At 47.2% G+C, this 144,179-nt stretch overlaps 3 protein-coding genes and 1 long non-coding RNA gene across 11 annotated transcripts in view; 2 read left to right on the top strand and 2 right to left on the bottom strand.

Moving 5' to 3' along the window:
• Wdfy4 (WDFY family member 4) overlaps nucleotides 1-14,963 on the top strand; it is a 229,565-nt gene extending 214,602 nt beyond the window's left edge. For 5 of the 8 annotated variants that reach the window (XM_087588903.1, XM_087588906.1, XM_087588904.1 and 2 more), the window contains 9 exon segments: nucleotides 98-310; nucleotides 764-914; nucleotides 2,284-2,468; nucleotides 3,287-3,445; nucleotides 6,467-6,646; nucleotides 7,566-7,748; nucleotides 9,849-9,933; nucleotides 13,441-13,552; nucleotides 14,564-14,963. In XM_087588903.1, coding sequence (XP_087445029.1) covers nucleotides 98-310; nucleotides 764-914; nucleotides 2,284-2,468; nucleotides 3,287-3,445; nucleotides 6,467-6,646; nucleotides 7,566-7,748; nucleotides 9,849-9,933; nucleotides 13,441-13,552; nucleotides 14,564-14,630 — 1,335 coding nt within the window. In that variant the 3' untranslated portion in view covers nucleotides 14,631-14,963. 8 annotated transcript variants of the gene reach the window in all.
• A 21,483-nt stretch (nucleotides 14,964-36,446) lies between these two features.
• Nucleotides 36,447-116,418, bottom strand: Vstm4 (V-set and transmembrane domain containing 4). The gene is made up of 8 exons (NM_001029920.1): nucleotides 116,341-116,418; nucleotides 109,563-109,961; nucleotides 92,522-92,590; nucleotides 85,196-85,303; nucleotides 74,030-74,063; nucleotides 60,473-60,579; nucleotides 59,391-59,452; nucleotides 36,447-37,728 (listed from the first exon to the last, which is right to left on the bottom strand). The coding sequence occupies exons 1-8, from the start codon at nucleotides 116,393-116,395 to the stop codon at nucleotides 37,603-37,605; spliced, it is 960 nt and encodes a 319-aa protein (NP_001025091.1). The 5' UTR covers nucleotides 116,396-116,418; the 3' UTR covers nucleotides 36,447-37,602.
• Nucleotides 116,047-118,076, top strand: LOC148000373 (uncharacterized). The gene is made up of 2 exons (XR_015640223.1): nucleotides 116,047-117,054; nucleotides 117,359-118,076. It is a non-coding gene; the product is annotated as an uncharacterized LOC148000373 (long non-coding RNA).
• Nucleotides 118,077-132,068: 13,992 nt separating this feature from the next.
• On the bottom strand, nucleotides 132,069-134,879 carry Fam170b (family with sequence similarity 170, member B). Its single transcript, NM_001399444.1, is given in 2 exon segments — nucleotides 132,069-133,550; nucleotides 134,676-134,879. Coding segments are annotated over 2 exon segments (1,131 nt in total). The 5' UTR covers nucleotides 134,788-134,879; the 3' UTR covers nucleotides 132,069-132,531.
• Between the last annotated feature and the right edge of the window lie 9,300 nt (nucleotides 134,880-144,179).

Raw genomic sequence — 144,179 nt, 5'->3', positions numbered from 1 at the left:
TGCTTGTTTGCTTGCTTGTTTGTTTGTTTGTTTGTTTGTTTGTTTGTTTGTTTAAAGCATTACTTAGGATTTTACACTCTTTGGGCTTCGACTGCAGGCTCTGGAGAGTGACTTTGTCAGCAGCAACCTCCACCACTGGATAGACCTAATCTTCGGGTATAAGCAGCAGGGACCAGCTGCGGTAGAGGCAGTGAACACTTTCCACCCCTACTTCTATGGGGACAGAATAGACCTCAGCAGCATCACCGACCCCCTAATCAAGAGCACCATCCTGGGCTTCGTTAGCAACTTCGGACAGGTGCCCAAGCAGGTTGGTATGGCGGCCGCAGCATTCATCTTGCTTTATCAAGAGCGGGCAGCACATGCTTGGGAAAGAGAACAAGGATGTTCTATCCTGTTAGGGGTGAAGGAAGAGTCAGCCCCGGCCTTCAGAACTAGGACGAGGTGACACCATTGACATGGGATAATGCTGTGTTCTTCTGTAACATGTATGATGCTATGATATTACTATTATTCCTACTGAGTTGAAATATCAAGTAGCTGAAAAGAGAAGAGCTTGTTCTATGACTTGGAGAAAATGGCAGCTCCTCCCTGAGCCCCAGGCCCCTTATCTATAACATGGGAAGAGCCTGATGATACTTGTTCTGTTGGAGGAAGGCCAGCCCAGATAGTGCCCGTAGTGGGGATACAGATGTGACACACGGGGTGATGGCTCCCCACTAAGGCATCTACCTCCTAATGACCTGTTTGTCTCTATCTCCAGATCTTCACTAAACCCCACCCATCCAGAAACACCACAGGGAAATCTCCAGTGCCCGGAAAGGAAACTTCCACCCCCACAGGCCTTCCAGGCCACTCACAGTCCTTCCTCCACAGCCTGCCAGCGCTGAGACCCTCTCAGGTCACAGTCAAAGGTGAGTATCCGGGCTTCCATTGTCTCAGGGCTCTCTCTTTAGGAACTGGATTCCTCTAGGACCGTGGTTCTCAACCTTCCCAATGCTGTGACCCATCAATACAACTTCATGTTGTGGTGACACCCACCCATACAATTCCATCATCGCTCCTTCATAACTGTAATTTTGCTACTGTCACGAATTGTAATGCAAATATCTGAAATACAGGATATCTGATATATGACTCCTGTGAACCAGTCATTCAATCCTTGGAAGGGGTCATGACCCACAGGTTGAGAACCACTGCTCTAGGAGTTCAAGGACCCAGGCGTGGGAAGAAGTGAGTTTTGCAATGGCTTTGTCTCCAAAGTCAGTGGGCACTGGAGGGTGATCTCTTATATGGAGGTGTCTAGGACTTGTAGGTTAGTCCCTGACTTCTAAGACCCATAGCGCTCGCGCTCATGCTCGCTCTCTCTCTCTCTCTCTCTCTCTCTCTCTCTCTCTCTCTCTCTCTCTCCCCCTCTCACATGCACACACACACACTTGCACACACACACGCACAGACACTTGCACACACACACACACACACACACACACACACACCCCTCTCTTGCATACATTAACAAAAGCACAGTCCACATACACCCCTCCAAAGCCAAGTGACAGGCTCTGCACCCCTGCTGCTCTCAAGCATTCAGATGAATGCATGCATAGCGTTGACAGCTAAGGACATGTGCCCTGGAGCGGGTGCCTGTGAGTCTCAGCCCTACAGCCTCCTAGCTTGTGTGAGTTTTAGAGTTCTGGAAGAGGACGGTTTTCTCATAACAACTTGCACAGGGCTAGAGAGGGGTATCTGCACTGAACGCAGTTTTCTCCCACATTGTGTATCCCTGTGCTGCCCAGGAGGCATATATTATCTTTGCTTCTCCATAAAGACTGCGTGAGGAAGGGGTAGACTTCCCTGGGATATCAGCTGCTCATCAGCAAGCTGACTCGGGGCTGGATTCCAACTGGGGCCAGCGATGGCTTCCAGAGTTTAGCTAGTGAAGCTACGGTGGGATCAGGACCACATGTCTGGGGTGCCTCCAAAGTATGCAGGAAGGACAGAGTCACCCAAGCTCTGTGGTCGTGCATCATCTGTCCCAGGATACTGTGTGGGCTTCTGGTATCACTGAAGAAAGTCACTGAAACTTGTGAGTGTCGGTTAGAGATGGAGCTGGAGAAGGGCACTTGGGTTACTCCTAAGTGGGATTCATCAGGACCTCAGTCAGCGGCTCCCAGGCAGGCAGTATGCTGACAGAGCTCTGTATTCTGTGGTGTCTTCTCTCTGGGTCCAGTGAAGGTGGGTGCTTTCCTCGTTGCATATCCTAGCATGCTCACTGGGGAGCAGATATGTATCTTTTCTCTCTAGGGTCGGAATCCCCTAAAGGGGCCATCGGCCACATCGTCCCTACTGAGAAGTCGATCCTAGCAGTGGAGAAGAACAAACTGCTGATGCCTCCTCTCTGGAACAGGGTCTTCAGCTGGGGCTTTGATGACTTTACTTGCTGCCTGGGGAGCTATGGCTCTGACAAGGTGACAGCACACGGTGTGGGGTGACAGGGGCAGGGTGGGTTGGGGGGGGTCTTGACTCTCTCCCAGGTGTACTTCAGGCTGCCAGAGCACACTATTACCTCAGCGACCAAATCTGACTGGTTGTGGGACTACCCAAAGCCCATCCAGATGTTCACTTACTCTGGGTAGGAGTTTCTGGACTCCCTTAGCCCAAGCACCACTCAGATGAGAAGGGCTTTGACTGAACATTTAACAGCTTCCAAGAAGAGCAATTTCTCTCTTTCTCCCTCTCCCTTTCTCTCTCCTTCTGCCTCTTCCTCTGCCTCACCCTCACCCTGCCTCTCCCTGCCCCCTCTCTCCCCCTCCTTCTCTCTGCGTAATGGTCCCACTGTACTTTCAGGCTTCCAGTTGTCTCTGCCTTTCCCACAGACCCCTCACTACCCAAACTCCCTTCTACCCCACCCTATTCCTCTATGCCATTCAATGAAGCCTCAACATCTCATGCTTCTAGCCCTTCTTCTTATAACCTTGCCCCACCAGCTGCTAGAGGCAGTCATTGCAACTAGCCCCACCCCAAGTTCCCCATTCCTGTTCCACCATTGCCTCAGGCTGAGCTGCATCCCCACCCCACACATTACATTCTGTGGGTCTTTACAGCCTCTGCATAGCTATGCAGCAAGTGTCTGCCTGCTCGTAAGAGCTCTTTCATGGGAGCAAATCTGGGATGGCCGAAATTCAGTCACCTAAGCCTATGGATGTGTTCACCTATGTGTTCCCTATTTCTCTGACGTGACTGCTCAGTATCTGCTGTGTCAGCATTCAGTACTCACCTCTCACAGATCTTGATGACGTTTGAGAACCTGGCTGCCTGGGGTCCCTGTCTGTGTGCTGTATGCCCATCCCCTACAATGATCATCACGTCCGGGGCCAGTGCAGTGGTGTGCGTGTGGGAGCTCAGCCTGGTCAAAGGTCGCCCAAAAGGCCTGAAACTCCGACAGGTATGCGCCTCTCACAGGTGTGGTATCTGTGGCAACCGTGGTACCGAAGCAGGGGCGGAGGGCAGTAGACAGCTCTGTCACTTGGGAACGATCAGTCCCTGAGGAGATCTGATGAGCAGGCAGGCACCTCCACGGATGCCTGACCATAGTACACGACATAGTCGCTTCCATGTAGCCTTGTGCCAGAAAAGTCAGTCTCCTTGGCCAAGTGGTGCTGTGGGGCCTTTGCCCATGCTGACTGATGTAAGACACTTTCACAAGCCTCACCTCATGTTACCTTCTAATGGCCCTGAGGAGAACTATTATCACTGCTATAGTCCTGGGTAAACATAGTTCCTGGGCACACAGTGTTAGACAGAGAAGCTGTTGGGTTTCAAAACAAACAAACAAACAAATAAACAAAAACAAAAAACAAAAAAACAAAAAAAGAAAAAAGAAAAGAAAGAAAGGAGGAAGCCAAGTGGTTCTTTCAAGTTCACAGATCCAGGAGACGGAACTCTTTCAGACAGGAAGTGAAATGGACAGCTCGTCAGAGGGGGTTGGGGGAAATCTGTCCTTGACCTATATTCCTTGAGGTCATTATGAAATAGGTTCAAAACAGTTCAGAATGCGTTTAAGACGTGAAACATTAAAGGCAGTTTTAAATTCACTTTAAAATTTTCTTTTCTCTATAAAAATGGTTCATCTCTGCACACTACAGACCCCCATATGCATATTTATACCTTTCCGGGTCTTAGACAAATATTTTTGTTCCATTTTCAGCTTGCTTATCAAATTGTTTTCATTTTTCTACAGCCTCTATAATTTGCATTTCAATTGTTCCAGATGATTCCATTTCCATAAAATTACATTTCAATTGTTATGTCAGTGTACCACGGTTTAATAAACCATTTCTTCTAAAACTAGACAATTAGGTTATTTGCGACTTTTAACCATTTTCAACATTGCCACGGAAGAACTGTCATGTATATATGTGCTGTTTGCTTCTGACTAATTGTTTCCTTATGATGGATTTTTGAGGAGGGTTACTGAGCAATGATACAAAGTTTCCCAAAATGATTCCACAGCTCTCCAATGCTGTCAACAATTAATTGAGACTACCCACCTTGCCACAACAGTCCATCATGGAAAATTATTTTGAGAGGCTTGATTTTCCTGTGTGGTATTTATATTTTGCTAGATAAAATATGATATAACACAGTTGTTTTAATTACATGCACTCTGCAAAGAAAAAAAAAGAAGAAAAGAAACTGGAAAAAGAAAGGGGGGAAGAAAGTAAAGGAAGAAGAAAGAGCCCACTGGGTGCACATTTAGAACTGCTGGGCTCTGCCTTGGATTTCCTTCCCTTTCAAGATGGTAGGGCACTGGATGTCTCCTGACACGGCAGTTTCTGGGCCAATGAATGACAGCAAACCATGCCTATGTAGGCAATGCCACACCCTGCCATGCACACTGGTCCTCTCTGCACAAAGCCGGCTGACTTGACCCCATAATGCAGCCTGTGTTGCCATTCAGACTCAGAGCCATTCTCTCTGAAGCCCCAGACTACTCACCTCAGGGAACTGTGTCAGGGTCCCTTTGCCTGTGCCCTTTGGTGGTGTTATGTCCTTCATGCTCAGAACTTCATCATCGGGCTCAGGTCATTCTGAAGGTCAGAGGATTCTTGTCAATCTCTTTTTCCCTCTTTTTTCATGGTTTTGAGACAACTCAAATCTTCAACGGGTCACGTCCAGAGATTTGTCACCATCTTGTTGGTGTCTCATTAGGATCCATTGAGGACAAGTGGGAACTTGTGGCAGATTTTTTTTTAAATAGCTGTGACCAGGCAAAATGACAGTTTTGAAAGATGATGTTCAGTTTCATTGACCCAAATGAGTGAGCAGTTTGTCTCTGCCAGGGCTGGAGCTCTGTCTGCTGTGGAGCCAGCCCAGTCCCATTCAGGGCGCCACCTCTGCATTCCTCCGGCCCACTCTACGGAGTGGCAGGCATGTCCAAACAGAGGATATGCTTGCCATATTCTCTCTGGGATGCGTGGGGTGGAACTTTTACTACAGCCAGGAGCACTAGGCCCAGGAGAATCTTGGCTCCTTAAGATACCTGGAAAGAGCTGTCTTCAAAGCCAGCCGTGAATCAAGACTGTAGGCTAAGATCAAATGGTCCAAGGCTGAAGGTCAAGAGCAAGTCCCCAAGACACCACAGGACATAAACTTATGTCATATCCACGGGTCTGGAAAAAGCCACATTTTATGCTAGCAAGAAAACTCAGTTGGTAAAAGTGTTTGCTGCCAAACCCTCAGCCTGACTCTGATTCATATCTTTAGTCAGACCCAGTGCCTCATGCGGATAATTCTAATGCTGTAATCCCAGTTTGGGCTGGAGGTTCATGAGTTCAAGACTAGCCTAAGCTATGTTGTTAGCAGCCCTTTCTCAATGCAAAACAACAACGGTTTGAATACTTTTTATAATGACCCAGCTTACCGTCTTCCTTTCCAATCTGGTTTAAGGACTACTTTGTCTCCAAGTCTCCCGGTGTAATACACTCCCAACTTGAGTATGCCTGAAACTTCTTAGACAGAGGTGTGTGAGAAATGAAGATTCCAGAGTGCCATTGCTGGAGCGTCTCTTTTAGCAGACCAGGGGCATGTCCACTAAGACCCCGGATCTGCTGAGCTTGTTAGCCTGGGTGTTCTTAGCCATTTGAGACTTTTGCAAACTAACAGTCTAAGGGGCTGCTTCAGATTCAAGAAGATTGGAAGGAGAAGACAGGCTTAAGGACACTCGGGTCCCTTGCTGGACAAGCAGACTGGCTACTGCTTCTTCCCAGATCCTAGGAGTCAACTTGACCAAGAGGCCAGCACATATGTGCCCCCACCCCCACCCACACATAATCACCTGTCTGCAAAGTTACTGGCTCGCTCTGAATCTCTGTTTCCTCATCTAGAACCCAGAAGCAGAGACAACCTCTTAGTAGCCTTTCTGTAAGTCTCTCTTGTAACCCGTGGCTGTGCCTCCTGTTCCTAGGCCTTGTATGGACACACCCAGGCTGTCACATGTCTGACAGCCTCTGTCACCTTCAGCCTCCTGGTGAGTGGATCCCAGGATTGCACTTGTATGCTGTGGGACCTAGACCACCTCTCTCGTGTGGCCTGCCTGCCTGTCCACCGGGAAGGCATCTCAGCCGTTGCCATCAGTGATGTCTCGGTGAGACCTGGTTTATTTCTCCATTTCTGGGTTCACTTCTCATGACTCTGAGCTGGCATAACAGCGTTTTGGATAGTGCTGCCAAAGAAAACCCAGGGACAGACATACGATGATGTGGATATGGTCCTTTGTGTGCCAACCATCCTCTGCCAATAGAAAGTAGCACACTAGGAGGTGTTTGCTGTGTTATTTGCACAGCAAGGCTAGTCAAGAAGATCTGCCCGTGTCAGACCAAGGCTCAAGGTTCAAGATATAAATGAACCTTTTAGGAGACAGTAGAGTAGCCTCTTCCTGAAGGTTCTTCTCGAAGGACATTGCCGGTTTCTATGAGCTGCCTATGTCATTGGCACCTCTGTATGCTGTCCTCCACTAAAGGAAGTCCAAATTTCTTCATGGAGGCAGTGTTGGACAGCCAGTTATAGGCCCCTTGTTTAGAGAGACAGGGGCAGTCTTCAGACTGTATCCTTTCTGGAAGCCAAGAAGTTGTTAGAGATCAGGATCTTGGAGGAGTCCAAAGCCCGTGCCAGTGTCCTAATGCACAGACTTATTTTGGCTAACCATGTCAGACGTTCCGGACTAGGCTCATCTGGCTCTGCTGTCTGGGGCCTGAGTCAAGGCAAAACAGCACAGAGAAGGGGCATGCTGGGGCAAAGTTGTTTATGCCACAGCATTCGAGAAACAGATCTCAGAAAGGGCAGAGACAAGATATACCCTTTAAAAGGCATGCCCCCAGTTTCCTGTTTCTTCCACCATATCTCAATACCATCCAACTATGTCACCTAAGTGTGTTAATGAGATCAGAAGCCCGTAAGAAGGTGTGAGGTCAGGCGCTTTCGTGTACAGACGAGATGACTGAGCATGCACCGTGTAAGCTGCTGGTGAATCTTGCATGAGGTAAAGCCAGATCTCTTTGCTGTAGGGAACCATTGTCTCCTGTGCCGGAGCCCACTTGTCCCTGTGGGACGTCAATGGACAGCCCCTGGCTAGTATTACCACAGCCTGGGGCCCAGAAGGAGCCATAACCTGCTGCTGCATAGTGGAGAGGCCAGCGTGGGATGCAAGCCACGTTATCATCACGGGCAGTAAGGACGGCATGGTTCGGGTAAGTGTAGTTTGGGGCAGAATGAGTACCCAGCATGATGACTGTGTTTCTCTCCTTTATTCACTCCTTCCATGGGTCAAACACTGCATTGGAATTTGAAAATATTCCATACCAGATACCTGCAGCAAATCAAGGGAAGGGTGGTACGTTTTTATAGCATAGAGAAAATGAGAGAAAGGTATTGCACGCACATGTGCATGTGCGCGCGCGCGCGCACACACACACACACACACACACACACAGTGTGTAAGGTATGCTTGATGCATGGTTAAGCTCTGTAGATTACAGCACAAAACAGGAAGATATATAAAACTCATGAAGTCAACCTACCGAACACTTTATCCACTCATCTGTCTACCCACCCACTGGCTGTTTATCTTTCTACCCATTGACCCACTCATCCATTACTCATCCAAGCTTTTGTCCATCTTTCTATCCATCTAGTAATTCATTCATTGACCTACCAGGACTTCCATTCAGCTGTCTAACCATCCACCTCTCCATCAACCCACATACTTAATATCATGCCAAGGGTGTCATGGAGGGCCACTACAGGCCCTTTTTATTGGGACATCCAGGTTTTGGAAGAAAAACAAATATAAAATGCTATGCTCTGTGCATGGTATGTGCCATGGGTGAGAACAAGAGTAGCATGAGCTTTCAGAAGGACCTCTGGGAAGCCGGAAAGAGAAGGAAGCATGGAAGTCAGGGGGTGAGGTGGGAAGACCAGGATGTGGGATGGGTTTTCCAAGACCCGGGCAGGAAGGATGAAAGAATGGTGGAAGAGAGTGGATAATCAGGTGACTCACTTGACACCCTGACCAGTGAGAAGATGCTTCCTCTGGAGGAGAAGGGGAGTGATACAGTCAGGCTCAAGTGAGGAACAGATTTCCCTCTGGCAGACATACCTCAGGAGAGGCGGTATTTTAGCCGAGATCTGAGAATGAGGAACAGTTGGTATATGTGGAGCTCAGTGGGCTAGCACGGAGGGTGAGAGATAAGCCTGAGGAGAGATGCCCCAGGAACATCTCCTACCGTGTTCTTTCTCTGTGAGGGGCGCATGACCCCTGGCCCTAGCTGGCCAAGTCATGGAAAGGCCACATAGATATAGGATTGGCGAGTACGATCTGAACCCAGGTGAGAGAGAGCAGCTGGGACGACTGAGCCACCAGGAGTACATGGCTTCCCCGAGTCTGCCTCAGGCATGTGTAAGAGCAACTATGTTCTTAGCCTTTATTTGTTCCCTGTAGTGATTGAGCTCCTGGAACCTCACAGTCCTGGAACCGAGTGAGGTGCTGGGGAGCTCAAAGAGACACTTGAGTTGTTGTTGGTTTTCCTTCCAAAGCAAAGTCCAGGCCTGCAGGCGAGAAGCCATATGCAGTCGCCCTGCGGGTGGGCCCAGAGATGGCCGCATAAGAGCAGGAAGGAACACAGCCAGTGGGGTTTGGGGTTAGATTAAGGGGAGGAACTGTGGAAAGGCTCAATGGCTTAAATACTTGCTGCCAAGCAGGAAGACCTGAATTCAGATCTCTAGCACCCATATAAGAGCTGGGTCTAAAAAAGATAAAACTTATTAGTGTGTGAAGTCCAGACATTAGGAGGTGGTAGCACGTGCTCGCTAACTGGCCAGTCTAGCCGAAACGGCAAGTGCTCTGGTGAGAGTTCCTCTTTCAAAACGTCGGCTGGAGAGTGAAAATTAGACACCTGAAATTGACCTCTGACCCCCACATGCTTACTCATGGGTACATGTGCCTCCACACATGTGTGCACGCGCACACGCATGCATGTGTGTGCGCACGCGTGCACGCACGCACACACACACACACACACACGAAGAATTGATTCAGGGTTGCAGAAAGGGACAGGAGAACTCTATTTAAAAGTGAAGTCATGTAAACTTACAGGTTGAGGCACCATCAGGGGAGCTGAAAGAAACCCTAATACCCCATTTCCCGATGATACCATCAGAAATGAATGCTCAGGGCCTATCCCTATCCACCAGGGCCCCCCAGGTGCAAGGGAATAGAGATGGGCGACCCTGACTCTGAAGGAAGTATAATTCTACCAGGTCATGACGTACATGTTCTCTTTTCTGGACAGATTTGGAAGACAGAGGACATGAAGATGTCCGTTCCCAGGCAGGCAGTGATGGAGGAGCCCTCCACTGAGCCCCTAAGCCCCAGAGGTACCTGCTTGGAGATCTTGACTCATGTTGTCCTCCTGTACCCCTCTTCCTTTGCTTTGGCACCAGGGCTGCAGCTCCACGTAGAACATCAGAGCTTAGGGAAGTATTGCCAGCCCAAGGACTATACGTATTACGTTTGATTTCTGTGACACTATGCCTGCCTGACAGAAACAACTCCAGGGCAGAAAGGTTTACTTGGGCTCGTGGTTTCAAGCGTTACCACTAGGGGAGAGGGGAAGCATGGTGGCATTTGTGACATTGGAAACATGACGTGGCAGGTGTTCCCATGCAGTAGAGGAGGGAGACCAGGACCGGCGCTGGGCATGACACTGACATGTTTCTTCCAAACAGTTCCCATGCCTTAGTGCCTTCAAAACAGTGCCATGGGCTGGAGTCAGAGCATTCTGAATGTCAGCCTGGGAGAGACGTTTCAGATCCAGACCGTGACAGGGGGCATCACGTCAGAGAATAGTTTGTGTCCTGTAAGGATTGGGTGTCCTGGGAAGCAGCATGAGAAGCTCCGTTGAGTCCTGTACTGGACTCTGCAGTCCTTATAGCACCAGTGGACTAGGATATGGTGGGTGTCAGGGGCCCCAGGGCTTAGAGGGTACATATGCCCACAAGTTCTCCTTCGATGCTCTCAGATAGTCCTGGAAGCCACAACCCAGGACCCGAATACAGCTGGTTAATTATCTGGACAGCCAGCCTGTAAGCAGAAGGAAGGCACCATTCTCCCAGTGAGGAGGAGGCAGATCTGTCCTGCCTCAGATGCCCCATTAGCTCTCATTATGCCTCGTTTCCATTCAGCCAAGGGCTTAGTATAAAAGTACTTTCCTACCCTGGGACTCTGCCCAACCCACTGTAAAAGCCCAGTGTTCCTGGGCTGGATGTGTCACACACATTCCCAGGTGATATGCACAAAAAGAAGAAACCCTTCTTATGTGTCCTCCCCTCTCTGATTGCAACTGGAATAGGAGATTGTTGCAAGGCGTCCAAGGTAGAGAGAAGGAAACAGAGTAACTTGGCCAAAGTTATCCAAAGCTTGTTACTATGTTCACTTCTGCCACTAAAGCAGCCCCAGCCTCAAATATGGTCTCACAGTTGCCCTTACCTGCTGCTCCGCTACAAAGGCAGGCAAAAAAGCCCTCATCATCAAAATGACACCACCACACCTCCAGCTACTCAGTCGTCCCTGCCACCATCCCTGTCTTCACTGCAAACATCCTTCCTGCTCACCCTCAACTTCAGAAGATTACAGCCCAGCACTAAGCTGTCTCTCTTGTTGACCCACAAAGGAAGGGAGCACGTTACCACACTTGGAGAGTCCCCCAATCTGCCAAGTACTTCTTCTATCTCCCTGAAGCAGTAACCACCCATAGGAGAGGACTTTTTCCAATCTGGGTGATAGGGGAATCCTTTGGGCATGGTGGCCATTTTCAATCAGTTTACCTCTGTTGCATGCAGATGTCTCCTGTGAGTTCTCCCAAGACAGACATGCACTGGGGCTCTCCTGTGTCCTACATTCTACTGATACCCAAAATTCCTTCCTTTAGTACTTCGAGGAATTTGTCATAATCTGGCTTGAGTCAGACCATAGACATCCCAAAACCAAGAACAGCATTCAGCTCAGTGTCCTAGTCCCCCCAGGGTGCTTGGAGACCATGCAGAGTCAGTCCACCTCAGTGCGAGAGGGAAGCACATAGCTATGTGCGCTAGAGCTCTACATTTCTTTGGAGAGCAGCAGCCACGTGTGCCCCCAATCCTGTTTCTGCTCCATGGGAGGAGCCAGCTCAGAAATCCTTTACCCCTGGCTATTTATGAAGCGAGAATACATACATGTATGACACAGAATGCCAGCTCAGTCTTTCGTTCAACTGCCCCCTTCATATCCAAAAGTATGAGCTTATCCCCTGACTCAGATCCTCAGCCCTGACAATGGATTGCAATGAAGACAGTGGACCTCCAGCTTCCGTTAGGCACAAACAGTAGTAGTGAGGTGATCTGGGAAACAGGAAGGGGACCAGGCTGTAGACCTAATTCTATCCCACAGCTGGTGTGGTCCTGTTTCTTTCCTGCTAGCTAAGAACATTTCCCGTGTCCCGCCTTGTAGAGGGCAACGAGAAATAATAGACAGATAAGAATCCACTCCACAGAACTCATACGCCAGACTCCAAAAACATTCTTCTCTTTGAACATAGCGATATTGACATTAGGGAAGTTACAAGGCTTCCTGGCTGACAGGAAGTCCCAGGACCCTCATCTTTCCCCTGCTGTCTGTCCTGACCTGAGGTTGCTGCTGCCCCGCAGAATGGGGCTTTCAGGATTGGGGTAACCGATAGGATTAAATGACAGCGTGGTACGCGCATAGTTAAAAAAATATTGAATAGAGTCTCTGTTAAAGTCAACAAATCTGAGAGCAGATTTGTGAATGTAACCCACTGGAGGGCTCTAAGGAGGAAGCAGGCTGCCCTCGTCCTAATGTTCAAAACCGTTTTGTTGGGAAGGGATCAGAATTAGGCATGACACGTGAACATTTGCATGTGTGTCCTGCTGGTGTGTATGTTATTGCACACCCTCAAATGTCTTCAGGGGCGAGAAAGGAGATCTGTAAACGTATTGAGGATATGCATTGTGGGCAGCTGTAATCTGATTTCTGCTTGGAACTCATTTATTCATCATCAGTGGTAAGAACTAGCCACTGGAGCACGATGTGCTCCAGAAAACAGCCCCTAGACTCGGATGTAGGAAAGGAGTCGTGTGAGGACTAGTGCTAGGATTTCCAAGTGAGGGTCTCCGTCCCTGAGCAGTGTTCTTGTCGCATATCCTCATGTGTTTCCTGTTGCCCTGGGTATTCTGCACCCACTTCAACACTACTGAGGGAATACAGCAACTGTCAGGCCTCGAGAAGATGAAGTGCTCTCACCGGGCCATGCCCACTTGCTGTCTCTCCCTCTCAACCATGGAAGGAATGACTGTCTGTCTCTAAATGTAGTCATTAGAATGAGTGAGGTAACAATCATCGAGTTATATTTTTTCTGAGAAAATTCTCCCAGCATTTAATTATTGGTTGGGCGTGAGAGGATTTAGCTAAGTTGATAATGCAGACTTTATGTAATTTATTTTTACTAGGCAATTACAGGCTGCATTACACCCTGGCAGCAAGGTATTGTGGGGCATCTTATTAAGCATAAAGCCAGTAAACACTGATGAACAATTTTGCTGAACTAGGCATGCAATTTAGAAAGCAATAATACACAAATCCAATTTGGTACACAATGGATACCGCGGCACGTCAGCACATGTAACTATCACGGCCTGCAAATTAAATTGGGACGGCCCTTTTTTGCAACAGCACAGGCCAAGATTAAATATATTTTCCCCCTCAATTTAACAAGTTGCTGACCACAAATATAAATGTCTGTATCTGTGTGGTCCTGTGTACGGGCGCACGGGCTTTGTGCATGAAGCCACTGGTGCTCTAACTTTACTCTCTCACACTTTCCACAGGTCACAAGTGGGCCAAGAATCTTGCCCTGAGCCGAGAGCTGGATGTCAGCGTCGCTTTGAGTGGCAAGCCCAGCAAGGCAAGCCCTGCCGTGACAGCTCTGGCCCTCACTAGGTAAGGAGAGCCCACAAGCCTAAGCACTTTCTCCAGAACTCCAGCAGAGGGCGCCACAACCAACCTAGCTGAGTCCCAACATTTCCAGCCAGGTTCTCATGATCAGATCCAGGGAGATCTTATCACTACAGGGACCCAGGCATGGCCACCTCGTTGCTAATCCCCATGGGCTCTTGATCTCTAGCTCATGAATACACATAGGTTCATGAAGAAATGCAAATGATAGGGAAGTCTAATTCGTAGTTTTGTTTTAAAGAGGTCCTTTGGTCCTGAATCCCACTGGTGATGATAGCTTGCTGAGGATGACCGTGGTACAAGGGGGGGTGGAAATGCTTTATGAAGTCACTTGGACAATGCAGAGTAGTCTCAAAGATGACACTGGGTTATTATTTTAGTTGTCACGGTGATCCCATTCACCCTCCTAAGGGGTTGTAGTCACAAGAGCAGCTGACTCTATACTCTTATTTCCTCTCTTCTTGGCCTACGGTAGCCTTCTGGAGTCCCTGGTGTAACAAGTGCACAGTTCCAGGCTGGTCTGCCCAGGGTGGTATGGGGATGGGGCAGCAGGAGGAGAGTGGACCTTTGCTCTTCATGGAACTCATGCTGATTGCTCTGCTGGAGCTGGAGCTGGAGCTGGGGCTGGGGCTGGGGCTGGGGCTGGGGCTGGGGCTGGGGCTGGGGCTGGGGCTGGGGCTGGGGCTGGGGCTGGGGCTGGGGCTGGGGCTTCTAGATCAACAGCCGGAGAGAAAGGGGGACCTCAGCCAGCACCTCAGCTTTCTCCCAGTGCTTTGGGACCTGCAGCAGTCACCACTCAAAGCCCCTCCACACGCTCAGGCCCACACAGAGTTCATGTCTCCCACTCCCTCCCGTAGCTTCAGAGGAGACCGGAATGAGCTGTTCCACTGTGTCTTGGATACAGTCTCTTACACTGTGATTCCTGGGTGCTGGCTTCAATGTGTGGATCTGGTGCGAAGGCCTCCAGCACGCTTACCTTTTCCTTTTCTCCCCAAGGAACCAGGCCAAGCTCTTGGTGGGTGACGAGAAGGGAAGAATCTTCTGCTGGTCTGCTGATGGGTAGGAGAAAAACAAGTGCCAGAGGTACCCTGGGGTCAGCAGCAGCAAACTACAGGCACCAAGGTGATGCACAGGCTGGCTGTCTACGCAGAGCAAGCTTTGGGGGGAGGCTCACCTCCCCACAGTTCTCAAGGACTGATGATTTGCACCGGGTACCCCAAACACGTCTGCAGTCTACAAGACTTCTGTAAAAAGGATCCTGATAGACATTGATGCTGGGGACTGTCCTGCTGGTGACAAGCTGAACAGGAAGTTTCCAAAACAAGAGGGTGGGTTTTGGGTCATGGAAACCACCCCGTTGTCTTTATTTTATTAAAACACCATTTTCCAAATGGCAGGATGCTTGAGTGTCCCCTTGCCCGGTTTCATCTGGATTCTAACAAATCAGCAAGGCTACAGGAGTGAGAGGTGTTGCTAAACACACTGCTGCTCACCCACAGGCCATGCCTGTGACTGCCACCTGACACAGACACAGGAGCGTCAGGTAGGGCAACACACCAGGCCTGGGCATCCCTACCCCAACTTCACAAGAACAACAGTAGTGGTTCCCAGCCAGGCCCTGCCTTGGTCAGCTCCTTCCACTTTCCGTTTTGTCCCTCACATTGAAAAAAATAGGGATTATGTAAACGCCTCAGCTCCAGTTCCTTTCCAGAAATTTCCTTCTATATGGCCCAAGTGAGAATCTGACACCTCATGTTTCTCCAAGTCTGAAGAGGCACTGGTTGCTGCCTTTACTCCAGGCTTAGGGGTGGTAGGCAGATGAACTTGGTGTCTGATGGCTCTGAGTCACCCCACCTTTATGGAGCAGTAAATAGACCTAAAGATTAATATTAGGGAAGGAGAGGAAGTAGGCGGTCACATAAAGACAGCAGAAGAGCACGGTCAGGCATCCTGACTTCTCTCTAAACTCCTAGGTTTTAGCAAAGAGGAAGCTTGGGGAGAAGCCTATTCTTAGGTCCAGGACACCCTCCCTGGATGGGAAGGGTTCTGGTCTGACCCTGGGACCAAGGATCACGCCACCTCCCACACCATGCACAGGCACCATTAGCAGACAGTCCATTTGTGATCTCGTGTCCGGCTGGGACTTCACAGGAGAGCTATAAATAAAACGGCAGAGAGCACCACTCCTTAGGAAGGCCGAGAGGCACGCCATAAATATCAGGGCTGAAAGGTCTGCCGGTCAGAAGTCTGCCTTCAGTTCACTCATTCCGTAAGTTTTAGCTCTTATTCGCCCTCTATCAAATGGTTCTGGGATTTGCCAGCCTACCCTCGACCGGCTCCTACCGTGTCTGAACTACAGGAGGAGACATTTGAGTCTTCATGCTAGAATCTTAGGGCTAAGAGGCTAGTGCAAACAGACAAGACTGGCGGTCAATGATACATCACACTACAGAGTCGGCACAGGTGACATTCAGGCTTCCTGTGAGCTCAGGCTCTGTAAAAGCACCCCGCACTGGGTGCTTTAAGTGACAGAAATTTATTTCATAATTCTGGGGGCTTAGAAGTCAAAGTGCAGACAGGTTTGCTCCCTTCTGGGCCTCTCTGACCTGTAGATGGCACTTTCTCCCACGCCCTGCATCCTCGTGTGGCCTCCTCTCTGCCTATCTATGCCCTACTATCTTCTTAGAACAAGTGACACCAGTTCGAACAGATACTGATCCATCAGTATCATCCCTTGCAAAGGCCCCAGGCATGTCAGGTGGCAGGAAGGAAGAGCCGATGGACCAAAGCGGAAGCTATTGCTCTTATCCAGGGGCTGGAGGCTAACGGAGGGCGTGTGAGTGAGAGCAATGAACAGAGATGGCCATCTTCCCCAGGGCACAGCTCCCCAAGAGTCAGCTAGGCAATGATTGTATGGCAGACAGTCCAGAGCTGATGGTCCCAGGAGGGACAGGCCAGGGTCCAAGCAGGTCCAAGCAACGTGGAAATGTCAGAGCAAACCGGTGGGGAGATATGCAGGACTAGAACGTGGTCAGCGGAAATGGATGCTATGGTACTTTGGAGCTGATGGAAGTCCTGTGAGGAGAGGTAAATAGGGTTCTGTGGAGGAGAATGGGACAGGGCAGGAGAACTGGCCACCATTGTGTGTCTGGGAAGATTTGGTGGCACCTGGCAATGGGGACTTGGGTGCGTGTTACTTGCAGGAGGAAAACTGCTTTGTACTGATCCAGAGGAGGACACAGATGTCCCTGGACCCTGGGAGATGAGAATGGGTTGCAGGGTCCTGAGGCATCAGCGGTAGAGTGTGCTAGGGTGAGGTAGGGGCTACCACAGACAGCAGAGCAGAGCTGCGGTGAGATTGAGAGGCCCCAATCCAGCAGAGGCTAAGGCCAGGCACTTGTAGCAGCTTTAGCAGGAGGTCCTTGCTGGCCTAAGTGACCTCAGTCATTTAGTCACATGGTATTAGGCACCCTGTTCTGATGAGAGAAGATGGAGGAGGGGACTGGGGAATGGATGTGAGGGAGCTGATTTGGTACCACAGCCACAACTGAAGGACAGTCTGTCGGAGCAGGAGTATCAGCTGCTGGGGACAAGGAGAGAGGACCACACAGATTCCGGCTGCCATGCCGGGCCCTGAGCAGGGACCACGAAAAGCCTGTAGGTACCTGAGACAGAGATAGAAATACTCCATTAAGTGAGTAGACGACGGGTCTGGGACCGTTCGCTCCTCGTGCCTCTACTTCCTGCCAACCTCAGCTTGTTTCTGCATCTGTAAAACAGGACCCCGGTGTCTGTCTTTGGACTTGTTACGAGATTGAAATAGTGTTCAGTGTACAGTAAAATGATAGACTATAGAGTAAGGTGCGTTATGTGATATATTACTTATCATAAATATAATCAAATGCTTGAGGGTGGAGCAGCTCAGGCTGACATCCATCGCATGCTGCGGGCTTTCACTGTATAACGTGTCTGTCCATTCACGCACCAGTGTGTCTCGCTGAGCCCATCCCTTGTGCTGGAGCTCTGTGACAAAGCTGGAAAGAGGGACGGGCAGGGGCCAACAGGGGTGAGGATGGCAGGTAGATTGGATTCCCACACTGCATCTCAGGCCACTGCAGCCCTGCACACTGGATTTTGCTTCAGAAGCACACTGGGATGGAAGCCAGCTTTCAGAGGTCCTGGCATTGTGCACTGGAGGCCTCCTCCTCAAACAACAAGGAAATGTGACAGAATGCAATGAAGAGGCAGTCACCTCTGCCACACAGCTGGCCAATCAGCTTGTGGTTCCGAAGCCTCTGAGGTCAGGGACCCCACACTTCACCAACTGTAATCTGCTCAGCACAGCAGTCATGTGGCCCCCACCGCAATGATTGCAAGGGTCCCAGTCATCCCACTTTGAGCGTCTGTTCCACAGAGAAGTGCCAATCCTGGTTACCTTCCGTGGACATGCTCTGGCCAGCAATTTGTTTCAGAATGCATACCCTGGTCCTCACTCAGCCTGCTACATCCTGTGAGGGACAAGGAAAGTCAAACTCTGCGGATGGACTCATTATAACTATAGGACTGAGGAGACCAGGGCTCACTGTGAAAGCACAGGGATGGCATGGTGGTGGCCACAGGAGTCCTGGAAGCTGGCTTCCCCCAAAGGCTCAGGACAGACCCTTCTCCGAATCTGGACAGGCCTGGCTTTACCTGAGACAAACACCCACCTACTAAGTAGTCCTCATTTTAACCAGGTTTGTATTTGCAAAATGAGGAGGTTGCTGCCTGGACAGGGGATGACTATCAGGACCCTATAGATGACAAATGAGTTGTCTACATAGAAAACACTGGCATTTAACAGTGGAATCTCAGAGAGGGCCCATGAATCTTGAGCAACCAAAAGTCTTCTAGGTTCTTTCTGGCAATCTTTCAGGGACCATGGCCTCCTGCTCTACACTGGCCCCTACCTTTCATCCCTTCATGCTCCAGAAGAGAAGCTCAGTCCATGGAACTGCCTGCCCCAAGCCAGCAGCAGAAGCCAGTGTGGAGAAGTGAGTCACAGGGACCGTGGAGAGCTCAGAGATTGGATCTGCCCATATCAAAGTGCAGCGAGGCAGTGCACACTTGGGGAGGAATAGACTCTTCAGATGGAAATCTAGACGAAATTTGTTTAGCATAAAAATCAGATCTCTCTGAGCCCGAATCAGCTTTCTGTCAGTGAGTTCTTGGGCACATATCCCATGTCAGATGGAGGTAAGGGTGTGTTCATGCATGGGGGTGTGTCCGCTGCTTGCATGTGCATGTGTTAGTTTCAGTTTTTCTCCTATGACACGCTGCCTGAAGCACCTTTGTTAGCCTCCCCGATAAACATCAGGATACTTCTAATTGCTTCCTGCCCACAAGTTCCTAGAGGTTCAGAGAACACTTGTGTTTGCCTGGAGCTCCCCCAAACTGCTGTATCCTTTTAACACCCCTGTCTAAGACTCTACCTTTTGCCACAGTAGCTTCCATGAACCCATGATGGCGGGAAAGGGTAAGAGACACCCTACGGGTGCCATAAATGAAGTTTGCACAGGCAATGGGCACAGGAGTCCTCACTGATGTAGTGATGATGTCACTGTCCTCCGAAGCACTTGGCAAGCCATTCAGTCATCTTCCATGCACAGGGTCCATTGAGTACATAGTCTATACCAAGCTGATAAACTGATGGAAAAGGGTTGAATCCAGGCACAGACACCTGACACATAGCTCCTTAAAATCTGTGACCATTGTGGGTCACACAAAACCTCTACCGGTCGCTTCACACATGCAGAAGAACACACCGAGGAAAGGCTTTGCTCAAGTTTAGACAACATGACTTGACAGTGGCAAGCCCAGCATGCCCCCTGGCAGTACACAGGAGCACTGAACCATGGGCAGAGGAAATCTGGAGCCTCGGTCTTGCATCAAGAATGGCTGGCTTGCTTTTACCTGTCATCCTACTGATTGTCTCATCCAGCCTGAGTGTGAGGGTGAGGTACCCAGTCTTACTGCAACTGGGTATACCATGTTTGCTTGGTATGCTGTGTTGTACCTTGGAGGCCTTCCTTTTTCTGAAGAGGAAAAGAGGAAATGATGGGGAGGAGCATGGTGAGGAGAGGGCTTGGAAAAGAGGAGGAAAGGGAAACTGCAGTCAGATGTAATATATGAGAGACAATAATAATAATGATGATGATAATAATAACAACAACAACAGTAGAAAAAGAATGGCTGTTTCTCCCACCTCCTGCTGGGGTTAGAGGAAATGGTTAAGACACTTTTGGCTGATGGGGAAAAACTAAGCCAGTGTCAGAGAAGACTGGCTTGAGCAGCTCCGATGGATGGCAGAGAGCTCGTCCTGTAGGGAGCTGGCACTGTGACGGTGAGGTGTGTCCTCGCTGCCCACAGCTCACTGTCTTTTCTCCACTCAGACAGTGACTTCTCCTTCTCCCTCCTGGCAATCCCTTCTCTTCCACCTAGGAGCCCTGCCAGGCGTCACACTCCCTGCCTCATTTGTCTTTTCTTCTTCTTGTCATTTTACAGCACAGGGAGCTAAGTAACTAACGCTGTGTAGGTTGCTCTGAATGTTAAATTAGGTGGCTCTCTGCAACTCCTCACAGAGCATGGTCTAGGAGGCAGGAACAGCCGTGGGAGCAGAGGCAGTTCGCACACAGGGTCCGATATGAGCAGGGTGCCTTGTCCTCCCCTTCCCTCCCTCTGCCCTCAGCTGTGTGGGTCCCTGTGGAGATGGGACATGGCTCTGCACTGCTGCGCAACTCTCAGGCTTGTCTGTGTCACCCGCTCACTCGCTTTCTCAGTGTTTGTCTTCAGTGTCACTCTCTTTAAGCACCAGCTATCTGTGAAGCCACAGAAGTCTGTGGCTTTCTAACTCCACAAAGAAAAGCCTTGTGTCCCTGGGGCCCCTGGCGACCCTCTGAAAGAATCTGCCCTTAACAAGGTCCTGGGATAGGGAATGAATTTTGTCTAGGAAGCAGATGCCTGAGAAGAATCCCTGAACACATTCTCCCTGGCCAGGGTAGCAGGGCCAGAAACAGTGTTTTCAAATCACTTGTCTTGCGAGAGACACCTATCCGGATTGTCATGAATCGATAAACAATACAGTAAAAACACACAAAGTATTTGAACTTACACATCAGCCAAGAAAAACCCTGCTTGGCAAATAGGCGAACAGAAAGTTTCTCAATGTCCTTGCCATTCTAAAAGTGCAAATGACAGCTGGGCACATTGGCACAGGCTTCCATTTCAGCACCAGGGAGGTGGAGGCAAGAGGGTCAGGCTACCCTTAGCTACTCGGTGAGTTCAAAGCCAGCCTGGGATACTAGAGACTCAAAGGAGTTTTAAAACTAAGTGATTGGTAAAGTAAGGGAAAGGGAAGGAAGAAAGGAAGGAGAAAATCAGGAGAGAAAGAAGAGGGAACAAGAGAGGAAGGGGAAAGGAGGAAGAAAGGAAGGGGAAAGTAAGGAGGGAAGAAAGGGAAGGGGGGAGGAAGAGGGAGGGAGAGGTAAGGGAGGGGAAGGGAGGGATGTGAAAGGTGGAGATAGGGAGATGAGGGAGGTTAGGGAGGAAGGAGGGAGGGAGGGAGGAAGGTAAGGGAGGGGGAGGGAAGAAAGAAGGATGGAGGGAAAAGCAAGCACATGGAAACAAATGACAGCATTTGTAAAAACAGCTATAACTCAGAAAACTGAGCACCCCGAGGACTGGCAAGGGTATGAGGGAACCTGGACCCCGCGCAACCCATGAGACATAAAATGGCGCAAACACTTGCTTGATAGAAAGTGCTGTCTTCACAGTGTGAAAGCAGCCATAGAAAAACTGCAAGAGCGGCCCTGTACAGGATATGGCTGTGCCTCCAAAAGCTACAGCGAGCTGAAAACAGATGCCTCACACACTGCTGTGCCGCCCTGAGCATTCTGCTGCTTTTCCTGGTGTGGAGGCTTTGGACTGGAGCTGAGGCCCGAGGCTGCTACCCAGTATTACAAGAGAGGACTGCAGGTCTGCCATCAGCCTAGGGCCAGAGTGAACTCTGATGCCTGAAGTTGGGTTTCCGTGGACCACGTTTCATGGTCACACTGTCGTAGAATTGAAGACTCACCTGGAGAACATCAACTGGAAATCTTGTAGATACGATGGAGGAGGATGCCTCTGTCCTTTATTTATTATGGATGGAGCATGGCGCTTCTAGTCATTTCCACTCGATAAAATAATATCAGCTGTCTTTAAACATTCTAAAATGTGAAAAATAATAATAATAACTACTTAACCAGGGGCCATGCTAATTAGGGCTGAGCTTGGGCCAATCCCCAAGAGAAAGGAGAAAGACCTTGAGAGAGTCTTAAAAACTGAGACAGCAAAGTGAGCTCAAAGTTTTGTGTGTGTGTGTGTGTGTGTGTGTGTGTGAGAGAGAGAGAGAGAGAGAGAGAGAGAGAGAGAGAGAGAGAGAGAGAGAGAGAGCGATCTCCTTAAACCATTTTCAATGTCCAAGCCACAGGGGAGGAGACTGCAACTCAGGGGAAAAGATATTTCCACTCAATAGCTGGAGAAGCCTGAGGACTAGGGGTCTTGTGGTATTGATGGACCAGGATCCTCCTCTCCAGCTGTGCATCCAGCGCTTTGAGGTTCAAGGTGTCGAACAGAGGTCTGGGGTTATAGCAGGGCTCCCAGTTGGCAGCTTCGGGGCCAGGTGGAGCCTGCATCTATCTTCTCTGTGATCACTACTTTGAGGTGAGTGCTTTAGGAAGCTTAGGTAGCATGTCCAGTTGTCAATAGCACCTTGTATCTTCCCATTTTGATGGCCGCCTGTGTTCACACTGTTGAACCAACTCTCAGACCCAAGCATCTCTTAAATTCATCCCACATTTATTCAGGGCTGCCGGTGAAGCATCTATTTAAGTGTCACTGTATGAGGATTGAGAAGACAGAAATACCCTGTTCTTGGGGGCTCACAGATAGACTCAAGGAGGATGGGGAATGGGCGGCTAGTGGCTATGGGGAAGCATGGTGCCTGGTTAGTGTCCCAGGAGATGGACATCAGGGGACACCAGAAGAGAACTGGTGGGATACGCCCTTCAAAGTTCTGGATACCAAAGGGTAAAATGATCCAGGTCCTGTGATGCCGTTGAGTCTCCATTCCTTATAGTAAAAGCTCATACGAAATGCCACATTCAAGAGGAGAGTACTGGATTCAGCAGGTCTCTCTGACCATACAGCACATTATATCAAGAGCGAGCTGTGAGGCCTAGCCAGGAAATCACTGTACTCCACCCACAGAAGCTTTCAGGGGTCCACTTGATCCAGGATGCTTCCTTTGGCTCTGAGATACAGCCCAGCCTGTTCCTCCCATGCCCAACCTGACCCGGTCACCAGTGTGACCTTTTACCTCTGTCTTTTACATGTGCCGTCCACATAGCACAATAGAGGCGACACTTTATATGTGTGCTCTCCTCTTCCTGAGCCGTCCCTACTCACCTAGGGTACAGCTTCTTTGCTACATTCCGTGTGCCAAGCCCAGCCCAGTGCAATGGACGGCAGATGACTAGCTGCCATGAAGAGGGTCACAGCTCAGGCAAACTAGATTACCACAGGTCCGAGTGAGGCTGCGTCCTGAAACAAGCCTGGGAGCTGCCACGTGTGTGTCAGGAGAGCATCCCTGGCCCAGCTATGCATCTTGGGACAGATACGTGCTACTGCAAGAAACAGAAGGGTCCTCTGTGATCCTGGTGGGATATGGGATTGACAGAGACCGGGACAGAGAGGAAAATGAAGGTGGGGGCCAAGCCAGGTGATCTTAGCCACACATGTGGTCCAGGCAACTCTCAATGCTACTGAGTGAGGTAGCAGAGTGCTGCATGGTCCCACCCCAGCGGACACCAGCTTACTTAGCTTTTCCTTGTGTCCCGGGGTCCTTACACACCATGGATCCCCTGAGGCAGGGCACAGTGCATCTGGTATCACCAGCCTGGGAGGACCACTCCTAGCCTCCTCCCTGAGGTATCTAGAGTCAGCCCTCCCTCCAAGGACTCTGCCAGCTTCTCTCTCAGGCAACAGCTGACTTTCCTGAGGGAGACCTCCCTGTGGAGCGAGGCCAAGCCGAGCTAAGAGCTGTGCTAGAGGACTGCTGTGACAAATAACACAGCTGGTCAGCTGTGCCATTTCCTGTACAACACATAATTAGGTTAGATAAGAAACTAGCTGTGTCTAAGTGCTATAAATGCCCGTATTAAGCTATTTCGAGAGTGCCGAGCACTTTGACATTTGAGAGTTCAGAGTAATTGAGGTATTGAAATAAAATAGCTTCTGTTATTAAAAAGGTCATTATCGTCTTCAGCTAGATATATGAGGACTATTTTCCACTCTAGTGAGCCGTTCTCTCTGGCACAATTAGTGTCGCTTGAGTAGAGCCTGCCAGGGAGACTCCCACCCAGCAGCCCCTACCAGAGGCACAAGGTAGAAGTTCAGACAGGAGAGAAAGGAGAAGCCCCTGACACACCCCAGAGCCTTTGCCAGAGGCTCTCCCTGCATAGGTGCATGCTATGTGACTCTGACTCATCCTCTCAGGCATCCCAAGGATGCCACCATAGTCACAACAGTGTAGATGAAACGTGAGAGTCAGCATTGGCCACCCACGTGACTTGTAGGAGCAGGGAGAGACCGGAGCAGACCACTGTACACGGAGCAATGAGCAGGCTGTGGGAGTCGTGTCTTTGGGTTATGCCAGTTGTGTGAAGATTATGATCGCCCATAAAGAACATCCCCTGCTCCAATTCCACGGGAGGAAAAGGACAAGAAACAGGCAGGGGAACTGGACACAGTAAGATAGTGGCTGAACCTGCTAGAAAACGCCAGGGCTGGCTCCTACACTCTCTGCTTTGAAGCTCAAATGGTTCTTTCTGTCTTCTCCTTCATCTCAAGCCTTCACCAGTCTAAGTTCTTGTGTTTTCAGTGTTCACTCCACTAGAAGTACAGAAGCCATAGTGACAGCTGCTGGGGGCATGGGATGGAGGATTTAAAGCAATGGTCCCCGAGAGGGAGATTGGATGGGCAAGAGTGGTGGCTCTAAAGACCATGAGAAGCTGTCATGTCAGAGTCCGGGGGACGTCTGGTCACCAGCCCGAGGCAGAGGATCCCTGCCGTGCTCACCAGTGTCACTGTAATCCCGAGGACCCAAGCAAATCTAGATCTCAAGCCGTGTCCTACAAATGCGGTTGCTGGAGCGTTTTCCCAGAAATACCAGCTGACATCGCCTTTTAAAATTCTCCTCTCGACTCTCCATGCCTCCAATTACTGAGTTAGATTAATAGATGTTTTGAGCTACAATTTAAAATACCAGTGTACTATCTAAGACAGTAAAAAGAAAACGATCCTTGGTTATTACCAATTTGCCATACCACAACTTTTCAACGTCTCTCAGAGACACTTGGCCTCCGAAGGCTTGCTATTCGATGGTAGGGAACCGGCTGCTCCTGGGTGGGGATGATGGCGTCCCAGTCCTTTATGCATAGGTATAACAGAACACCTGAAACTGGGGAAATTATCAAGCTCAGGGAGGGAGCCATTTTGTATGATTCTGGAGGCTTGGAAGCCCAAAGTTAAGGAATTGATATCTGAGGGGACTTTTATGCCTCATTGCCCCACCGTGGGAGGCAGAAAGGCAAGAAAACACACTCACCAGGCAGCTGAATACATAGTATCTAATTCTTACTTGAGGCATCATTTCACTCACAGGTAGATCCCTCTTGACCTAATCACCTTTCATCAGGCCCCATCTGTCAACATTGTTTCACTGGAGACACATCCAAACTGCAGCCAATGGTCGTGATGCGTCCTCCAAGTTATATTTATTTAGACAATCGCGCTGTCAGAGACACTGTGCTAAGGGAGACTGTGAAGTTGGTAACACAGGTAGCATGGACACTTTCGAAGCAAAGCCTGGAACAGGTAATAGACCATGTTCAAGGCAGTGCTGTTCAGGATAAAAATGCCTATGGACAAACAAGTAGACACCCACAATGGATTAGGCTTGTAAAGAATGTTCTGACCTATGCTATAACACTGCCAGCCCTGAATAAACTAGACACAAAAGACAACGACCCACTATATAATAAACGACGTAATCCCACGTAAACGAATCATTCAAGCAGTCACGTTTATAAAGACAGAGAGAACAACAGTGGCTTTTGTGCGATCTGTGGGGCCGGAAAGTAGGAGGTTACTGTTTTGCTTTGAGAAAATAAGACCTTTCTAGCTATGGTGGTGGTGATGTCTCCACTGCGGTATGAATACCCATGATGCCGTGGAATTGTACCCGTGAACATCATTAAAATAGAAAAAAATGTATCATATAAATTCCCTGTAGTGAACAAAAGTCTTAGGATGAGGAAAATAAAGAAGCGTGCCCTCTCGTGGGGTTGGTACTGCAGGGTACCCAGAGTAGCAGGCTGGAGAGCAGAGGAGTGTAGGGTCCCATTGGATATTTGTCTTATGATGACCCGCCCATGCTGCCAGCTGAGATCTGTGTTTCAGGAAGCCGGTCTGAGAGCTACATGAGTAAGGGTTACTGAGATGATCACACAGCCTGGCTCAATGTCACACAAGGAGGCAGGGAGGACTTAGCAGGGGCCTGAAGGCAACTTGAGATCACAAAGAACAAAGAGAGCTAAACCAGGTTGGCATGAACAGGGAACCCATCTGAAGAGACAAGAAGGGATGGGTAGTCTGGTACTTCCTTGGAAAGAGTACTTGAAAAAAATGTGCTATAGGGCTTAGGATAGAACTCCATGACAAAGTGTGTACTTGGCATGTCCTTGGGTTTGATCCACACCTCCACAAGCCCCTGGGAATTAGAAGCAACTGGTGAACATAAGCTATTCCCCCCTTTTTCCAGAGTGTCTATTTCACCCAAGGAAATAGACTACTGTATTTATAGATTTTAAACATTTTCCTCAGCACTAACTGAGGCCAGCACCCAGGGCCTCACACTTGGGACAAACGTTCTATCACTGACAACAGCACCCTACCCTATGTCAACTCATGAAACAAACCCAAGAGACACACATTGGCTTGTAAGTCAATTACGAGACTAGCTATCTTCTTAAGAAGGGTGGACGTGTTTCCCCAGGCCTCAGAGCCTAATTGACAGATATTTCCAGAAGCTGCTGGAAAGTTCTGAGTCTGTGGGGTTGTCCCTGACTGTCACCATTTTCCATAGGTCCCACAGGACAGAATCTGCCACCTTCTTCTTGCCCCACGGAGGAGAAGTTTCTGCAGCCTGTCAGAGTACATACACTCAGGATTTCAATCCCAGACACAGGCCTGAGGTTGGCAGAGGGGCCTGCAAGCCCACACAGCCTGTTGCCACCCCCAGACAAACGTGTTATTCCAGGCTGCTCTCTCATGGAAACTGGCAGTGAGTCTGCCAACAGGCTAAATATAGCAGTGTCTTTCTGCTGAGTTTGGAGGCCCTGGGCAATGTGGTTTGGGCGGAAGGCTTAGAAGATGGCTTTAGAGAGAAGCAGAATGTACAGAAAAAAAGACGGCCCCCTCCTCCGCCGCTGCCACTCTTTCCTCAAGTTTTCACTCCAAAGCGCATTCATATTCCTTTTTCAAGGGCTATTGAGTTTCTGAGAAGCCATGCCTTGTGCGGGGCCATGGGGTGAAAAAGCAGATAGAGACTGTCCTTAGGGGGCTTGAACTTCCAGCAGAGAAGAAAGCTGTGCTTCATAACTCTGTTTCCGAGGGAGAGCATTCTGAAGAGGACAGCATGCTACAAAAGAGAAGGAAGGATCTGGGGTCATTTTTCTGGGTCAGGAAAGGTCAGTAGGGTCTGACTTTGGGAGAGCAATCTCTGGGCCTGGCATAGCACTTTGTGTGTTCTCGAGATGCAGAATTGGAGCAGGGAGTTTGATATCCAGTCTCCGACAAGGACAAGCTGTTAGGAGAGACAGCCCTGCTAGTACCACCACTCCCTGTCCCAGGCTTGTGGGCAGCTTGTCCTTAGGTTGCAACTCTCTTACAAGTTTCCCACATGCCTGCCCCTCCCTGAAGTATCCGTACACATCCCTGTTCCTGTGAAGTCTGTATCATCCTGGAGGTGGGCTTGCTTCTCCACAGGGAATCAGAGAGCTCAGATGCCCTCCCAATACAGAGACAGACCCAGGTGAGGGCCAGATTTCACCACATGAAAAGTAATGCTCACACAACTGAGGGAGGATTGTTAGGATAGCAGCAAACAAAAGTGTGTAGCATGGAAAGATGAAACCGTACATGAGGCCCCACTGGGCCTAATAACAAGTCTGGTGACCACGGCAGAAAGAACTGTTTGCACACAGTTGGTCAGTCCCTAGGATGTGACCGCTGCAAATGAAGGGCAGGGAGGGAAGGAAAGAGAGAAGACAGAATAAAATAAAAATCAAAAAGACATTTTGTACTAGGGTTAGATGAAGAAGAGAATTGTGGGAATGTAAAGGAGTAAGCTTAGAGGACATGGGAAGGAGGCCATCTGAACATCCAGGAATTGCTGCAAACTCCAAAGAAGGGCCACCAGAGGATGCTCGACCAGAGGATGCTCACAACACCAGGTAACATAGCTGCTGCCCAGGGTCCACAGAGGTGGGAGGAAACATGGGCAAGAAGTTTCCTGGACTGAGCCCCACAAACAGGACAAGGACATAGTGCATATGTCCACACCCATGTCCACTAGGTCAGGTGTGCCCAGCTTACACAGGAATAAGCCCCCTCACATCTGTCCACGTAGGGACATCTGTCCACCCAGCCACATTGTGGCAATGGACAGAAGGAGCTTGCGTATTAGGAATGACCCCCATCTTTATGGAGCTATTTGGAATAGCAAGCGAATAGTAATATTCTGAATTATGTCCTAATCTTCCAAAATAAAACTAACCACCTACCAAGCTCTCATTACTGGGAAAGATCATGAAAAGAAATCCAGAATGTAGAGACTTGGAAGGATCTACTTATGGGGGTGATGCACCCCCTTTAACCCAGGCCATGGTCCTGTGGTGTGCTCTGTCATCCTTTTCACACGATTTCCTTCACCCTTTGAAAGGCCTCTTTCTCCATCAAAGAACAAGGCAGCATCATGGACCACGCAGAGGAAATCCATGAAGTATTCAGCAGCAGTCTTTCCTTGCTCACCATTGGGGATCTCAGGTAAAACCCCACAGTCCAGATCATTTCTAGGCTGCCTCTAGTCTTGGATATCACTTCATACTCCAGTTCCCTAGAGGGGCCATCAGGGGCTGGCACTTCAGCTCTCTGGAATCCATTTTTCCCCAGCGGGCATGTGAGGCCCTGCCCCCCTGCTTCTGGGCTGCTTCTTGCCCCTTCATGGAGTCTCCCTCAGACAGACAACCTTCCAAAGTGTGTCCTGAACCATTCATTTCTTTTGATTCTTCGGGAACTTTGATACTAGCCCATAATAGGGTAAAGTGTTGGTGTTGGGTAACTTCAGCCTAATGGATAGCTCTTGAGAAAGTACGAGGGGTCTGACCCCTGCTTCTCACACTCACAGAGCAATGTCAAGGTTATCTCCTTCTCACAGCTGCCGTGAAATCCCCAGGACCACAGAAGGCGCACTTCAAACTCTCTGATCAGGAGCTGGTCAACAAGATAACTTCTTGACCACCAGCTGTACTTCCTTAAGGCTAACTCAAGTTGGACGAACATGGGAGGAACTTGGAGAGGACTCGTGGAGTTGGACCTTGACCACTGAGAGCTCCTTGGAATGAACTTATAGTACATGTTGATTCCAATCCACTGCAGAACTGACCCCAACTCAAGTCAATGGGAGGTTGCCCAGTGGCTACCATCCACTGCATACTCTCTGTGTCCTCTTGTTAAGATGGGAGGTTGCTCTGTGTCCTAAGGACCAGGAAGCAGGATTTTAGATAGGATGGGAGGTGACTTGGACATGCTGCACTTTAGGGCCATTGCTAGAGGGAAGGCATGGTGGTCTATGAGAGCGCTGACTCTAGCTGATGGGGAACAGGAACCACAGAAATGGAGGGGATTGAATAACAGTGGCAAACCAAGAAATATAGGAGACATCGTGACTCTAGCGCTGTCATCTGGGTGTTCCAAATCTGGATGCATCTTAATCCGCTGGTCAGGGTAGAATTGCATAAGCTCTGAGAGACAAGATGAATGAGGCCTTCACCTCAGAGCTTTACAGTGCAAGTCCACGGTGAGTTCTGCATCTCCAGGGATGCTGGCTTCGCCCTGCTCAGTGGTGAGCTCTTAACCAGGCTTGCAGGGAAAGTACTCACTGGACTCCAAATAAGCCAAAGAGATGCTAATGGTGAAAGGCCAGTGGGCAGTTCCAGAGCTCAGGAGGGTGGCCCAGCTGGACCAGAGTCCTCAGGGTCCCCAGGTTGCAGCTGGAACACGGGCAGAAGCAAGCGTGTGAATGAAGAGACAGGAAAAGCAAATGGTAAAGGGTGATTAGTAATCCCTCAGTGAAGGGCTGAGTAGAAGAATGAACACCGAGAAAGAAGACAAGTGGTGTCCCAATCAAAGAGAGATGTATCACAAGGTAATTGAAGAGTTGTCTTCAAAAGGGAACATTCCCTCCATGCATGTGTGTGCAGTCTATCACCTGCCTTAGACCACACCCTCAGCAGCGATTCTGGACTTTGGTGATCAGAGCTGAGTTTGGAGGTGTACAACAGCAGTTAGCTCTGTGAGGGTCTGGAGGGAGGCTGGGCCTACAAACAGCAGAGCTGGGTAGAGGAGGGAGGGAGCCCGAGGGGGACACTGACAGCATGGGAGGAAGACTGTCTTGGGAAAAGATCCTTATCGATACAGAGACCAGAGATAAGTTGACGATGGAAAATAGCAACGGAGATGCTCTCTGAGAATACAGCCAGGAGAACCGGAAGTGGAATCGGATGAAAATGAGGGAAGAATGACCACATGGCAGTCTGAGGGGAAGCCCAGGGCTCTGGGGTGACTGGGGCAACAGGGGGAACTTGGGATTAGCCCAGGCTGAGGGAGGAACAGAACCAAGGAGATTTTACAAATATCTAAGGATGGATCTCCATCCTTAGCTGAACCAAGTTCAGGAAAAAAATAGTGTATCGTCCGGCCAGGGCATAAGCAGTGGGTGGACTTCCTGGAACCAGAGTGTGGGTGTCATGGTTAATGCGTGTGAGACCTACAGTGTGCACATGTAGGAAAATGTCCTGGTGAGACACATTGTTGTGTGGATGAACCAGAGTAAACGGATAATAAAGTGAATGTGCGGGGAAGGCCACGAGGCTGCGAGTCAAAAACCCAGGTCCAATCGGCAGGGGACTGCAGGCCATCTTTACAAGTCCCGCATCTTACGGACGGCAGATCCCATTAGAAAACCGAAGAGAAAGAACTTGAAACTCTTAGACACAGCCCAGACATCTGCCTAAGAAGACTAGGCTGTTGGCGGATCCTCTAAGACCATCCCAAGATCTAGGAGTCTGTTTTCATCCAACAGCTCGAAGAATCCTACCCCAGCTGCCTGCAGCGGCTGCAAGCTGCAACAAGGAAACCCCTCCATTTCCTTCAACAGCTGCACGGTCCAGGGGCTAATGAGCTTTTCTCCTGTTTGCTGACGGAAGACACTTGTAATAAAGTTTAATGTGGAGGAACAAGGTGCATAAAACCGGAGCTGTAAACACCTCTAACTCCATTTAAAACTATGAGGTGCTGCACATTAACATTTAACAACCAGACAGACATGGAACTGGCATGGCACCCATCAAGTCGTGTTGATTGGAAAGCAGGTACCAAGTCATCTTGACCAATGAGAAGAGAAGGGGCAGAGCTCAGCCACTCCTTCTCTCATGCCCCGCCTTGTGGGTTCATTAAGAGTCGGATCCAAATTATGGTGCGAAAATGATGCGGATTGCTTAGGGAAAGAAACGCTAGGTAAGCCAGACACAGCTCACTGTCCAAGCCTCGTGCATCTGGGGACATTCCCCAGATTTTTAAATTTTCCCACATTTTAAAAATGAGAATTGTTCAGCATGCACCAAGATACGATATCTATGGGCTCCACTTTGTCTCCGTAGCATTCCCCCACTGAGCCCCTCTGTAGGGTTGATGGGTCCCGAGTCTGCTCTGCCACAGGACTTGGTTGTTCAGGGAGACAAGATGTGGGAAGTTTGACTGCTGCCGCTGGGCAGGGGTCAGGCTGTTAGAAGCTGTGGGACACCACTCTGTCGGTGGGGAAGCGCAGTCTTGGGCACAGGACCCAGCTGGAGCTGGCTCTGGGTTCCCGGCCTGCAAGGAGGTTCTCGGGCTCTTGGGCATCCACGTGCCGCTGGAATGCCTCAGAAGAGCTGAGAAGGAAGTGGGGACCCGTGGGACTGGATCTTGCCTGGGGCCGAGGGGAAAAGGGGGGGTGCAGCTCTGGCTTGTCCGGCTCAGAGAGAGCCTTTGGCTTGATGGTGGCTGCCCCTGGGAGTGCAAGGGGGCATTCTACTGGAGATTAGACGGTGGCCCTGTAGAGGAAGTCCTTCTCATGGCTCCCCTCAGCAGATCCCCATGAAAAGAGACATTCTGTGGTTTTAAGGCTTTATTGTCATGGTGGAAAGTGGATGAGTAAAACCATACCCCACTTCTCAGGTAGGCCTGAGATGAAATACCCTTTGCAGGGAGGAGTGTCTTAGAAGAAAAGGTTATTGGCTAAGCCTCTGGGCCTTTGGGTACCTCATTATAATAGAGATCTGTCTTGAGCCTACGTGACCTATGGTCATGTCCTCTACCTGTGGAGGGGCTTGGAATGTTGCCCTTACGTTACTGATGGCCACAAATCTATGGAGGGCTGTGGCTAGTGATGGGTCTGGTTTCCTGGGAGTTAGGAGAAATGCCTACTGTCCCTTCAGGGTCTCTGGGGTTCAAGCCTCTGCTCAACAAGGAACCAGGGTGCCTTTCACTGTCCCACACCCCTCTGAGAAGAATTCAGAGTATCTCCTCACTCTCCCCAGCCCCTCTGCTTGTCTACTCACCTCCAATCTCCTCTGGCGTCTTGTCTGCTCTGGACCTGTCATGCTGGACACTTTACACCATTCAGATCTGGTCGCCTTTGCTCTCCATTGAGATTTTGCCCATTGTCAAGGCTACAGTTTTGGCCTAACAGTCTGAAGACACCTCCACCCTCAAGGAGCTCAGGACCCATATTTCTGTTTCCAACACCTAATATCCTTGCTACTCAATGTGACCCTCGGTTCAGAAGCAGGGACATTCCCTTTGGAAGATACTGAGAAACTTAGAGCCTTGGGTTCCATTCCAGGCCTCCTGAACCAGAATCTACAGTTTACCAAAGGCCACACAAGTGATCCGTACACTGTACAGACAGCATTCATCTAAGGCTCAACCACCTGCCCACTCCACTGCGGAAGCTCGGTGAGACCACACTGAATACAGACCTTTCCCCATGCTGTAAATCTCTACTTTGTTTTCTTTTACAAGGAGCAGCTTCTGCTCCACATGTGGGGATTGGGGTATGGCTCTGGTTGGGGACATCATCCCTACCACGTGGTTATCTGGCTTCACAGAAGGACTGGCTCCAAGTGACAGAGCTGGTTATTCTCTTAGACCTAAGCTCCCCAAGTCAGGACTGGAAAGTCATCCTGTCGTGGGGAACCACCTTAAAACTCAAAGTCAATACAAAACTCACCCTCTGACATTCGTGACATGGTGCACTGGAGTCAGCCTAGTGGCACTGCTCCAGATGTGGTGTCCCTCCTCTAAACCTGAGGGTCCCTTGCTTAAAGAGTGCATCTGTAGTGCGATTTACCTCGTGTGTCTTTAGACACAATCCCCAGTTGCTAGTCAGCTGGCCCTTTAAGAATTCTCAACCATTAGAACTGCTTGACCATATGACCTTCAGTGTTAGTTGCCTCTTGGATTTCTGGGAACAGGAAAAGATATAAAAAGGCAACTTGGGCTGAGGCAGGGCAGGGCTAGCAGAGTAAGAAGAGAAGGCAGTTGGTGGAGAAGATGCTGTTAGGGACAGGTGAGCTAGAAGCTGAGGTGAGCAGATAGGCTAGAACGGTTGTTATAGCTTGGACCTACTAGTATTGGGAAACCGGGAGAAGGGACTGTTTAAGCAGACTGTTGGGGAACTGAGGGGGGACGGTTGGGAGAGATGTTCGATTAGGCTGGGCTGGAAATTGGGAGGAGTTAAGAGAACTGGCTGCTGTTCTAAAACAGGTAGTCATTTCACATCCAACTGAGAGTCTCGGTTGAGAAGGATGTCCCTCAAACAGTCGGGGACACAGAGCAGTGGAGGTTCACGGTTAAAAGGACAGTTTGCCTTCCATACCCATACAGGACTCAACCACCCATGAATTGAAACTGTCGTGCTGAATAGGCACACTCTTGTTTTCTGGTCAGTATTTCCTAACTGGTATTTTTATAGCATTTATACTGTGTTAGGAGCTATAGGTAATCTAGAAATGATTTAGAAATTCAGAGGCTATGAGTAGGCTGTGCATAGTGTTATATTTTACACAAAGGATGGGCACTGTAGCTTGGATAGCCACCAGGGGCCTAGAAACAACCCTGAAGAACAAAGGACTTCCTGAACAGCCATTGGGTGACAGACGGAAGCCGGCCCCCTTGAGTCAGGGTGCTCACCGTATTTTTCTGTCTTCCCACGCTGTAAGAAAGTGTGACTCACACGGCCTTTCAGAATTATGTCCATTGCTATCTATCCAGATGGGGCGGAATCTGGATTTAAGTACTAGGATAGTAAGGTAGCTTGTGATTAAAAGAGGCAAGAGACAAGTCTGGGGAGGATTTAGAGGACCTGGACTGGCAGGTCATTTTTACTTGCTTCTCTCTCGGCCTCCATGGGCTTCGGCCTGTTATCCTGGAAAGGGAAAGAGAGTTTCTTTCTCATAAGGACTGGCTGGCTGAAATAGAGCATGTGCATCCTTTGGGCCATATTTGTGGGCGAGGCAGAAGGCCCCGTTCTTGGCGCACTGGGGGTCTGTATGGCCATCAGTTCGCAGTGATGAACATGACGATGACATCTCTGGAAGTCAGTCTTTGACCAACCCACATAGAGATACATTAAAAACTAGGAAGTGTCCATGTCCTTTCACACCCATCAACAGGTGACAGGCCCAGTGTGGTGTTCCCTGAGAGCTGAGGAACTTTAGTCAGACTTCCCATGTCAGGACCTTTCCAGCTCAGGGCTGTGGCTTTGAATGGAGCACATCTTCAAGCAAGCTTCCTTCTGGTCCCCTTTCACGTTGCCTATAAAGATTCCTTGCCATCTGTGGGCTAGGCCAAAATTCATCCCCAAATTTGAGCCTATCTGCACTCCGTCTCTGAGAAGCCATTACTCCAAACATCGAGTCCATGTTTGCTTTAATTGCATTGAACATGGAAACAGCTGTCCGTTGGGGGAACTACTCAGGGATTACATCATCGCTCCTATTGATGCCTTATTGAAAGAGGAACTCTTTGCACTTTCTAGTTGATGGATGCTTCCCCTCGCTTAGCTTCAGAGATGTCAATTCATGGTTAGTGTTTTCTTTGGTAGAGAAAGAGCGACTAGACACATTTTCTGAGCAAGAATACCGAAATATGTCACTTCAAATAGGCACCAGGAACAAACTGCTCACTGCCCCTACTCTGAGAGTGCTTGTGTGGTTTCCGTTTGGAGAAGGCAAAGAGACCAGATCTGCAGGGATGGTGTAAACCTTCTAGTCCCCCTTAAAAGGAAGTGTTCAGTGGGTTCCCCCATTCCCACAACCTGTGTAGCTGTGACCAGGACTTGAGAGAAAAAGGCTTAAGTGACTCTGTAACAGCTACAGCTTCTGGGTGGTTCTTAAAAACATGTATCATTCTGAGTGGAACGTGTTCATGTCCATGTGTGATATCTCTAAGCTTTCACTGTATTCAAAAGAGGGTAGGCTTGGGGGTCCGTCACCTCTTCATTGCCCCACTCTCCACTCACAAGTGTCCCTTCAGTGTCTCCATTTGCCTGTGTGGCTAGGCATGCAAATGAGGAAATCTCTTTGTATCTGCGAGACACTGCACATACAGCTGCTGGCACCCTGTCAAACACAGTATTCTCTATGGTAACCACGGTATCAATGGTGTGCTAATAGTGGCTTTCCCCCTTTGGAAGAAGATGCTTTGGAAAGTCCTAGTACATTATTCCAGTCAGTCTTCTTCTTTTCTTTTTTTCCTTTCAAAATCTATGCTGCAGACACAGAGAAAGGGAACAAGATGCTGGTGTCATCAGAAAGGGTGGACTTCCTCACCGGTTTCCTCAGGAAAACAATAGCTGCTCCATTTGGACCCTTTCCTATAAACACCAGAATTATTCACAAGGAGCTCTGGATCTGTGGGAATTTTACTGCTAAAGGACTAAGTTTGCAGGACAAAATTTACTTTTAAAAGTTACTACAGGCTTAGGAATGCCACTTAGAGGTAACGGCCCATTAGATTGTGTACAAAGCTTTGGGTTCAAACCCACACTCTGCAAACAAAACGTTTGGTTCTTTTCATTTGTTTTAAAATGCAAAGTGGCTTTAGCATGAATGCCAAGAGAGATTGTTTATGTACTGGCTTACAGTTTCCAGGACCTTCCAATGTTCGTTGTCCCGTGAAATCTTCCAGAATCCTAGGAGGGGTTAAATCATCTTTTTACACATACAGAAAATCTGAGGTGATTGGAGAAGGCCGAGAGATGAGCTCTGCAGGGATGCTGTGAAGCTCCTATTACCCCTTAAAAGGAAATGTTCAGCGGCTTCCCCCACTCCCACAACTTGTGTAGCTATGATACAAGTTGAGGTAATTAAAAACTCAAGTCCCACAGTGAGATAGAGGGCACAACTCACACACCAGCTGTGTTTAAAATAGATAATTTATCATATGTACATTGTAAAATTACAAGCCAAACAATGTTTATAGAGTATGGTAAGGGGCCACCGGAGTACACATACATCAGGAAGCATCGTTAATAGCACTTTGGAAATCAAGGTGACTCTCTTACTTCTATTAAGTCTAACATTTTTGTACATTGTTTAGGTCCACAGAGCAACTTCCCCCATGGACTTATGTCCCAAGGTCCCCTGACAGCCACCCAAGGCCATCATGCTTCTCATCCAAGGCTGAGATGGCCAAAGCACTTGTCAAGAGTTGGTTCCTCCTGGACATAGTTTCCCCAGTGTGGCTTGTCCTTTCACTTCTATGCTGAGGGAATGGCGAAAGGCTCTGCTCTCTCTGGAATGGGAGCTGACCGAGCTCGGCACACTTTTCTCACTTACGTGATGTACCCACTGGAACAGTACTCGAGTCTTAGGAAAAGAGAGAACGATGTCTTCCTAGGAGTCTAGGTCCATTCTGCCAAAGGGGGACAAACACTTTACAATGCTGTTCTTGTAGCTCCACAGCCCTGGTGGACTATGGGTCTAAAGACATAGGCACCAGAATTTTCTGAGTCAGACCTCAGGCTTTCAACCGTCAGCACCCCTGCCCTCACATGGCCAGCTTCAGAGGATCATTAAAAACAATGGATGCCATCATGAGTAGCTGCTGCCATCACCACCAGTGGCTTGCTGCTCCCTGGGTGTCCCAGAGCCTCAGAGAACTAGTGAGTCCATACATCCCACCTTTCTCTGTGACCTTTACAGGCATTTCCTGTGGCTATAAACTGGGCTCTTGATGTCTTAGACAGAGCAAGAGTGGCAGATTAGAATCAAGATTTAATTTCCCTCCCAAAACTTTAAGGCTCAAGAAGAGAAGAGGGTGATACGATTGGCTCAGCAGATGCTCTCAGAAGCAGAGTCCTTGCACTCAGGATCAGGCCAGAGACATGGCCAAGGGCTGGCCGGTCCCTTCTCTTCTGGGAAGTGTGTACCTCGTAGAAGACACCAGAAGGCTGCCAGAAGAGGCTCCCCCATCACGTTGAAGGCACAGGTGAAAATACAAAACTGGGGCATTTGTTTCTGAGTGTCATAAATAACTGGGAGCGCAGGTGACAGCCAGAGAGGAAGCCATCACTACAGCTTGTTCTCCTCGAAGAGGATCTGTGCATACACGGTGCTGGTGGGGATGCCTTTGGCAGCCTGGTGTGGTTTGATCAGCTCCAGCTCGGCGTAGGTCAAGTTTTCCTCGGTGATCTTGGGCTACGTGGAAAAAAAAACAAACAAACAGCAAAACATAATTCAAGCTGACAACAGTCAGTCATCCGCTGTGTGCTCATTGACCAAGAATATGCTTTCACAGTATTAATAGGGTGAGGAGGGAAATGTGTAGGGGAAAATAGGTAAGAACATATGTACAGACAACTCACATTAAAGGTGTAGCTCGTGGCTCCATATAGAACGCCATGCTCTGCCAAGAGGCACTGTGGTTAATGTTTACGTTAGTATCGGTTACTCACGAAAGCCACTGGACTCTATCTCACAAAGCAGAGTAATAGCTATGGCCAAAAGGAAATATACACGACGCAGAAACAAGCCTACTGGCAATTAATAATAAACTTAGAAAATTGACGAATGGTATCATCACATAGCTAGAACTTTGGAGTATCCAGAAAATTATAATGAAGAAAATATTTAATACATGCTAACAAGTATAGAGAGAAGAGTGGTCATGAAACATTCTAATTTAAGTACTTTATTACTTAATAACACAAAAAGGGTTAAGTATTGGCTTAGTTTGAGGTCCCATTGCTGGGAAGAGACACCATGACCATGGCCAACTCTTTTAAAGGCAAACATTTAATTGGGGCTGGTTTATAGTTTCAGGGGTTCAGTCCATTATCAATCATGGCAGGAAGCATGGCGGCATCCAGGCAGATATATGCTGGAAAAGGAACTGAGAATTCCCCCATCTTGATCCAAAGGCATAAGAAGGAGACTGTGTGCTACACTGGGAGTAGATTGAGCATTTAAGACCTCAGAGTCCACCCCCACAGTGACACACTTCCTCCCACAAGGCCACACCTCTTAATACCACTCCCTATGGGCCAAGCATTCAAATACATAATCTATGGGAGTCATTCCTACTCAAACCACCACGGGCATCAAACTCAAGAAGTTAGGAAGTGAACAAAATAAGCAAAAGACCAAAAAAAAAAAAAAAAAAAAACCAAACCAAAACAAAACAAAACAAACAAAAAAAAACCCAAAAACAAAACAAATAAAATAAGCAAAATAATTACAAAAAACAGCAAAAACAGAAAATATACAAAAAACATCTAAAATCGGGTATTTGAAAGTACCCAGAATATGCTATACTGAAAAACCTATCATTATAAAAAGGAAAAAATATAAAAAAGAAAGAACTAATAAAACGGAAAACGAAAAAAGGAAATAGAATACAAAGGAAGGAAGTTTTACATACTGTTAGAAGACTGCTTGTCTCAATATACTAAAAATCAAAATTGAAACTCAGGGTAAAATGATAATGTCCCAGAAAAACATAAATGACAAATGTTAAGTGTAGAAAAACTGAATTTGCTAAATACCCCCAGAGGGGCAGTAAGGAAGAGCTGCCTCTTTGCAGCACCGAGAGAGCCACTGCAGGGCATTTCTGAAGGAGGCACCTAGGAACATCTCACATCAGAGAGCACGAAGGAAGAAAACCTTGTTGGGTTTTAGAACAAACCCTGTGCTCATACACGGTTTAATTCAGATTTATTTAGGAGGGTTTAAGAGGCACGTAACCACATTGACTATGACAGGTAATCATATATTCAAGTGGACTTTATTTGGGAAAGCAGACATGGCTCAGTATTTTTAAATAGTTAATAGTAAAAGATGGAAAGAGAGAAACACCGTGGTTCTCTCTATAGATGCTGGAAAGCCACTTGGTAACACTGGAAAACTACTCCTGACAAAATCAACCTTTGAATGACAGAGTCACAGCTGTGTGTTTTCTTAATACGAATAAGAGATGTTAAGTTAATGAAAAAAATAAAAAACTGAGTGTGGTGGCACACACTTTTAGTCCCGGCACTCAGGACGCTGAGGGAGGTGGATCTCTGAGTTCGAGGCCAGCCTGGTCTACAGAGGGAGTTCCAGGACAGCGAGGGCTACACAGAGAAGCTCTTTCTCAAGAAAACAAAATGATAAAAAACAATTGGCAATCCAAGTCTGGAGATATTAAAATCAGACAACTGAACTAGTTTAAATACGGTAATACTGGGAGGCGAGTAGACATATGTATCAGTGGGACTGGCTAGAGACTCCAGAAGCTAACTGAGTGAATGCTATTGGACTATGTAGGAGAAAATAAAATAAAATGACATCACACCCTACATCACTCCGTATAAGTTTAAAATATGTAAACTCCTAAAACTATTGGACGAACGCATGGAGAACTTTCAGGAAAATCATCTTAGGAGTAAAGATGATTTTACAAACGGGACATCATCCTGCTCTAGATGGCAAAACTCTAAATAGAATCAAAGAACGATCAAAAAAGAAAAAGGAAGATTATTGCGGCTCAGGTCTAAGGAGCTTACAGTTCAGCAAAGATCTGGACCAACAATCCTCTAGGGAACAAAGAAAGGGGTGTCAGAGACTACTAGAGGTTCCCAGAGAAGCAGAGGATGGCAGAGACCCCTGGTGGCTCCCAGGAAATCAGGGGATGGCAGAGACTGCCTGTGGCTCTCAAGAGATGATGTACAACAGCTCTCACACAGATGAAGTGAGACAGCCTCGCTCATCCTGAGAGACCTATAGTTTTGCTCCTAGTTCTTTGAGAGCTTCATTGGTGTGTTCTCACCATGTTCACCCCCTCCTCAACTCCTCCCAGATCCTCCTTTTGAGCACCCAGCTAACCTCGTGTTCTTTTTCCCATCCAATTCCAATGTGGCTCCCTGTATGTTCATGGACGTGTGGGCTTTCACTGGAGCATGGTCAAACTCTAAGTGGCAACATTCATAAAGAAAACTGACTGTCCCAGCGGTCAGTTGCCAGTAGCCCCCTGCCTGGGGCTGGACCTTCCCCGTCACCTCCTCTCTCCAGTTTGGTCTGCCTTGCATGGGGCTTGTGCATGCTGACACAATCGCTACCACCGGAAGCCACAATTTTAAATCACATTTATGTGTGACTTTTTGTCTTTAAGTTTCCAGACATGTTTTAAGCCGCCCAAACTATCATGTCTTCTTATCTACTCCTGACACGATTATTTTTGGGAGCAAGCGAAGAAAAATGAGAGATCCTCATGTTCTTCGGTGGAAACCTGAGAGTTTATAGAATGGAACATATGATGTTGTAATCTTAGACAACCACAGAGCTAGGGCCTGGGGTGTAGTTCAGTAGTATGCTGCTCCCCAACTATGTGCAAGGTCTGGGATTTGCAACCCAGACATAAGCAAACATATCCACATGTTACCCTTGGAAATCAGCAACTGGAGAACCCAATAGCCATGATTTCAAGGGGTATAAATTGGGTTGCTGAGGGGACTCATGCCTTAATATATATTCTTTGCTTAGTTTGGATGTTACAAAAGGCTTCTATTTACCCGATGGTGCACTGATTAATTTAAATTTGTAACCGAATAAGTAGAAGTGGTCGCTAATGTATCAATATTCTCATTTCAGCAACTCTGCATTTCGAGTCTTAGATGTCAGACTTGAGCTTTTGGTTTTCAGCTTCTGTTTTGGTGTCATTCTGTGTCGCGCTCTTTTAAGACAACAAGCACACAAAGCCTACATGCCTCTATCTTTTTTTTTTTAGACAGGGACCATGACAAAGAAACCGTTGACAAGGAAGGGATGTTTCTCAAACGGGATGTCAAAGCAGAGAGCCTCTGTTCTTTTGAGACAAAACACCACGAAGACTGGAACAAGAGGCAAAAGGTAGACGAACTTCATGCCAGCACGTCCGGCCGGAGTGATTTCAAGCGATTGGCACAGGTGTTCCAAGTTCAAAGTTAAGCACATTTGTAGGGATGGGGTCTCTGCTTTCCTTTTGACACCAAGTCTTTACACTGCTTCTTAGCCGTCCACACTGTACCAGCCAACAGACCCCGATGTGTGCTCTGGCTTTCGCTTAATTACATTTTCACACTACAACGACTCCATTTAAAAAAAAAAAAACAAAACACCACGTGCCTTCCAATAAGTACTCAAAACCCAACTCATGTAAATTTTAGAACCCAGGTTTATGAAATCACATTGTCCAGTTTTTTATTGCATTACTGCAAAGCTGTATTGTTTTCTAGCATAGATTATCTGCTTATTCTTAAGTTATTTCATTACGTTTGGATATGAAAAATAACACCCGCTTCCTCAGTACAGGTCACCAGGCTGGCTTGGCTGATGTGTTGTTTTCATACATTTTTATGATGTTCCTATAGTAAACATAATTTAATAAAGCCAAAGCACACTAAATAAATAATTGCATCTAGAAAAGCAATAAAAACAAATAAAATTAGTACTTTCATAAGTGGGAAAGGTACTTCAATTACTGCTACAAGCAACAACCCTCCATAAAATGTGTACAACCATTTCCCCTATGCATATTTCTGGAGTGTAATAATTTGATTGAAGATATGAGGCGGCACGCGGGAGGCTCGGGAGTGTGAAGTGTGTACGGTTTACAACGGATGATGCATAATACTGGTGTTTGGCACCTCTGAAGGACACCATCGTTTTCTGGCAGACGCAGTGGGTTGGCACTATCAAACATGTGGTAACTACACTTCCCAGCTCGGTGAACTGGAAATAAAGTCCTCGCAGGCAAGGCAGGCAGGCAAATGTATTCGCCTCACTCGTTTTTTTTTTTTTTTTCTATCGGCCGTCTTTGTTTACGTTGATGTCTCAGGGAAGCTTATGCTCCTTTTAACAGGGAGGTTAGGGATCTGTAGCAAGGCCTTGACTGCTAGAGCCCAGGCACTGTCCTTGCAGCCTTGGCTAGACAAGGCCTACTTAGCTGAGGCACCATCCCCAGTGTCTATAGCAATTCCAGTCCACGTCAGAAGTACTGGGTCTATGGAGTGGGCCAGGAAGCATCCTTGTTAGTTCTCTACAGGCCACCAGCTCTGGAAACAGTACTCTTCAGGCCTGTGTGGAGGGGATAGACTTACAATCAGTCCTCTGTATCTCTCAGTTCTGCAACCAACTGTGGGTTAAACATGTTTGTGGGACAAGCCGCATCGTATTAAACATGTGGGTTTCCATGTCAACCCTACACAATACAGCACACGGACTCTTTATGGTTTTCACGTTTGCCTCTGCATCGTCGCCATTTGGTAGGTGAGTCATTAAGGGACGACCTCAAGTGAACAGAAGACATGCAGAGGCTACGCTGCCAGGCAGGTATGCACCATTGTCTGTCTTTCGGTTTGCATGGGGAGTTCTAAAAGCTTTCCTGCAAGGAATCAGAAGGCTGGATATGTGCAAGCATCACACCTAGAGCACAGGCTTCAGCCAGTCTACCCCACTGCTTCCAAGCTCCCTTGAAGCAAAACGAAAGCATAACAGGAACTTCCAAAGTGGGATCCACAGGGCTCTGATCGAGCCACTCATTATACACAGATGCTGCTGAGTTTACTGGAGGCAGGCAGTAGGACTTCCTGAATGGGTCAGAAGCACCTCTCCAGTCTGGTTTCTTCCTCCTCCTCCTCTTCCTCCTCTTCCTCTCCTCCTCCTTGTCCTCTTCCTCTTCTTCTCCTCCTCCTTGTCCTCTTCCTCGTCCTCCTCCTCCTTCCTATTATTATTATTGTTGTTGTTATTGTTGTTGTTATTCCTTCTTCCCCTCTTCCTCTTCTTGTTTTTTTCCAGACAGAGTTTCTCTGTGTAGCCTTGGCTTCCTAAAGCTCATTTTGTAGACCAGGCTGGCCTTGAACTCACAGATATCTGCCTGCCTCTGCCTCCCAAGTGCTGAGATTAAAGATGTACCACCACCACCCTTCGTGGTTTTATCTTCTTTTGCCTTTCACCAAGGCCACAGAACGACCTAGTCAGGTTCTCCTTTTGTCCCTCAAAGCTACTGAATGTCCACGCCTTGAAATCCACAAGGTTTGTACACGTATCAAGGCCCTCAGATGTCCAAGGCCTTTGTGTAAAATCTCATGTTCTGTGTACTCGTGTTTGTCCCCACATGCTCTAGTGCACTTTAAATGACTTCATCCCCAGATGAATTACAACATGAGGCACAATGTAAATTCTCAGCAAATAGTTGCTACACTGTATCATTTGGGGAATCATGAGAAGCAAACAGTGGAAAGTCTGTTTTTTGTAATTTTTGTATCTTTGTAAAGATACAATTACCCCCTGTGACTGGTCGAGCATACAAGATGCAGAATCTGCCCTCTGTGTGCAGCCACCCGGACCTCACACATCCCAACCCTTTGCCTTTTGTCACCCGTGATCTCCTTTTCATACATTTTACTCCTAAGGGAGGATCCTTCTTACAGCTGGAGGAAGGGTCTTTCAGCAGTGGGTGACAGAGAAGAGACAGTGAAGCATCCTGTATCTGAGGCAGCAAAATCTTCTAGCTGGTATTGCTGTGATCATGTTCATAGGGGAGGGGAGGACAGCTTTGGTATGGCCCTCACCTGCCTACAGAGCTGAGTGATAGGAGGAATTTGGACCAAGTTCTAATGCTAACCACTTGTCTTTTCTCAGTTCTACATCTGTGCGCAGGAACAATATTTACTATCTCATACTGAGTTTTGAGTGTGTAAATGAAACACACGTGTGTGTTTTGACACAGCCCCTGCCCCATAGAAAGGACTAGACACATAAGGCACTATTTGGACACCATCATTTTCCCTCTGCAAGCCAAATGTCATCTACCTATACACACGTCGAATCCTTCACACACCAACAAGAACTGTGTGGGCCGTGCAGGCCAGGATCTTTTTCAACAGGAAGAGATTCTGGGAAATTAGTTATGGGCAGAATTAGCCCCTCCCTGTCCACGTCCCATGTTGTTTATCCCACACCATCTCAGAATGTGAATGGGGTTGGAGATGGGGTTTTGAAAGTAATAAACATGTTAAGATGGGGTTGGTAGAGGCAATGCTAATCCAATGTGACTATTCTTTACAGCATGAGAATAGGACACAGGCTACTTAAAGGGATGACACAGCCATGTTTATCTTGGACTTGAAGCCTCTTGGGGAAAACATATCTCTGGTGTGTGAGTTACTTGGTTTGTGAAATTTAATTATGGCACCCTTGTATACCAATCTATCGGTCACAGTATAGACAAGGAGGAAATGCTTTCTTTGGGGGAAAGACCTTCTCATGAATGGGCACATAGTAGGACATAGTAGCACATAGTAGGACATAGTAGCACATAGTAGGACATAGTAGCACATAGTAGGACATAGTAGCACATAGTAGGATGTGCCATGTCACCTTCATGGGGAAGGGAAGGAGAAGCCAAAGGTCTGCTGCTATTCAGTGAGGAAGCAAATGGAACTGGAAGTAGAAGGCTCTGGATCCCCTTCACACGATCCTCCCAGATGCCTGCTTCCCTGCTGCCCTGCCCTCTATGGCTTGGCCTCCGAGTTGAGGTAATTCCAGCTAAGCTGTGGGGAGTCCACTGAGAGCCAAACAGGGACTTAAGCATGTGTGCTGTCTGGGAAGAGGGATGGTGGACTCCATTGTGAGGAAGGAGTGAATGACACCAGCTGTTAGCTGCCAAATGAAGCCTCCCGACCCCCCAGTTAGGAGCCTGGCTGCCAGATGACCCGAACCCCAATCTGGGTCAGGAACTGAGCCTAAACTCACTCTCACCTTTCTGACTGTGCACACGTCTGAGGAAAGAGGCTGGTTCACTGTCAGTGTTTCCTGCCCAGTCCCTACCCTGTCACCTGCCAGCCACAGTTCAACAAGGCCACTTCGGTGCTGTTGCCCCTCTTCCCTTTGTGCTGAGGACACAGGAAGCAGCAGAATGACTGCAGAGAGGTGGCATCTGGAGCAGCTGAGGCAGCAAGGATGACAATTGAGGCCCATGTGTTCAGGGTGGCAGAGGGAAATGAGGGGCAGTGCCTGTCTCCGACCTCAGGAAAACCCCGAAGCAGCCAGGGAGTCATGTGGCTGGGTCATCACAGGTGCTACTGTAAATATACAATGATAGGGGACTTTTGTGGGCTTTTTCCTGTTTCTCTAGAGTAGCTCACAGTGGGACAGCTGGATCATACGGCAAATGTAGGCGTAGCTCTTAAGAAACTGCCAGTCATCCAGAGGGTACCGTTTGCTCTCTCACTCTCTCACCTGAGAAGGGCATACTTCACCAGTTCCACTTCCTTAACGTCTCCTAGTTCTTCTTTACTCGTTTTAGTAAGTCTCAGGGGCACACAATGCCCCATCCTTGGAGAACCCACTAGCCCTACACTTAAATCCAAGTTGTCATTGATGGCTATGGAGCCAGGCTAAATTCTCACATAGCATGATGCCCCGTGATCACAAAGGCTGCAGTCCATTCTTTGCATCCTAGGCGTAAGGGTGAATGAAGGTCTTGGAGCCCGAGATGGCCTGCCAGTGGTGAGGACCTGAGACCACAGAACCAGTGTGGCCCGATTCTCTCAGCTCTAATTTAAGCCTTTCCCTGCCCCAGTTTAGGGTGCTGGTAATGGAAAGTACACCATGGGGAAGAAATGGCTTGACTGCTGACACCAGGAAAACCGACCTCAGGAGATCGGTAAGTTAAGCCTCTCTTCACAGCACACATACTTCAAGCTCCTAGTGTGCACATTCTGGGGGTTTCATCATCTTGTACATGGGTTTCCATGGAGTCAACCGAAAGTTTCTTTTCTGGGTGAGCAGGGATTTAATGATCTCTTATGCAGACTCCTGCAAAACAATACTTTCCAGTAGAGACTGCAGCTGGACGTGCGTGTTGAATTAACTTTGCAGGAATAAGAGAGAAATGCAATTGCAGCAGCTGCCCATTGCCAATGTGAAGAGTTCAGCCAGGTAATACTATTACCACAGCAACTGATCAATACTCAGGACACGGGAGCTCTGCGCTCACGTCACCTTAGCACTCCGATGTGAGATGGAGCTCTACAGAGTTGCAGAATCAGGAATCCACATCCCCCAAGAGACCACATGAATTGTCAGGGGCAGACTTCCTCTTCTCCCTTAAAGTGCTCATTTTTTATTCAACAGAGAAGGAACTGGTGAGACGCAGTCTCCCTGAAGCCCCCCACACACATCCACGGCCAGCGAGAATGCTGCAGCTAAGTATTTAGCACATTCTGCTCTCCCTGACCCAGAGCCTCTGGACTCCCTGAACGTCCATTCTCAGGAGGGGAAAGTATTGTGGCCAACATGCCTTGGACATGAACTTGGCCTGGTTGAGCGGCATGGATTGCTTCCAGGCATTGATGTTTATAAAAAAAAAGGATTTAGAGTTTTCTGGTGTGTTTTTAAATAAAAATAGAAGAGGAAATATAATAAAAGTAATATTTTTTCCAAGACAGAAGTGTTAAATGGCCCAGAGTGGCTTTGGGAGGTAGCTCGGTTTGCTGGCTGAGACTGGGTCCTTTTTGGGAACAGAGCTCAGCAGTGCACTGATAAGTAACTTTCACCATCCCATTCTGTTCTCACCTCTGCCACGTGAGGTGGGCCAACAGTCACACTCATATCACAGACAAGTAGCTTTTAAAAGCAGGAAGCTGCCAGGAGCGCTGACACACGTGCAATCCCAGCACGTGGGAAGTGGCAAGAGGAGAGTGATGGACTTGAGGCCAGTATGACCTATATCAAAAAACAAACAAAACATGGCAGAAGACGGTTTTATGGCACCAGGTTCATATGGGTTCAGAAGTCTCCATCTTGCCTGGGATCCGGCCCCTGGGAATGGCACATGGACAATACAGCATCTTAGCACAAGCTAATGCACACAGTTGGAAGCTAGGTGATCCAGACAGGCGGACAGCAGTCTGTTTCCCCAGCAACCGGCATCAGACGTCAATGGGAAAAGAAGCAGAGGTCAACTGCATGAAGCTTGGACACAGCACTCAGCAGGTAATGTGAGCTCCAACGGAAGAATCTGAGGATGAAGGGCATAGCCTGTTTCATGTATCAAGTCTTATCAGACAGGCTTATGTTTGAAATGCATGCGGATAGCTGCAAGATGAAGCCGAAGGTCGAACGGGAGGGAATGGAGAAGTTCAGGTGACTCCCAGTCAGTCACCAGGTCAGTTCATCAGCTCTTTGGGGTAGAGAGTCTCTGCTCCATGGTAAGAGTATGCTAGTAACCTCTGAGATGATTTATGGTGCTAGGATCAGAGGTCCAGGTAGACCAATAGCCTCAAGGCCTTGAATCATTTCTATTCCCAAAGCCATCATGGAGCTATAATGGCTCACCAAAAACCACCCTGACTGTCTGAGCCAGATCCAGAGACACAGAGACCTAAATGTCTCCATGGCACATAATACGCACTTGCTCTGTTGCCTCAGCCTAGGAGTTATACCCATGGTTCTCATCTTGACTTCCAACCTCTTGTGCTTACATAGGGTCTGAGGTCCAACAGTCCAGTGTGCTGGAGGACTACAGGAAACAGAAAAGTCTGAACTCGGAAAGAAGTGGAGACAAAGTTTTCATCTATTGAAGTTTGTTAACATCCTGGGCTGGACAGACTTGCCAGGAAGTCCCCAGCCAAGCAAATTCACACAATGGTTTTAAGTCCAAAGAGTCCAAAGGGCACTTATTAAAAGGCATCCTTCATGTATGCTCAATATGACGGAAGCCACGTGCCCAGGCTAACAGGTCTTGGGACAGTCACAAGTCACCATCCATTTAGGTAACATGTTGAAGTCAGCACAGAAGGACCAAGGACAAACCTTATAGGTTCAAGATTTTACAAATGGACAGATGGATGCCTCTAGATTTTACAAACTCTAATTTGTGAACAGAAATGATTATATATCATGGTCTCAGTGAGGCTCCCATACTTGAAGCTTCTCCTGGCTGCACAGTGACCGCTCCATAAGCTGATGTAAGTGTTTCCACATGAACCAGGAATGCGCATATCCCCAGTGCCTTCCCAATGTGCTTTTGCAGGCAGCCACTCTAGGTGATGCTTTTGCTTGGAAAGAGTGTTTGCTTATCTGCTTCAACCAAGACCATGACTCAGAATGCAATTTCTAACCCTTTCCTCACACGGCCTATCACACTGAATCACACGAGGGTCTCTATGGTGGTTGATGCTCAAGAGCCTTGCCCTCAGAAACAAGAAGGCTGCCATCCATAAACTGTATGCTGGTGAACAAGGCACCTAACATGTCTATGTGTTTCCTCAGCTACAATGTACGACTTGTACATTGCCTCATGGGATATCCACAGAGGAATTCCTGCCAGGACTGCAGGAAATGCTGTGTGTATGGCCTACTGTTACTGTCAGTACTAAATAAACCTATGCGTGCTTGTGTGTGTGTGTGTGTGTGTGTGTGTGTGTGTGTGTGTGCGTGTGTGCATGTGTGTATGTGCTCATGAGTGTGCCTGTGTGTGTGTGTGTCTGTGCATGCTCGTGTGTGTGTGTGGCTGTGTGTATGTGCTCATGAGTGTGCCTGTGTGTGTGTGTGTGTCTGTGCATGCTCGTGTGTGTGTGTGTGTGGCTGTGTGTATGTGCTCATGAGTGTGCCTGTGTGTGTGTGCTCGTGTGTGTGTATGTGCTCATGTGTATGTGTGCTTGTGTGTGTGTGTGTGCTTATGTGTGTGTGCTCATGTGTGTGTGTGTGTGCTCGTGTGTGTCTGTGCATGCTCGTGTGTGTGTGTGGCTGTGTGTATGTGCTCATGAGTGTGCCTGTGTGTGTGTGCTCGTGTGTGTGTATGTGCTCATGTGTATGTGTGCTTGTGTGTGTGTATGTGTGTGTGTGCTTGTGTGTGTGTGCTCATGTGTGTGTGTGTGCTCGTGTGTGTGCATGTGTGTGTGTGCTCATGTGTGTGTGTGTGCTCGTGTGTGTGTGTGTGTGTGTGCTCATGTATTTTGTGCTCATGTGTGTATGTATTTTGTAGTAATATGTGATATAACCTTGCTAAGTGACAAGTTAAAGTGTTGCCTGGAACAGGCTCTCCATCTGTGACCTAGACTGAGTGTCCTTGTCAGGCTCTCAGAATCTTGTCCTTCCTGTGCCTCTCTTAAGCTCACTCCATGTGTCCTGCTTGCAGACCAGAGGTCCAGCCACTGAGCACTTCTTGGACATAGCTGGGCAGTGCTCTTCACTCAGGGATGGCTTTGGGCCCTAAGTTCGTATCATTTTCTCTGTCCGAAAGACTCTCCCATGCACCAGGGTGAACACTGCTTCTTCCTGTTATCAGGCCTTTTTCTCTGATGTGTTATCTTCCTCAGCAAACACAGCCTTTCCTTGCTCCCTGCAGGACTCTGCTGTTGTCACAGCATGTAATGCCCCTTGGCACTGCAAAGTCACATCTTTTATCTTCTGTCTTTTTCCATTAGACGGTAGCAGTGGAGCCTAATAGTTCCTGGCGTGATGACAGCCCTGGGCAGAAGGTTCTCTTGCAGTCACCTTCACTCTTCATGTGCAGGAATGAAGACAAACACCTCCGTTTGTGATCAGTGCAGACTTGGTCTTTGATTTCAGCCTCTAGTGAATTCTTTAAATATATTCATGGCTCCATCCTGTAAGCGTTCGGCAACAGGACAAAATGAAATAAGCCCCAAGGAGTAGTGTCTCTGGTTGACTTGTGCAAATGTGCAAAAGCCCATCATGGCTGACTCTAACATGACAGTGATATCTGATCTCTCTGGTAGGGTAAGAGCGGGCTGGAGTACACACTGGCTTTGCACTGATCTCCAGAAAGACACGTCTTGGGAAATCCCGAGATGTGTACACATGTGTGTGATTATGATGCAAGAGTTTGAGTGTGTGCGTTTGCACCCATGTGTGAAAGCCAAAGGTTAACATTTTGGTTTTCCTTGATCCATCACCACTTTAGTTTTTGAAAAAGGGTCTCTCACTGAACCCAGAATTCACTGGCTTAGCTAGGCTAGCTGGCCAGCGAGATTCAGGGATCTGTTTGTCTCTGCCTCACACCCCAATCAAGGTGGCTAAAAATGTGCTGTACCATGTCTGACTGTGTGTGTCTGTGTATGTGGTGAACTCTGTGCATGTGTCCTGCTCGTCCCACAGAGCTTAGGTTTCATGTGTGTACAAATGTTTGCCTTCTGTGTCAGCATCTTGAACTCAAGTCTTCAAGGATTTCAATATGAATAATTTTTTGGCAAATCCATCTTCCCAGTCCAGAATGTGAATTGAATAAGATAATAAAAGAAAACCAGCCTGTCATCATTAAACAAATGCTTCTAGAGATATCTCCCACCTCGGGAGGAAGGCGCAGCACTGTTCCTCATGAACTCCTTTCTCCCTTTCAACACTTTTGGGGACTCTACTATAACACACAACTGAGTTCTAAGCTTCAAGAAAAACATAGGCACATGGCTTTCAGGTTTAAAATACAATCAACATAGATGGTAGACAGACAGACAGACGGACAGACGGACGGACGGACGGACAGACGGATTGATAGATGGATGGATGGATAGTTGATATTCAACATTGAGGAAAATGTAGGGAAGTCACCATTCTCATCCTTTATGCAGAATAAAAGGGGAAAAGTTTTTGGAAGAGACTAGACAGACTCTATCAAAGCAAGAGTTATATGTTACTCCAAGTTTTAAAATATCTCCAACAGAAATGCACTAAAAAAAGGGATGTGTGCAGGGGTATTTTTCACCAGAACACCCTTCCTAAAAGTGGAAAATAAGCAAAGCATATATGGCCAAGAATTGTGAGACTGAATGACCCCGGGCAGTCAATAAAGAGGAATAGGTTTGTCATGGAGGAAATAATAAGTTGTCACCAAGCACCTGTTTGGATCAGGTCTGATATGTGCCAGCAGGGGAACATGCCTCTACTTCATCCCATCTGAGACAATAAGGGAGTTGCCCAAGAGTTAAATGTCTATCCTCATTGATAAGTATTATAACAGGGTCTGGGACATGGAAAGGGACATTGAAATATCGTTCTAATCATCATTGTTTTCACCACCACCACCATAATCACCACCAGTACAACCATCACCACCAGTACCACCATCACCACCAGTACCACCATCATCACCAGTATATCCATCACAACCAGTATAACCATTTTCACCAGTGCCACCATCATCATTAGTACCACATTACCACCAGTACCATCAGCACTGGTACCATGCCACCACCAGTACCACCATCATCACCAGTATAACCATCTTCACCAGTACCGCCACCACAATCCTCACCATTACCACCAACACCATCACCTTCATCACCAATTTATCACCACTCTCACCATCGCTGCCACCATGATAATCATTCCCATCACAGTAAAGTTGCCATGGTACACAGGGCACAAACTAAGAGTTAAGGTCAAAATGACGATGGGGACACGGATCATTTGTGAAGTTTACATTTCAATATACATCATACACAATGAATGCACGAAGACTGCATTAATAATTTGCATCTCTGTGCTTATGCACACTCCAAGCAGAAAGTCCTAAGGCTATATCCTACTGGGTTTTGGTCATCCTATATATATACGTATTGATAATTTATTGATTTAGGGCTTGAGAATCTAACCCATTCCTAGAGCCCAAGCTTGCCTTGTCAACACAGAGCCCTGGGTTTAATCTTCAGCACTGGGGGAAAAAGGAAAAATAAGTTTGTCTCTAGATTACTCTAATTATAAATTATAATTTAATTTACTCAGGGAAGGCAGCCCTCAGATGCACCATTGTTTGGTCATGGGCTCAGCCTCTCACAGCTTTTCTTCCTGGAAGTCTGGGTGCACGCCTCAGCTGCGTGGATGGCTTGCGTTCTTTCTTTCCAAAACTGGCACTTCATTTCTAGTATTCTCCATGTGAGATTGAAAAAGTCTTTTAATAACAACTCTAAAGTACCCTGTGTTCAAAACTGAGCTTTTAAATGAAATAGGCTTAAAAATCATCAAATGTGAGCAGAAGCGATGATATTGTTTCATGAGATTACAAAACCAAAATAGAGCAAAAAAATTTTCTGAAAAAAAATTTCCCAGCAGTGCAATGATCTTAGAAATGAAGAAAGGCAGCAAATCAGCTAAGCTGAGGCAGAAAGCGAGCCGTGGCGCTTGCTCGGGGAGGAACAGTTCCTGCAGACACCGGGGGCAGGGCGGGGGTGGGGGACACACAAAATGAGGTCCCACTTGACTCCTAGGCACAGGGTGAGCCAGACACTGGGAGAGGTCATCTCCCGTCCAGTCTGCCTGTCACTGTTCTGCAGTCCAGCTTGTCACCTTGGCCATGTAGTTTCCTAGCTCAGGTCCTGCTCCTGCCTTGCTGCCTTGCACCTGTCAGCTCTCGGTGACCACTGGGAAAAAGTGAGGTGGAGGCTAAAAGGGGGATCTGAACGAGCCAGCCATGCAGCTGATAAAGAAGCTCACTTCCTTTAGAACCCAGAACATCATCAGCCTTGACAATGGAGAGGCAGTCTCCATTTGTGGCACTTCTGTGGTGGACTCGCACAGTCTCCCCCAGTGAGGTTCCCAATGAATACTTAATCTATTACTTTCTCTTAAAAGGTTCCCTTGTCACCACCCGACCTCCACTGTTTCCCTGTCCCTGACCCTCCCCCTCTCTGTGTCTCTCTGTGTCTGTCTCTATGTCTATTTCTGCCTATGTCTCTATCTGTCTCTCTCTATCTCTGTCTTTCTCTCTCTGCCCCGTCTCTCTCTGCCTCTGTCTCTCTCTGCCTCTGTCTCTCTCTGCCCCATCTCTGTCTGTCTCTGTCTCTCTGTCTCTGTCTCTGTCTCTCTCTCTCTCTCACACACACACATATACACACACACACACACACACACACACACACACACACACACACACACAAAAATCATCAAGCCCTCAGTCTACAGCTCCTGGCTTCTCAAACAGCAGAAAGACCCCCGACCTGGCTGATGTGTGTGGATGCTGCCATGTGACTGAGCGCTCTTACACAGAAACGACCTCCCCATGTCCCGGTGAACAGACTCCCTAAGCAGAGGATGCTCTCATTTCCACTTGCGCATGATCACTTCCGGTTCTGGAAGCCCGGGCACTGGAGCTCCCTAGAGGAGAGGCCCATGAAACCAAATGACTTCTGTTTCCCCCACTCTCCTCTGTTTCAAAGCTTGAGCATCGATTCTCTCTCCAGTCAACATACATAACTCCCTGTGACAATAACGGGATGTGCATGTGCACCAAGGGGGGCATAGAATTTTTATCTCTGTAAAAATGGTACTAACATGGTACAAGCAAAGTTTTTGTTTTTTTCCCAAGGCTTTTACTTGGGGCAATATATCGTACATGTGGTTGTGGGTTTTTTTCCTTCTTTTTAATTTTAAATTGAGATTATGAACATATTTTATGCAGGTTAATATATCCTTTTCATGTAAAATTTAGCTGAAACCAGTTCTAGCACATTAACGACAACAAGAGAAATTCTCTGGCTTATTATAAACATCCTTCAAGAAACCTGAAAAGCATGTCCTCTGGAAATAATTTTGTTGGGATCTGGAATATTATTAAAATCCTCTCAGAACTCTATCACTGGTGCCTAGTGGGCCTCCGAGCTCTTTTCTACTACTGATCTGAGGAAACATCCTTTTTGGCCTTGGCAATGTGTTCTGGATGGTGAAAACAGGGCTGGAGGAAGGGGCTAGGTAAACACAGGCCAGCCGCAGGGACCCGGCTGATGGCTTCATGATTTTCAACCATGCAGACAGAGAGAAACAGACATCTTTTGGAGTGGATAGCCTCTTCTCTCACCACTGAGCATTCTGATCTCTGGGTTTCCCTGAGAGGAGATAGTTTACTGAAGACTTTTGAATGGGTAAAAAACTACTGACAAATTACTCAAAGTAGGTAGTTCCTAACATGTAAAGTACCCCACAATGTGTTCATACACTCCGGGTGTGGGTATGTGGGTGGGTGTGCCTGTGGTTGGAGCAGGAGACCTCAAGGACAAGCTTTGTGGGGAGCCAACAGCTCTGGGAGACAAGGAGGGTAGCAGTGGTAGGACAGAAAGCCCTGGTCTCCGTGTTTCCAGGGGTGGATGCAGGGTAGGGTGGGATACAGGAAGCAGTGACAGATGACGATGCCCCCTGCCCTCCCACTCACAGGAAGCCATGTTTCATGCCAGAGGCAAGAGGGAGCCATTGGAATATTCTAGTCAGGGAAATGACAGGGTTGGAGCAGTTTCGGGAAAGCCCCTAGGCAGCAATGCAGCGGATGGATTGGAGGGAATAAGACAGGCTCCACGAGACACTCTGGGAAACTCGTGGTAATTAAGTCCACAGTGTTTCTGGTTTTTCTGTCTTAAGCCTCTTACTCACAAGAACTCATTTTCTCTTTAGATAGTAGGGGTGGTCTGACCCCTCGGCAACCCTGCCCCGGGAGGCTTAATTACAGAGAGGAAGGTCTCAGGGGCAAAAGTAGAGAGGAGTGTAGGATGCTGAGTAGGGCGCAGTGGTCATCATACCCATTTAACCCTAAAAATGATTCTCACTTTGTTTCTCATTAATTTGGGGGTGCTACTAACCTCACCCCCTTCCTGATACTTTTCTGCCTTTAAACTTGATTTGCTTCCATATCAGCCACTGTATTTTATTCCCCTGACTCAATCTCTAAATCAATAAACTGGACTAATTAAAAAAAAAAAGGTCAAATACATTTCAAAAGCTCTCCAACTAATCGGACACAAGGAAGTAGTTAAAAAATTTCCCTAGAAGTATGGGATTTATATTCACAGACTTCCAAGGCAATGCCATGAGGGTGTTTGACCAGGATGAGGGGACTGCGGGTTCCCAGAGGTTTCAGGGAGACTTTTTGAGGTTGAGTTACAAAACAAACAAGCAAATAGGTGCATCTGTTTCCGGAGTGTTCTGCAAGCCTAGAGAGTTCTGTTTGTTTTGTTTTGTTTTGTTTTGTTATTCTGGTAATGAGACTGGGGGCCCTAGGTCTGCTAGCTGTGTGCTCTGCCTCTGAATCCTGCCTCCAGGCCACACACAACTTTCTGAGTGTGTTCTCTCACTCTCCAGACGACAGAGGACTCTCTGTATTAGAATAAGGACTCACTTCGGACATGCAGATGATGGGACAGACAGCATTGTCAGATGGCCAGGAAGAACCCCTGTGACCAGGGACCTCACTGCCAGGTTGGCAGAATTTGTTATTCTTTAAATAAGTGATAGGGAGTGCTGCTTAGATACCTTGACTAAAAAATGCCTCTCGGTAGCTTTTTTTCTGGTTTACCACTTCCCAAAATAAGCAACTACTTTCCTCTACTGTTAATTCCTAAAATAATGTGTTTCTCACAAGCCGTCATGTTGCCTTAGAAACATTAAAAAAGCACTCCAATCTCCTAATCTCTGAGTGTTGCAAACACTGGGATTCATGCGTGTCATCTGGTTGACACTATAGTCTAGACTAGTGACAGGAATCATAAGACACCTAGAAGAGAAGCTAGTATACAGTAGATGATCAATAAGTGAGTGAAGTCCTTATGTCAGCCTTAGCCCTTCTTCTCAAAGGAGAAATTAGATGAGTTTTTAAGAAGAAAAATGGTAGGGTAGCCAAGGACCCAGCCAGGATGTATCTCTTTACAGAGTATGGCAAACTGATCAGCAATAAAGGTAAACACCTAACCGGTGGAAGCATATATACATACATACATACATACATACATACATACATACATACATACATACTACATACATACATACGTACATACAGACATACAGACATAATACATACATACATACGTACATACATACATACAGACATACTTGCATACACACGTTCTTCATACATACACAAATACATGCATACATATACACAGAGACATATATATGTACACATAAAAACATTCATGTAGATACATATATATGTATCCATGAGTGCATGTGTGTATTGTGTGCCTCCAGGTTATTGTCTAAATTACCCATTAAGGTCTTCGTCAATCAACAAGTAGCTACTGACTTAAGTTTCAGCTACCATCAAGGCTTATTGATCTGAGAAATAAATATCGATCAAATTGAGACGGAGGTCAATGCAAACGTCCTGGGGCAATAAATCTTAATATTCATCCAGCTCTGCAGATAGCAGGCCTGGTAATTTTGTCTCTAAAATATTGACTACACAGAGGCCTGATTGAGTTCAGCTCCTTTTTTTTTATTTCTGTGAGTTGTGATTGGTAGAAACTGGTATCAAAATTAACTTGCCTCTGTGAGACATAGGCATAAAAATTTTAAATTCCTTACATCCTAAATAACCAACAGATAATTTTGTACTTAAAGAACTATTGTTAAATTTTTCAATGGGGCTGGAGAGACAGCTCAGTGGTTAAGCATACCCACCACCCTTGAGTTTCAGTTTACAAAGTCACATGGAGACTCATAATCATCTGCCACTCCAGTTCCAGGGGATCTGATGGTTTCTTCCAATGTCTGCAAGCACTTGACTCACACACACATGTGCACAGGCAAGAAGGCAAGACACTCATATACATAAAGTAAAATAAATACAATACAAAAGGGAGAACGGTTTCATCAAACTAACCATCGTTTTGAGATATGTGTAGACACCTTGATGTACTATTTTGTGAAGAGCGTCCTGTGCTGACCGTTTACAAACATTTTATTTCATAGTTTACTTTGTGTCTTCTCATAATCATACAGGCTATTTTCCTATAAATTTTTATGTCAATAAAGACGCTCAAGGGCTGGAGAGATGGCTTAGCAGTTAAGAGCACTAGCTGCTCTTCTAGAGGGCCTGGGTGCAATTCCCAGAACCCACATGGCAGCTCACAACTGTCTGTAATTCCAGTTCCAGGGTATCGGGCTCCCTCTTCTGGCCTTCTTAGGCACTGCGTGCATGTGGTGGACAGACAGATGTGCAGGTAAAACACTCATACACTAGAATCAAATAGAAACATATGTAATCTGTAGTTTGAACACTTGCTGAAATACGTTTTATTTTAATTTCCTGTACTGAGTCCCTGTCCAGGGAAGCTTGACAGTTCAAAGGGTCAGCAATGAGGCCTTGTGACGGGGACTACAGTCATTATTTTCAGTGCTGATGTTTCCAGTGTTCTGATAAGCCACAAAACCAAAACCCACTTAAGACAGCATTTTATACCCATGCATCCCACAACCAGGCTTATATTTAACGGATAAAGGAGAGGAAGAGCCTAGCAGGCTGTAGACTAAAGAAAGCGATTGGATTCAGGACTGGTGACTGTCTTCCAGCCGACTGGGAACCCCTTCACTCCCCGTAAGCGGAGTGACCATGTGTCCTCACAGAAGAAACTGGCCAATGAGGGACAAGTCTTACTGTGAGAACTAAACATGACGATATGTAGAACGCACATGCATGCACGTCGTGTACGCATATCACTGGAATACGTCCAGAGAACTCCAATACACTGCTGTCTGCTGTGACGGACATTGAAACAGCTTTAACAAGCTTTTTCCCTTCCTATACTCTACACACATTCATCTGCTTCACGGTGTTCGCAACAAAACAAATCACAGATTATTAACCACTAAAAACTACATGCGCATACTGATATCAAAGGAGTTGGTGAACAGCACAATGAGGGAAGAGGAGGCTCCCTCTTGCAGAACTCTAAGTGACAAAGACAAAAAGGCTGACGGAAATGCAAGGCCACTGACGCACCACGGCTCATGCTTCCTTGCACAGAGGCGAGGATGACGGCGAGCTTGGTGAGCAGAAGCCACGACACAGCTCTCTTCAATAAATATTAATTCATTGTGGTGGCAAACAGGTTCACAAATTCTTGATGCCTTCCCTTTTGAAAGGTTGCACCTAACCTCTTTTGCCTGCTTTGAGAGTGAACTGGCTATTGGGGATGGTTTCTGACACATATGGGACAGACAGAAAAAACAGTGTGGAGCCAGGGAGGAGTGACTTCATCACGAGTTGAAATGGGCCATCACGTCTAAAAGGTCACACCGAACCCTGCCCCTCCCCGACCTCCATCAGCTTCAGTTACAGGCAGTCAACCTGCGTCTGAAAACCTTAAAGGGAAAATTCCAGAATTAGATAATTCCTATGCTTTTCAAATAAGTTTCAAACTACAGCATTTTACAATTGCTCCATATAGGAACTGGCCATTGTGACTCTATGGTGTCTAATTTGGAAGCTAAACATTACCAGGGTTATGTGCGAAGAAAATGGAGCCCACGTTTGTCGGGTTTGATACAACCTATGGTTTCAGGATCTACTGCAGGGTGATGAAATGCACCCAACGTGGGACTGTCAGCGGAAGTGCTGTGTGGACAGCATGCTACGGTTAACACCCTGATCAAGCAACTTAGCCACCGGCTATGGAAGACGTGAACACGAGGGGCGACAGACATATTGAAAACTCGGATCCCTCAAAATGATGTCTGCAAATCTAAAGTTATTTCCAAATAACAAGATTTGACATATTTTCCTGGAAAGCTCCTCGGTGTCCTCTTCAGAGGGCATTATCAGATAAATAAACGCAAGCAGGTCCACTTTCTGTCTTACACCCTTCTGGTGATGACGCGTTCGCTCTCGGTTTTGGGAGGCAACATTAGTAGCGAGAGACCATTTCATTTGGATTCTCAGGGTGACCTTGCCATTCTGAGAGGTGAAGGTGGAGAAAGGCTGACTCAGAATCTGATCTGAGACAGACAGGCTTTGGGGACAGACGCCTTTAACACACTCTGAGTCAGGAGAGGTATTATTTGACCCTCGTGCTGTTTCTCGTGTTAGAGGAACTGCAACAACTGAAACAGTTACTCACCAGGGTGACTTTCCTCTGTGGTTTCAGCAGCTTTGGTTTGTGGAAAGTGGTGGCTATCGGTGCTGTGGAAGGACACCAAGTTTTAGCTTGAAATACTTCCAAGGCCTCTTAAGGCCCACCTTCTGTGGGCATCACAGATACCACGTGTGCAGACTGCCGGAGCCTTCCTAGTCCTGAGGATGAACTCAAGCTTCTGGAGTAGGTGTCCTTGGGAACCACTAACTGGAGGGTAATCACCCCCTCATCCTTAGACATGACACTGCCTCCTAAGGGAGGCCAGGTCACAACAGATCTGCACAACAGACCCTTGGTCAAGGCTGAGGCAGGACTTTTCCCGAAAACTCTTATCTCCCCTAGACCCCAAGGCAGTAGCTGACCCTCACCTAGCCCTGTGAGCTCATCAAGAAGAGGTGACTGTCCTAGCTTAACAGAAGCAAACTGAGCTCTCCCTCCAGTGTTGTGATGAGTCTTGACTGACTTAACTTGAACTTGGAACAGAAAGCCAAGTTTCATAGTCCCCAAGTGCAACCTGTATCTTTGGTAACTGAGACAGCATCTACCCTGCAACGACTGACACAATATAGAGGCATAGGTGCTGACTCTCTGCTCCTTCTCGCCCAAGGTCTCACACTTCCCAGCCTTCTTCCTGCCTTCCAGTGATGCCTCTTCTGACTTCTTCCACAAGGTTCAGTAGGATACCAGCAGAATCCAGTTAAGGGATAAAAATGTATCTTGTCATGTTAAAGTTTTCCCTTATAACTTTATATTTCAAATTTGTTGAGGCCAGTCTATCTAAGCAGTGTCTATCTGTAGACGGTCTTGGTCCTGCTAAGATTCAGTAGGAACTATTCTGTGCATGTTGCCTTACCTCAATGTCAATGCCCAAACCTATCTATATCCCACACCATCTCAGTTTGTTATGTACATAATCTAGTGGGACTGTTTGCACCATAGTAGCACTGAGTGATAAGTCCCCCTACCCCCATCCATCCATCTATTCCTCTGCCCTAATCCCACATTTGATTCTAGCCCTGCATTAACCAAGGTGGCTTTACTTAGGAAATCGCAATCCAGGTCCTTACCTTTGGCAGGGACCGCAGGTGGAACATCTGCCTTCTTCTTATGCCTCCTACCCTTCTGTGGCTGCAGTGGGGATAAGCTGGTCACACTGGTGACAGTCTCTCCTGAGCTGTAGAAGAAAAAGTCCAGATGAAGCCAAAGTCTATTCACTGCTGAAAATCAGAATGGGAAAAGGAACCAGTGCTCCCAAGAGCTTTTAAAGACTCCCGATGCAGGTTCCAAGGAAGAGCTACCTCCCAGAGAGACAGATAGTGGTTTGTATGGTCTCCAGAGATGCCAGCAAGTCTAATATCCTCCCTTGGAGAAGATGAAAATGACAAGCTGCTAGCTGAAGACTTAGGATGTGCTCCTCAAAGTGCGAATTCCCTGGAGAAACCAAGGACCAGCTTGCTCACATTATTTAAGGGTGTATAGCTTGAAACTTACTTTGACTGGGTACAGTCCAGCTTGGCTACTCACTGTGTGATTGGCTACTGATGATGTCACCAAAAATGTACACATACTGGGGCTCGCTTTCCTAGAGCCAACATTTTTTTGTTCATGTCTTTGCATTCCATAATCCCAAAAGCAAGTAGCTCTTAGCCAAATAAGAAGGGATTCGGAGGAGCAGCACCTGACAGTCTTCAGGGTCCTCTGTAAGTCCAAGGGTCTTGTTTCTATGGTGCCTTCATCTTTAGGACAGGCAAATGGGTCATGCCTGTCAGTCAAAGTCATGAGTCAGGCAAAGCAGTCAGTCAGTTGATCCTGTGGGGCCACTCCAGTATCTGTTTAGTTCTATGTGCTACCCATGACAGAGAATTTTGACACGGATGACAAGCCTTATAATAAAGAAAGCCAAAGCCCATGGGTCTAACCTGCTAAGCAGGAAATGTCTGAGCTAAGCTGCACCCTGGTTCTTACATCAGTCACTTATCTTTCTGCTGAGGAAAGCCATACAAGGAAGAAGGGGTTAGTTTGGGTCCCAGTTTGAAGCCCTGCTCACTTGTGACAGGGAAGTCATGGCGGCATCCATAGTCAGGAAGCAGAGAGAGAGAGATGAAGGCTGGTGCTCAGTTTCTGTTCTCTATTCATTCAATCCAAGATGTTAGCCAGGATGGTGATGCCACCGCACTTAAGATGCATTTCCACCTCAGGGAAATCTCTCTACAAAGGCCCCCCACAGACACAGCAGAGGTGTGTCTCAAATTCTGAATACCCCCACGTTGACAATGATGGGTACACATCGCAGCCTCCTGTGTGCTGACCTTCTCTGCATGTGTAGAGGTCCAGAGACTGAGTAGAACGGTATTCAATCTTGTGTCAATGCTTTCCTATGGGTTCCAGCACCTCACGTGAAAGCCCACTGTAGAATCGTTTGTTCCCAGGCACGGGGTGCAGCCTGTGAAATGCGGTTCCCAAAAGACTCTCCCCCAACCAAGAAAAATCTGAGGTGTGGAACCACGATCAACTTCCCAATCACTGAACAGTCATTGGAGCAGTAATTAGCATCCCAAAGGAGTGCTCCAAGTGTGTAAACACACTAAACTCATCTTGAAAGGGTACAAAGAGAGGCCACTTCCTTTCCCCTCAGCGCCAGAATGACAGCAGTCAAAGTTGAGTAAGCACTCTTGACAGCACGCAGACCTCTGAGTGCAACCTTCCCTGAGGGAAAACAGCTTACCAACATCTAACAAAATGACAGAGACTTGGTTAAGTTAAGTACAGTTATTCTTACACTAGTTCTTCTGTGGCTGGGAACAGAAATAAACCAGTGACCCATGTACTGAGGAGGTTAGATGCACTATGAAGAGAAAATTCCAGGTCTTAGATACATTGCTGAGAGAAAAATCTACTGTGAAACACCCCACACTTCATATCAAACTAGGGGAGACAAGATATAAGCTACAATGAGCTTTCCTATGTGTAAAGGAACTTAAGAAATAGTCAGGGGTTTGAGAATAGGGGACAGAGAATCACTGCTGGATACATTACAGTGATGCACTGCCGGATACATTACAGTGATGCACTGCCGGATACATTACAGTGATGCACTGCTGGATACATTACAGTGATGCACAAGTTAATGTACACACAGTCACAGGCTATTGAGACAACAGTCCTAAATATTTAAAACCAAGTAAATGAAGACTCAGTGTGGGAAAAAGTCCAAGTGTTCCCAGTGGGATTCCCCACAGATGGCTTATTTTCTTTGGGAACAGAACGGACAAGTGGTCATAGCTGCAGAGTTCGGGGAGCCCGCTGTGTAAATGCACAAATAGCAAAAAGGAATGTGGGTTTACAAAACTCTGACCGCCAAGAGCAAACAAGGGATTGCTTAAACAGACAAACACACAAACAGCCTGGACCCGTAGCCTTTTAAACTCTTGACATGTTTATTTCTTTTTCTTTTCAAATAAAAGCAGTCAGGCCTGAGGATTAAAATGGTAGTTATAGGCATAGAAATAAAAGGAAGTAAGCCTGTCATGACCAAAACATGAATTTTGTAAATATTTCCACAACTCTTTTTCCTTCTAAAAAAAAATAAACCAAGAAAAACCCCCAACTATTTTTGGAATAGTTTTAGGTTCACAGAAGAGTTTTCCTAGCACTCTCATGGTCTTCATAGGCCCAGCTTTCTCCAATGTCAACTCCCCCCACCAAAACAACTTACCAGTTAATATCTGGAAAGCCTACGTAGGCTCACCAGGAACATCCACAGACTAACGGTAACACTAAGTAAGGTTCCATGGACTTGGACAAATACGTGTTTGCAGCATTATCGTATTATAGACAGTGGCTTCACAGTCCTAAGAGGTGCTTTGCCTGGTCACGCCATTCAGATCCTAGAAACCATTGATCTTTGCTTAGACCAATTCCATAGTCTGCCTGTTCCAGGACATTGCAGGGATAGAAGCACGTCATAGGAATTCTGTTCATACTGGCTTTTTTCACTTGATTACAGGCATTTAAAGATTTAAAGATCCATGTCTTTTTCTGGTTTGGTGGCATATATATATATATATATATATATATATATATATATATATATATACATATATATATATATATGTATGTATGTTTGTATGTCTATATGTGCATGGCAGCATGCAGGCAGACACGGTGCGGGAAAAGCCAAGCATTCTACATCTTGACCAGAAGGAAGCCTGTAGGAGACTGGATTCTGCACTGGGTGGAGCTTCAGCATATATATGACCTCAAAGCCCACCTCCAGTGACACATTACCTCCATCAAAGCCACGCCCACTCCAAGGCTACACCTCCTAGTAGTGCCACTCCCTATGGGCCAATCACTCAAACACATGAGTCTATGGGAGCTATTCAAACCATTAGGAATAAAACTACTGTGAGCAGGTTTTTATATGACTAGAATTTAACACTATGTTTTATACATCTTTAAGAAATTGCATTAAATTTCAATATGATATCTTTATTTATATTTAGCCTACATCTGTATATTTTCCAACGAGGAGATAAGCTATAGTTTACATAGCCATTCTCTAACATATGAACAACTGATTCGTTCTTTAACATATTTGTGCAGAATAGTTTCCCATTCTTAAGCTGTCATTTTTAAGTTTGAACCTGAAAATTGGAATTTCCACGTTAGAGAGGTCCATCTTCAAGGCCATGTTCACAACTGTTGTCAAACCAATTGCCAACAAGTTAGTGCTGGCTTATGGCTGTCCTGTCCGTGAAGAACTGTCCCATGTCATGGTCTTTACCATTGTTTTTCAGTTAAACAAGAAACTTATGATTCTCTGGCTGCATATCTTTGATTGGCACAGAGGGTGGCCACGGCCTGAGTCTGTCTCCCTGCGTCCTCATAAATGATTATTTTCTTCAGACTTTTCACATAGGTTTGCAGAGATCTCTTCCATCAAACTGACACAATTATTGCAACATTTTTTCCCAACCCTCCTTTGGGGTGGTGGTTTGAATATGCCTGACCCAGGGAGTGGCACTATTAGGAGGTATGGCTTTGTTTGAGGACATATACCACTGTGGGTGTGGCTTTAAGACCCTCATCCTAGCTGCCTTCAGCTCTCAGCTCTGTCTGCACCATGCCTGCCTGGATGCTGCCATGCTTCTGCCTTGAGGATAATGGACCGAACCTCTGAACCTGTAAACCAGCCCCAATTAAATGCTGTCCTCATAAGAGTTGTCTTGGTCATGGTGTCTGTTCACAGCGGTAAACCCTAAGACACCCATTTATCCTGGACTTCCATTAAGTTCACAGTTCTCTCCCCTTTCTGCTGAAATCCTTTAACAGTCTTTCCATTTTGCCTCTGAACTCAGATAGTATCCCCAGGACACCTCACACACAGGAGAATTAGATGTTTCCATTTCCTTTTACTTGGACTTCATTCTTTAGCTCTTTCATGTACATTGTGAACATCATTTCTATGAACATATGCCACTATGCCCAGGGCTTTTAGAAAGCTGAAAAGGGGGTTGGGGATTTAGCTCAGTGGTAGAGCGCTTGCCTAGCAAGCGCGCAAGGCCCTGGGTTCGGTCCCCAGCTCCGAAAAAAAAAAAAAAAAAAAGAAAAGAAAAGAAAGCTGAAAAGGTTCTGTCTTGTCACCATCCTTTTCCTTCAAAACAGCAAGGCTGCGTGCATCCCACTAAATTTAGCTCTAATTCAGAGTTCAACAAGATTCCAAGCACACAGTGAGTCATCTTGGTGACATGCGGGCCACACTTTTCTCTCTGAATTCCATTTCTCCCTTGGAGCCAAGCCTGGGAAGACTTTTCAACTGTGAAAACCCACCTTATGATTAACTTACAAGAAAAGCTATGCTACATCTCCGATCGGAACAGGGTTCCAGTTTGTCTCTGACACAGAAGGCAAGTGTTATTGGTGGCAGTCAAACCAAAAGTGATGGAAAACCAGGCCCGGAAACTCCCTCTAAATTAGAGGGCAGCGCAGTCTGAGAGATGTGCTGTTTGTGGGGAGCTTGTTGTTAAATGGGGTTGTTTTTCTGGCTCCAATGTGGGAGAGGCAGGAGGCAGCACATGTGGATTGAGTATCTTGTAAGAGATACTATCGTCCCTGCCAGGTCACCTCACGAAGTCTCTGTCCCACAGGGGCAAAGAACCACTGTTTCAGAACTGGCAGAATCTTGATCTCGTGAACAGATGTTGAAAATGGGGCAGAAGATGAAGCTGTAGTTGCAGACCTGATTCTAGATAAACCATTCATTTCCATGGGCTTCTACCCATCGGTCTATAAAATTGGGTGACCAGTGCACGCCAGCTATCCCAGGCGGCCATTAGGACGTCAGATGCAATAGTGTGGATTCAGTAAGTTGGGGCATTGTATTGATTGCTTTTCTGGTTGTGACAGGAACAATTTGAGACAGGGAGGATTTGTTATGGCTCAAGGAGTAAAACAGTCCACACCAAAGTGGGCCAGGAAGCAGGGTGGGGGTGGGGTGACTTGTGCTCAGACCTCCTCCCTCTCAGTCCATGGGATGGTCCTGTGTGCACTTCCGGTCAGTCTTCCCCTACAAACACCACCCTCCCCCTCCCAACACTCCACAGGCAGAGATGTGTTTCCATAATAATCTCCCAGCTGACCCTAAATTTGGTTAAGCTGATGAATAAAATTAGCCATCACAGGCATACAAAGTCTACATACTTCAATCAGGACTCCAGTACATGCCAGCAGTGTGGACATCTCACAAAGCTTCACTGGGAGTATGATGTTGCCACTAGGGTGGCATGGTGCACTAGGGTGGCATGCCATGGTGCTCATGCTTCAGCCCTGAGGGGCAAGTTTCAACTTGAACACCAGTCAGAAACTTTTCTGCCCAGCATAGTGTGCCATGTCCTGCCCTGACGTATGCTTACTCCCCCACAGTGACAGCAGAATCCAGCCAAGTGCAGTGTAGGACAGACCAGACAAGTAAGGAGAGAAAGACTGACCCACTGACTAAAACATCGCCTCCCCAAGATGCTAATAAGGCTTGTGACCTCGATTTTGCAGGGCTTTGAACAAATTCTTGCTAAACTTTCTTTTATTTTCCTTTCAGAAAACAAAGTTAGTAGTAATTGCTATGTCTGTGTCTGTTTGGTGGCAGCCACTGGGGAATGGACAAGGAACTCAGGTAGGAAATCCAGACTTTACTAAGGCCTAGGCTCTTCCGAAGGAAAGGAGTGGACTTCCATCCAGGTGGTCCTGATCATTAACCCTGAAGCAAGGACCTTGGCACCAGCCTGGACAGGAAAGAACTAGAGAACGAAAGCAGAAAGGTACCCACTCAACCCAGATTAGACCAGCTACCCCGGGATAAAGCCAGCTCCTTAAAGAGCTGGTACCAGAAAGTAGCATCCATTCTGGTATGTTTTATGTTTGTGCTAGATTGAGTAAGGCGGCTCAGACTTCTTCTCTGGTAGAAGGAGGATGGCTCAGCAAAACTGTGGGAGTCTTGAGAGATGGAACTGTGCTTGGTGCCCAAGACCAAAAGTTTTTCTGGCTCAAAAATGAGCAGAGGAGGACAGCTTGTTCCTATTCAGGAAATCTGGGATGAGTGATGTCACCTACCCAAATAGTGTACGTGGTGGAAATTCTGTGTCTCTTCTTGAGAGCTAGGTGCGTTTGGGAGAACAGAGAGGAAGGGGGTAACACCCTACCACACACCAATCTGACTTCACCAGAGCACTAACAGTTAAGCCTTCTACACCCAACCACAGCCTCTATTGCTAACTAAATGTGACATCAAATCACGATTGTCATCCACAGCATGGCTCCCTTTAAGTTGCCCTGTCCACCAAATGGCCATCTTGATACCGGCCACTATGAGACATGCTAGCTCTGGGAGCTGAGGAGCTCCCATGGAACCACACTGTAGATGCTAGTGATACTCTTGGTTCCAGACCATCTTCCTGTAGCAACTGACCATTGTGACGCCTATGTCCCTTGAGGTCTGTCATTTCTAGTCTTCACTGAATGAGCAGCAATTTCTCATCCCTAGGTAGAGATGTCTGTCATGGGTTACATGGAGGTTTGTTATCATCTGAAGTACGACAGCTAGAGACCAAAGATCTAGACACAGTGAGTCCCTTAGCAGGTGGGGCTGAAGGAACAATGTTGCCTGGGCTCTGCCAGCATCCATCTAGGTCTCCTGAGTGCTTCTTACTTCACAGCATGGTGGAAGGTTTTACTTTAACTGACCTGTCCAGAAGTGTCCACCTCCTCTATTTCTTGTCCTGATGAGCTGAATGCTCAACTTGTATCACAGGAAGGATCTATCTGTTCCTTTACAACTGACTCTCTACTCACCTCTTCAAGGTCATATACATCCCACACGGACTACCTGTACCATGAAATCTTTTTATAGAATCTTGAAGAACTACTAGTTTCTGTAGCCACAGTGTCAACTCTCTTGTTACTTTTAGGACAATAATCAATACTCATGACTACAAGAGGACCCCTACCCTCAATACCAGCTACCACAGATGAAACCCAAGAGCTCCTACAAATGGGACAACTTTTCAGATGTTTCACTCTAGGCTCCAGAGCCCTCAACTGTCACTAAAATACACAAGGTCAATTGACATTGTGCCACTTAGAGGAGCCAGGAGCTACTTAGAGGTTGTGTAACTTCAATTTTAAGCTAGGTAAATAGTGTCACCTTGTCATGGCCTTATACCATGACACACCTAGCATCTCACACTGTCAGACTCATGACAATCACTTGACAGTCACCTTAAGTTAGGTCCCCTAACTCTGTAGTTAGTGTGAACTCTGTTCTCAATGCATGAGTTGAAGTAAGGCAAGTCGTGTTCTGTATGTGCCAGCCTGCAGCCATTGTCTCCAGATTCTCACAGTGTCTGGCAACCATAGAGCACTAGTTGTTTCTGCCCTTCCTGTGACCTATTTGTGAGCACATTCTGAGAACCAGGATAAAATCTGCTCCTTTGTGAGCTGGTTGCCAAAGCCTTTCCTATGCACAGCTTCCCCAGGACCATTCACAAATGGGTCACATTGTCTATGCTCACTGTTAGCTCAACATACAAAGTGGTTGTAGAGCCACTGACGCCATCTTGCTCCTCCACCACCTACCTGTTCATGAATGCTACAACACACACTTTGTCAGACAAATACCATAGAACATCTGAGTGCTGACTTGTAGGATCTTAGAGATTCTGAAATTGCACCTCCACCTCACTGAGACCCTGGCATGTCACCTACTGAGCAAATCCCTCACTTCCATTGTCAGGGGGATGTTTAAAACAATCTCTGTGGGTTCAGAGAAATATGGACAATACATTAAATGAAGCTCAAGATAACCATGGTCTGTAACTCCAACACATCCTAACTACAATTTGTCTAGGAGACAGTGAGCATCACACACTTGGAGAAAGGCTGGCTCAGGAGACATGATGTCTCCTCCTGTGTCTTCTTTGTGAGCACGCACTGTCTTATATCTAGGAGATGGCCAACCTTAACTCCCAACACTCTCTCTCTCTCTCTCTCTCTCTCTCTCTCTCTCTCTCTCTCTCCCTCCCTCCCTCCCTCCCTCCCTCCTTTCCCAGCTTTTTAAATTTGGCCAGCACCCAACTCCAAGTAATCGCAGAATTTTGTTTTAAAGCTGTTTTAAGGGGGGACTTTTTAGAGCCATTTCATATAAGCTGCTGTTGCCTTTGCTGACCTTTCAAGGGGAGGCATGTTAAAAACCCCACAGAACGTTGAAGCACTTGCTTTGTTCTGGGACTTCTGCTTCCTAAGGACACTTAGTGAGAGGAAAGGAAGAATCCATTAGCCCTAAAGGCCAATGCCACACCTCCCAGGCCAGGGCAGCCTCTTGCCTCAGAACACAATCATGATAATAAGCTTTACTTTTCTTCTTTGAACTTTTCTTAGCAAGTCACGGTTCACCCTAGAGTCTCCATCATGCCCCGGTCACTTGGCAAGATCCTTTTCCCTGTGGCCACATTGTCCTCAGCACCAGCATGTGGCCTCTTTCTGAGGATCCCTCCCTGCCTAAGGGTTTCCTTTCCTGGCTCCTGGCCCTGGTCTGGCGATTTTTGCCATTTTCCCTTTAGAAGGGAGTGGTCAGAGGACAAAAAAAGGACACTAATCATCCCCCAACTTGAGGCCCATGTCCCAGTTACCACAGCAGCATCCAAAGAGGGCACCAGGACTTGGGTCTCTGTCATGAAAAGGATGGGCTTAAGTACCTACACTACAAGCCCGGGACACAGTCGGCTTAAAGTCAAGGTGACAGAAAGAATGGACTTGTTCTCCAGCAAAGCACTGCAGGAGAGGGTGAGGACCACATGAGGTCACATTAGGCTCTGACCAGGAGGATGAGCGCTCCATGGAAGATCCATGGTCAGGCTTGGCCCCGCCATGGTTTCAGGTTGAAGGAGGAAAATACTTTTTACAAACACATAAGTATAGTTGATTCAGCAGAAAGCAGTCCATGGTGAAAGTTTTGGGCTGGGTATCCACTACAGCACTGGAAGCCACCACTGTGGCTGGCACAGAGGCAGAAATAACATTTAGGGAGAACTCTATGACTGTGGTAGTTTGAGTGGAAATGGCCCCATAGGCTCAAAACAATTGCCCCTATTGAGAAGTGTGGCTTTGTTCGAGGAAGTGTGTCACTGGGGGTGGCCTTTGAGATGCTCAAGTTAGGCCCAGTATGTCTCAGTTTCTTACTGCTGACTACAGATCAAGGTATAGAACTCCCAGCTACCTCTTCACCATCCTGTCTGCTTACATGCTGCCACACTTGCCACCACGCCTCTTGCCATGACAGTAATGGACTAAATCTCTACACTGTAAACCAGCCCCACTTCAATGTTCTCTTTATAGGAGTTGTTACGGTCATGGTGTCTGTTCACAACAACAGAAACCCCAGCTAAGATAATGACCCTGACCTTTGGGTAATAGTTTAGACCTTAAAAGTCTGCTGGAGGCCATGAATTAAGTCTCAGTCACCAGTCTATGGTTCCATCAAGATATGGTAAAACCTTTGAGAGGCAGAGCCCAGTGAGAAAAAATTAGATCACTGGGGACACAACTGTAAAGAGGACATTGGGATCCTGTCATAGCTTAAATGTGAAATGTGCTTTACAACCTATATGTCCGAACATTTCGCCTCCAGCTTGTTGGCTCTGCTAACGAAGGTTATGGAACCTTCTGGAGGTGGGGTCTTGCTGGAGAATGCACGTTACTGGGGCAGGCTTTGAGGTTCGAGTTTCTCTTCTCTCTCTGCCTGTGGATTGCTGGTCCAATGTGACAGACTGGCCTCATGGCTCTGCTGCCATACTCTCCCCGGGAGGAGTGCGTCCTCTCTAGACTATACTCCAAAGTAAACACTTCCTCCTCTCAGTTGCTTTTGTGGGTTATTTTATCAAAGGGAAACCAACAGATGAATTAAGACTCCACCTACTCCTCCCTGCTCTCTTTGCTTCCTTGCCACCATGGGATGAAAAGCTGTGCTTTGCCACAGCTGTCCGTGCTGCCTTGCCACAGACCCCAACGGAACATGAACCTTTCCCCATATTTAGTTGACTTCCTCAAGTACTGTGTCATGGCAATGGAAACGTGACTAAGACACGTGTATATTCCAGGGCTAAGGAAGACCAAACTCTAGTCCACCGAGGAAGGATGGCATCCCTTGCTGTACTTTTTGACCCAGTAGCCACCAGCTTCAAATGTGACTGCTATAAGGGGAGGATGAGGAGGAGTAGAGAGAAGGATCCAAGACAGGAGGAGCTGCAAGCTCTACATGAAGCAGAGCCTGGATGAGGAGAGGCTGATAGGCTGGCCTTTCTGCAACTATGACTGCCCCCGCTGTAACCCTTCCTCCAAATGACAGACCTGCTTTACCCTAGTCCTAGGGCATGAGGGAGGCATGGTTTTACAAATAAACAAGCAGTTTTGATGAAACATAATTACTGTCCAGTGCAATTTATAGCACATAATAAACAATTTGGTGCAGTTCATGAACCTACAAAGTTGCGCGATCATCAGTACAGTTTTAGAGCACTGCAATCACAGCCCCCAAAGTTCTACACTTGGTCCATACCACATTAATCACAGCCACAATTAATCCCCACGCTCAGCCTCAGCTATAAGCAACCATTACTCTATTTTCCGTCTCCATAAATCTCCCTGTTCTAAGCATTTCATTAAAATAGCACACAACTGTAAACTTTACACCTGGCTTCTTTCACTCCGTGACACTTTGAGAATGGCCTATTCCTGCTCTGCTTCTTTGCCAAGTGGAAGTTTATCGGGTGGATCTGCTGAGTTTTGTCTACTCTCTCACCAGCCAATGAACACATATGGATTGTCTCCAGCTTCTGGTTATGACGAATAGAGCAGTTGTGAATGATTCCACCCAGGTCTTTGCGTAGGTATATGTTTCCACTCCACTCGGGCAGATCCCCACAAGCACAGTCTGTGGCTCATATTAAAAGTTGCACCTTAAGAAACAATCGAACTTTGTTCTCCAGTGGCTGCTCCGGTGAGCAGTGTACATGGTGCAGCCTCTGCACATCCACTCCAACACTTGGCGTCATCTGTCTCTTGGACTGTGGGCATTATGGTTGTGGTGTGCTGGGATCACACTGTTATTTAATTTACATTCCTCTAATTAATGACTAAAGATATTGGGCATGTTTCCACACACTCATGAACCACTGATACATCTTTAGGGAAATACCTGTTCAGATCACTCTTGCCCATTTCAACCGTGCTATTTGTCATTTTAGCATCCGGTTGGAAGAACTCCGTATCTGGAAACGTGTTGCTCACCACTTACCTGACGTGCTAACGTGCCCTCTTATTTGGGGGATCATCTTTGCATCTTTATAAGTGACACTGTGCGAGAAGTGTTAGACTTCCAAAGACACAAGCATTTTCTCTTGTTTTCTTTGGGAAATTTTACAGTTTAGGCTATTATATTTAGGACTAAGATTCTTTCATTATCCTGACGATGTAATTGAGTTTAATTATGTTGATACCGGTGCTGTAAGAAAAGCTGTCTCAGTCCACGTTTCTGCCCAAGGTTGTCTGTGGAACACACACCACTTGATGAAAAGTATATACCTTCTATTTGGAATTGTCCTGGACCCTGTCAGAGCTTAGCATGTCAGATTACACACAGAGGATCCCTCTGGATCCCTTGTATCCTCTAACTTCTGTACCACGGATGCTCACCTGACTGCTGTGCCTGTGTTTGCACTGGTCTCTTACTGTCGAGACTCATAAGACTCATAACAGAATGAATGGTGCCTCATTTTTTCATGGTTAGAGATTGCCCTGCTGTTGTCTTGCTGTGGCTTTCAACTTTGATTCACTGTGATCAAATATTATATCGTATGAATCCGTTTAATAAATTTGTTCAAGTTTGTCTATAGTCTAGGATATATCTCAGTGAATGTTTTATGGGGCCATGAAAAAAGAAGATATCCTTCCGTAGGTTGGTTATTTGAGATGGACCAACTGGGTCCAGTTGGTTGACTGTATTATTTATGTCTTCAGTGGCTTTGTAGGTTGGGGACCTAAGCCAAGTCTATTGGTTGTTAAAAATCACCAGGGATTTTTCTGACTTCCCTAAGCTTTGTGTCTTTGCTATCTGAGTTCTGTGTCTCCTTTGTTTGATGTATATGTAACTCAGGACTTTGTTTTCCCAGGGGTGGCTCATTTTATCATCTGATGTCCCATCCGACCCCTAGCAAGTGTTTGTTCTCGTGTTCTACTTAGAGATATATGGTCTATGCACAGACCTCTTACTGTGTGCTATCTTCTCTTCCATCCGTTCGCTTTAACCCTACCTATGTCATGTGTACGAAGTGAGTTTCTATTAAACAGAATACAGTTGGGACACATATTATCTACTATGCCCGACTTGGTGATAAGACAGGTGCTATGAAAGTATTTGTTATTTATTCTCTTTCATTTCCTATGGTTTTGTTGTTTTGTTTCTTTATGTGACTTGAATATATTTAAAGGGTTATATTGATTTTATATAGGTTTTTTTTAGTGTTAGGGATAGTTATTTTAGTAGTTACTTTGGAGTAATATATGCCTGTGATGGTGATTTGTTGGTCTACTTTCTACTTTTGGAAAGAACTTCTCTTTGTTGGGTGGTGTTTTTATTTACTATTTGCTTTCAAAGAATGTCAATGAATTTGAGTGTCTTAAAACCACTATATTCCCAGTGAGGCTGTCATCAGGTAAAGTAGAGCCTGGGTTGAGTCAGCACTCACGGAAAAGGATTAGAAGTGCTGGTGGTGAAATGGATAGAGGTGGCCCAGGTCAGTCATAAGTTCCCACATGGTCCCTCAGGACACTTCTCAAGCTCCTAAAAAGATACAGGTTGTACCAACACGAGCGGCATGCTATCTGGACCCCGCTGGGATCAAGAATGGTATGAGAACTATTCACACATGCAAACAGACACAGAACATACATTGTTTGGCTTCCTTGTGACCAGCACCTTTTAGTAAAAATATGCATCTAATCAATTTATTGGTAGTAGGCAAAGAACATAAAACATCAAAACATCTTGTTTGAAACAACAACGAAAATATTCCTACCTGTTCTGGGGGCATTTCACCAAATAATGTCTCACTGTGGAAGGAAAAAGAATAACAGTTGGTAAATACAGGCCGGTGTGACATTACCTCAAAGGCAGTGTCCCAGATCTTGCTCAGGTTTGGGGGCTGCACCATCCAACTCTCAGGGCTTCTGGCCTACAAGTTTTGTGGGGAAGACATAGCAAAAACATCAGACGGCACCCCACTGACTTAATATTACTTCAGTTATAGACTGGGCCAGGTCTGAAGCCACATGCCCAGCCAATGTAACATACATCTTTGACCCAGACTAACTTGAGTTGCACTCTACTCTGAAGAGTCCTGGAGTCGTGAGGTCCCCCAATGTGTGAGCGCCACCTGAGTCACGACACCAGCCTTTGGGACCGTATGGGACAGGCTCTCTCCTTAGAGTCTGTTCCTTGTAAAACGGGCTCGCGTTTTCTGATGAATGCTCTTTATGGTCTCAAAAGAGCTTCTTAATCAGATGTGATGGTGCAACACTTGGAAGGCTGAGGCAGGAGGATCTCGAGATCAAGACTAGCTTTGGGCTCTATACTGTGACTCTGTTTCAAACAAACAACACAAAGCAGCAAATAGATACTTAAGAAAATAGTCCTGGAATAAAATATCTTTCCATAATAGTTGACCTTGAGGCAAATTTTATCTATACTGGAAAAATAAGAATATTTGAACACCTAAACCAGAATGTGTCTAATCCAAGACTTGAAGTTAAGGTCACCCCAGCAGAACAGACAGTGGGATCTTGAGATGTGTGCTAAATGTTTATATGGCCACCTCCAGCGAACCCTACCCTCTTCCTTCTGTTCACACCTATGTATAACACTTTCAACCTCATGCTAACTAGACCTCGGCCACAGGACTTGCTTGGATCTGAGAAACATGAGTCAATGTGCCACAAGCAGGGGCATAAAAAGAGCTATGTCTGAGGCTTGTGACAGGTGACTCCTTTGCTGTCAATTTGTCTGTGGGCCCAGTGGAAGACGAATCCCCACAGAGAAGGTGGTTAAGCATTGTGGCTGAGGTCCCAGAACAGCCGGCCTAAATTGATCCGCCACCAGACTGCACGACCGAGTGACTCTAGCTGAGAACAGCAGCAGAATTGCTTGGCTGAGCTCAGCCCCTACTGCTGACCTGTGGACACTGAACTGTCAGCACTGGACAGCTAAGAAAACATATAAACCAGCCCCATGCTAAAACCTAAACCTTTCCTGCATTCTATTTACTGAACACCTACTGTAGGCTAGGCAGTCTACAGATACAGCAGTAGCAACCGTAGTATATATGGGACGATTCGTAATTATGACAGTACTGTAAACTTCATATGGGTCAACAGACTCTAGTATTTGATTTGTACATCCTAGGACCTTCTCAGAACAGTTTACAGGAATTAATATCTGGGTTCGCTTGCAATGCGCCTGAGGTCTGACTATATTCCTTTTCTTCTCTGTCAGTATGATTCTCTTCTAAAATCGCCTTTTGTACTTCACAGAGCCAACACGTGCTATCTACACATCGAGACTTAAACCATAGTGACTTGTCCTAGGGAGCAGCACACATGAGCTGACACAAAGCATTAGTGTCCACTGAGATGTCCAACGTCTCACAGCTTAATAGGTAAAACTCATGAGGATAAGATTCCAACACTTTGCTTGTAAGAATTGAATAATGACCTAATCCAGGTGTCAAACGGCAGCATATTAAACTGCGTCTTTGAGGATAGATCTTTATTTAACTCTTAACATCTATAATTTAAAAGCTGTACGTGGTATTGGGTAGCATAAGAAAACTCCATCTATTCTTGCCTTCTTTTGTATTAGAGGTGAAATTCCCAAGCTCACATCTATTAACAAAACAGAAATGGGATTGATGGCCTAAGCAAATTCTGAGTTCTCATCTTCTCATCTACATGTAAGGATACATAATGTAAAAGCGAAAATCTATATCAATAGATGTGCACTTCCAATAAAATCTTACTTTATGCATATCAATTATTTAATCTAAATAAATGATCTCTGTATGGTATTGTTCATTTTATAGTAATCTTTCAAAATGCTGTTAATTGTGACATCTTGATGATTTGATGTTCTAACACTATTTTAACACTTAGACACAGGGGAATGGAGACGCTATGGACTCGAGTTGGTGTGTACGTAACACATGCGTGCAGGTAAGCACAATTGTCACTCAAGGCAACAGTTGTGTGAAATTAGGATAAAATTCTGTAGGATAAGTGGGTAAGAGAAAGGAGAAGGAAGAGGACAGAATAACATTCCTAATGGCTGAGGCTCCCTTACCCCAACCCCATGGTGTGCTTACAATTCCCGGGGACTGTGCTCAAACCCAAGAATACAAAAGGGCATGTAGTCATTTTAAGGAACCGACTTCTGCAGTGCTCTGGAAAAGTACTTCCTTTTACAGTTTACATTTGTAAAGAAAAAATCGAGGTGACAACAACACATAAAATAAAAGACCAAGGTGACAGGGTTTGTGAAAAAGTATTTTAAGAATTATATAGGCAAAGAATGTTCAAAGCCCACAACACTGTCCTCCAATTAGAACTTTCCAATAACCTTTTAAAGCATTGCTCCTAGGTGGTAATGAGAGGCACTAAAGCACAGAGAGGTTAGTGTACTCATCTATAACCACACAGCAGGTGCTATGGACTAAGCTGTGTTCCCTCCAAAATTCCTGCGTTGAAAACCCAATCTCTAACACTTTGCAATAAGACTGTAATTGGACATATAATCTTAGAAAGTATTTAGTTAAAATGAGCCCATTAAAGTGAGCTCTAATTTAACAGGGCCAGTTTCTGTATAACAAAGGGGACCAGTCCACAAATGCAAACAGGAAACCAGATCACCAAAAGGAAAGATGCCATCTACAAGACAAGGTGGGAACCCACAGGATAAACCAACCCTGATGTTACAGCACCTCTATCTCAAACCTCCAGTGCCTGTGACAGTGAGGCCAATTGTTCCAATCTGTCCTGTGTTACGGCCACCCAGGCACAAGTGCTTCTGGGTCACCCCAGCAGAGTGACCTGACTCAGAGCCCTTAATGTCTACTCTATGCCATTCTCAGAGAAACCGAGAGCTGCTGTCACCCACACATAGACATTGAGTCTCCCAGAGCCTATGTACACTGTGCTGCTGCAGAAGCTGGCAGAGCAGGGTTGAGACCCAACAGAATACCAGGAACTTCCCTAAGTTTGTCGAGGTGCAATCCAGGTTCATGGAGAGGAACAGAAATAAGGAGACCATAATTCAGGGTGGGGGACTGGCTATGAAGAGTCACTGGCCTGGTAGGACATGCCAGTAATATGTTTTAGCAGGTGACTATGAGGTTTGGACCCAGTGAATGCAGGGCCAATACTCCCACTGAGGAAGAGAGACCATGCAGGCCCACAGGTAGCTCTGGCTATTGTAAACTTCTGAGAAATGCATGCTCCCAGTCTCCAATCACTAGGTACAGCAACATGCCGATCACTTCTGAGTGGCCCCTGCCTGACCTGGATTCTGTAGAGGCAGAGCCCACACAGCAATGATTCAAGAATGTGAGGGAGGCTTCCCGGTGAGACAGGGTCATCCTAATTATGGTGCTAGCTCTTGGGGTTAGGAGTCCAGGAGGAGAAGAAGCCCATCAGGGGTGACTGATGGGATAGCCCTCCATTCCTGCCTTCCAGGGCCTAGTGTGTAGTATTGGTCCTCAGAGATAAAAACACAAGACACACGGTCTTGTTCTGAGTTATCGTTGACGGGTCTGGAAGGAAGGCGAGTACTTCTCAGCCCTGCTGACAAACTCCAGCCCTAGACTCTTGCTCCTGCCCACCCTTATCCTCATTCTCAGGTAAAAGCTATCGCCCAGGCCTCCAAAAGTATGTCGGGTCTGCAAGGCTGTAACTTCCCCAGCTGGGCCTATCACTATTACTGTTTCTACTAGGAGTGGGAAGTCAAGCTGAAGAAACCACACCCCCACCTCAGCAGCTCCACTGAAGTGCTGGGAGTCTAGAGTGTGGCTGATCTCTGTCTTTTTCTCTTTCTTTGTCTCTCTCTGTATTTCTCTCTCTGTCTCTGTGTCTCTCTCTGTCTCTGTGTTTCTCTCTGTCTCTGTCTCTTTTGTCTTTCTGTCTCTGTTTCTCTGTCTCCCTCACACACACACACACACACACACACACACACACACACACACACACACACACACACGTCTCCTCTGCACTTACTGTGGTCTCCCAGGAGTTTCTGAGTCCCTTGTTAGGCCTGTGGATGTTTTGACTCAGTCACAAGAGCTCCTCTCTCACTGCAGCAGTCCCAGAGCAAGGTCTCCATAGCATCCAGGATCCTGTTTGTAGAGAGCTTTCTCTACCTACTCAAGTTCCCAGGTCATGGAGCCACACAGCCTGGGAAAACGCTGCCTGACTTCTGGGCTCAGTCCACGGCCCTGCCTACATTTCCTAGGAGTCAGGGCAAAAGTGCACCCCGTCCCTGTGCATAACACTGTCTGTTCATCATGTAGAAGCCAAGAGTTCCTGCTCCAGGAAGCAGACCTGCTCAGACAACCCCTTCAGGCCAACACATTCATTAGGATGGTGTTACCCATTTCTGTCACACGGGGGAAGCAGAAATTTGGTAACAGGAACCACTTAACAGCCACACTTAGCCAATGAAAACCACCATATATAATGTTCCCTGTCTGTTGTATTCTGTCCTGTTCTGGTCAGCAGCCCCAAGTGGCCATGACACCATCAAAATCGAACAAGCCCTAAGGTGTGCAGTCACAGCAGGCTTCACAGCTCACTGGCTTCTTCTGGGCTCTTGCCTCCCTTTCTGCTTCCAAGAAGCCATGGGATGAAGTGTGTTGTGGTGTAATATAAAAGGCGTTTCTTTTATCCCGAACTAGTACTGGCACAGTAGGGCCACACGGCATCTGTGAGATACTTTCATCTCAGTCAGCAAAGCGTCTCACCCACTAAGCTCCATCCCATATCACACTGATGATGGCTACTCTCTGAGCTCGGCAGCAATCTCTCCACCCATCTAGTTCCCAAGGCAGGTTGCCACCATGCCAGACACTCACATCCCAATTCTGTGGCGGCCCGGTGTGTCCAGCTACCACACGATCTCTTGAACTCAATTAAATCACCACATGAAAGAACACACAACACAATAACCTCTGATCCAATTGACAAGATATAACTGACCATCTAAACAGCACAAAAGCCTGTACACATCCATCCCTTAAGAATAGTCATAACAACCTGTAAACGTGCAGAGAGAAATCTTAACATCTGCCTCCATGTTCTTTCTGCTGCTCCCCTCTTCTTGCTCCAGTCTCCTCCTCCCTCTAAAACTTTTCTCCCATCCATCCTTCCTTCTCATCCAAGGACAGACCTCATTTTATCCTGTACCTGCCTTCATCTGCATAATGACATCAACCTAAACTTCGCTTTCCTTTGATATATAAGCTGAGTACTACTATTTATCATTTTGCAATTTAAACACATAAATACCCCTAACACCCAGTCCAACATTTTATCAGTTAACCAGAATATTTAGTTATCTATTTCAGTTTAAGAAAGGCTTAAAATCTATGTTATATCCTGGCTAGCTCGTATGCTATCTGATAACTATTTAATTAAATATTGCATTTTCAAAGTTAAACAGCCTGAGTAGGTTATGAGACTATAATCAGTCTTCAACCCCATCAGAAATCTGAGAGTGACCAAATACCAAGTATCTATAAACATAGGAAGCCTAACTGAGACAGGTTGTAGAGACAAATCTCCACTAGCAGGAGTGTTCTGCTCAGGGCATGCTCGCTGACGTGAGGTCCTGCGTCCCTGAGGGCCAAAGCTATGGGGACTAAGTGACCGGAAACTAAAAGCTCCTAATCTGTGAGGCAAAAGAGACTGTTCCTCCCTTAAGCTGATTTCCTCTGGGATCTTTTCACATTCATGGAAGGCTAACAGGATGCCTCTTCTGCCCACATCCAAGACTAGGACTTGAATCTATTCTTCAAGTCCAAGACTCTTTCAAGGAACCTACTAGAAGACTCACAAGACTCACAAAGGGAAGATGGCCTCTCTTCCACCATTCTTAGTGGGCTTGTCAAGAAACAGTAGGACCCCAAATAGCCAGTGGAGCTTTCTGCAGAAGAACAAAGGAGGTTGACCTTGAGGATGGCAGGGTTCTCCAACTCCAGGTTATCCTTCCGTTCTCTGTAGCCACCATTCTGTCTTTTGTAGTCACTTCTCTCACCCTGGTCTGGCTGTGAGTTGGAGTCAGTCCCTTGTTCCCCCTTCCTTGCACTTGTGGAGAAAAAGTCCATAAGCTCTTTGATTCTTCCTTAGAGGGATGCAGGCAGGGGAGGGATAGGTTGTAATGGCCCTCGAACTGTTCAGTCTCTGGTCTTAGAAGACAGACTGTAAGTGGGAAGGAACGAGAGCTAACAGTGGAGAGAATACATGGTAAGGAAAAGCCAGCCCTGCTCCTGCTTGGTCCCAAGGTGCCTTAGAGACTGTATTTTTGGAAGCTCAGGCACAGAAGGTTGGGGGATCATTGGGCCAGCTTCCTGGGCCAGCTCTCTGGGCCAGCAAGACCAGATAGGCTCCTGAAAATCAGTGGCCTTGGAAACCACCGCCCTGAAAAACCATCATAACTCAGGGCTCAGTCCTCTGGACCCCAGGACTGGTATTCTCCAAGGTGACTCAGCTAAAGAGAGACTGGGATAAGGTCCCAGTGACTGTGGACACTAAAATGGAGCAGGACAGCAGTTTGTGCTAGGGAGCAGAATGAAATATGCTTGCACGAGACTGGAACACATGGGTACAATTAGCTTTGCTCATAGCCCAGCTGGGTGTCCTGGAAACATAGCAACAATGGCTGGAGCAGAACAGCAGCCGAGAAAGCTGGCCTACTGCCCTTGGCGTTGGAAGAGCTAAGAATAATGCAGGGTCCTCAGGAGTGGGTCAGCTACTCTGATGTCCTTAACGTTGCTGCAGGAACCAAGCAGCACTGTTGGGTAGGAACAGCCTACAAAACTCAGTGCTCTGTGACCCCTACAGGAGGGGCTGGCTTCCCCAAACATGCATGCAAAAAGTCCAAGCACCACACCTTGAAGGGAAAACCTAAACACCAACAGGCTCTTAGTAGACCCCTAGTAAGAATTGGCCCCTCTTCAAACCAAGCACTACACTCAGCCCTTTATTTACAGTTTTAGCTGTAGTTCCAATGATGTAAATTTGTTGTAATTCAATGCATGGGATGTGAGGCCATTATAAAAAACGACAAGGGCCTTAGAATTACAGAATCATTTGGACACATGCAGTATGGCCCACAGATGCTTAATGGTTCTCAATGTGAACCCAAGCCATTCACAGCAGCTAGCCCACAAGAGAGGGCCGCTTCCTGTGGTATGCCTTGGCCAAGTGGTTGTTATGGAAACAGCCCAGCACTTCAGACCCCCAGAGCAGTCAATTATTCCCCAGCCACCTGTGGTAACTGGGTTGTACCCCATCTTTCTCCCCAAGCTTTTGGTTCTGCAGTGGGAGAGACAGAATGCTGGGACCAATCAACATTGTTCTGTTTTCTCTTCATTCCCACCAGGAAATGAGAACTCACAGGATTAATATCCCAGAAAGCACTGGGACAGAAGCAGATCCACCCAAGGATTTGGATCCTCACTGGACTTGTCTACCAGTTTCTAAAAACTCAGTATCCTTGAGCTCAGAGCACGGAGCATCAAAACTGGAAATACTCTGCTCAATGCCTTTTGTATTCAAGGGGAATCCAATAACCAGAGGTAACTTGGGTTTCTCGGGGGATGACTCTGTGGTGCTGATGAGGACTCCCTGGCAGGCAGAGGACAGGGATGCTAGACAAGTAGTAACGACATGATCCACAAGTCATTTGTTCCCCTTCATTGACCCTTTGGAATTCACACTGAGGAGGAAGAACCCATTCGTAAGAACCCAGGATCCAAGCTCACTTAATTTAAACATACGGTGTCTAGGTATGGTTTTGCTCCATCTAGATATACAGCAGATGTTACAAGGGCATGCACACTGAACGTGTGTACTTTGTTTTGTAATTTCCCTAAAACTCCTGAGCTGGGACTTATGAGCAACCTTACTCCCGGATTTTAAAGTCTCTCTGAATCTACCCATACTCACTTCGGTCACATGTATGTCAATTACTGACCTTTATGTAGCTGTGACCAAAATAGCTGGTCATACACACAAAAAGGAGGACAGAGCTGCTTGTTCCCAGACTGCAGAGGATTCAGCCCACTGACGTTTGGCCTTGTGTGCTCGGGCAGAACACCTCGGAGGGAGTAGCAGCTGTCTGAGACTGCTCTTTAGTTCTTGGTAGGCACAGAGCAGAGAACAAACAAGGACAGGGACACTGACAAGAAAACCCCAGTGACCTACTTCCTCCAGCTATGTGCCACCTCCTGAAGTTCCAAGGACCGCCCAAAGTAGTCCTATCAGTTAGGGACCCGGCCTCAAACACATGAACATGTCGTGGGCACATCATATGTTCAAACCATAGCACCATGTCTTCATACCCATTCTATGTAGCCCTTAAGAGTCACTTATAAAGGATCACTGCCCTCTCTGAAACTCCGACATATCAAGAGGTTACCCCAGAACCACAGAAGCCAGGAGAATCTGCTGGGATAGAACCTTATCAATAGCCCCCATGGAAAGTTGGAGGAAAGTCCCTTCACAAAGGTCACCCTCGGATGTCTGTGGGTTTTCTAGAATACAGCTAGAGCCCTCTTCAGTCACTGCCTAGTTTAGGGATACTGTCGTGCTCATTGTCTCATGGGAACCACGCAGGCTACACAGGACATGGAGGCATAGAACCATGTGCCTAGTCTATGGCAGGTGCTCAGACAATGCTCTTGACAGCTGTGTAGGGCTTCAGAGGCGGAGCACAAGTGGTCGCCCTTCAGCCCATCTTGGTGATGAGCCAGCTATCAGCTCCGTTCTTTGAGGCTTTTCTGTGAGGTCTAGAGGAAGAGGCCAGATGGCCCTGTGTGTCTTGCCTGCTCTTCTTGGCATTTCTTTGAGTCCTGGGCCTCAAATCCCACGGAATCCACAGTCCACGTCTTCCCAAGCCCTGGTAGAGCTGCCCTGAGCACACACACACCCAGCGTAGAGATTGCTAGCGCTGGTGCCTTTTAAGCTCCAACAGCTGGGAGCAGAGCAGCTGGAAAGCAAATCTATTTGTTCATCATTTGTGGAGCATCTGTCACGAGCCAAATTCCAAGGAGGATCTGTCACTCGCATGGCCTCTGCCTCACACAGAGTTCTCTGGAAAAGAGGCAAAGGGCCAATACCCATGGGCCACATTTGCCACAAGCTCAGAGAAGCAGCTGAGGGCTGGGAACCAGGGGAACGCTGGGATATCTTAATGGGGTGGCAGATGCTGTGGAGGAAGGTACCCAAGGGCAGCACAGTGAAACGCAAGGCCGGAGGGAAGCATTCGTGCTCTAGTGGAGAGAAACCTGGTTCCATTCCCAGGGCTGCATGTGCCACTCTCTGCTCCCGGTCAACTGTATCCAACCCCTGGAAACCGCTGATGGCGTCTTTGCCTTTCATACTTGCTGGCTTTGGTTTAACTTCACGGGGAAGAAGCACCTAGGGACTGCTGCGCTGGCGGAGGGAGACTGCGCACACAGGCTGCTTGAGCCAGCCCTCGTGTGGCCCCAGCTAGACATTGGCTGAACTGCTCTTTTGGACCACCTCTCCTCCAGCAGTTCTTTATTTCATTTTACGTGTGGTTTGTTTTACCTACATGTATGCTCATGTGTCCATGTTCAGACCTGGTACTGGAAGAAGCCCCTGAGAAGCTATCAGATTTCCCAGGGGAGCTAACGATGGTTATGAACCATCATGCTCGTGGTGAGAAATTGAATGCAGGTTCTCTGGAAGAGCAGCCAGTGCTCTTAACCTCCGGGTCCCACAACAACAGCAGCACTTACAGGTCCCAGAACCTTCCCTCCTTACCCCATGAGCAACAGTTTCCCATGGGTATCGGTCCCTGGATGCCCATTCTCCCTTGCTGGCTTCCTCAGTCTTGCCCACTTCTCTGGGGAGGGTCTCCTTCATAGCTGTCATTCAACTTCCCAGTTTAAAGGTCCCTATGAACATGAGCAGAAGCTAACTCTCCCTTCATTCATACCCTCAGCCTAAAAGTGACAGTGACTCACAGGTCACCGTGAATGTTCTCAGGGGTTTGAGTGTCTCCTCTTTCCCAGCTCTCAGATGGGTGCACTCTTGTCCCCAAAGTCTCCATGAAGAAGAACAAGGACAGAGGCTGGATCCCTGGCTGCTCAGGGAGGAGGTGCCATTGAAGCTAGGCTCCGTGTGTCTTGGTTATTTCTGAGAGCAACTGTGTCCTCTCTCCACTACTTTCGGAGATTCTGGGGGAGGGTGAGCATGAGAAATACTCATTAAAGAAAGAGAAGCTCAAGCAAGTCCCGAAGAGTCAGCCAACATCCTGGAAGAAGGTCTGCTGAGACATCTTTAGAGAACAGAACAAAGGTGGACAGCTGGGCAGATTCTTAGAACCGCTAGACTTGGAGAATTGAGCTCAATAAGAGATGTGGGCTGCCATCATTGTCAGCAGCATTCATGGGGAGATAGGAGTCAGACTGCAATGTCTGAGACAGAAAGCACAAGGGGAGAGAAAAGACTGAGGACAGCCTGCAGGGTATCAGGGACTCTGCCAAGAAAGGAGTAGGCACTGGACAGGAAAAGGACAGAGAGGGACCTCACAGGTCCCACCTGCCTGCCAAGAAGATATTTGCAAGCCCCCAAAGTCACTGTTTGAGCCCAAATGCAAAGTCAAGCTGTTCCAGCCCCAGGCTGCTCAGGGTGAACACCATGGTCATGGTTAAGTAACCCGAAGCCCCAGGAGGGAAGAAGTGTGAGAAAAGGGAATTTAGTTGGTGTAACAGTGGTCAGTTTATTTCAGCAACACCTATAAGAAGCAAGCCACCTCATTCTGTTTGCTTGGACCCAGGTAAACAACTGCTGACCCAGGATGCCTTCCCACCAAGGTGATACTTTACCCAGCATCTTCCGCCTGTGTGTGGGTGGGTGGCTTTCTATTCCAGACATGACCTTATCTGTTTTCTTACCTCTTGATTTCCTCTTGTGAAACACAGACTGCCAGGCAATGACCAGGGTGAAGAGCAGAACGCTGAGGATCCCCACGCAGCACACAAGGACAGCGTACACATAGAGATCTGAAAGGCACATTGTTACAGTTAGCTTGGGACGAACCACCACTAAAAGAACTTCAAATGTAAAGAGAAAAATGCACAAGAGGAAAACCCTCAGATCTAGTCTAAGAGGCAGAGTGCCTAGACTTGTCATCAGAGGCATCTCCCTTTGAGTAAATCTTGATGGATAGGGATACAGCTCAGAGGCCGGTCACCCACCCAGCACACATGTTCAGTCATTAGAGACAGTAAGTTTAATTCACTGTAAGTGAAAACTCTTACTCTGTGGACGGCTGCATGAAGAAGGTGAAAAGTCAAGCTGCAGTTTGAGAAAGCATTTAAAAGCAGATATCCAGACGGGGTGTCCTACATAGACTATGTCAAGAACTCTCAAAAATTAGCGATAAACAGTAAGCCAAGGATCCCTCCTGGAAAGTGGGTAAAGCATGCAGAGACATTTCACCACACAGAATATGTCGTGGTGAGTACATACATAAGTGTATTCAACTTGCTTAGTCACGATAGAGTTGCAAAAGGAAACCAGAACAAGAATGTCCACACACCACTCCGACGGCTGATGAGGATGCAGCTAAATTAGGTCACTCCAACTGGGCTGGTAGTGATCAAAAGTGGACAAGCTATTTTGGAAAAGTTTTAGGAAATGAAAATACTCGATTCTTTTTTCAAGGTGTGTGTGTGTCTGTGTGTGTGTGTGTGTGTGTGTGTGTGTGTGTCTGTGTGTGTGTGTCTGTGTGTGTGTGTGTGTGTGTGTGTGCATACAAGTACTTGTAGAGGCTAAATAAGGGCATCTGTTCCCCTAGAGTTGAAGGCGATTGTGAGCCATCCAATGGCAGTGCTAGGAACTAAGCTCTGTTTCTTTGCAATGGGACTAAGAGCCCTTAGCCACCAAGCCATCTCTCTAGCCCACTAAGCAATTATTCAGATCACCTACCACTGACTAATTATTGTTTCTACATGTTTTCCTCGTGATAAAAAATTTTAGGACGAGCATTCATAAATGTGAACCTTAAATCATCTCACACATTACCTTCTCAAGATCTGAGCTTCTGGCAGAACCTCTGAGTCAAGAGGAAGGCTACCTGGCCAAGGTCCTCGGGAGGCCCGGTACAGACTCCATGCCTGGAGTCAGTAAGTTCTTTCATGTTCTTAGAGTTGCCCAACATTTTTGTCTAAGCTAGACTGAGTAGATTTCTGATCCTGGCTCCATAGAATTTTGAACTAAACGTGAAGTGTAGTTGCTTCTCTGTACTACCCTTTTCCACATCCACAAACTGAATCAATCATGGATCAAAACTATTGTTAAAAAGAAAAAAAAACAACATTGGGGGCTAGAGAAATGGTTCAGTGACTAAAAGTACTCATTGCTCTTTTGGAGCACTCAGGTTTGGTTCTCAGCACCCACATGGTGGCTCACAATTGTCTAACTGTAGTTCTACAGGAACCAACACCCTCTACTGCCTTTGAGGGCACTGCACACATAGAGTGCAAAGATATACATAGACGGAAACATTTGTGTACACAAATATAAATGAATGTAGAGATTTGAATGAGAATATACCCCAGGGGCTCGTATATTTAAATGATTTGTCTGGTCCACGATTGATGGAACTATTTGGGAAGGACTAGGAGGTGTGGCTTTTTTGGAGGTGTGTCCCTGGGGGTGGGATTTTAGGTTTTAAAAGCCCACACCATTCCCAGTTAGCTCTCTGCCTTGTGCTTATGGATCAAAATGTGAGCTCTCGGCTACTGCTCCATACCATACCTGCCTGCTTACTGCCATGCTCCCCACCATGATGGTCATGGACTGTGGAACCATGAACCCCAAATTATATGCTTTCTTTTATAAGTTGCTTTGGCCATGATTTTTTTTTGTCACAGCAACAGAAAAGTGTCAAAGACAACAAATATTTAAAAACCTGATCATGCCGAATAGACTTTTTTTCTTGTCATTCTTGGCTAAATAACGCTGTTTCTATTTACGTAGCGCAGACATTGTACTTAGTATCATAAACTATATAATGATAAAGATAAGCACAGTTGTATGCAAACACTGCAAGATATTTTGTAAGGTACTTGCATACCAGTGAATTTAGATGTCTTTGGGTTGGAGAAGTCATGGTACACAATCCCCAGGGATAATGAGGGGCAAGTATAAGTAGGAAGTTCCACAGGATACAGGGAATTATTTTTTTAATGAGACAGGAGTCTCTCTAGGTAGCCTTGCCTATCTCTGGACTTGTATGTTGCAGATGACATTTATTAACAGTTAAGAGAGTCGGCAGATGGGTGGGCAGAAAGAAGAGTCCCCCATGCGGCTCCTGAAGCTATGGCGGAAGCAGAGGGGAGCTGGAGGAAGATTTCTAAGTGCAAGAATGAAGCACTGTGGGAAGGTCCTTTAATGTATCAAATGCTCTTCATAAACCACCACGGGGTCTTCCCACCCATGCTACTGGGAAAGTCCTAATGGAAGACAAGTTACAGTGAATGGAGAGTCATGGGGTGTAAGCAGCTCTAGTTGGAAATAGAGTGGCCTTTCCCTGGTAGTGAAGTCCAACTGCTTCTGGACAGGGGCTCACGTGTCCTTGTGTGTGGGTTTATAGACTGGTAGGGTGGATTGGTTAGAGAGGACAGGCTTGTGCCTCCATTTCAACATTGAGAAACTCAACAATGGGACTTGTGGATTCTGAGAGAGACAAGTCATGATCGACTGAGGTCACAGACCCAGACTGAAGACAGGACACCAGGATACAGGACAGTCCAAATCGTGTGACCCCCCCCAATACCAGTCCTGATTTATTCATTGTTGAGCAAATTACTCCAGGAACTTGGCTGGTGTGAATTTAAAAAAAAGTGGTAAATAACTCAATGGCCTTGCGGGGCTAGACAGAACTGGGGCAAATGGAGACAAAGCCGGTCTCTAAGGGATTCAGATGTCAGCCCTGATAAAAAGACAGGGTAATCTGGCTTCTGTTTCATTCTTGGATGAGAAAACTGTCTTACTAACTAAAGTTTCTATGCTCTGGGATAAAAGCATCCTCACCTGCCTGTCTGTTCATTCATGCTCTCTCTCTCTCTCTCTCTCTCTCTCTCTCTCTCTCTCTCTCTCTCTCTGGTTTCTAGACTGGAGGGGCTATGAAGGAACAAGGCTGAAGGTGATCTCTGAGGGTTTTCATTCTCGACAGACAGGTGTTCCACACACATCTGGGCCTGCTGTACCCTGCCGAGGCAAAGAATTCAAGGTCTAGATGTGGTTTCTGATCTTGCCTAGACATGACAAGAGGGACCAGGCAGCTGTGACTGCACAGTCATAGGACATCTGGTCACTCTGTAACCAGCACAAGCACAGAGGCTCTGGGGGCAATGCACACATGCATGTGGGAGCCACTCGCCTGCATGCGGTCTTTGTGCACGGGTGACAGTGGATGCGCTCTTCTCTGTTCTCGGAGCTTTAGCATCCTTAAAATGTATCACTTCCCAGGGAGAGTAAAACTGCTCATCCATTTTCCCTGGACCAGGCAACAATGGAGACTGAGAAGTCCTCAGCGTGTCTCCCGTGCCAACCGTTTCTTCAGCTACATAGGGGACGGTAATCCTTTTCAGAACAGTGACCCTGCCACTGACCCCAGTTTTCTCTATAGACAAAGGCTAACCAAAAGCCAGTGTCACAAAATCAGAAGCCTCCAGGGTCACCTTTTCACAGTGGCAGCGCAGACAAGGTGCCCTCTGTTCTAGTCGTTGTTCTCAGGCTGGCATGCTAGCCCGAGGTCACCCTTATCATCTCATCCGATCTATTTATAAAAGATGGCCCAAAGAGTCTCAGAACTCAAGCCTAAGCAAATAACACTGTCTGAGAGTGAAATTAAACCTTTAGACCCGAACTCAACAGAACTTGTGCACTTAAATCTAAACCCAGCTTTTAAAAACCACACGGGAGAGAGGCTGGGGCGTGCAGACAGAGTGCTCATAAAATGCACAAGGCCCTAGGTCAATTCTACAGCATCCAGAATGAGTGAGTGAGTGAATGAATGAATGAATGAATGAATGAATGAATGAATGAATGGATGAATGAATGAATGAATGAACGAACGACCCCATAGGACTAAGGATTTAGCATCATGGTAAAGTACAAGCACAGACGGTGTAAGGCACTGGACTTCATTCTGTCCAAATAAATAATAAAATGAATGAATAAACGCAAAGCAAATTAATACATAAATAACAAAATAAAACTCTATAAAAAAATCACACTCAGCAGCCATAGAAACCATCATGTTCTGCTCCCTAAATCTGTTTGTGATTTTTTTGTCTTTTGTCACTGAACTGTTAAAGACACCACTGCCAGTTTTAGACAAGCTGCCAAAAAAAAAAAAAAAAAAAAAAAGAAAAAGAAAAAGAAAAGAAAAAAATCCAGGTCTCCCCAAAGCAGATGGTGGGTCCAACAGGCTGCAGTGGCTATGTGGTGACAGGGAGGCCAACACAGGGTGACAACCATCCTCCCAGATTGCCAACTGAGCCAGGCAGGACAAAAGTACCTGTTGCCTGGCAACCCAACAGGGTATTCAGAGCTGCTTTGAAACTGGGTGACCCCAGCATTCCTTTGCACAATCAGCCCCAAGCCCCAACACACACACACACACACACACACACACACACACACACACACAAACTCGCGCACACACACACACACACTGCAACAGCAGTCAAGAAAGCCAAGGTCAGTGTTCTACGTTTTCAGTTCAAAGGCAAGAGCCTTGGGAATAGCTGTTCCAGCAATAAAACTCTGTGCGCTTCCACTGTTTTTTTAATGCAGTCTGTAATACCATCTTGCTCAGGGCAAAATACCTGAGTGATAGCCCTGAGGGATTTTAACTCACTCCAGTATCTCATCAAGAGCCCTGACAATCAATGCTTGTTTTGTTGGGTAGGCACACAGCCAGGCCTAGCTAAGCCCCAGGAGGATGGATATCTGTCTACAACCCACACTGAAGCTCTTCCAATCTGGAACAAAAGGGCAAAAGGCCTGAGATCCTGTGCCAGAGTTTCAACTACACCCTTGACCTTGCCAGAGCTGTCTGTGGTGGGCTGAAAAAGCAAAATGCAGGGAAATTGCTGCTACTGTTGCCACTGCCAGTAGCATGGCCACCAACACCACCTCCTTCAGCACAGGGAAAGAAGGCACCGGAAACAGCTACCCTGGGGCATGAAAGGCACATAGTGAGACAGTCAACTTCCGGTCTTTGACAGGCCCTGATTGTCCCTACTGAGAAGAAAATCCATGCTGGGCCACAGATTGCACTTACCAAGAAATCGGGAGTTAACCTTAGACTCAACATCTGTGGGATTTTAAAATGTTGCCAATTATACAAAGTATCTTAGAGGTTCACCTCATGCTGCAAAGTTCATCAAGGCTGACTGCTACAGTCCTTCCAAATGTATAAGGTCTTTTGACATTGTACTATCACAGTTTTAAAATGTGGTCTTTGTATCACTCCAGTCAAAACCACCTCACACTCCTGAGAACGTGACCCCTTGTGTCACAGTAAACATTGAGGTGGAGCCAGGGCTCCCTCTGTCACATGGGCTTCACAGGGAATCCTGCAGACGTCACCACCATCCCACACCAGCATAGCACCAGCGCTCAGGATAGTGTGGGAGACATGGGTCGCTCAGCCAGGCTGCCTCGATTTACTCAATTGCAATGAGAGGAGAAAAACTTGCTCCTTTCCCCACAACTTCCCCCTATGGAGAAGAGAGCCACTTTTATCTCTGCCCAATAGGAAGCCAAATGAGAGACAGAGGGAGAAGGGACCAGGGACTGCTTTGTTTGGAGAAAGTCATGAGATAGAGGAAAAAGTGACTAGGAAGTGTAGAAGAAAATTCCAAAATGCTAAGATTCATTACTGGATAAAATGCGATCTAAAACAAAACAAAAAAAAACAAAACAAAACAAAACAAAAACCTCACCCTACTTGCAACTATTAACCAGTAAGTCCTGGCAAAGTGAATGGTTATGTCAAAGTATTGGTTAGCCACTCATGTTCATGATTAGAACGAAATTTTACAAAGAGATATGGTCTTTCCAACATGCTCCTGGAAAAGTAGCTTTGAATCCCTGTGCTTTCCCTGTAAGGCCAGTTCCCCTTTTGCTACTACTCTCTCAGTCACACAGAGGGTAGTGAGGCAAAGCATACACCTCTTCCTAAATCCTTTGACCAGCCCATTCCTCATCAATCAACCCAAAGACTTCACGAGATGGAATCCTTCCCAAGGTCCTGCCTTGCCCCCTTGACATCAATGACTCTGCCTGAGAATGTAGAGTGCATGATGTCATTGCTCCTGGTCTCACTCCTTGGTTACTTTTCAGTGACCATTTCTCTACTCTCCTTTCTTTGAGGCAGAGGCCTGTAACCTCTCTTGGCATCTCGGGGCAGGGTCCTTTGATGTGGGGACTATCTTGGGCATTGTCTCTATTCTTAAACTGCTAGTGGCATGCCCACACTTGAGGCAACCAAAACCATGCCCTGAAATCAGCAAACGTCCCCTACAGTGGCAGAAGCACCCCCACTGTTGAGAACTCTGCGTCAGAGGTTTGTGTTATACAAAGTATCTTAGAGATTCAAATCTTGCTACAGAGTGTGTCAAGACTGGATGCACCGACCTTCCCAATGCATAAGAGATCACCTCAGAGTTCAGCCAGCATTCACAGCAAGCTCCAGGGAGCGGCTGCCACTGGCATTGTCTTTCAGGCTGGGGATTCTAGCCGGCTGCATGCTGGGTCAAATGGGGAGGGATGCCTGAGTTTCCACCTATGTGGGAATCTTCCCGGAATGTCAAGGATCCCTGCTTTTCAAGCTCCCTGAGTGGTTCTACATGAGATGAACATAAGTTGCTAATAGCTTTCAAGGTCCTTAGGACCCCAAACTTCTAAAGCAACCAAAAATTAAAGACAGCTCCCATGGATGTATTCTTTAATTTCACATCCCTGGGAAGTCCCTCCTTGGTGTCACCTAGAAGTATGGGTTGGGTAAAACAGAATTAGGCAGAATAAGACTTTCACCCCCACTTGGTCCACCAGTGATTCCCATTCCACTCCTGCAAAGACCAGACCAGGAACATACCTTGACGCTATGAAATTCTTAAGAGACTCGAATCCTTTCTTCCTCTTTTTCTGTTCCTCTCTTTCTGTCTAGAAGTGAGGCCGCATCAAGATGCCAGACTTACCTTCAAAAAATGCCCAAGTCACCTTCTTTTTCTCAAACGATGAATCTTCATCAGCCTTGAGGGAGATCACTGTAAACACAAAGGTACAGAAATGACACACGGCAGCTCGCAGCTCTGACCCACACTCTAACCCCAAATAGAGCCATACGGTACTGACGTTGCTTAAATTTAATGTGTCCGCATTGACAAAACTGCCTTAAGCCTTCACAACCCAGATACCAAGGAGAAACACAATGGCTTCCACCAAAGGTGGAGAAACTTGGGCCCCAGGACAGGCAAAGAAAGCTGTCTGTGTTTAAAAGCCGTTATGGCAAAGCCAAAGTACAGACTAATGAGTGTCTCACCTGCCCGACAGACTTTCAAATATGGAGAGTTTATTGATAGGGACCAAAACCAAATAACCACTTCCTTTGTGAGTTTACTCTCTTCCATGGTCCAGTACGGGGTATTCACTCCTAGACAGAAACACCTGGAGTCCTGAATAGGCGGGGATGAGCCCTGAGACCCTCTGTATGCAAGACACTCTTAAAGTCAGCAGGCTCCTACTCGACATTATTATTTCGTCTTCTCTTACGTGATGATTGGTTAAAAGATTTATTCTGCTTTCAGTAGAAATGAGTTGTGTTACAGTGTGTAAAACCTTGAATGTCACTCTGGGGAACTAAACAGACAACAAAACACATACACCAGGGGTTGAGCTGATTGTTGGACAGTGTTGTCCATGTTGGCAAGCTGCTGACAAATATGACTACTGGGCACTTAAAATATGGATAGTCTGACCAAGACCGCATACCTTTAACCCCAGCACTCGGGAGGCAGAGGCAGGCAGATCTCTGTGAGTTCGAGGCCAGCCTGGTCTACAGAGCTAGGCCAGCCATGACCACTTGGTTCTATTGTGCCTTCTATATGTGTCTGGATTACTGTTGCTGTAGATATCAATTCTTAATATGCCACCCTTTTGTCCTTGGGACCTTTACTGGATATTAGCTTTTGAGGTATCTTGTAGACCTCTGATCTTCTCTTCCTGTGTGTCTAACCTGTCAAAAAGCCTCTTTGTTTTGTCTTTCCATTTATGGCATCTTTCAGCTCAGGATTACCTAACTCCTCTCACACACCCTGGTTCTCCAGCGAATCCTCCAGCTTCTCAACTAACTTCCTAGCCAAGCTAATGATCAATGTTAACAGCCGTGCCTGACAACTTCCATAGCAATATGACCTCCAGATCCGTTCCTCCCATCTGGTTTTGATTTTGGCATTGTCTCAGTGTGCCTGAGAATTTTTCCAGCGTGGATGTCAGACATTGTTAGGAAGAGCACAACGTCCCTAGAGAAGTCTTCCGTTTCCTGAGAGCGTGGTGAAGATTAACATTCCCCTTATCCACTCAGGGTTTGAACTGCTTAGGGACTGTATGTTTTAGTCTGGCTGTCTCTTGCTTTGGGTTTAGTCCCTTGAGGTTCCGTGGCAGTAAGCTTGGACTATTTGTCACAGTCCACAAAGATTTCATACCACATTCAGGGATACCCAAAAGTCATTTGCCTTCAAAACAACCTGGCTGGTACTTTCTCTGTGGCTCCTGTCCAGCAGTTACAAAGGAACTTCCAGAAAGTTTACATGTCTGATGTGGACTCCTTCACTCTTTGTCTCTGCAATCTCCTACCCTATCTAAGAACAAGTGTGAGAACTGATATACAAATATATATATATATATATGTATATATATGTGTGTGTGTGTGTGTATATATACATATATATATATATTTGCATGTGGCTGAGGGGATGATGACTCAGTGGCGAAGAGCACTGGTTGCTCTTCCAGAGGACCCAGGCTTAATTTCCAGCCCCCATATGTAGGTGCACAACATTCTAGAACTCCAGTTTCAGGGGGCCTAATACCCCCTTCTGCCCCGTGTGAGAATCGACCATACACAGCACACAGACATAACTTACAGGCAAATACTCACATACATAAAACTAAAGTCAAGAAAGTAAATGCACAATTGGGGAATGCACAGAGTTGCTGCTCACGAGGCAGAAATTCAGAGATTTCTCTCCCCTCCCCTAAAGGAAACTCCTGTCACTTTCATGACCTTTTCCTGGAAGTTGGCAAGTTGTGTGTGTGTGTGTGTGTGTGTGTGTGTGTGTGTGTGTGTGTGTGTGTGTGTGTAGCGAGGCCAGCCGTCCAAATGGCCAAAATGAAAGGGTCCTCCATTCCTGTGAGCAGCCCTCTAACTGAAATAGCTTGCCATGACCCTTAGCCAAAGCAGGTGCCCGACAAGCACTTCCGTGCATCTTCCAGGGAAAGAACCCGTGGTTCTGATTCAATCCAAGTTCAGGTCCTTCTGCCTCACGCACGCTGACAGTGAAGCAATTCAATTCCACTTAGGACAACACGTCAACCCATCCCAAGAAATCTCATAAACGGGGATTTACAAACTGCGGGGACTCTCACCTGCCTTTGCAGTCCAGACAATTTATGGGAAAGGGCAGCCGTTGCTGCTTGGCGCTGAAAGACTAGCAACACTTATCTGCTCCCTCAAGAAAGAAAAACTGCACGGGGGCCCTGCCAGGGCTTCAGGAATTTCCCAAAGTTCTGTTGTAACTATCTCATCTCAGCTGCTAATCCTGCGCTATCTCAAGTGAATTTGACACAATGTCAAACTATGTGTCTGAGAACACAGACTGTGAGGAAACCCGGATGTCTGACGCGGCCCGTCCACAGCAAGGGCTTTGTAGTGGAGCGGCCATGGCTCTGTTCCCTGCATTGATGTACCTCCCCCTGTGGCACATGCACAAGGCCGACATAGACTGACCTTGGCCAATCTGTCCTGTAGGCACGGAGTGAAAGAGGCCTCTCTGGGGTGGACTTGGCGAAAGAGGATACCAATGCTTCTAGGAAGCATTCAGCCGGAGGCTGGCTATAACTCCGTCAGGGGTCAAGTTCGTCTTAGTACGTGTGAAGTCCTGGGTTTGATCTCTACCACCACAAAACAGGGACCAAAAGAAAATGTGAAAACATTTTCCGACCACAGATTATTCACGTTGGCCCAAGACATTCTGAAAGAAGATGCACTTTTTTTTTTTTTTTTTTTTTTTTTTTTTGCACAACTCACTCCCAGTGAACTAGCTAATTGTCAGGCTTTAGGCTGTTTAACAAAAGCCAACAAGTCTGTGTATTTTGGCTATTGGTCTCCTCCCCTTATAAACCAGCTGTACAGTCAGACAGTAGGGGAGGGACAGCAAACAGCCCTCATGTCCAAATTGCTGTAATTTCTGGAACCTGACAGCCTCTGGTGGGTTGTTCCATAGATAGAGGCTGGGGCCTCATGAGGGGGCAGAGGCTATCCACGCCTCAGGAAGGACTCCTCACTCAAGCTCCTGCAAAGGAGCTGCTATCACGCACACACACACACACACACACACACACACACACACACACACACACGCACACACTGTAATTATTTGTGCTCGGTCTTCTCTCCCATCCTGCCTGAATCCAGGAGAGTCAGGTGTAGGACCCAACCTCCAGATGCTACAGAATTTAGGTCCTACGTGGAGACAGAGGGAGACGGGGCTATTACTGAACAGAGAGGCAGAAGGAGGCTTTCTCGGTACAGCTGCATCAGTAAGACGGGCTTTGATTTACTTGACCACTGTGCCTATTGGCCAGTTGGTTCCAAGATCAAAGCAGAAGAGAGGAATAAAGATTGTTCCTACCCCAGCCAACTCCTGGCTGCTGGCTGATACATCATTCGTTGTCTCGGAACCTGGCACCAGCAGACAGATCCTGTGTGTCTTCTCAAGGAGGCAGTGGCCCAGACAACAGAACTGCCAGCTATTCTAGACCCCTCCCGAGAGAGCAGAATAGGAAGAAATCTAGTAAATTGCAAGACATGTCCCACTGCCGTCTCTCTGGGAGCTGCTAGCTGAAAGTGGCCACAGGATAAGGAAAAAGGAAGCCCAAAGGACTCAGACAAATTTTGTTAGAAGGAGCAGGAAGTAGGTTGTGAAGAAAAACACCTTAGTCACATCCTTTGATGGGCCTTAGGTAGCCCACCCTACTTACCTACCCTACAGGGGAATTAATGGCCTTGAATCCTAACTTGAAAAGAAAGTCCCAGAAATGTCCGTGGGAAGGGTGTGCTTCAGCTGTGACTAAGTTCACATGAAGATCCTGTGCTCATGTCCTCAGTTCAGGGAGAGACTCCACTGCTTTCCTGGTCCTTCAGGGACACAGACAACAGCTATGCGGACTGGTTGAACCCAGTCACCCATGTTAGACAGAGATGATTACAAATTTCAGATTGTCCAGTAATCTCTCCCACCTCTGCTCACCCGTGCCTTCTTTCTTTGACAAAGAATTCAACTTTTAGAGAAGCTTAAAAGGCAGATGTAAGTTACATCCAAGGACTAAGATCATGACAGAGGTTGACTCTGAGTTGGGGAAACCCACCTCAGCCTTTCTGTCTCTGCTGCTTGGCCAAGTTGGCTAAAGCATTCTGTGCATGGCATGGTGATCTCAGCAGAAGGTGCCGAGTACCTGACAGACTAAGCTGTGAAACATTGAACAAGCAGGGCAATCAACCAGTTCTTGTTAACATGAAGTTCTCTGACAGTACCCCTGAGCTCCTGGGGGTGAGTAGGAGACACCTCTCAGAAGGGACAGAGGCTCCAGCTTCCAGGACCCCACATGGAGAAGCCCTCTGGATCTTGAGAGCCTAGGCCTTGGTCTCTTGTCCAGCCCAGGGCAGGATTTAGAACTCAAGAAAAACAATCTAGACACCACCTCCTTGGTGCACACTAGGGAAAGCAGAGTAACAGTGCCCAGGAGTGAGTCTGTCACAAGGGTATGTCCCCAAGGATTCCAAAACTCACGGAACACTTGCCATCACAGGAAATCTGCCCAGAAGAATGTTAACTCCATTTACAAAGGCAAACAGAGTCCAATTTTAAAAAGGATCCATTTGTCCAGAAATCTCTCCCCACTCTGGGCACCCCAGTCAACTCCTGACTGCTGGCTGATTCGTCGTTGTCTTGGGACCTGGCACCAGTAGACAGACCCTGTGTGTCTTCTCGAGGAAACAGTGGCCCAGACAACAAAACGCATGCCCTCGATTTCTTTAACAAAGAATTCAGTCATTAGGGAAGCTTAAAAGACAGATGTAGGTCACATCCAAGGACCAAGATCATGGCAAAAGTTGGCTCTTGAGCTGGGGAGACTCACCTCAGCCTGTCTGTCTCCCATTCCTAAGAAGGACTCCCTGTCCCTTTATAAATGAAGTTAACTGTGAACTTCTTGATACCTACCCCCTGCAAGACCACTTGCAGTTGGCGTAGAATTACAGACAGCTAGGGGGAAAGGGTAGGAAGAGGTGGTCAGAACCTCAGGCAAGGCTCTAGTGACCCTTTCCAACCTTTCTGCTGAGAAAACAGGGTCTCCCGTGGCAATAACTGCCACTCTGGTTAAGAAGCAACGGCTGTTAATGCTGTGAGGACAGCGTTCCACAGTCTCCGAGAGATGTGGGCTCTGGAAGAAAGGTGCATCAGAGAAGCCTTCCTCTGGGGTTATCCAGCGTCTCAGCCTCCTATCCCCTACCAAATACGCTGCCTTAGAATGCATCACTACCCAGAGAGTATGCATCGGGCACGATCACCCTTTGTATTATCTGCTTCGATGTCTTGCTCCCTCCCTTGCTAGAATCCTCCTGGTCAAGGCGAGTTCACTTCACAGGAGTGAAGTGGTTCTGGGAGGGTATGCCTGTAGTCCTTTGGTGGAGCAGGGGGATCCCTGGAGCACAGGAGGTAGAAGCAAGTCTGGGCAATGCAACAAGACCATGTCTCGGTAGAAAAAAAGAGGAATGAATGGATCAGTTAACCAATCTGTTGTATGCTATGGTATGGTATGGTATGGTATGGTATGGTATGGTATGGTATGCTATGCTATGCTATGCTATGCTATGCTATGCTATGCTATTCTATGCTATGCTATGCTATGGAATGGTATGATATAACAGGGCATACTAGGGAAGAAGGTTACTCAAAAAGATTTGAAAACAGCACCATGATATTGTTACATGTTGAAAACTTTGGAAGAGGCCAGGCACAGGAGCCCCATCCCACCCAAGTCCCCTTGCTTCTCTGACACCTCAGAAGCTATGGAGACACAGCAGCCCAGGGCTCGCTGCTCCCACGTGTGCTGGCACTGGACTTGCACTGCATGGAGTTTATTTTTCCAGTCTTTCTACAGGAAAAAATGCAGGATTTCCCAAGCAGAGGATGATTTTTAGCTTCAGTCAAGAAGAGCAGACATCTGAACCCTGCTGCCCGGCATGTGAGCCTCGCTGATGCTTACCCAGGAAGAACATAGGCCACCCTGCCTCTGTTTCCTCGGGCTCCATATGAGACAGATCCATGTAAGAAAAGTAGGGGTGCGGAAATCAACAAGTCACCAACAGCCCCTTGGCTCCTAATTCAAATTTAATAGGCTCACTGTCCCTCCTTGCTGAAGGACCAGATAACACCCAAGGGAAAAGTTAAAATGTAGCTGTGTTCCCACTGTATATGTCTGGATCTGCAAGTTGGAGGAGGGAGGAGAAACCCTAGACACAGAGACCTCTGTTCCTGCCCTGAGGCTGGCCTGTCACTTCCTTTCCTCCTTGCCTCTCCAAGACTCGGGTCAAAGGCAGCCTCTCTTGAGCCTGGGACAGAGCCACGTAAGTCAGCAATGGCCCTCGGTGACCTGCCCAGGGTCTCTGTTGATAAACACTGAGACTGGCTTGGCTTTGTTCAGTTTAAGCCATTCTTGCCTTTTTGCACATAGGCTAAGTCGAATTCTAGAAAACAAAGCAGACACAGCAAAGGATTAAAGAGGGAGAAACTTCCCAGGGTTCCTGGCCGAGGCAAGGGAAGCCCACATTCCCCAGGGAAGCGCTACAGAATACAAGGACAAGCATTCTGAGGTAGGGCGCACTGAAGCTCAGGACTCACTCAGCCTCAGAGTTTACCCAAGAGTTTAAATCCCTCACTCACCGTTTACATGGTAAACTGTGTCCTGGAACCTCTGTCTGGGTCCATGCACTGAGTCACAGGTGAGATATCAAAGCAGAATCTAGTGGGGCGCTGAAATCCCTGGTCAGATCACCTCCCTGGCCAGTCCCTTCCACTTTCTCATCTCTACCGCTCCCTTATCCTGGCCCACAAGGTCAACTGGCATGCTCTTGATTCTCTAAGTTTCTCTTCCAATTCCTTAGAGCCGAGCTGCCCTCCATTCTGACATGGCAGGATTCATTGTGTCTGTTGAAGCCCTCCTGTGGTTTCCTCCTCCTCCTCCTCCTCCTCCTCCTCCTCCTCCTCCTCCTGATCCTCCTCCTCCTCTTCTTCCTCCTCCTCCTCTTCCTCCCCTTCCTCCTCTTCCTCCTCCTCCTCCTCCCCCATAAGGTGACCTCCCATCCACCTCCTAGAAATGTATACTTGTCCCAGCCTTCCTTCCATGTCAGGGACACTTGCTATACAGTACCACCTTATCATCCTGTCTTCTCATGCCCTCCCCTGGATAAGGAGATTGTAGTCCAGGGTCAACAGGGATGCTGGCTATCTACCTCATGCCTCCTTGGGCACAGTGTCCCAAGGAAAGCTTCATAAAGGAAAGCTGCCTACATGTAGAGGAGTTTAAGTTTTTTTTTTTTTTTTTTTTTTTTTTATCTCCTGGCATTTTACAAGACTAGTGGTTGGTTTGTGGTTCAGTCCAACGGGGAATGTGTCTGAGTGTTGTTTAAATTACACTCTGGTTGTGAATGTGTTGCTTCTGAATGTTTGGACCTGTTGACACTGTAAACACCATGATGTGCGCTTGCTTAATTAAGCAGTGGCACTAAATGCTCAGTAAATTTCATTCCTAATTATCTGTTCTGGGTCTCCAGAGACAAGGGATTTAGTTAACTTCTTCCATTGAAACCTAAAGTATCCGCTCCCTGTGGCATTAAGTCCAAATCTAATTATTAAGTCCCCCTCTCACATTTTGGGGTCAAATGCCCAGATGATAAATTATATTCTGATTTCATCCTTGTCCCCAAACTTTTTTCTCATAAATTGTGCTTGTATGCTCTCTCTCTTTCCCTCCCTCCCTTCCTCCCTCCCTCCTTTCCTCCCTTCCTCTTTTCCTCTCCCTCCTTCCCTTCCTCCCTTCTTTCCCTCTCTCCCCTTTCTGCCTACTCTCTCTATATATGATGTGTCTGAGCATGAAACACCTGTGTGTTCACAGGTGGATGCACAGAGCTCATGGGAAGGTCAGAGGTCAGCTGTCCTCCACTTTCTGTCTTGTTTAAGCTGGGGTCCCTTGTTTGCCGAGATGTAAACCCAAGTGTTGTCAGAAAGCTTCCAGGATTCTTCTGACTCCGCCTCTCCCCCCGCCCCCAGCAACAACAACGCTCTGGGATTACAGGCATCCATCCCAATGCTCCAGGTTTCCAGGTGAATTCTGGGAATGGAACTCAGGTTCTCACATTTGCCTGGCAAGCGCTTTGCAGGCTGGGCCATCTTGCCAGGTCTGCCACCAAACTTTTATGGTAACAGCATTTTTCCATTCGCTCTATCCGCTTACCACACTGAAAGCTGACTCATGTAACCTTAAATCAAGCAACAGTCTGGCTCATTGAACTATACTGTTTGTGGTTAGAGTAAAACCCTGGTTAAAATGCAGGAGTCTGCAGGTTGCTGCTGTTCTGGGCATTTCACTATTGACGAAGGGGTTCCCTTTAAACAGGGAGGTAGATATTTCATCTCAAAATGTTTGACTGCTTCTGATCCCACGGGCTACAGAGCTTGGCTGAAAAACAACTAAAGGCCACACACATACACACACACACACACACACACACACACACACACACACACACACACAAAACACACACATACACACACACACACACACACACACACACACACACACACACACACACACACTCTGGAGGACCAAAGCCATTGCAGTCCTCACAGCTAAAGCCTAAAGTGGAAAGCAATGTCTCACCCACAGGGGCTGTCGGAATGAGCTCTGTAACTAGCCTCTCTAGCATTCAACCGGTGACCACAGGATTGTGGTACCAGGACTGAGGGGAGTTCCTCCTCTGGGTCAGAACCCCATGAACCCTCACCACTGCACACAGCTGAAGAAACAAGGCTTAGGGATTCCATGCTAACCAATCAAGCTGTGGAATCAGGATGGACCTGGCCAGATCAATACCCTTAGATGGACACCAAGTCTAGGAACTTGTAGAACACAGCAAAGCTTGGAGGGGTCACAGAGTAGGGAGACTCTCAAAGCTTGGAGAGATAAAACTGGTCAAACAAGGAAAGGAAGTTTCTTCAGAGCAGTGAACAGAAGACTAGCCCAATGGCCATGGGGCAGAGGGTGAGAGGAAGAGTGCCCTGAGAGGCAGCCACAACTCTGACACTCCAACATAGCAGACAGAGCCTTGAGTTGCAAACGGCTGTGTCCCATGCACAGAAGTGACCAGTCAGCACTGTATGGGAGTGCAGATGGGTTCAGTCAAGGCCTTTATATCTATAGGGGCAACAGAAAACACCATTATTTGACAAAGCGGCAGCCATAGACAGGTTGAGTCTCCCTAATCTGAAATGTTATCAGGTTTCAAAGTTTTCCCACACATTTTCAGAATTAGAGGTTCTCCAATTGTACAAGCAAATATTGTCAAATCTGAACCAATATGAAATCCACAACACTTCTGGTCCAAGAATTGGGGATGAATGATACTCAGTTATATTTCTTACATGCATGAGAGACTTTGAACCCCTTAAAACAGTGGTTCTCAACTTCTCTAATGCTGTGACCCTTTAAGATAGGTCCTCATGCTGTGGTGACCCCCCCAGGCATAAAACTATTTGCACTGCTATTTCATAACTGTAATGTTGGTATTTTTATCAGGTGTAATACAAATATCTATGTTTTCCAATGGTCTTAGGAGACTTCTGTGAAAGGGTTGTTCAACCAACAAAGAGATTGACACGAACAGGTAGAAAACCACTGCCTTTGAATATGGAAATGTCCCTCTGCGCATGCACATACACACAGATACACACACAGAGACACAGACACAGACACACACACAGACACACACACAAACACACACACAGACACACACACAGAGACACACACACACACACACACACACACACACACACACACACACACTCGGCAGGGCTGTCTCTGACTCTTTCCTGCCTTTGGGAGCCTTTTCCTCCTGCTGGGTCACCTCACACAGCCTTGCTGTGAGAATATGTGCCTGGTCTTCTTATAGTTTGTTATGCCATATTTGGTTGATGTCGCTAGAAGGTCTGATCCTTTCTAAGGAGAGCAGTGAAGGGGATTAGATCTCGTAGAAAGGGAAAATGACAGATTTGGGGGGATTGCAGCTGGGGTGTAATATACGTGATAAGGATAAAGAAAAGTAAAAAAAAAATAACATGGAATATTCACCTCATTTCAAAGGTGATCTTGAGATTAGACCATGACGAGAACAAGCAGGCTTTGTCTCTGTCTCAAAAGACACACAGTGTCCTCAGTTCTCAGAGCTGATTACCCAGTAATTATCAACTATCTAAGTGAAACCCTTAGCAGCCTTATTCTGGTTTGTCTGTTTCTTACCTTGTTTCATCTTATGCCAATGGCATTTGGGAATCTACTGGGTTATCATGCTTGCCAGATACAGAATTTAGTCCAACTTACAGCATCATGAATACCCCTGAACTGTTGGGCTCTTGTCAACTTGACACAACCTAAAAGGCACCCAGGAAGAGGGCACCTCAGTGGAGAAAGTGTTCATATCGACTTTCCCGTGGCTATGCCTGTTGGAGTATCTTCACTGATGACTGATGTGGGAGGGCCGAGTCCACTGTAGGCAGCACCATCCTTAGGCGGGGGGGGGGGGGGGGGGCTGATCTCTTTTTTAAAAAGTTAGCTGAGCATGAGCCAATCGACAGCATTAGTCCATAGGTTCTGTTTCAAGCTTCTGCTTGTGTTCCTTCCCTAACTTCACCCGGCGATAGATTGTGACCCAGCAGTATCACTCCTCAAGCCCAGAGGAGTCCATTCAGTGGACATCAAACCAAAATGTATCCTTCCATTAGCCCGGTACTGGTGTTTCCCACAGCTCCATCCTTGAACATTTCCATCATCTACAAATCTTCTGTTCAACACTACCGTGAGATCAGCTCGCACTAGTCAGACCACATATGTTTACACCTCTGGGAGGAAGCTTTCAATCATCACTTTTGTCCAGCTCCACTCCCCCACTGAGTTCATTCCGAAGATCTCTCTCATAACCACATTCAGTCCACTAGTCAAAGCTTCTCACTTGACACCTCTTGTCCTCTTGCCACATTTAAGGCCAAACCATTTCAACCCTTTGAACTGCCAAAGACGGTCTCCTCCCATTTCACCTGGTTCTCAAACCTGGATTGCAGTGAGCCGACAGCCAGATCCACCTGCAGCCGTGGCATGTGTTACAGTTTTCCATGGCTGAGAGCACTGACCGAGTGGTCAAACTCACTCAGTTGCACTCCTTGCTGAGGCTAACGTTCCTCAATTTTGTGTTTTCTAAAAGTTGGTCAGGGTGGTGCAGGTGCCCTTTTCAATTTCATTGATGAAAGAACTCAGTGCCATCAAACCTAGCCTTGATCCTGGTGATGGCACAGCAAACCTTAGTGGCACCGGTACACCAAGCATCGCAGAGGACTCCTTCATCCCCGTTCTTGCTACACAATGTGCCCAGCAAGTGACAGACACACGGCACAGGGCGCCTTTCATCTCATCTTCTTATATTCACCTTTCTATGAGGAAGCCCACACTCGCAAGTTCATCTGCAATGACAGATTTTCCACAATGAGCTGAGCCCAGCCTCGTTGTCCTCAGGAGGCTCAAGCACTCACTCCTAACTTCTGCCTATGGCTTTTTGTCATATCAGGCCAGCAACCTTCAGTGCACCCTGGAGCGCTTGTCAAAACCCAACACGTGATTCGCTGACAGGCCCCAATATCCATTTCCTCCCACGTCAGAAGCCCTACTCTCTGTCATAGCTTAATAATTTTCTACTGAACATGTAAAACGGCAGCCAGAAGAGTTAGTTTATTAGCGTTTATTTACTCCCTGAAACTGTGATTTATTTCCCACGCATAAGCACCAAGGCATGGGCAATCCTTAGGAAAAAAGATCATGGTGCACACACAGTTGGGCAAGGGGCACTGCAGATTTCGGGATGTCTTGACAGTTTGCTTGGATCCGTGCCCAGCGATTGTGTTATCTGTTGATTCTAAACTAAGATGGTCTGGTATTTTTCGTTATGCGGCGACTCAGGTGGGCCAGAGGGAAAGAACTTAGCTGAGGCGGAAATTGGCCAGGCTTTGGGGTGGGAAGATTGGGAAACGACTGAACTCCAGGGGAAAGGTAGCTAGTGGAGCACTGGGGGCTGGTGAGAGCGCACCCACAGCTGCCGAGACCATGAGAAATAACTCGGAGCTCAGGAGAGGCAGAGCCAGCACTAATGGGAGAGGTTTTGGCTAGGGCAAACATGCAGTCTCGATCTCCGGCTATGTACCAAGCAGGCTCGGAACAAACCGAGCCCGCCAGCCAGCGCCTAGCTGGCGAAAGTGTGAATTGATTTTCCTTCTGGAAAAGGAATACTACAGTGGAAAGGGATGACAAGTAAGACTACAAATCACCATTCAATTGGAGTATATGTATGGATTAGCCTGGTGCTTGAAGTCTTAGCTAGATCAATAAGACAAGAAAAGAAATAAAGGATGTACAAAGAGTTGAAAAGAGGAAGTCAAAGTAAATATACCTAAGGAAACAAACGACCTCTAGAATGAGAACTTTAATGAACTGAAGAAAGAAATCAAGGAAGACACTGGAAGATGAGAGGGTTTCCCGGTTCCTGGATCAGCAGAAGGAATACTGTTAAAATGATTGCCCTACTTGTGGTGGTTTGAATCAGAATGGTCCCCGTATGCTCATATATTTGAATGCTTAGTCACCAGTTAGTGGAACCCTTTGGGGAAGATTATGAACCGTGGTCTTGCTGCAGTAGGTGTGGTCCTCTTGGAGGCGTGTCACTGGGAGTAGGCCTTGAGGTTTCAAAATCCCATAAATTCTAGGCCCAGACACTCACACTCTCTCTCTCTCTCTCTCTCTCTCTCTCTCTCTCTCTCTCTCTCTCTCTCTCTCTCTGCCTACTGCCTGTATATCAGGATAATCAACCCTCATCTACAGCTCTGGCACCATATCTGTCTACACAGGCCATGATGATCATGGACTGACCCCCTGAAACCATCAGCAAGCCCGCAATTAAATGCTTTCTTTTCTAAGAGCCGCCTTGGTCATGATGTCTCTTCCCAGCAATAGAACAGTACTTAAGGCAGTACCGAAAGCAATCTACAGATTGGAGTCAACGCAATTCCTATCAAAATATCAGACCCTTTCCTCACAGACATAAGAAAAACAATCTCAAAACGTGTGTGGAAACACCAAAGACCAGGCCAGAGTAACGCTGAACAAAAGCGGTGTCACTGTGTGTCACTTCAAGTCACGCGGCAGAGCATTGGCAATAAAATCAGCATGGTGGGGCTGGGGATTTAGCTCAGTGGTAGAGCGCTTACCTAGGAAGCGCAAGGCCCTGGGTTCGGTCCCCAGCTCTGAAAAAAAAAAAAAAAACAGCATGGTGCTGGCACAAAACAACACAGAACAAGGGAGTGCAATAGCGGAGCCAAATAAACTTCATGGGACTACAGCTACATGATCTTGACAAAGGCAATAAAAACACACTGGGAAGAAGACAACACCTTCAGCAAACAGTGCTGAGAAACCAGGACTTCAGCAGACACAAGGAAAAGATCCTATATCCTTACCACTTGCCCTGTCCAAAACTTACCTCCAAATGGATAAAGGACCTCATTATAAAACCTGATACTCCAAATCTGTTAGAGAAAAACACAGGGAATATGCAACGGTAAGGACCTTGTGAACAGAAGGATTCTGTGCAGGAACTAAGACCAACAACTCACAAATGGAACCCCAGGAAACGAAAGGCCTCTGCCAGCAAGAGTCAACTACTGGAATAGACAGCCTGTACAATGGAAGAAACTCTTCGCAACTCTACAGAGGATTAGTGTCTGGACTACACAAAGAACTCAAAGAGCTAAACACCAAGGGAACAACACAGCTGGAAAAAGAGTGGACTGGGGAACTGAACAGAAAGTTCCCAGAAGAAGAACACAACGGCTAGTAAACACTCTTGAGCGCTCAAGAGCCTTGGGCGTCAAAAGTGCAGAGGTAAAGCACACTAAAGCCTCCATCACTGCCCAGTCAGAATGGCCGCCAGGAACACAAATGACAACAAATAGCATCGTGGACATGGGGAGAGGGGGTGCTTGTGGATATGGGAAGAGGGGGTGCTTATACAGTGTTGGGGGGAGTGTAAAGGGGTGTGGCACTTTGGAGATCAGTACGGAGGTTTCTGAAGAAACTAGAAAGACATCTCAACAAGACCTGACTCTACCACTCTTTGCAGGTGCCTAGAGGTCTTCATATCCTACTAGAAAGACACTACCCTTGCTCAGCCATGTCCATTGCCGCCCTAGTCACAATAGGTAGGAAACAGAATCAACCTAGACGTCCATCAGCTGAAAAACGGATAGGGGAAAGGTGGTGCCTCCACACAATGGAATATTACTCAGCTATAAGAAGAAAAGAAATATAAAAGACGATGAGCAAAGGGGAGGGTGCTGGAGAGAAGGGGGGGAGCAGAGACGGGAGGAGAAGGAAGGGATGTGGAGGTGAAGGAGAAAGACTCCTGTTTCTGGTGAAGCCTTGCAAGCCACCTTGGATGTTTGAAGCAAGTTTTCAAATAAATGTTCTGGAAGGAACATCTTCACTCACTTAAAGTACATCTGCATGAAATAATAAACTAATGACTGCTTACTTAAAGCCAGTAGACCTGTTTACATAAGCTAGTTGATAGCGTTTGTCATGGCCAAGAGATTTAGTATGTGACCCCAGCACATACTGGACCCATAGGCATGTACTTGCACATACTCATGCACAGGCACATGTATACAATCCCGAAGAAAGGATAGAATGTTGGAGGGCCAAGTGGTCATCCGTGCTGTTTGCCTCCTCGGTCACTGTATTTTTATTTGGCTTTCTATGCCAAAATACATATTTATATTCGCAGCCATTTGTTCTCTTCAATTAATTTGCTTGAGGGGGAAGTGCACAACATTTTAGCAAATACATCATACTGTAAACCATAACGCTAACTCCAAAGACAAGGGGCTGCTTCAAAGACCTCCCACATAGATTACCTCCCTTTAGCATGTCCCTATGACACGGAACTGTAAAAATAGATTCACAATGGGAAGAAAGTCACCTTTTTAAAAAGCTTACCAAAACAATATGGCTTTAAAGTCTTTAGTGTTACATATTGTGTGTGATAAAATTAGCACCTCTCATATTTTAAACAAACAGCTTTACTCTGTGGATCTCTTAACCGCGTGTGGAATTAAGGCCAAGTTTGACGCTCTTAAAGACATAACTCGAGCACATTAACATTGCCAGAGGTGTCTTAGTGATGAAAATGACAACCTTCCCACGGGGTGTTCCGTAGCTAAGATGTTTGGGAAATGCAAACTCATCTCCTATCTGCCTGCAGGAAGGGAGGGCTATCCTGGTGCCTCCACCTTCCTCACAAACTTCACAGTTAGCCGAGACCCAAGCCTGGCAGCAGATCGGGAACACAAAGCAGACCCATTTATAGGGCTGGAAGTTTATCACACACTTGGTTTTGGTTACCAGGCAGCCCTAGTTAGAGTGCTCACAGAGACACAGCTCTAAACAATGGGCCGGGAATTGTCAAAGTTCTGTTTCCTAGCCAAAGTCTAGTCTAGTTCCTTGGGGACTTTCTCCCCAAGCTCAACCTTGGCCTAGGAACAGTTGAACAGACACAGTAATGAACAGTTCATGGCCATGTGCCTGCAAGGACACACTTGCCATACAGACCCCACCTGGGAAAACCCAAGGTGTCCAAAGGTCACTCTCTTCCTGATCATATATCTGAAAACATGTGGTCTTCTAGCCTCTGTGAGAAGGAAGGACCCTGCTTCTGGAAACGTCTTATACACTTGTACACTTCCATATGGGCCAGAGACCCCACTTGCTTTTCAGTATCATTGCCCTTTGAGTCTGAAATGTCCCCCAAGTGTTGAAAGCTTGGTCTCCAGCTGCTGGTGCTAATTGAGGAGCTGGTGGACACTGTGAACAGGAGAACCTAGCTTGAGAAAGTGGGTCCCTGGAGGTATGCTATCCCTGGCCTCTTCCTTTCCTGCTCTTGGCTCTGTGTTGGTGGTGATGTGAGCATCTAGCCTCCACCATCACATCCCTCCCTCTGCCATGACAATCTGACCTGCCGCACGGGGCCGAGCGGCTGCATTCCAAACACCAAGACAGCCATAATGAAGCTTTCCTCCCTTAGATGATTTCTGTCTGGGACTTGGTCACAGCACCAAGAAAAGTAGCAAAGACCATTGCTCTCCGTAACTTATCTATTTCCCCGACTCAGTGTCCTACACAGTCCCCGCCTCCCATTCTCCTCACTCTCTCTTAGAACCACAAAGTTCAAGTCCACAATAAGCACAGCTCAGGGCATACTCTCACAGGCCTCTGGCCACGGTAAGTAGGGGCCAGCTTTCTGTAGCTGACAGCATACATAGTTCAGTATTTCAGGCAGGACATGGACTAATATGGAGATATTCACTCATCCGCTGTCCTTGCTTTCCTATCTAACTACCACATCAGTCACATCATTCAAGATCTGTCCTCATCTTCGTGACTCACAGCCCTGCGGCCTCCGTGGGTGGGCCACAAGATGTGTACTATACTAGCAGGCCCAGTGAGGCGACCATCGTCACATACCAACAAAAGCCAGGAGCCCTGATCTACCACACACTGCGCCTCCTCAGAGGCCCGTGACATTCTCACCTCTCATTTCTGTGGCCGAGGAGCCATTGGACCAGGCTGTCCACTTGTTCCGGAGTTTGCTGATTTCTTGCACTTTGCAGACATACTGCCCTTGATCCGCCGGCCGGAGCATCAGGACAGACAGCTTGTACAGCACCCCTCGACGCTCCTCGAGCAGGCGCAGCCTCTGTTGGTTGGCAATGCGGCTGAAGTTCCCATAGTACTGAATCACCCGAAGCTTTGTCATCTTCACCATCAAGGCCTCCTGAGAGCCATCGGGGGCAAAGAACCAGCGCACGGCCAGCAGGCTGTCCTTCCGTCTCTTCTGGGAGACATGGCAGAGGAGAGTGGCATTTTCCCCTTCCAAGTAGTCCACCACAGGTCCTGGGGACACCGTGACATTGAGAGCACCACATATCTCTGCAAAGGGAGGGGAAAGATTAACAAAGGCCAAGAGCCTAGGGACAAGCCACCTGCTGTTGGCATCTGGAGGCTCTGAAGGGCCAGAGAGGCAATGGTCCCTACACTCTCTACACTCACTCCCCAGCCTCGCTATGACCAGGGAAGGAATTCTGAAGCATTTTTTGGGGTATGGGAAGAGCCCCGTATCCCTCCTGGTTTCAGATGTTCCTTCCTTCCTTCATTTTTTTAACCTTAGCTTGTTTGTGTGTGTGAGTTCAGACCATAGATCCTGAGTCCAAAGAAGCCATTGAGAATCCCTTCTGTGGCCTCATGGCTCCCACACCCCTATATAGGATGGTCTCAACAATATGGTGTGCCAACACTAGCCATCTCAACAGACATGTTCTCAAAAACGTTTTAATGTGTCACGGAAATTCGGATTGAATGAACCAAGACTTGGAGAACATATTGAAAACTCAGCCCACACCCCACCTTCTCCACTCACCCCCTCCCCGCAAGTTGTGTTTTTATCCCTGTTGACGGTGCTGTGGGTTAGAGACAGGTCTGGGATACCGCTGCAATGGCTTGTCAACCAGGAGACTGAATCTGTCTGTCTCCCTCCCTGCGTACTTTCTTAGTGTCAGTGAGTCTAGCTCTAGGCAGTAACTGGCCAAGCAGAGGGCTACCCTAGTGCTAATGTGCTAGGATGACATGGGATTCTCAGTGGCTTCTTTGGACTCAGGATCTATGGTCTGAATACAAACAAGCTAAGGTAAAAGAAAGGAAGGAAGGAAGGAAGGAAGGAAGGAAGGAAGGAAGGAAGGAAGGAAGAGAAAACAAAAGAATAGAAAAGAAGAAGAAGAAAGGAAGGAGCCTCCGAAACCAGGAAGGATATGGGACTCTCCCAATACCCCAAAAGATGCTTCAGAATTCCAGGCCTTTCCACTACAACCTGCCCTTTGATTTCTTATTTTAAACTAATCTAGGGGAGCCGACACCTAGCTACAGTTCTCCTTCTGAGCTTCACTGGAGACACCAGACAAGTTGAACCTAGAGAAGTGGTTCCTTTCCTGTGAAGCACTTCCCATGGTGCATGATGGGTGATTTCAACACAGCCAGGCCATGCTGAGGCTCATGGGAGGGACCATGTCACATGCTGGTGTCCTCAGAAATGTTCTAACCCATAGCTTTCTGCAGGCATCTCAGGCTAGCATAGGACATCACATGTGAAGATAGAGGTGCTTTAGAGAGCTAGCCAAATGTTTTCCCAAAATACCCAGCCTCAAAACAGTCATTGATTGAATGAATGGGTTCATCCATTCATGAGGACAGAGTCCTAACCACTTCTTAAAAGCCTCAACTCTCAGTATCTCACAATGGAGATCAAATTCCAACCTCAGTTTCTGAGAGGATTAGCCTCCTTCAAACCAGGGCGGTCATGTTCTTGGTTATTTTAAATAACTTACCATTTGAAAAGTTGTGTTCTAAGGATCAGTCTTCTATGCTGTGGTCTTCTTAGAAGCTGGGCGCTAGACTCAGGACCCTCCAGAATAATGTAGGAACTTTAACTCAGTTACATCCCTCAGTCCCCTTTGTTGTGTGAGGTAATTTTTGCAAGGCAGTTAGGACATTAAGTTTGGGGAAGCACTCCTCAGAATCCATCACCATGCCAGGCTTTGGTTGAGGTAATCATAGTAGATGGAAATAAACTCAAGGGGAAAGGCTACTGGGTGTGGTGCTCTGTGTGAAGTCCTCCATCCAGCCTACAGACCTGGAAAAGTCCTGCCTGGGGACCTTGAGGGTCACTTTACGTAGTAAAAGGCATTCTGATTTGGTCAAGTCAAAGCCCCCAGGCTATCTTGGATATCCTTAGGGCTGCTCTCTGCTTTCCCCAGGGGCAGTGCCTTCCCTGACTGAAGTCGACCACAGTGAGTCAGAAGTGGCCCTGCATCTAGCTCACCTGGCTGGCACCTAGCCCGTGTGGACAGCACTTCCTCTTGGTGCCTGAGGCTCATCTGAGGTGCAGATAGCCTCATGTGGGAGTTCTCTGGTGAATAAGGAGACAGCTGGGACCCCTGGCTGACCTCCATTCCATTAGCCACTGAGAACTGGACAGAGGAGAGAGCACCAGAACACAGCAGCTGGCTTACAGAATCCAGGGCCAGCCTGACCCACCCCCAAAGGCTCCCCACTGGAGTCAGAGGGGCTGGGAAGGAAGGAAATGGAAACAACATGGGTGGGATGATACCGAACCGAACCCTGGGCTCCAGGCTCCCCCTGGTAACTCTGCATGAAGAGGGGATTATTTATAGTGACTGAAACCTAGAGAATGCGCCAAGTGTTCCAGTCCCCATGGGAGGCCAGATTCCATCCTGGAGGCCAGCTAGAGCCCCTCCCCCTCCTGTCATCTTGTGGCTCAAAGCCCTATCTCAAGCTTCAGAAAGTAAAGGGACTGAGCTCACTTCCTCCGGGGAGTGTCCCTTTCTCTCCAGCAGTGGACCCTTCTGCCTTCCTTCCGTTTCCTTACAGATGCACCAAACACCAGTGTCTCCCACAGGAGTGCAAGGGCATCTGTCGATGGCTAAATTGTGCAGCTTGGGCAATTCATTCTTCAAAGTTCTAGCCCCTGGTACCTCCAGATGTGGGTGTGTTTGGAAAAGGTAAAGACTAAGTTAAGTGAGATCCTTAAGGTGGATGCAGTGACAATAGGAAACAACGTGACTGGTGGCCATTTAAGAAGTCGTTAGAACACAGACACATGCAGAGGAAGACCGTGAGTTCAGAGAGAAGATACCACACCAGCCAAGCAGAGAGAGACCAAAGGACAACCAGACCCTGCCCCCTCCCACACACACCTTGATCTCAGATTTCACCCCTTGTTAATCAATACAAGTTTGTTGCTAAAGCCACTTGGTACTACAGCAGGCAAATGCATATAGCCCTCTTGATGAAAGTTCACTCTAACCTTTCATCTGCCAGCCATCCTGATGCACCCCCTCCAACCCCATACACACACACACACACACACACACACACACACACACACACACACACACACACACGGTGTGGAGACATTGAGCCTAGAATGGCTACTAAGCACCTCAGACTAGATCAGAAAAGCTTTGCTGAAAGTCACAGCAGGCTCTCAGAAGTCGGATCCCCTGTCAAAATCAGGTGCCATGGGCAGCACCATCCAGCACGGGAGTGGGAGGTCCCTTATGCCAAGTGTATACATATGGAGTCTCGGTTTATGTGCAGACAGCTGGGGCTCAGACTCAGCCAGGAAGGGAGAAAGTACGGGTGGAGGGCTGGCAACCATAAGCCCAAGTTAAAGGTGCTTATTTCAATACTTGTGGAAAGGAGTTGGACAGTCCTTTCCCGTTGTATCATTATGTCCCCTGAGGCTCAGCAGACAGGGGGTTGGGGGGTGGGGACAGGACAGTGGAAGGTGGGTACCCAAGCCAGACAGACTGAAGGACAATGCATGCATGACCTGTAGGCAGAAAGATACACGGCAGGGCTGACCCTCACTCTCTGGCCTAAGAAACTGTCACATTAGCCTGAAGTGGAGGGCAACCGTTTGCTGTCTGAGCACAGACTGCAGAGAGCTAAGGTGAGGCGTGGGCTCCAGCACACCTCCACACTCAGTGTTTTTGCTTCCCTTTTGTGTCCACTGTTTCTATTATTGACCTTAAGGAGCTAAGAGGCTAGTGGGCGAGCCAGGTCCTGATCAGGACAAAGGAGGGGAAAATACAACCACAAAGTCACCAGCTATGGAAGAACACAAGGAGTTTAAAAAACAAATCCCTGGCACAAAAACAAACAAAGCAAAAAGGAAAGTCAGTCCTGAAACGACCTTGATTCTTGTCTTGGGGTTCATGAGTCCTCTAAGAATATGGTCAAGAGCTGATGGCTATCTTGGAATAAGTAAAGCCAAATTTCAGCAGCCAAGAATGACCTCCAAGAGAGAAGGTCTCACTATGCAGAGTCCCCAAGGCAGGAAGAACCAGGTACAGGTTAGAACTGGAAAGAATGGGTATCCCTTTGTGAACTACATCCCACTGTGGCCCAGACTGAAACCCCTTCCTGTACACTGTACTCAGGAGAGGATTCCTCACCCCAGTCAAAGACAAGACTTTGACTTAAGAAAGGTAACAACACAGAAATGGGTGACACTGATCCAAACAGAAGGACGAGCTTCCCGCAACCATGATTCCACTCCTCCTACAAGCTTGGGCTCTGATGCTAGAAAGCCCCAGGCATCCCTTGAGGGCTGAGTACTGAGGGTCACATGGTCCCAGGCCTGACATTACCAGAGAAGAAGCAGTGAGCACAGAAATGAAGGAAGGGTCAAGAGGGCTGGATAGACAGCCTGGATCGGTGTCCTGTGATGTCCAGGCTAGAAACCTGCTTCATTTGGAACCTTGGCTTCTTCACCCGAATGGTGCATGGAAAGCGATGTGGTTCATGGCTAGTGCAAGTGCAGGACTGTAGTGAACTGTGTGTCTGTACAGGTGACCTGTAGGAAGGAGCAACAGGCAGAGACGCTACACTTCCTAGGATCAGGGTAGGCTCCATGCATGCAAGGGCTGCAGGCACACTGACGCCCACTGGGATGCCCACTGCCTTTAGCCTTTCCACAGGTCCCACGAGTTACACTGCCGTTTGTGCATCTGCAGGAACCACCGGTTCCTGGGGATGAGTTTCAGAGTCTAGCCCCTGTTTTGGGATTTGGTGAAGCCATGACAAGGTCTAACACAGACAGCTCTGCGAGTGGATACCCTGGAGCCACAGAGTGCACCGTCTTCTCCTGAAGCAGCAGCTGCCCCAGCTGCTGGGAGCAAAGGCTTCCTTCTCCCAGGAGGCAGAAATGGCCAGGGCTCTGGCTCTGAGCAGGCCAGGAAGGAGGTGCCTTGCCCACTGCCTAAAGACATGCTCCACTCATCTCCAGGATCCAGGGACTTCTGAGTGACAGCAAAGTGGTGTCTGGTTCAAGACAGCAAATCTCAGAAGTACACTGCTTTGGAGGACCAGGGGCTGCTGAGGAGGACTCCAGACCTAGCCTACAAGTTATTCACGGTGAGCCATCACCTAAAACTACCTTCAGTCCAGGCAAACACGGCCTTGTCCAGGCAGACATCTGTGCAAATGAACTTCAGGTGAAGTGCAGTTCTGGGACGATGAGATGCATTTCCCCAACTCATCCTCATTAGCTGCTAATTCTCACCTTACAGCCGAGACCGAGGCCCAGAGGAGCTGAACGACTTGCTCAAGCTCACACAGTGCACAGCAGAAATGAAATTCAAACCTAGGAGGTCTGACTTCAAAGACAACTGGTAGCCAAAACTCTGTCCCACAGCTTGGCTTTTAGAAGTACTTAGACTGATAGTTTCTCTGGAAGATGAATGGTGGAATTGGGTGACTCCCATTCTACCCCTAAATGAAGGAGGAAGACTGTGGAGGCCCTGAGTGCTTTACATGTTAAGCAAGTATGTTGGGCTTTCCCCTGCAGATGGAGGTCAGGAGTCATGGAGGAGGGGTTTCGAGTGAATGACAGCTCCGGATGAGGGATGACAAACAGGAGCTACAGGGTGACCCTGGGTACATCCAGGATGGAATCTAAAGGGTTCCACTTTTCATGCCTGTGCCTCTGTTTCTTTGTCTTGAAAATGGGAATAAAACTGCGCTGCCCTTAGAGGTTGGTGGACTGATAAACTGAGTCAATGTTGGATCGACGAATACTTGGTGTTCTTACTTTGAAACACCGTTGTGATTAAATGAGATGGTGTACACCTGTCGCTGGTAGTCACCTAAGAAGGGAGGGTCACTAATATATCTATTACTGGGGACCAAGAGAAGAAGGCTCTTCAGAGGCTATAAGTGAGAGTCATAAACTCCATGCAAACCAATAGAAGTGGCCCCCAAAGAAGTGTGTTTGTGGGAAAGGATCCTCGTGGATGAAGCTGGGGTCACCCTGTCTAACCAGTTTTTACCATCTCTGAAGACTCATTAGTACGTCCTTAGTGCCCGGGAAGATCCTGACCTCATTTTCGGAGCGTCTCCAAAGATAGTTAAAGGGAAGTTGGTACTGGCAGCAGCTGCCAGTCCTGACTACTACGGAAGACAGAAAGAAGCCGGCCAACTCCGAGCTCTGATCAAGTTGGCTTCACCCTGAGCTCCGCGGCCTGCGGCTCAGAAGGGACCAGGAGTTGTCCCAAGAGAGGGTCCCCACCGCGGGAAGCCAGCAGCACTAGAGAACCGAGGAGACTCGAGTGGACGTCGTTACGCAGCCAGGATCGCGGGGTAGGGGTGCGTCTCCAGGACCCCACGCAGCCCAGGCCTCCCCTCCCTCTCCAGCCCCGGCCTCCCGTGCAACTGCCCCTCGCGCCGCGCTTACCTGGGACCAGACCCAGCAGTACAGCCACCGCCAGCGCTAGGAGCCGCAGCCGCATCTTCCCGCCGCAGCCGTCCGGCGCTGTGACCCGGGAGAGCGCCGCCGCCCGCCGGGCCCGGCCCGCCCCTCGGCCTCCAACCACCGTTCGGGCCAGCGCTGCTGGGTCCCTGGGTCTACGCCGAGCTGGGGGAGCGGCCTCTTCATCCACTGGCTCGGCCAGCCCACGGTGTCCTCTTTCACCACGCCCACGTCTCAGATGAGAAAACTGAGGTGACCCTGGCGATTCACGACATATAGAGCTAAGGCGTCCAGAAGGACCTTGTGATCTCCCTGAGGCCTTTAGATCTCCTAGTTCCCAACCTGGTTATTCCTAAGAGGGATCCAGGCCCTTAGGGATCGGGCTCATCTGCAAACCCTGAGCCTGGACCTCACACACTCGCTCCCTAGGCACTCCATCCAGGCTCACAACAGCTGAAAGAGAAGCAACTTTCCACTGCTGCCTTGAACTTGGAGAAGGAGATGGGGGCTGGGCCAGGATCCCTGAAAAGTTAAAGGGTTCCTGCAGGGGAGCTCAACTTCCCAGGTGACAGCCTGGGATGTCTGTAACCTCCAAGTGCCTCTGAGTCTTCCAACTGCGGCTCTGTAACCAAGGCAATCGTCCAGTCCTTCCTGGGTTGTTTACCACATCACCCAATGGTGAACATCAGCAGTCATTTTGTGCGTTTTATTTCCGGCTCCTTTGTGTGTGGACGGGATGGGGGAAGCAACAACCAAGTAGGCCTTGGTTAAAAGTGGTCCCTTAGGAGGAGGAGGAGGAGGAGGAGGAGGAGGAGGAGGAGGAGGAGGAGGAGGAGGAGGAGGAGGAGGAGGAGGAGGAGGAGGAGGAGGAGGAGGGGGAGGAGGGGGAGGGGGAGGGGGAGGAGGAGGAGGAGGAGTGAAAGTGGGAAGAGAAGAAGGGGGAAGAAGAGGGAAAGGAGGCAGAAGAGGAGAAAACAGAAGTCCCATGTCCTTCCACTTCAAGGGCCTGAGGAAGACTGGGAGGTGTGGAGCAAAGCAAGAGGTACTGCCGGTGGGTAGTGAACCAGCCGATGGATACCTACTCCTGGGCAGCTTCAGGGTGGACCATCCACTCTTCCTGGTCATGCAGGGGCTTTGCCCTTTGGGATCTGCAACCTGGGAGAAGTCCCCATGGAGCAGAGCTTCCCAGGGACTGCACTTCCCACCAGGAAAGCCAGGATGGAGACAGCACCTTCCCCACTGAGCCAGGCCTGCAGAAGCTGAGCTGCTGGATCAGGCACCAGGGCAGGAAACAAGGCAACCAGGTCTAGTGACACATGTCTGCCCTCCCAACTACAGAGGGGGCAGAGGCTTGCCAGTGTAGGCTATTTAATAAGGCCTTTTCTACTTTGAGCCTCTCCCCCTCAAAAGGTAGTGATGCCACTCAGTGGTGCAATGCTTGCCAAGCATGTGTAGGGCCTTGAGTTTGATCTTCAGTCACACACACACACATACACACACATACACACACACACACACACACACACACACACACACTCACAGGGTGGGGGGTGGGGGCGGGGTTTAGGGTCAAACTGAGTCCTACAGCCCAAGAGTGCAAACATCCTTCCAAGATGTCCATAAAACAGCACAGAAACTACTTTGCCTGCATGCATAAGCCCGTGACTTATTCCATCCCTTCTGTAAGGCCCCAGATTGAATAAACCAAGGTTTGGTGTGGACCCAAAATATGTCCAGGGTTCTGTGGACACATGACTTCTTTTCTCTGTATTTGTGTGTGTGGGTGTGTGTGTGTATGCATCTGTGTGTATGTATCTGTGTGTGTGTGTCTGTGTGTGTGCATGTGTGTGTATCTCTGTGTGTATGCATGTGCATGTGTGTGTGCATGTGTGTGCCCATACATTCATATGCAGAGACCAGGACATTACCATCACCTGTCAAAATAGGGCCAACAGCTGGGACCCAGATTTCAACACTTCCCTGTGGGGCACAGTTCTTAGTCGTGGGTACAACAATCTGGTCCAGTTCCCAGAAGGCAGAAAAAGGGAACCCCAAGGCTCTAGAGCGAGGGTATTAGAATAAAGCATGGGACTGGGACAGGCCACCTGCATAACTGACCACGAAAAAATGTGCCTCTGACCATTGGTTTTCAAATAGGAGACAAAGCATCTCAGGTCAGTCCTTGCACTTTCAACGAATAAAACACTCACTGAGCAAAAAGATACAGGAGATGTTCAAAATCAAGGCAGTTAAAAAGACCCAGGTATTGTGGATCTAAAGATAATTGTTGAAAAAGATGTCACTGACGGTGTTGGAAAAATTTGTGTGCAGACAAACATACTGTATGCTACGTGAGTGGCACTCCCTAGACAGGGCTCTGAAGACGATGTGTTGATGTTGGCACTTGGGGTTTGGTGTTGACATGACAAACTACTTTTGTTAGCATTTTGTCTAAACTCTGCCCTATGGTTACCCAGCAACAGCCAGTTATACCTGACTTACTATAAAAGGGGCTGCTTGCCCACTCTGCTCTCTCTTGCTCTTCCCCTCATCACCCCCCCATTCTCTTCCCCCTCTCTCTTCACGTGTTCATGACCGGCCTCTATTTCTCTTCTCTTCTCTTCTCTTCTCTTCTCTTCTCTTCTCTTCTCTTCTCTCCTCTCCTCCCCTCTCCTCCCATTCCCTTCCCTCCCCCCCTCTCTCTGCTTCTACCACCATCTTGACTCCCCCTCTCACGCCCTGAATAAACTCTATTCTATACTATACAGTTGTGTGGCTGGTCCCTCAGGGGGAAGAGATTTCTCAGCATGGGCCTGCTGAGGCACCCTCTTCCCCCATACCTGACTATCACTTCCCTAGAACATATATATCCCCCTTTATCTTTTTATAAACACATCAACTCTTAAATAAACAAGTAATTGAAATAAAAGTTAGTATCTGTAACATGTAGTCTGAAATATGTGTGGAGGGACACACATGCAGAGAAGGGCCCAGTGAGGAGATGTCACTACGTGAACAGCACACAGATTTTATTGTGCTGTCATTGAAACTTTTGGGGTGTTTCGAAATAAAATCTAGAAGTGAACATTTGTTTATGGCCAGTGTGGTGGCCTCTGCCTGTGGTCCCAGCTACTTGGGAGGCTGAGGCAGGAGGATTGCTTGAGTAGATTTGTTCAAGGACAGCCTAAACAATAGCAGATGTCATCTTTTAAAAATATGTTTGGGCTAGGGAGATGGCTCAGAGGGTATGGGACCTACCCTATAAGCATGAGAGCTGGAATACTGATTTCTAGAGCCCTATAAAAGCCAGCAGGGTGTGGCAGTGCACCTCTAATCTGTAAACTTACTGCAAGGTAAGCAGAGACAGGAAATCACTGGAACTAGCTAATTTTCAAAACTGACAGAGAAGAACTTCAGGCTCAACACAAGGCAAGTCTTAATATACAATGGAAAGAGGGATTGAGGAAGACAATGATGTCACTGTTGAGCCTACACACACACACACACACACACACACACACACACATACACACACACACGTGTGTACCCTCATATGCGTGCCACAAGAATGCAAAACACACTCATGCATACACACCACACACATACACACACACACACAAAAATGTTCGCAGACTAAGACACTCTCACCTTTATTTGATCGGTAGTTGGTTACAAGCAACCTATCATTCTCTAAGATGCCATGCAGATTTCCATAGGTCAGTTATAGCAAGTGGCCATTGAGTGCCCATCCTCCCTCCAGTTTCAGAGATGTTAGCTCACGATCGATCTCTCAGGTTTTATGCATCTAAAACGAGGGCTTGGCTATCAGAAAGTTCCCAGGTTAGCCCCTTAATAAATTAGGAAACAGAAAATTGAGACGTCTTACCACGGCTGGCACAGTGGTGCACTCTTGCTGAGGCAGAGTTATGGGTCTTCATTTGAAGAAGTGAAGGCTGCCAGCTTGGAACAGTTCCAGACCTAAAGGTTCATGGAAGAAAGAGAGGTCAAAGAAGGGCAGGATGGTCAAAAAAAAAGAGTTGTGTACATGGAACCCATCAGTTCCTTGCCGGGAGTGACAGCCTCACTATCCAGAACACACCACGAATCACTCTCAACCCCAACTCACCTGAGAGGCAAGTCACTTCCACACGCCATCATATAAAATTAATGTTGTTAGTCTGGGCTTCTTGTTATTATAATTGAATGAGTTCGATGCATGAATCTGTTGGTTTGCAGTTGTGATTATAAAGTTGGATGTCGATGTTAGTGCTGTTTAAGCCACTTCAGCAGCAGTAACTTGAGTCAGCACGGTTTTAGGAAGTGTGTTCTTGACCCTGAGAAAGGACAGAACTGGAGGATACTCAACACTGCTCTGGGTGTTCTTCTTGTGGGACTGACGATAACCGGAAGCACTCGTGTCCTTTCCTTTGCTTTCCTCATTCATCTGGCGCCAAAACCCAACACGCTCTCTTCCAAGGAACTCGGCCACTCCAAGCCAAGTTGCTGGTGTGACTCTCTAAGTATGAATAGATGGTTTGCTCCTGCTGGATTTTGTTACTGACCATAGTCTGCCTCTTCAGACGCTTCTTTCCTCCACCTTAACTAACCATCCATCTCTCTGAGGCTGCTCAGTAAGTGTCCTGTCCCCCTGCTGTGCCCTTCAGGATCCTACCACCTTACTAGGCAATTCTGTTTACTAAGACCCACTTTGCACCTCTCCAGCTGTTTTCACCTGTATGTGCTCTAACCACTTGCCTCTCTCCCCTTCTACTGGGTGTCCCGATGAAGCTCTCTGCTCTGTCTACTTTTAGAATGAAAGACACATTGGTGTGTCAGGAAGCTTCTTCTTGCCCTACCGGGCCCCCATCACACACAAAGGCACACCTCTCCCCTGTGATTTGGGACATTTCTCTCTGAGAAGTCTCTCAGCCCTGTTGGGACTGATTGAAATTCTTGTTACCACAACACTTACCCCTTCTGCTCCCTCATGGGTCCTCTCAGCTCTGTGAGCTTCCTCACCTCCCACTAGGAGCTGCTGGGGGGCTCCTGGGTCTGAGACCTTTCCTTGCCTGCTTCTTCTCCAAGCTACCTGGTTTATCTCTTCTGTGCCCTCCTGGGTTCATTCTTTGCAAGTTTCCACGCCTGCTCCTCGGAGCTGCCTGCTAAGTCTCACAGTTTCTTTATGCCCTTGTGGCTTCTGCGATATTGGAGTCCTCCCTAGGGTGGAGAATTCCATCTCCCTGGGGTGAAGATGGCTCCTTCTTGTCCCTTTTGACTACACTATTCTCTCTTTTAGCTGACGAACCCTCCCTATAGCCAAGTTCTTTTTGTGACCCTTCTTCCCTTTCTCCTTGGACTCAATTTCTTTCTTGGATCCAGAGATTTTCTTAAAGCCACGCTGTCTTGCTGAAAACAGGGCTTGGCCTCTGTATAGCTTGTTGGCTAAAGACCACACACTCAGCGTTACAAAGTGTCCCAAATTCTAGCAAGTTCTGCCACTGAGTGAACAAAGGATCCCAAACTCTCTTATCTCTAAGTTTTTACAGCTTCCCACTCATAAATCTTTTATCTCTATGATTTGTCTGTGGTTTGCTCTCATGAAAACCTTTAAGACTATTGCGCAAATTCTTTATCTCGGGATTGATTTGTAAGGTTCATTGGGTGTGGTTAAAAAAATTGTAAAATCTGCATGTAACAGTTTGGCTTTAAACTTACAGCAAAAGGCTTAGAGTTAAAACTTATACATAGGAATTTTAATTTGCTATAGCATCTTATATATGCAATTCAATTCTTATCTAGAATATACTGTATATGTACCTTAGATTCAACCCTTGTTTAGGAAAACAGCAGCCTTGTGGCTTTCCTCCATCTTGAAGGTTGGTGACCTTCAAGAACTAAGCAGCCACATGATTGGCAGCCATTTTTACTAAGGTTGAATAGTATATGCCATGTGACCTCACCATCTTAAGATGACCACTTGGCATAGAACAATGATTATTAAAACTTCTTAGTCTTAATGAGCTTTCTGTTTATCATTAAGTCTCCCTTTAGAGTAAGAAAGCAGCAAGAAGTCTCAAATATTTTGGATTGGTTTAACATGATAGAAATTTATATTTGCTACAATGTGATATATATGTGATACAACTCTGGTTTAGAATATACTGTATATGATGATAACCTTTCAAGATTATAAATCTCTCTTCAGGTTAACAAAAGCTGATTTAAGATGTATGTATGACTACTCATGTCTTTGCTAACTGTTTAACATCAAGCTTCTGAAACATTAGGTAAGTAAGAGCAGCATATGTTCAATGAGGAAGGTACACTGGATAATCAAGGTTTATAAATTCCTGAGTTCTACTCACGATCACAGTAGTATTTGCCTAGCCCCCTTGTCTTTGTTCATTTTGATAAGCTTCAGCTGTTTGGATAAACTAAGCCATACAAAAAACTTCAACATTTAATAATGGTGCTCTATAAAAGGTTCAGTGAAATCGCCAGTCTCTCTATGTACTGTATCTATGATTAAAATTTTGATACTAGAAAAGCTTCTATTAAAAAATTGTTACTTTTAAGGCTAAGCCGGATCAGGGATGGAATAAAAAGTCCTAGTCTTATAAAAACTACCAAGTTATTGTATAAACTCTTGAGGATAATTTTAAAATGCCAGTTAAAAGTCACCTTATAAATGATCAAATTCCTTAATGTGTTCAGAACTACATTCATAGTCATACTAAGTACTGATGTAAAGTAATTACAGGAATAAACTTCCTCTATATGTTCTCAAAGGCAAGCCTAAAACAAGACCCTATAGATAAGCAAGGTTTGCCTAGTTTAGATATACTTAATGGAGAGATGGTCCAAGAACTCTTCAGAGATCTTATGAATATGCATATAAAATGTTTACTAAAAGGGTTTTTGTGATAGAGAGACGTGCCAGGTCCCTGCAGGTCCCCTGAGATCTCCTCCAAAGAAGATGATGGCAGGCAGAGGAACTCCCCCTGAAGCTTGCTTTAAACGTGGCAAAGCTAGCCATTGGTGGAAGAACCGTCCTTCACCTTGTTGCTGCCAAACTGCAGACAAGCAGGACACTGAGGAGTTGATTGCCCCGCTTCTCCTAAACAAGGCAGGCTGTACCCCCCACCCCTAAGTGTCTACTCCAGAGGAAAATGTCAGATCTAAGCCTTGCAGCTAAAGACTGATGCTGATGAGACCTCTGCCCCCAAGGACCATAGAAGAGCCTAGAGTGATGGTCCAGATAGCCAGCAAGTCTCTATCATTTTTAAAAGATTCAGAAGCTGCTTGGACCGCACTTCCTGCTTACTCAGGTGAAATTTATCCTACTCTGATCTATGATGGCAGTGATGACTAGACGAGTGACAGATGTGTGAGCATTCGTGACCAAGGCTTCAGCTACCTCTAGATTCTCTTCCTGTGTAACAATCAGGCCACAAACCTCACATCCCGAAGCCTCCTCCAGGTGAGAAAGACAGTTTACCTTGCTACCAGACTCTGAAAAGGCAAACTCACAAGATAGGTTTCAAAGTAACTTTTTACTATTCACTTTTTGAAAGGAATTTGCTTTATAGTAAATGCTGTCAGTCAACCTCCTGTGTCTCCTGGCAAATAATTGAACTTTAAAAAGTGATTTAAAGTCTATAAAAAATGAAAAATGCTTCAGACTTTTCTCCCCTTGCTATGCTATTGTTATACTGAAACTTCAGCAGTTCAGAGCTTTAACATTAATCAGTGGAGTCCTGATAAGCTATTAGTCTAGCTCTAATAAGCACTAACTATGATTATCATAGTTGAAAACTCAAGATTTTAAATTCCCTTTGGTTGTCTTACGAGTATAGAGTTAAAAGTGCTTCTCGTTGTGCTAAGAACATCTGTCTAGTTTATATACACAGAGTCTTCTGGCTAGATTTTTTAAAAAAGTGTTAGTTCTTTTAACCAAAATCATTGGGAGTTCCAGAGTTTTTCCTAGGATTCAAATATGTGAATCTACTGTCTTTGCTATAATGTGGACCCCAGCATAGATTCCAAAACTTATCTCGTTTTATAAACTTCAAAACCTCTTTTCCTTCTCTTGAGATTCCCCTATCCCAACTCCCAGGACCATGGGCCTAAAAGTTTCAAATGTACATCTAAAATTGTTTCCCTAAACTCTCTTTTTTTCTGCCCCTAATATATATATATATATATATATATATATATATATATATATATTCCAGCAGATTTCCAATCAAGTAAAGACTGCAAGCTGTACCAACTGCTGCCTGCAAGTCCCCAGCCCCAAATGGTCCAGCAGAGCCTGCTCTTCCTGGACTTGGCCAACATTCTAGCTTTTTGGGTCCCTAACAACAATGTGCCAACATCAGCAGGAAGTAGTCACAGAAGATTTCTTCAACCCCTATCATTCATTATGAACAAGATGTCTGGGATGTTGTTTCAAACCCGGGACAAGTGTTTGAGGTGTTTATTAATATATCAAAGTGGCCTCCAGTTTCTCCCAGCATCCTCCAGTCATTACCTGTTACAGACTATGGCTGGCATACATACAGCACCCTCTATCCTAAACTCTCCAGCCCAAGGTAGGCTGCCCTATCCCCAGAGGCTCTTCCCTATATAATCCAGACATTTTGGCCACCTGCCCCCTTTCGTACCTTTGGCTTCTTGGCTGCTGCACCTGATTCCCTCTCTCCTGCCTCCCTTCCCCTGTCCACACATGGTCCAGCTCAGCCTGGTCATGTCTACTCTGGAGTCTCCCAGATGTCTTGGTCCATGTTTTATCTATATTCTCCCTTTATCCACAATACACTTTCTCCTCCACCATACCTGGGAACAGTCATGTTTTTTTTTTCCTTTTCTCTTTTTCATTCAGTTGGTTTCTTCTGAGGCCTGCCTTACCCCTGGGTTATAGATGCCTATTGCAGTAGTTTAAATGGAAATGACCCATAGGCTTTTAGAGACTGGTGCTATTGGGAGGTGTGGCCTTGTTGGAGTAAGTATGGAGTAGGTATGGTGTTATTCGAAGAAGTGTCACTGGGAGCGGACTTTGAGGACCCAGAAGCTCAAGCCAGGCCTGGTTAGTGTGTGTCATTCTCTACCTGCTGCCTGCAGATCCAGATGTTGAATTCTCAGGTCTCTCTCTAGCATCATGTCCGCCTGCATGCTACTATGCATCTGGCAATGACACTAAGGGACTAAACCTCTGAACTATAAGCCAGCCCCAGCTAAATATTTTCCTTTACATGATTCTGCAGGGCCAGTGCACTAAAGGACAGATCCTAAGGTTGGTATTGTAAGATGGTGGGACCTTTAAGAAATGGTGCAACAAGGCTGGGGAAATTGCTCAGAAATAAAGTGCTTGCAATCCAATCATAGCATGTGAGTTTGATTATCAACACCCGTGTAAAAAGCTGGGCATGGTAGCATAAACTTGATATTGCAAATTTAGGAAGGTTAAAAACAAGAGAATCCCTAGGGCTCTAAATCTGTAAGCCCCAGGTCCCAGTAAGAGACCACCCTTTCTCAGAAACTAAAGCATCAAACAAGAAGTGGGGTCCTGAGGAAAGATATCTAAGGTTGACCACTGACCTGGAGCCACACCCACCCACCCACATACATACTTATAAACATGCACACCCACCCACATATACTATATATAATACACAGAGAGAGAGAGAGAGAGAGAGAGAGAGAGAGAGAGAGAGGGAGAGAGAGAGAGGGAGGGAGGGAGGGAGGGAGAGAGAGAGAGAGAGAGAGAGAGAGAGAGAGAGAGAGAGAGAGAGAGAGAGGTTTTAGATTCCTGAGCATGTGTCCTTGGTGGAGTTCTAGGATTTGGTTTCCTCCTTCTTTTCTCTCTTTCCTATTCAGCTACTAGGCAAACAAGTTTCTTCTGCCACAGGTCAACACCAGCATAGTATTCTGCCACATTGGCCTAAAAGCAACAGAACTAAGCAGTGTAATGGGCTGAAAGGTCCAAAACTGTAAGGGATGGTAGGATGGTTCCTGCCTCTGGAGCACAGCCAGCAGGGCATGAATCTTGTTGAGTGTTACAGTTACTGGATGTGTAAGGCTTCTTTGTACATATTTTACTTTATGCTCCTCCTTTGGAGAATGTTCTCCCTGCCAAGGTTAATGATTCCATGATAATCATAAACAGCACAATTCCAGGAAGCAAAAATGTGTCTGGTATTCCTCAGCAAAATGGTAACACTGTGACATTCAAGACTAAGGCTGTGGGAAAGTATTCTGAAAACATGAGTTCAAAAATACATAAACCAGTATAAGAGCTGTTCTTTACAGGATTTCTCAACTGTGCAAAATGTAAGGTCTCTGAGTTCAAGGTCTGTCTACAGAGGAAGTTCCAGAAGACCCAAGCTTAGGCAGTGAAGGAGTGGGAAAAACAGAAAGCTGCTAATAATGTAATAGAACAAGGAGGCCATGTTCCAGCCCCAGCAAACATCAGAACTTGGCAGCTTTGGCCATGTGGGCCTTTAAGGCCAAGGGGTTAAGGTCATATAAACTAATGATTCATGGAATAGTCAAAAGGACACCATGGGTAAATAACTAAATTGATAAGCAAATTCTAACAAAGTACCTTATGAAAAATAAAGGAGTTAGCTTTGTTCTGCAAGAGAGAACTATCTCAGGCAGAGACCTATATTGAGCAGACTACAGAGCTGTAAGCTTGCTCCCCAATCAATGACTTGGAATCATTTCTTCCTAAACACCCCTTCCTCAGGACCCTCTCTCAAGCTGAGGGAGATCCTCAGCAGTTTTCAAAAGTAGATACCCCATGTATTTGTTATAGTAAGACAAAGTTAAGAATACTTTCCTTTCTAAGAAGGGACATAGCTGACTAATACATGTGACCTTTCTCTATACAGCTTTATGCCTTCCCTCCCCTTGTAAGGGCATCAGTTACAGTGAATTAAGGCCCCTTGCTGACCCACAATGATGGTTATGTTTATTATCATTTTTATTAAGATATAATCCATATGCCATAAACTTCCATTTTTTAAACATACAGTTGAATGCCTTGTTACACTTACAAAGCTTTGCACCCATTTTTAATTTTGGAATGTCTTTATCACTCAAAGAAGAAACACCATAGAAATTAGTGTCCCTCCCATGCCTCCCCTTGGCTTAATGCTGGGCAATTACTAATATGCTTACTGACTCTGTAAATGCACATATTTTGGATATTTAGCATGTGCAGAGTTAGACTTTGTGGCTGGCTTCTTTCACATTACATAGGGCTTTCAAGATTCATTCAGGTATAAGGTAGATCAGTGCACACTTTATAGCTGAATCATATTCAATTGTATAAATACATACTTTGTGTTTTATCTGTTCACCATTTGGTGGACATGGTTATTTTCCCATTTTTAAATTGAGTTGTATTTTTTCTGAATATTCACTTGTTTCCTTGTAGAAAATATTTTGTCTTAAATTTTATACCTATGGTTTTTATATCTATATCTGAGTTTTAGTTTTAGCATATATGTTAAGGCCGTTTCCATTTTTTCTCTCTCTTTTCTCTTTATCTTTGTGGACACATATATGTATAACATGATAGGAATTCGATTCCATTGTTTTGTAAAGACTTATTTTTAAGTGCCTGTGTGTGTACCTGAGTGTATGTATATGCACTATGTGTGTGTGTGTTCAGGCGCCCATGGAGGCCAGAATGAAGCATCGGGGCCCCCGGAGTTACAGGCAGTTGTAAGTTGCCATGAGAGTTCTGAGAACCTGGATCTTCTACATGAACAGCAAGTGTTCTTAACTGCTAAGCCATTTCTTCAGCTCCTCAATCCCACTGTTTGCCTGCAGATATCTAGTTGTCTGGCTTCAACTGTTGGAGAGATTAATTTTTGCCCATTGAATTATCTTGCTCGGTGCCTGTATCTGAAAAGCAATTGACCACAAATGCAAGGGCTTATCACTGGTTATTTCTTCTCATGTCTTTATCTTATTTTTTTTTTTTTTTGCATCAAGACTGGAGTCTAGTCGGAAAGGGTTTTAATACAGATTTAAGCACAAGCATTATAAGAAATGGAGAGACGTAAGAGCAGAGTATTCCATGTCCTAGAGGGAGTGCAGGCTCAAGAGAGTCACCTCTCATGTCCTCTTCATATTTATTGAATCATGTGATTGTTCTTTCAATACTATTGCCAGACGTAATATTTTTTAACTATCCTTATCAAGGGATAACTGGAACGCAGACAAGGTGAATTATACCTTTTACCCTTGTTTAAATTTGATGATCCTGTATGTGTTTGTACGAGATTAATACATCATTTGCTTTTTACTGCCATCCTTGGCAGGCTTTGTCATCAGCTTCCTGCAAGAAATGAGATCTATTTCCCCACCAAGGCTTGAGAAAATGGTTTAAGGTGGTTTATCCTCTGAAATGTTTGTGGTCCCTTGAAAACTAGAGAAGATGTTTCATCTGGTACTAGGCTGCTGTGGAGGTCCCAGATCTCTGCAAAGTGATCACTTTAAACTACAACTGAACATCTAGTGCTACTGGGTTACAGACATTTTGGGAGTCAGTCACTGTGCGAAGCATAATTTTGTCCTTTCTCCCATCCATGTCACCCAAAGTGCTCCTTCCAAATTTGCTTACCTGAGATTCCCATCATCCTTTATTTGTCTCATGTCCTCTTTAGCTCTTCTCTGTCCTCCAGCTGCCATTTAATCTAAAACCAGCATAGTCCATGGAGCTGAACATCCATACCTTCCCAGACACCTTCATCTGTCTCTCGATTCAAGCTGGAGTATTGGTGTTGCGGTTAGAATACAGTCTGCAGTCAAGCTGCCCTACTACACACAGCAGCCATGCAGCCTTGATGAAGTCTTGGGTCACTCAGCAACAAGAGACTACTAAGGCTAGGAACCACATCTTGTGGGGTTGTAGAGAATGTATGTGATTTAATATGAATAAAGCTATAAAATCAACACAGTCTTTGCACACATTCTTTAGCTTATCAGAGCTAAACACATATAAACATGAGTTTAAAGGGTAGAACTCTAGATTTTGGCTACTGTGTCTGACCTTAGTTTCACCACCTACTGATTTCACAGAAAGGATTCCCTTCTCAATAATGTTTCTAGCTCAGCAGTCTCCTCTCTCCGTAGACTGTGCTTGGAGTCACTTCCTATGCCAAATAGCTTTTCTATGACTCAGACAACATAGATCTTGTAGCATTTTTCAAAAGCACATTCAGCCAGCCTTTTAAAATGATAATATCCTCATGGCTGATTCTCTGGAACCCATAGAGGGAATACATTGTACACGAGACCCATGGGGAACACCATAGGCTCAGGTAAACATACCCATGTAGGTGATGACAACCATCTCCATTCTTAAGTAGCACCCTTTGGCCTTTGGCATCCCACATCTTTCAAACCAGCCCCCTCCTAGATACTTCTCAAACTTACCATTCAGCCTCCCAATGAGTCTCTCCTCCTCTTTCCTCACCTCCAACTCCATTCTTTTAGCTCTAACGTTCACCACCACACACCCAGAGAAAATGCCACATCACCTCCCCCAGTGGATACTAGCCAGACACCATAGTCACAGTCTTCTGAATCTCCCTTGAATTCCTCCGGCTGCCAGACTCCATGGACCCTGTGTCCCCAGCCCTTCTGCCCTTCTCTATCCTTCACCATGTTCACGGGTGGGAACTCAGGTTCTGTGATTTGCACTCGAAAGGCCTGCTTGACTACCATTCACATACGACAGGACACAAGTTGATCATTTCCAAGTCATGTTTTTTCTTTCTTTTCATCCCTCCCTGCCTCAGTCCTCGATTTCCCTGGCTTTGTCTTACACACACACACACACACACACACACACACACACACACACACACACACATGCACGCACACACTGGGTTACTTTCATTAGAATACACACTACTTCTGTTCTCAGCTTCCTTCTGCTCCATCATTGCTCTACCACCAAGGTGTTTCCAAACTTGCCCCTAGACATTTGTCTCGTGGCTAAATCTGACCAGTGCCCATCTGACCTCTGCTCTTCTCAGGCACTGAGCCTGCTCCATTAAAACCTAAAGGAAATGATAGCTTCGTCCTCGCCTCACTCAACTCCCCTAGCAGCTGGCTCTGCTCCCCTTGTCTGAAAACCACATTTCCTTATATCAGTTGGCTCAGAAGAAAAACCCTATGAAGTATCCCTTCCCCATTTCTTGGTCTTTTGGTTGTAAGTTAAGCCAGCTTCCCAGTCTACCCTGTTCTCTTTACCAGCCCATGCTTGTCTAACTCCACTGCAGCTCCCTAGGTTCTCATCCACTACTGTTGGAATTCTGTTAGCATCCTCATTTACAGTTCTGAGTCAGCCGTGTCTCTTGGTCTAATTCAGAAACCACTTCACAGTCAACATCCCTACTTGATCTTGCCTTCAGCATTTAAAATTCTCAAGTCCCTGGTGACCACTATCTCAGAGCTATGTCCCCATGCAGACCATGCTCACCTCACACACAAACATGATTGTGTAAGGCATGAATATGTGGATGCTCACAAACACGTTCACACATACCCACACGCGCACATATGTCTGAATTAAACACACTCCTATCTTCCACCAAAGTCTCCCCTACCAGTCAGCAAATATTTCCTATCAACTGATGGCTCCATCTCTTTCTCTGTCTCCAAGGCCTTCATGCTTGATTCCCTGAATATATCTTGAATGAAACCATTCCTCTCATCTCATGGAGTGCATTTCTTCCAGCACTGCCGCAGGCCCAAGTGGCTGGCAGTTCTCTGAACACTGACAGTCTACCTCCCAAGGCCCTCATTTTGCCTAGCTCGTGTGTTCTTAACCAAGAGAAATCTTACCACAGCAGCACAGTTACTACCTGGGTGTACTTCTGATTGTCACGGGATTGTGGCCTCCACAAAGAATCATTTGCCTCGGTGTCAGCAATGCATCTTTGTGAAACCCTCACAGTATTCTGTCTGGCGTAGTCAGTGTATGCACACCTTCTGATCAAATGGCTTGTTTTAGGGCCCCTCCTCTTGGGTCCTTGAACCTTCTGAGTGAGATTAATGCTTTCCTTTACAGCTGACTTTGTCATGTCACCATGGAGCTTGTATACAGGTTGAGCATCCCCAATCCCAGGAACACAAATGCAAGCTGTGACCAGCTCCCCAGTCCAAATCTTTTTGAGCATCAACATGATGTCACAAGCAGAAGACTTCACCCTTGACCCCATGTGTCACTGAGCCCCAAGCTAAGTCGAATCCCTTCTGAGTAGATATATAGGCTGTGTGTGAGACCAACGGATTTCGTTTACACTTAGGTCTCATTCCTACGGGATCTAACGGGATCAATGATATCTCGTTGTATATATGCAAGTGGTCCAGCTTCTGGAAGAGTGTGAAATGACGGGACCGCAGGCATTTCTAATAAGGGCTACTCAGCTTACATGGGCTTCACCAGCCACATTCCTAACCCAGTGGCCCTGGCTGATGTCTTTGTTTGCTCCCCTTGGTCCCCTGTACTGGACAGGAGGAAGGTATTCACGGTAACATATGAAATGTGTGTTTGAACTGACAGGTAACAAGGTCTTCCCAAGCATCATCTTCTGGAAAGCTGCATGGTTCTCCACATCTGTCGGCTGGTCACCTATACTTACATCCCCACCCTGGTAACATGGGTCACTCAAGACACTGGGTACCACTTTGTCTTATTCAAGTTTAATCCCAACAACATAAGACATAGAATTAGGGCATATGACAGATTCCTAACAATGAAAAAAATAGGGCCGAAGCTTCATTTGCAGTTGGCTCCTCCGTGAGTCACTTGTATTTGAACAGCAAGTGTGGATTTGCTGCTGCTCCTTCAGCAAAAATAGAAATCCTGTGGCCACACGCTTGCCTGGTTCCCATCTTGCATCCACCATCAGGAACTCTTGAAGCCCTCTTCTTTGGATTCGGGTTTTGAAATGGACTCTAGTGGAAATCTCCACCTTGGGAGAAAGGCTCCCACTCCTCCCACCTTTGTTGCTCCACATGCCACATGGATGGCTTCCCCCCCACCACCCTTGTCCTCTCCCCCTGCTCTGGTGGCTCTGGTCCAACTGGCTGGAAAAGGAGCAGCAACCCAAAATGCTGGAGGGAGGGTGGGCAGCTCACCTCCGCTCTCTACTTTCCCTGTTGCTGCAGTGGCTGTTGTTTCTGCTGCTGATGCAGCGGCTGCTGCTGCCTCTGCTGCTGCCTCGGCGGCTGCTTCTGTGGCTGTGGGTGTGGCTGTGGGTGTGGGTGTGGCTGCTGCTGCTGCTGTGGTTTCTGTTGCTGCTGCTGCTGCTGCTGTTGCTGCTGCTGCTGGTGCTGCTGCTGCTGTTGCTGCGGCTGCTGCTCCTGCTTCTCCTGCTGCTGCTTCTCCTGCTCCTCCTCCTCCTCTTCCTCCTCCTCCTCCTCTTGCTGCTGCTGCTGCTCCTGCTGCTGCAGAAGCACCTTGGTTAGGGGCCTGGTACATTCACTACTGTCTGAAGGGCTCTGCTCCTCCTCCACAGGCTGCTGGTCCTGTCTTTGATCTTGGGCCCGCTTCCTTTCCCGCATCTCTTCGAAGAATATTTGGCAGCTGAAGCCATCTCGGATGCCATGCTGGGCGTGGTCCAGCAGCGCCTCCAGCGTAGGGAAGACTCTGCAGCAGGCCACACAGCGCAAGCCGTGGTTGGTGGTGACCAGCCAGTCTGGTGGTGCTCGTAGCTCCTGCATGCAGCAGTCCACAGGGTCCTCAGTCTGCGGGCAGTAGTGCTTGCAGGCTTCCAGCTCCCAGCGCAGGTCTGTATTGGAGGCCATCTCGAAGGAGGAGCCTTTCCTCCGCTGACGTTTGATGAACTCTGCCTCCCGTATAAGGGGCTTCCTGGTGACTGGCTCGAAGCCATCATCAGTCTCCCAAGCCACTGCCACGCCGCGCACGGTCTGCACGTGGGTATACAAGGCGCACACGCTCTCAGGTGGGGTTTCCTTCTGCTCTTCGGACTTGTTAGAGTCCCAGGACTGGTACTGAGAATAGGACTGATACTCGGAGGATGACTGGGATGATGGAGAGCTGCTCCAGCCCAGCACCCCCTGTGCCCGGGCTGCCAAGTAGATGTCGTCCTCAGGGAGGAAGGCAGGCCCTGGCCGCGGAGATGACTCATTCCTCCTCATGGTCCCTGAGAAGTGAAAGGAAGGACAGTTTCGTCAGTGTGCTCAGAAAGGCTCCATTCGTAACTTTCCTGAGAAACCACAAGCAAAATAATGCAGGATCTGCCCGGCTATGGGAGGGTGCTTGCTATTCATCAGAGATGACCATAATAGAACGATCTCAGAGGGAGATAAGGATAAAAGAATGTGTGAATGTTATCAACTGAGGTGTAAAAAGCCAGCACCTGGTAAACTGAACGCAATTGTATTCATGGCTTAAGATTAAACAAACCAGGAACAACGTGCACAGAACAGACACAAAAAGTAATGGGCCTGCTAAATGAAAGAGGCTCTCCTGTGATCTCACTTAGAAGACACTGTAGAAAAAGCAAATCAGTAGGGACAGAAAAGTTGCCAAGAGCTGGAGGGGTGAGCAGGACAGAAAGGAGCCTTAGAGAAGTCTTGGGGGCCATGATAATAGTCTGTGCATCGGCTTGGCTGTCATTTGCAGGAACATTGTCCCAGTCCCTTCCACTGTACACATCATGTACTTGGCAGACATCAGTTCAATAAAACTCACTTGAAAATCAAGAATGGACCTGGGCTGTGGGGCTGTGGGAGAGCCTGTTTGTGACTTGTCTCTATCTTGGGGGATCTCTCCTCCACTCCTTGGAAACATGTTGCATCCCTGTCACCATGTAAGAGTGTACTAGGCCTCCATTCCATTAAGATTCAAAACAAGCCTAAGAAATTTCACTACCGTGATTTTCATCCCACCAAGGAAACGGAGGCAGAGGATGATCTGCGTACCAGGCAGAGTCTCTTGGCTCCAAGAGCATATCTTTTCCTAAAGTGCTACCAGCAGACACACCCTGGTGTCCCCTGAATTGGCTTTCTAGATTAGCGTGTATCCATGAGGAATGCTTATATTATTGCAGGTCTTACAGGATTAGCCTATTTTTCTTCAACCACACATCAAAATCAATACATACATGTGAACAATTTCATTCTCGTCTACGTATCTCCTGAAATAGCCCCATGGATGCCCGACAGCTTTCCCTAAAGACCACTTTTCTTATTTGGTTTGTCTGATCAACATACCCCTTTGCTAACAACATCAGGACCAACCTTCCTCTTCCCCATCTATTGACTACCTGGCCAGCACACTCCTGTGCTCTCCTCTGTGGCGTCTGGGCTGGCCATGCCCACGGCCGTCCCATTGATTGGTGTCTGTTCTCCCCTGCGCTCCATGAGATGGCGTTTCATGACTTCAAACCAGCACCCAGAATCTCGGTGAGAGCTGGTGTGGGCTGTGCTGAAAGCCCTCCAGCCAGCCCCAGCCTGAGTGGCCACATGGTTACTAGGACCCTGGCTTTATTCTGTGATGTCATCAGTGACACGGGTCTGTTCTGCAAGGCTAAAAGTCCCCTGCCGGGTTACCAGGAAAGGGTCCCAGTATGACCTTATTTCCCTCTGTGGCCTTTTCTCTCCAGTCTCTTCTCGGGAACACGCACACAAAACCAGACACATGTTCTCAAGTATGTGTCCACACGTAAAGACTTAGATGCAGGGGTTGGAGAGATGGCTCAGAGGGTCACAGCGCTGGCTCTTCTCTCAGAGTTTGCAGATCCGATTCCCAACACCCATGACACCACCTGTAATTCTAGTTCCAGGGAGCCCGATGCCTTCTTCTGGCCTCCGCAGGTGCTGTGCTCATAAAGAGCAAAGATAAATGCAGGCAAAACAGCATTCCACACACAAAATGAAAATATTTCAGGCAAACTCATAGGCACTTACACACATACATGTAAATGTTCCCATGCACAATCGCTTAGATACACATGTTAAAATACACATCAAACACATAGACATGGTACATTAGTATATGTTCTCACATTCACACCGACATACACATAAGCATATGAAGCACATACACTCACTCACACGCACGCACGCACGCACGCATCCACACACAAGGACTTTGAGAATCGCCTTCTCCTCTATGTACACAATCAGCCAAGCATGAATCCGACTAGCCCCACTCTCTCCTCCAGCACTTCCTGTCATTTGCATACATTTGCATAATTTTTCCATGCATTTCCTGCATCACCCTGACCATTGCTCTGTCTCACCAGCTTTAGTCCCTTGAATTCTAAAATGCTCAACAGTCCTAAAAAGTGACGGACTTGTGAGAAGCCCATTGCTCCCAAAGCAATACTAACACCACCCAAACAAACATTTTCCTGGCATTACTCCACCTAGGAGGTAAAGCCACTACACAGAGCTGGGGAGCTCTACTGAGCCTTGGGAAATCAAACATGCAGTAACAGAGATCTATGCTGACAGTTGGAAGAGGAAACTGTGTGTTCTTTCTTTTCGTATAAACACAAAGGCATGCCTTGTAAGATGATGATGATGATGATGATGATGATGATGATGATGACGACGACGACGACGACGACGATGACGACAATAAAAAGAAACAAAAGAAGCAAGGGTACCAGCATAAATTTAGATGGGCGGTGGAGGAAGGTTAGACCATTTAAGGGATAATGCAAATAATAACTGTCTGGGGGGAAAAGAAGACTCAGCCAGTAAACAGCCCTGAACGTTCATATTCAATGCTATAAAAAGATGAACTTTGGTCTCACCTCACATGAAACAACTGGAACATTTTCATATGGCTCAAGGTTACATTTTAACAATAAGTGTGTAGAGAGTAAAGTGACTTGTATGCAATTCCAGCGTGGCTTTACTAAGAGGTATCCGTCCACACAAGCTCTAAGGGTCTTTTTATTTTGAAGTTTTATTTTATTTTGTGTGTGTGTGTGTGTGTGTGTGTGTGTGTGTGTGTGTGTGTGTGTGCGTGTGTGTGTGTGTTGCCAGTGGGAAGCAGGGAAAGGGGTACACATGTGCCATGATGTTTGTGTGGAAATCAGAGGACAATTTAGAGAAATCAGTTCTCTCCTTCTACCCAGTGGGGTTCTGGGGATAAAACCCAGGCTGTCAGGGTTGGTAACAGTTGCCTTTATCCACCAAACTCATGGATGGACCCTTTATCCACTGAGCTGTCTCGATGGACCCTTTCCAGGTCTTTGTCATTGTGTCAGTATGTTACCAAAGCTCACTTAACATTCGCAGTGCTAGGTGGTGCTACCTAAGAATCCCCACACTGGAGAGAGGAATTGGTCAAATCTTACCTTGAAGTCTATCCTGGCGATACACTGCAAGATCCATTCTCAAAAACAAAACAACAAAACATGAAAACAAAAAGCAAAGTTACAATTTGTACCTGCATTTCTCTTAGTGAAACGAAACAAAGAAGTAAAGGAAATTAGTAGGCATGCTCTCCCCACCCCAGAATTAATTAGATAGCTAGGAGATGTCTAAGAGGCCATTCCTTGTAGCCATCATAAGGGAACTGCACCTTAAAAGCTCACTTGTCTACTGCATCACAGTCTCCACTTATAAGCGAGGCAAAAGTGAGAAAGACAGACAATACCAAGTGCTGGTGAAGACTAGCGAACAACTTCCCCATGGCCCCCTTAACAGAGAAACTTATGTTTTGCAAGTTCATCTGTACCCACCCAGCACTCAATGGATGTCAGTGGGCATGCTGTATACTGTACTCGCCCCATCATCTCTGGCCTGGGAAGGAACCACATCTGCATTTTATAAAACAGACACACTGAGAAACACTGATTCCAGCTGTGGCTAGTGATAGAAAAACCAGGAAACGTTCAGATAGCCACCAAAAGAAAGAAATGGTCAAAGAAAGTGCAATGCAACCAAACTGTGTAACACCATTCCACAATGAGAGCCCCACATACTAACAATCAAACGTGGTGATGGTCTTATCAGTATAAAAACTAGAGGTGTGCCCTTCTCCACCAAAGCTCCAAATCGATCCTGTATCAGACATATTTAAAGGCCCAAAGATAACTTGCAAACAGCATACCCAAGCGTGAGCAGCCCTCATAAGAAAGGAATATTTAGTTGGATCGTGGGAGACTGACTTTCCAAAGATGGTGCACTAGTTGACTTTTCTTTTGCTGCGATAAAATACCATGACCAAAAGTAACTCAGGGAAGAGAGGATTTGTTCTGGTGTATAATTCCAGAGAGCCCATAGGAGTTGGAGGTACGACAGCAGGTACTGCTGGCTGATCACATTTTCATACACACCGGGGAAACAAAGGAAAAGAACAGGAAATAGACCAAAGTATGCGTCTCAGGCCCACTCTCCTCCTCCAGCCAGGCTCCACCTCTTTGTTGTCAAGTGAGAAAATTCCTCCCTAAGCCTGGCCCGTAGGCAAGTCTGTGGGGTATTGTTTTGGTTGATCACAGACTGATAGATGTGGAAGGGCCCAACCTGTAGAGGGCAGTGTTATCCCTGGACATGGTCCTGAGTTGTTTAAGGAAGCAGGGTGGTCAAGCCATGAGAACCAATCTAATAGGCAGCATTTCTCCATGGTCTCCCTCCAGGTTCCAACCTCCAGGTCCCGGCCTTGAGTTCCTGCCCTAATGTGCCCTTGTGATGGATATGATGTGGAAACGTAAGCAAGATAAACTTTCCTCCCCAAGCTTCCTATGGTCATGGTGTTTAACAGAGCAATAGAAACCCTAAAACAATCACCAAAGTTTCCACCATCTCCCCAGAAGTGCTCTACCAATGGGGCCAAGTGTTGAAGTACATGAGACACGGGAAACATTTCTTCATTCCAAGCACCACAAATGTCACAGCAGCTTCAACCCCCTTCCCCCCTGTGTTCCTCTTGCATAGTGTGACAGGGTCCCGCATCCTGGGCCAGGGAAGATTCAGTAATTGTCTCCGACAGTCCAGTGGGAAGGATAGGAGCGTCCCATCTGCCACTACTAGGCTAGCAAAGGTGGCTAGATTCTCTCCACCCTCACCAGTCTCCTTTCCAGTTATCCTCCATGATTCGAGAGCACTCAGGGCACATGCAAAGGCCAGACGGACATTCCCCAGGCATCTGCTTCTGTGAGCCTCTGTCAACCCCTAGCTTCAGGAATCCAAGCGTCTTCAGATGACCTCGCTACCCAGCTGTGGAGTGGTGCAAGTAGGGCCCTGCCTGGATCCTCCACCCTCAGAGAGAGGGCGTGTTTGTTGTGCCCGATATTAAGGAACGATCTGCTACCCAGCTACAAAGATTCAGTGGGCATTGGTTTTCCTTGTGGTGTTTGAATGTGTCTGAATGACACGGCTCACGGTGGGCAACCCTAGCCTTGCTTGGCCATTTCAGAATCAAGTGATCACATGGTTTTCCAGGACAGGCTGAGAGGACACTTCTTGCCACCCCAGCTGTGTGACTTTTTGTTCAGATCCAGTGTCCTGTCAGCAACATCAGCGCCATTAACCTCAGATAGCAAACTACCGACTGGATGATATGACTTGCGGATACCTGGCCTTGATTTCAGCTGATCAGTGTCTAGTCAAAAGCATGGTTTCCAGACTTCCTAGAAAGATCCTCTCTCCTCCCAGAATCTCCAAGTGACCTTTGAAATCCACTCTCTGGTCCCAGCAGGTAGGCACTGTTCACACTCCTTATACACAGGGAGGTTGAGGCACAGTGGGGAGGGTTACAGAAGGGTTTCTATCCACTGTGTATATAGGGCAAGGCTGCTCTGCTGGGTTGTCCTAGTGTGGTACAGGAGTTTGCTTCCTATCTTGTTTAAACCCTACAAATAGCATGTGTTGTTCTTCAACCTCACAAGGCCTCTGGACTGTTTCTGTCCTTGACAAGGACCTTCCACTTAATCCACGCAGACACTGAGCAGAGAACACCCAAAAAGGCTTTGCTCGGCCCTCTCCAACCCATCCCTACCCCTCCCCCAACCCCAGCTCCACAGTTTTCCAGCTGGTTCTTTGGTCTTGCCAGGAACCTCCTTGCTTCTCTGAGGCAGCCAGCAGGGGTGGTGTGCAAAACCCCAAAAGGCCCAGCACAGCATTTTCTTGGAGCTCTGGCTGTCTCTTGGCCAACGCTCTGCACACATCGCAAACGAGCCATAGCCTTGTCCAGAAAGCCTGCAGTATTTTCCAAGCCTCCTTTCTTCCAAACCCTGCCTCGGTTCTTTTCCTCAGAGAAGGAAACAGGAAACAAAGCAGCCGTCGTCGCGCAGGAAGCAGGGACGCCCGCCACGCTTGCCTTGCCTTGGCTTCTAATTCCAGTGAGGTTTGTGCGATGAAATAAGCTATGGGAGCCTCAGATCACCCATCCCACATAACCAGAGCCAGAAATAGCCTGTCTTAGCCTGGCATGGCCAGGCTGTGCTCGGGCTGTGTTTGGAGGATTTCTGTGGCCAAACCACCATGTAAAGGTGTTTCAGTGATTAGAGACCCTTTCTTCCCACTGGAAGGAAAAATGCCTCCCCAACAGTGACAACTTCTGAGTCCCCTCCTAGAAGCAAGCAGAGCTAGCACCTAAGGGAGGGAGGAATGCAGCAGCAGCCTTAGTAGGTGGGTCAGGTATGGACAGAGACAGAGCTGAGGAAGTAGTGTTACAGTGAAAGGATTAAAGATGGCCACATCCTTGCGTTATGTAGACAAAGAAAAGTGCCAGGGTGATCAGACAAGTTGAGGGTCCAACAGAGAAATATTGCTCTCGGAGCTGTTATCTATTGCTTCTTGTCATTTTTTTTAAGCCAATGAGCTAGTAGACCCGCATGGAAAAACTCAGTCGCTCAACCGTGCATCAGCAAGAGTCGGGCCTCAGCAAAGCAAGCGCAAGCGGGAGGCGCAGAGGTTAGTCACTGTCCACCAGGTTTTGTTTTTCTTTTTTTTTCCCCCCCCCCGGAGCTGGGGACCGAACCCAGGGCCTTGCGCTCGCTAGGCAAGCGCTCTACCGCTGAGCTAAATCCCAAACCCCATCCACCAGGTTTTGTAACAGGCTGTTCCTTGAACTCAGTTTGTCTTCAGCTTTTGAACTTCACCTTTGGGCCTCTGAACAAACAGCCTAGGCCTTTCTCTGTCTAGGAGAAGGGAGGGACTGAGCCCTCAGGCACAAGAAGTCCAGCCAAGAGCCTCCCTCCCTCCTGGTCATTTAATGAGGCTGCTGTGTGCAGAAATGTCTCGCTCTAACAGCTGGACTCCAGGAGCTGGCTCCCAGAGGCTGACCACACCCTCTGTGTGTTCTTAGAGAGTCACACAGGAAGCTGGAGGATAGAACTGTGTCTTTACTCTCAGCCAGGCCCCCCAACTCCCAGGCTGCAACTGCTAAATTAACTGGAATGATCTCGTACTTGGACTTCACATCCCTGAGGGCTGGCTTGGTTAACTTCCAATTCCACGTCCTTGCATGCGTTGTGCTGTGTCCTTTGCTCACGCCAACGGCCTATATGGGTGGCTTTGCAGGAAAATGACCTGAAGTTACGTTTGTCCCAGCACTTCCAGCCACCAGAATCATGAGCCAAATCTTCCCCTTGCATAGTGCTTTCAAAGACCCGTGTCAAGGCCAGCCTATTCCCACACCATTCTTCAGAGAGAGGATGCAGTTGCTTAATGAATGAGAGGAAGGTCCCACAACTCTATTCCATCTCCAGCATAAAACCCCAAACCCCAGACATGAAGTAGGTGGAATAGAGGCTCAGAGGCTTGGGCCACACAAAGTGACCAGATGAGAACGAATTAGCAGCAAACTCTGGTGAGGTTCATTGGTTCCAGGGCACGGGACCAGAGTAGTCACCCACAGGACCCAAGATGGACGGTTCTTATAGTCTGGGGCAAGGGCTGGCTTTTTCCCATCTAAGGTCTTGGTTTGAGTGCCTATGGTTATTCAGGAGGTGGGTTGGTGCCACCCGGAACTCAGATTTTGACATCATCCAGGTAAGGAGGTTTACAATGCAGATGGGGTTTTAGCAAGCAGGAGTATGGGTCCGGCCTAACAGGGCTTCTGGGAAGACAGGACTGGGTCATGTGAAATGTCCACCATAACGTTCCCAAGAAAGTGAGCCCAAGCCAAGGCTTAGAGTAGAGCATGAAGCAGGACTTTCCAGTTGACCATCCCCTGAAACATGATGGGATTGGCTGGACATGGGACATAGTTACAGTCACAACATACTAGCCCAGAGACCTGGGAATTCTGCTTCTTGGGGAGTTTGATGCTAAGGGCTATTATTAGCTACAGATGTTCCACATATTCATAGAGCGACCTTACAACGAGGGAAATGGCTTGAGATCGGCAGAACTGAGATCTCACATGTCAACAGCAACAGGGATGGGCATCAGAGACCAGATTAGCTTCTCCCACCAACCTACCTGTGTCGCCTGCATCAACCAGCACCGTTAAACCCTTGCCGAGGTTGAGGAAATTCAGCTTCGTTCACGTGGGAAAAGATAGCAGTCCCTTTGTGTTGCTACAACAAAATACCTGGAGCTGGATGTTTTATAAGCAAAAGAGGCTTATTTGACTCATGAGTCTTATACCTGGAATCTGAGCTCCACAGTACTGACATAGGGTAAGGATGTTATACGTGTGTCTTAACACAGTAAAGGGCAGAAGGAGAAACAGCTGCCCATGGGCTGGTGGCCTCTCTTTTTAAGAACTCACTCTGTTGTATTATGGTTTAAGAACTCCATACATGAATATGGTATTTTGATATGGTGTGTTTTGGTGAAAACCACCCTCATTCCCTCCACTGCAATTCTCCTACTTGCTTGCTTGTTTGCTTTCCCAACCTAGTCCTCTTAATGCTGCCGGTGTGTGTACATGGGTGTGGGACAATCTACTGGAGCATGGGGAGTCTCTCCCTCCCGGGCTGTGACCCTGAAGAAAACCAACGCTCCCTCTCCCAGCAAGCATGGATGGCTGCAAGTCCCTCAGCTAGGGATGGGACTCCATGGCTATCCCCCATATCATCCATGCTGGGATTTTGGCTGTCTTGGTCTTGGAAGGTCAGGAGACATCTTCGCTCCAGGCCGGGGACCCTGATGGCGAGTGGAACTCATCAGTGGCTCCATTTCCTTTTGGTTGTTTCTGTTTTCTACCTGGTGTAGATGCCTCAGCCTAAACCAGTGGCCCTGTATTGTAAACGTTTGTTTACATAAGAAAATAAACAATGAAATTAGGGGGAAAGATGCAGGCTCCCAAGTAAGACACTACACGGAAGGCTTCTTTTGAGATCCTGATCTACCTGAGGCTCTGTACCAGCCCCTCCCACAGGTGCCTTATCAGCTCCAGCCCCCTGGAATCAAGAACTGCTTCCACTCACAGGTGCAGCTAATGGAGCTGGGCTAAGGAGACCTGCCCCGGCTACAAAGGGTTAAAACCGAACCCGCAAACAATAGCAAGTGTTCCCTATGGGAATGAGATGGCACGGCACGCATTTACCAGAAAACATAAACTAGGACAAATGAAGACAGTAAGCGGCTAGGGGAAAGCCTAATAGAAGCCAAATGGGCTGCAGGAAGAGCCACGCCCACAGTGGGCTTGGCCAAGTAGACCTTGGAGGTCAGAGCAGCCTCTCCAGCTGTGTAGACTCTGCAGCGCTCAGCCTTCAGCTCAACACCGCCTTGGAGGTTGGGTGCGATGGACTCAGACCCCTAGGGGTCCGTTGTTCTGGCTGCTGGGAGGATGGCTCACCCCAATAAGTTAGCAAAGCTAAGCACAGGTCTACCACCAGGTGGGCCCTTGCTTTATCGGATGTGGGTAGCACTGCTCCCTGAGTTTGGGTCCCGGACCGTGAGTGTGGAGAAGGTAGGCTGAGTCGCAGGAAGTTTGGCATGTACATTTGATTCTTTTCTCTCTGGCTGTGAATCTGACTAGCTGCTTCAAGATCCTCCCCTTGGCTTCCTGCAGTGATGGACTCTAACCTGGGAGTGTGGGCTAAAAGAACCCTTTCTTCCCGAAGTTGCCCTTTGTAAAAAAGTGTTTTATCACAGCAACAGAAAGGAAAATAGGGCATGTGACCTGGCACACATACGTCCCTACGGACGTGCACTTGCCTGCTCACCCCCTCACCCCCAGGTTTTGTTCTTCCATCTCCTGCAGCTGCTAAGTTGTGGAGCGGACTTCATCACTAAAGGTCCCTGTGAGCACCCCAGCAAACCATCTTGCTGCGCGGGGCTTTCTGACTCCTGCCTTTCCTCCGCCAGACACGTGCACCCACGCACGCACGCACGCTCTCCCAGCCACTCCTGACCAAGCAGTCTCCAGAAGGGCTGGGCTGAAGTCAGACGTGGCACCGCCAGCAGCCCAGCCTAGATGATTTTTGGTTTACAGTTTTGTGTGTTTACAATGGTGAAAAGCGACCCCATGCCTGGAGCAGCCAAGGGGAATATAATCCTCTGAATCACCTGTGACTTCACGGCACTTCCACTGACACTAGGTTTGATTGGCCTGTACCCTCACGTAAATGGCGGAAATCTCTGCGTCCATCCTAAAATGCTCGAGCCGTGTCATGGTGTCCATCTAAAACTATGCTAGACCGTGTTGTAAATTACTCTTTATTGAGATGTCTCCCCCACCCGAAGATGAATTACTCAGAGTCGCTGGACAACAACGGAAGTTCGTGCCTGTTTTCCCAGCTGTCTGGACCCCAATGTGTTATGGCTTTCTTTCCCTTCCCCTCACGCACCTCTCTTCCCTGCTTTCAGTTATTAACATGCATTCATTACAAAGTCACCGAATGGGAGGCCTGAGT

This window comes from Rattus norvegicus, chromosome 16, assembly GCF_021556685.1.
Source record: "Rattus norvegicus strain SHRSP/BbbUtx chromosome 16, alternate assembly SHRSP_T2T, whole genome shotgun sequence".
Classification (NCBI taxonomy): Eukaryota; Metazoa; Chordata; class Mammalia; order Rodentia; family Muridae; genus Rattus; species Rattus norvegicus.
This window is presented reverse-complemented; position numbering and strand designations above follow the sequence as displayed.

What these genes read in the sequence shown, in the direction of transcription:
- Vstm4 (NM_001029920.1), bottom strand. Translation starts at nt 116,395, where the DNA reads ATGCGGCTGCGGCTCCTAGCGCTGGCGGTGGCTGTACTGCTGGGTCTG. An exon ending in ACTGCTGGGTCTGGTCCCAG is followed by an intron (nt 109,962 to 116,340) that starts GTAAGCGCGGCG and finishes CTCCCTTTGCAG; the next exon opens with AGATATGTGGTGCTCTCAAT. An exon ending in CACAGAGGAAAGTCACCCTG is followed by an intron (nt 37,729 to 59,390) that starts GTGAGTAACTGT and finishes TTTTCCACGTAG; the next exon opens with CCCAAGATCACCGAGGAAAA.